General features: G+C 36.0%; 10 protein-coding genes and 1 non-coding gene across 26 annotated transcripts; 5 read left to right on the top strand and 6 right to left on the bottom strand.

The window, feature by feature from the left end:
* The first annotated feature begins 4253 nt into the window (after positions 1-4253).
* On the top strand, positions 4254-19029 carry LOC127811823 (uncharacterized). Of its 3 annotated transcripts, none has more exons than XM_052352007.1 (11): positions 4255-4440; positions 4898-4959; positions 6266-6402; positions 13064-13122; positions 13342-13365; positions 15783-15865; positions 15972-16036; positions 16272-16321; positions 17412-17513; positions 18118-18177; positions 18608-19029. In XM_052352007.1, the coding sequence occupies exons 1-11, from the start codon at positions 4438-4440 to the stop codon at positions 18740-18742; spliced, it is 780 nt and encodes a 259-aa protein (XP_052207967.1). In that variant the 5' UTR covers positions 4255-4437; the 3' UTR covers positions 18743-19029. The 3 variants fall into 3 exon arrangements, with proteins under 3 accessions (XP_052207969.1, XP_052207967.1, XP_052207968.1); XM_052352008.1 differs by having other exon boundaries at positions 4255-4493; XM_052352009.1 differs by lacking the exon at positions 18118-18177 and having other exon boundaries at positions 4254-4440.
* A 1487-nt stretch (positions 19030-20516) lies between these two features.
* Positions 20517-22785, top strand: LOC127811637 (pentatricopeptide repeat-containing protein At2g22410, mitochondrial-like). Its single transcript, XM_052351665.1, has one exon. It carries the CDS (start codon positions 20645-20647, stop codon positions 22289-22291), a length of 1647 nt encoding a protein of 548 aa, XP_052207625.1. The 5' UTR covers positions 20517-20644; the 3' UTR covers positions 22292-22785.
* Positions 22786-23685: 900 nt separating this feature from the next.
* LOC127811636 (glyceraldehyde-3-phosphate dehydrogenase GAPCP2, chloroplastic-like) lies at positions 23686-33555 on the bottom strand. The gene is made up of 14 exons (XM_052351664.1): positions 33239-33555; positions 32547-32623; positions 32386-32453; positions 32243-32281; positions 30961-31061; positions 26594-26706; positions 25948-26047; positions 25614-25760; positions 25325-25385; positions 25118-25215; positions 24896-25038; positions 24610-24693; positions 24039-24128; positions 23686-23920 (listed from the first exon to the last, which is right to left on the bottom strand). Exons 1-14 carry the CDS (start codon positions 33323-33325, stop codon positions 23866-23868), a joined length of 1263 nt encoding a protein of 420 aa, XP_052207624.1. The 5' UTR covers positions 33326-33555; the 3' UTR covers positions 23686-23865.
* Positions 33556-41797: 8242 nt separating this feature from the next.
* On the top strand, positions 41798-64755 carry LOC127811758 (uncharacterized). 9 transcript variants are annotated; one of them, XM_052351921.1, is made up of 14 exons: positions 41804-42330; positions 42958-43007; positions 43187-43386; positions 43883-43933; positions 44101-44231; positions 44333-44449; positions 44624-44743; positions 52133-52197; positions 53241-53443; positions 54137-54190; positions 63049-63158; positions 64000-64113; positions 64203-64331; positions 64407-64755. In XM_052351921.1, exons 3-14 carry the CDS (start codon positions 43210-43212, stop codon positions 64444-64446), a joined length of 1311 nt encoding a protein of 436 aa, XP_052207881.1. In that variant the 5' UTR covers positions 41804-42330; positions 42958-43007; positions 43187-43209; the 3' UTR covers positions 64447-64755. The 9 variants fall into 9 exon arrangements, with proteins under 9 accessions (XP_052207887.1, XP_052207884.1, XP_052207885.1 ...); XM_052351920.1 differs by having other exon boundaries at positions 43184-43386; XM_052351924.1 differs by lacking the exon at positions 42958-43007 and having other exon boundaries at positions 41800-42330; positions 43184-43386; positions 64203-64254.
* A 1363-nt stretch (positions 64756-66118) lies between these two features.
* On the bottom strand, positions 66119-68133 carry LOC127811932 (GRAS family protein RAD1-like). Its single transcript, XM_052352141.1, has one exon. The coding sequence runs from the start codon at positions 67977-67979 to the stop codon at positions 66357-66359; it is 1623 nt and encodes a 540-aa protein (XP_052208101.1). The 5' UTR covers positions 67980-68133; the 3' UTR covers positions 66119-66356.
* A 3983-nt stretch (positions 68134-72116) lies between these two features.
* LOC127811420 (nuclear transcription factor Y subunit C-2) lies at positions 72117-75605 on the top strand. Its single transcript, XM_052351278.1, has 2 exons — positions 72117-72258; positions 74532-75605. Exon 2 carries the CDS (start codon positions 74584-74586, stop codon positions 75394-75396), a length of 813 nt encoding a protein of 270 aa, XP_052207238.1. The 5' UTR covers positions 72117-72258; positions 74532-74583; the 3' UTR covers positions 75397-75605.
* An 886-nt stretch (positions 75606-76491) lies between these two features.
* On the bottom strand, positions 76492-99535 carry LOC127811419 (ATP-dependent zinc metalloprotease FTSH 12, chloroplastic). Its single transcript, XM_052351277.1, has 19 exons — positions 99007-99535; positions 97231-97415; positions 94976-95202; positions 92774-93051; positions 92097-92174; positions 91775-92017; positions 91556-91696; positions 91292-91459; positions 89969-90081; positions 88039-88255; positions 86785-86856; positions 85167-85286; positions 84965-85081; positions 84698-84874; positions 82628-82747; positions 82443-82517; positions 81754-81861; positions 78546-78626; positions 76492-76924 (listed from the first exon to the last, which is right to left on the bottom strand). The coding sequence occupies exons 1-19, from the start codon at positions 99445-99447 to the stop codon at positions 76847-76849; spliced, it is 3039 nt and encodes a 1012-aa protein (XP_052207237.1). The 5' UTR covers positions 99448-99535; the 3' UTR covers positions 76492-76846.
* An 853-nt stretch (positions 99536-100388) lies between these two features.
* On the bottom strand, positions 100389-100805 carry LOC127811210 (egg cell-secreted protein 1.4-like). The gene has a single exon (XM_052350918.1). It carries the CDS (start codon positions 100803-100805, stop codon positions 100389-100391), a length of 417 nt encoding a protein of 138 aa, XP_052206878.1.
* Positions 100806-103028: 2223 nt separating this feature from the next.
* Positions 103029-111347, top strand: LOC127811674 (phosphoglycerate kinase, cytosolic). The gene is made up of 7 exons (XM_052351757.1): positions 103029-103196; positions 103287-103490; positions 108938-109015; positions 109112-109372; positions 110051-110368; positions 110614-110772; positions 110872-111347. The coding sequence occupies exons 2-7, from the start codon at positions 103296-103298 to the stop codon at positions 111064-111066; spliced, it is 1206 nt and encodes a 401-aa protein (XP_052207717.1). The 5' UTR covers positions 103029-103196; positions 103287-103295; the 3' UTR covers positions 111067-111347.
* Positions 111348-112803: 1456 nt separating this feature from the next.
* On the bottom strand, positions 112804-112876 carry TRNAR-CCG (transfer RNA arginine (anticodon CCG)). Its single transcript has one exon. It is a non-coding gene; the product is annotated as a tRNA-Arg (tRNA).
* Positions 112877-114006: 1130 nt separating this feature from the next.
* LOC127812035 (thiosulfate/3-mercaptopyruvate sulfurtransferase 1, mitochondrial-like) lies at positions 114007-122169 on the bottom strand. Of its 6 annotated transcripts, none has more exons than XM_052352301.1 (12): positions 122050-122169; positions 121448-121622; positions 120322-120381; positions 119885-119947; positions 119607-119731; positions 119327-119489; positions 117872-117931; positions 117002-117060; positions 116609-116690; positions 115611-115689; positions 114856-114923; positions 114007-114243 (listed from the first exon to the last, which is right to left on the bottom strand). In XM_052352301.1, the coding sequence occupies exons 2-12, from the start codon at positions 121514-121516 to the stop codon at positions 114127-114129; spliced, it is 945 nt and encodes a 314-aa protein (XP_052208261.1). In that variant the 5' UTR covers positions 121517-121622; positions 122050-122169; the 3' UTR covers positions 114007-114126. The 6 variants fall into 6 exon arrangements, with proteins under 6 accessions (XP_052208261.1, XP_052208260.1, XP_052208262.1 ...); XM_052352300.1 differs by lacking the exon at positions 122050-122169 and adding an exon at positions 121785-122016; XM_052352302.1 differs by lacking the exon at positions 122050-122169 and adding an exon at positions 121785-122013 and having other exon boundaries at positions 115611-115674.
* Between the last annotated feature and the right edge of the window lie 6554 nt (positions 122170-128723).

Here is a 128723-nt window from a genome sequence, read left to right as displayed (position 1 = left end):
AATGTTTTTATTAGGGAGACAATGAGTAATGAATTGTAACGTACAAATCATGAGTTATTTTTAAAATAAAGTTACAGACAGGACAACGCGTATATTCATCTTCAAGTTTCCTGTAATATATATATGTATGTTGTATTTATTAATGTTCGTGGATGGAGGGAGCATTATGCGTGGGGATCACCGGCGAGTAGTTCCACTAGGAGAAAAAGTTAAATCAAAGTGGAATCCTAAAACTTTGTGTATATTTTAAGTAAGTAATTATTGTGACCAGGAGTTGGGTGATAGTCAATTTGAACACAAAACAAGTCGGCCCAAATTTTATTTATTTGTGGACATTTTCCTTTTATTGATGCTCTCAAGTCTCCAGATCGTTCCACCAACTTTGCAAGATATGAATGAGTTTGAATCAAGCCCAGTCAAAATGGTTTTCTTATTAATTTGAGACAAGTGTCAAACAAAAGCCTTTGCACTTTAATTACGAGTTAAATTAGTTATTATTTTTTAAAAACTATTAGCAAGTTCATTATTGTATTTTCAAACTACACAAATTATAAGTTTCATTTAAGGCTTCAATTTAAATTTGAGATATATATATATATATTTTTAATTGTTTGAGTTATTTTGAAATGTCCTTCTTTGCAGAGTTCTCGTCGCTCGATCATACAATTTCAACACAAGAAGTAAATTTGACTCTGATCCATAATGACCGTGCAAGGAGTGGATTCGAACCTAAAAATCAAGCCACCCACCACTGATCACTGAGACAATCCAAGAAACATTATTTGAGTTATTTTATTTAATAATAGAGTTGACACTATTAATAAAATTAAGATGTCACTAAATTATGTTAAAAATGTATCTTCCGACAACTTATTAAAATATAATACGGAAATAACAGTTCACTCTATTTAATTTTCTGATATATTATTTGAAATTTTTTAAAAACTACCCAATTCAAACACAAAGTACAATCATCGTGATTATGTTGGTCGAGTAAAATAATAGAAAATAAGAATATTAGGATCAATAGAAACTCAACAAAATATATATATTGTGTCACCAAATAATTACATTTCATACAAAATAATTATTTCATTTTATTATTATTATTATTATGATTATTATTATTATATTTGGTATCACAAGCAATGGTTATACCATTCAATTTCATTGTTACATTTGATATACAAAAATTTTGATAAAAAAAAATAAAAAATAATAAAATAACCAGCATTCCTTTACACTAGTTTTGCCTTCAATATATTAAATTACATAAAATTAAATTTAAATAAAAATAGAAAAATATAAAATCAAAAGAAGAAAAATAATAGTCGCCGATCTAGCAACTCTTACTCCTTATTCTCTTCCTCCTCAATCTTTTTTCCGCCTTATTGCTTAGAAAAATATATAAGGGATGAATTGAGTTTTTAAAATTTAATAATTTTAATTATTATTAAAAAAATTTAAATTTGTAATCTTAATATGTAATGATTACAATATGAATAAGTATAATAAAATCAAACAATCGTAATAATATTTATAAATGTTCAGCTCTAAAAAACCTACTCATCTCCCTCTAAACTTAATTTGATATTCTACTAAGAATAATCAATACTACTTTTTAATTAATGTTAGAACTACTATACAATACCTTACTTAAGCAAAATTCATTAGCACACTGCTAGTAAATACACTCACGTTACATAACAAGTGAATAAAAATAACTACAAACAAGTCATCAGCGGTTGAAAATTTTACTAGCCAACATACTTCTAACATTTTGAATTCTCCCACTTTTATTTGAAATTTTGAATGCTCTATAAAATTTGTTATTATTTGAGTCTCTATATTTACTCTATATATACATATTAAAAAAAATAGCTATTAAATAAATGATTAGTATAAAGTTTGAAATTAAAAAAATCTTAAGGTTTTTTCAAACAACAAGGAACAAAATAAGGAAACATGTATAAAAATAATTCACTTTTAATTCAAAATAAATTTACTTTGTGTATGATTAAGAAATACATTTATCAAGATATTAATATTCAAACATAAGTTTTCAAAACATAAATTATTAAAATAAGAAAATATGTCTAAAAGCAATTCATTTTTAATTCAAAATAAATTTACTTTGTGTATGATTAAAAAATACATTCATCAATATATGAATAGTCAAACATAAGTTTTTAAAATATAAATTATTAAAACAAGAAAATATGTCTAAAAATAACTCATATTCAATTAAAAATAAATTTACTTTTTGTACGAATAAGAAATATATTTATCAAAATATGAAAATTCAAACATAAACTTTTGAGACATACATGATAAGAATAAAGAAACGTGTATAAAAATAATTTATATTTAATTTAAAATAAATTTATTTCTTGTATATGAATAAAAAATACATCTACCAATATATGAAAATTTAAACATAAGTTTTTGGAACATAAATTATCAAAATAAGGAAAGATGTTTAAAGATAATCTATATTTAATTTAAAATAAAATGATTTTTTACTTGAATAAAAAATATATTTATATTATAAAAATATTTTGATTATTATCAAAATTTTATTTAGTTACCTTCAACTGAACACGCCTCTTTCACCATTTCGGACAAACCCACGCAATGGGTTTTGTAGAAATCTAGAACCCAACGAAGGGCAATGCATGGCAGATAAATTTAATTAAGAAGAAAAATAAGGAGAATAAGAATGGGAGGCTAGCGATGGGTTGGGCGGCGGCGGCAAATGTGGCATGCTGTGGAGGATGAAGAAGTCACTGGTGGGTTAGTAGTGCAGGCAATTTTGGACACGACCTAATTACACAACACGATACGGAGTTAAGTGGGTTAGGGTTGGGATTAATTGGGTTCGGGTCAATCCGTTTATAATACGATTATTTTTGTGTTTTGGACGGGTTAACCCGTCTAACCCGTTTAGACATGAAATGACACATTTAATTAAATGTGTTAACGGGTTGATCCGAACACGTTAACACGATTATATACAAAATGACACGTCTAATTAAGAGGGTTAGTGGGTTGATATGAACACGTTAACACGATTATACACGAAATAACACATTTAAAATTAAATAACACGTTTAACATGTGACACAACACGACCCGTTTAAATTAAACGGATTAAACATGTTAACAGGTGACACAACACGTTTAGTTAAACGGGTCGTGTCGTGTTACACGTTTAATAAATATGTCGTGTTCGGGTTTAAAGAATTTGACACGATTATTAAATTAGTCGTGTTCGGATTAACCTGATACGTGTTATACGTGTGTCTCGACACGACATGACTACGACTTACCAACACGAATCCCCACCCCTAGTGGTGGTGGGGGAGGACAACAGTGGCTGTGGTAAAACGAATACGAAGAAGAATAGTAGCTCTGGTAGCCAACACAAGGTTGGGCGGTGGAGTAGGATGAGCACTGGTCTGGTGGCGGCGGTAGAATTAAGAAAAAGAGAACAAGGCTTCAAACGTTTTGTGGTTGGTAAGTGATTTATTATGGATTTTAATTGTGCTATAATTTGTTGTTTTTGATTAATATGAAAATTTATCGTTGGTGGGTTTTATAAGTATTTTCTTAATAATATTATTATAACTTTTATTTATTGCAGGTTTTTTTTCTTAATAATGTTATATTTTATAATTTTATTAAAAATATTAGTAATAAAAATAATTTTAAACTATTTTGAGTAATAATATGTAAGGAAGAGTTTTAATTTTTTAAGTAAAGTTACTTAATTTATATTAAACAACTTTGATATGCCAATTTAAATATAATGATTATATAAAAAATATAATAATTTGATAGAATGAGTCTCGCATTATTATATTTGAATTGTTATATTAATATTACTTAATATAAATTAAGTAACATTATTTAAGAAATTAAAATTTATGTAAAAAATATGAATATATTATGTTGAGAGGAGAGAAGGGGGATGAGAAAGTTAGGGGGTATTTTTGTTGAACAAATAAATATTTGTTATTTTTTAAAAACACAAAAATATATTTTTTGGCTATACCGAGCCCAATCATCAAATTTATCAGAAATCTCGTGGCTAGGATGACTTACTAACGAGAGACGACAAACCCAGCCCAATCATCAAATTGGATGGTGGCCCATTGCGACCTGGCCCACGGCCCACCTGACAGGAAAGGGGCGTTTTGGGAAAACGATAAATTTTTACAAGCGCGATCAATTCAGTGGGTCTAAACAACGAGAGGGGGAGAGAGAGTGAGACAGAGAGACTCAGAAACATAAGCTGATAGCGCAGATTAAAATGCTTTAGAGGGAGAGGGAGCGCGACAAAGACGAAGCCCTAAATTCTCTCTCTCTCTCTCTGTGGAAAATCTCTCTCCCGGAAGAAGAATTAGCAGTGTTTCCATTTCCAGCATCGAAATCAAAATGGTTTGTTATCGTCTTCCCCGCCTCATTTCACCCTAGCCATCTTCCCGCTTCATGTAACGCTGTTATTGCTTTCGTTTTGTTGTTATTCCTTATCCGTGCTTTTCTTTTAATCTTCGAAGCTCGAATTCTTAGCTTAAGATGAGCTTTAGCCATGTATCTACAATCCTTTACTATTCAATTGTGTCCGTTTGGTGTTTACCCGTTCGATCATGGTTCGTAGATTGATAAGGTGTTGATTTGTTAACCGCAGTAATGATTGATATCGTCTCAGTTTTAAAGAACTCGCGTCCTATGTTTATGAGAAAGCACAATTTGTTGATTTGATTTTGGGTATTTTGGTTAATGATATTTACATGCAACCATACAGTCATCTGGATGGGTTTCTTTGCTGGTTGACAAATAGAAAGTACTGTTCTATTTTGCATTGAATTTCCATCTTACTGTCTTTACATGACAGAACAAGCTGGGGAGAGGGCATAGGGACAAAATTCAGCAGTTCATGACAATAACTGGATCGAGGTAACCTCACATTTCTATGGGGTCTGTTTTTGTTAGTAATGATTACTGTTTGTCATGCGACCATTTCTTTTCAAAAGAACCTGGAGTTCCGTACAAAATTTGTAGATTTGATTTATATAAAAGGTTCAGATTTTGGTAATTCTTAAGGTGGCATAATTTTTTGTCTGGAATTTACCACAGTCAATTCAACTCTTAAGGTGGTGAACAAACCCTAGATGCTATCATGCAGGAATTTATATTGTTCTCTGGAAGCATTTAAGATACCTAATTTGTCAAGTTGAGCTAAATTTTCTTGAAGAAGCAGAAATTACACGGCAGTTTCATTTTCAAAATGTGTTGTTTTAACTCTTGCTTAACCTTGTATCAGCATCCAAAGTTGCTTATTTCCATTATTAATTTTGTGTTTATGTAGGAAGTCACCGTTGTACCTTGGATTTCATTGATGAACTACTTAATTTTCAGTTATGCAAATGCTTATCCATGGGCAGTTGGCAGTTCGCAATGTGGCATTTGACCACTAATACTAAGTATTTCTTATGTTAGTCATTTTTTTATTTAAGAAATTAGTAAAAAAAAAAAAAAGTTACAGATTTTATTTTTTTGTGTCAATTATGGGGCTCTTCTTTAGATTTAGTAAGTTTTCCATGCATAAGATTATTCTTGGAAGGGTATCTTGGCATACAGCTTTATCGACCATTGAAAAATTAAAGTTCCCTATAATTATTGACGGCTTTATCTGTTGTTGCTATGTGTTCCAGTTATAAGATTTAATGCTTGTAGTTCTGTGTGCACATGAGAGGTGGGATGCATTTATTTATTTTTTGTATAAGACAAAAAAGTATTTATGGACACTTGAACAGTGGCAATAGTAGTTTCTAGAGTTTGAATTTGCATGACCTCAATTAATTCTAGTGAATGGCTGAATGCAGGCCTTTACATTTCTATGCAATAAAAAAATCCTTCATTTCCTAAACAGCTAGGTTTTTTTATTGATATGGTTATGTTGCATTTGTCTCATAGTGGTCATTTATCAAAGAAAATTTTGCTTCGCAAATGATTGAACAATGGGGAAACTATTTACTTAAAGACCCCCGTGAATGCTTTCTCATACATGGTATTTCTTTTACCTTTGGTTCTTTGTGGTCCAAAACCTTGAAAAAATTACCCTCACATGCATGTTTTATGTGGTTGGTTAGATTGTACATATATGTGGCTTATTTCTCCAAACCATCATTTCTGTCATTTGAGCATATAGTTTATAGTTGAATCACAATGTGTTCTTTTTTGCTATTATTTTTTAATGCAGCGAAAAGGTTGCCCTTCAGGCCTTGAAAGCTAGTGATTGGCATCTTGAAGGAGCGTTTGATGCATTCTACAGCCAGCCCCAGGTTAAATCATATGCTGATACTAGACGTTTGGAGGAACTTTACAACAGATATAAAGGTGAGTTCCAGAATCCATTGCATCCTTCCGCCCTGCATCCCCTATTTAAATTCAATTTACGTTCATGTCTTGAAGAATATCTTAGTTTTCCTCTGGTTTCCTTGCATCTTTTTTCTGCATTTGTTATTGCTACTTCTCTTAAAAAATAAATTATTGTCATTAAATGTATGGTAAAGTGTTGCATATATCCAGTGCTTACTTTTTTTTCTTGTTTCCCAAATTGGCCTTTTCAGCATGTGGGCTTTCTTTAGTTGCATTCTCCATCTATTAAATGGTTGTTTGGAAATTTGGCGCTGCATTTGGCTCCTTTTATTTGTTGATTCTAAGAGTGTCCTTATTCATTTGAGGGACACCAGAAGTGGTCATTTTTTTGCTTCTTAGTATTTCAACATTGGTGAGAATTGTTGTGGAAAGAATATATTTGTGCTGCAAACTTCTTTTAATGGCTTTTAATTGCATATGGACTGTAATATGTCTAATATGTATCACTGGACGAGTTCTCCAATTGCAATGTTTACCATTCTTTGAGATTTTAGATTAATGATAATTATCAGAAACCACTGTTTACTTTTTTTTTTTTCTTCATAGTCTTGAAGAGGTTGAATGCTCCTGTTACATGGTTGGTTTTGAGTTTTTAGGAGTTATCTATTCATTGCTGAGAGAATGATATGGATGAAGGATAATAAGCAAATTTTGGGAGGAGGGAAAACGAAGAGAAACAATCCAATCCAAAACAAATTAGAATTAGGTTTATTTTATATTTTATTTTCACATATTTTTGGTAGTATAACTGTATTAAAATTCTAGTGTTCACTTTCTAGTAAGATTGTACGTGTATTGTTTTTTTTATAAATGCTGAACAATTAAGAGAAGACTCACATTGATAATATTGAATACTCAAAATATCAGAGATTTGTTTTCCCTCTTTGCATCTCTTTTCTGCTTCTTGTTCATCTCTCCTTGCTTCTTTCCCTCTTGCAGTTTCCCCTTTTTTTCCACATTTTTTCTCTAGATTTCTTTTTGCTCGTGTGTTTCTTTTTCTTCTCTTATCAATGTTCTTCTCGTCCCTTGGCTCTGCGAACCTTAGCAAGAGATTTCTTATTATGAGAAGTTCATGCTGGTGGCCTCATAGGACATTTTCACCCAAACAGGACCATTGAAGAGATTGAATGCCAATTTTATCGATCAAATTCAAAGAGAGATGTGGCCAGAATAATTAGCTAGTCGCACATGTCAATTAGTTAAACATAGAAAGCAGAACACTAATTTTTATACTCCAGGAACTCCACTACTAGCCCTTTGTTGTCCTTGGCAAGATGTGAGTAAGGATTTTGATTTAAATCTTCTGCTTACCCATAAGCAGCATGGATCTGTTTTTGTGATTGTGCATCATGTTAGCACAAAGATTAGAATGATTTCTTTGGGTTGGAGGGGTGGAATTGGGAAATCTCAAAATCAAATGAGCTTATGAAAACAAAACTGTTTTAAGCTTTTTAAATGAGAGCAGTGAGATTGTGATTCTATCAAGATTTAGAGTGAACTTAGAAACACTCTGAATTTCTATTGCTTTTTGAAAGACTTTTGAAGTTATGTATATATTTGAAAGACTTAGTGAAGTTAAGGTGAAATTATGTTCCATTGAAAGGTTGAATATCAAAATGAAGAAAGATCTTTTGATTAAGATGCTTTTAGAAACTTCTCTTTTTGTTTTTGTAAGAACAAGTATGATTAAATGCAATAATAGGAAATAAGTAAAAGCGAGACCACTTAGGAATTTTATAGTGGTTTGTCACTCAAGCAAGCCTAGGTCCACTTCCTCTAAAGTCCTTAGGTTTTCCACTAAATCAATCAATATAGGTTTCCAAGGTACACCTCAAACCTTTACCAACTAGCTCATTTTCTAGGCTTACCATTTAAACCTTTTATGTTAGATTCATTGAATGGATCCGGAAATCCTGAGAACAAAACACGATATTTTCTAAGAATCAATCTCTGATTTTAAGGACAGACTGTCAGCTCTTAATAACCATATTTGTTTCCTGTTTTAGTCCTAGATTTTGTGTATATATTGTTTCCTATTATCATATATATCTAATATTTTTCCCTTTTTTAGTAAGAGCTTATCAATCGTGTTTATATATAATAAGAATTCTACTATTCTTCTCAAGTACTCTCTGCACATGGTATCAGAGCCTTAGGCCTTTTTTTTCCTGGGAATCAAAATCTGTTGCCTTTGTTGCCCTTTTGTTGAGTTGCCTTGGTTGTGTCTCATTTGTCCATGTCCATAAACACCGTAGGGTCAAGTTTGATCCTAGAGCTCTTAAGTATATCTTCCTTAGGTGTTCCAATACTCAAAAGGGGTACAAATGCTATTATACACCTTCTAGAAACTTCTATATCTCCATGGATGTCACCTTTTCAGAAACTGGACCATTCTTTGTGTCTCCTCACACTTGTCGCCAGGGGGAGATTTCTAGTGGCGATCGAGTCTTAAGTCCGAATCCATCCTTGTCAACCTTTGTCTTTGGCTCCTTTATATTCTCCTCTGTCTTTGGAACAAACAGCATCACCCGAAGCATCTCCTATACTAAATGGACACGAGCAAACAGTTTTAGTTTCAGGTGAACAAGATCAACAGGAAACAAGTGATTCTCCCACAGAGCAACCATTTGTGCTATCTATTGTTTGATTTAATGGATCTCCATATGTCTTCAAGAATAGATCACAACCCATTTTGGACCCACAACAAGTACTAACCTCCTATTCTAACCCAGGTATTGAAAACATCGACTCATCTCCTTATGATATATTGTATCCAGTGACTTGGATTTACCTATTGCTCTTAGGAAAGGAACTAAAAGCTGTACCCAATGCCCACTTGCCAATTTCATCTCATACCATAGACTGTCACCTAAGCATAAAAGTTTCCTAGCATCCCTTAGTTCTATTAAGATTCCTAAAACAGTTGAGGATGCATTAAGAGATAAAGAATTGGGCACAGGCTATGGAAGAGGAGATGAGAGCATTAGAGAAGAATGAACTTGGGATATAGTGCCAAGACCAAAGGGATTGAAACCCATAGGATGTAGATGGGTTTTTAACCTAAAATACAAGACTGGTGGTGCATTGGAGAGATATAAGCCCAGATGGGTAGCTAAGTGGTACACTCAAACCTATGGGATAGATTACTTGAAAACATTTGCACCACTAGCAAAAATGACCACTATGGTTAAACCTATGGGATTTGCAACGATTTGATGTAAAAAGTGCCTTCCTCCCTGATGGGTAGCTAAGTGGTACACTCAAACCTATGGGATAGATTACTTGAAAACATTTGCACCACTAGCAAAAATGACCACTATGGTTAAACCTATGGGATTTGCAACAATTTGATGTAAAAAGTGCCTTCCTCCATGGAGACTTAGAGGAGGAGGTCTTTGTGGAGCCACCACCACGGTTTAATGAGATTGCCATAGATAGAGTATGTAGGCTAAAAAAGGCATTATATGGGCTCAAACAGTCTCCTAGGGCATTGTTTGACAGGTTCACTAAAGCCGTGAGGAAGATGAGATGTTGGCAGAATGGAAGAGACCATACACTTTCATTAAACATTCTACTAAGAGAAAGGTTATAGCACTTTTAGTGTACGTTGATGACATTATAGTGACTAGAGATGATAATGTGGAAAAATGGCGGCTAAAGGAACGACTTGCAAGGGAATTTGAGATTAAAGACTTGGGAAGACTGAAGTATTTTTTGGGAATAGAGGTGGAATACTCCAAAGAAAGCATCTTTCTTTCTCAAAAAAGTATGTCTTAGATTTGTGGCTGAAGATTATTCTTGATGACCTGAAAATTACTAGGAGTGTATCAATGAAATTGTTTTGTGACAAGAAGTCTGCAAGCTGGGAATTAAAGAGATTCACTCAACAGCTTGAGGTGGAGTGTTAGATTCCATGAATGGATCCGAAAATCTTGAGAACAAATCTGGATATTTTCTAAGAATCAATCTCTGATTTTAAAGACTGATTGTTAGCTCTTAATAACCAGATTTATTTCTTATTTTACTCCTAGATTCTGTGTATATATTGTTTTCTATTATTGTATATATCAAATAGTTTTCCCTTTTTTAGAAAAGAGCTATTATGCCCTCCTAATACTACAAATAGGACTGTTCCAATCATGTTTATATATAATAAGAATTCTACTATTCTTCTCAAATGCTCTCTGCACATTTTACAACCTAGTGGTTTGTCTTAGCTTACCACAAAACCAATATCCTAGAGATGAAACAAGGATGATAAACTTGTGTTTATCTCAAATACACTGCTTGACCTTTCTTGAAGGTCAAAATATAGTAGAACTTACAGCATGATGATAATATAAAGCTCAAATAGAAAGATCTTACAATAGCTTCTACACAAGCATAAAGCAATGAAGTAGAACTTTGAAGCTTTAACACTTGGGTATTTTGAAACCTGGATTCTGGGTTTCGAAATCTTGTCCTGTTTTCAGCACACTGTGTTGAAAGACTTACAAAATTTGTTTCAAAGAACTTATACATTTGCAATGCAAACATGAAATCACATGTAATAAATTATAAAATTTAGAAGAGATATTTTCAAGACATTTAAAGAAGATTGAAAAGCGTTTCACTTAAAACTGAGCTTTTCATTTAAAACATTTCAACTTAATAAAGTTTTTGTCTTATCAAAATTACCTTATTGAAATCATATACAACAGATCATTTTTCAAAAATGGCTCATTCATGCCATATAATAAGACATCTAATACCTTTAAACCTGTGAAGATATATTTTTTGAGATTGTCAAGTTGTATGATCTTACTAAGACTATATTGTCTGGTAGGGATGCTCATTTCACTGTTATTTTTTGGAAAACTTCATGAGATATAGTTGGCGTGATGCACAAAATTAAAAATTTTCATCAATTGTAGTTTAAGAAACTTGTTGAGATTAGTCCAAGAAAATAGTAGGGATTGGGATTTCATCCTTTTCATGGGCTTGATTTGCCTAAGAGTTCTATCAATAGGTCTATTGATATCAGCCCTTAAAAGTGGTGCATTTTATTGGCATGGTTATAAAATGAAAAACTCTGTGGGCCTTGTTCCTATATCCCTCTATTAGAGCTTCTGAGTTGGTTAAGACTTTTGCACAACTTAGTGGTGACTTGAACAATGAGATTATTAAAGAATTTAAATCAAATAATACTTTGTATAAACTTTGTGTCGATGCACATAACATCATGCTGAATTTATTATAGAAAATCATGTCATGATTCAATGTATAGACCAGAGCCTTTTTTTATTTTATTTTATGGGATTTGTTTCCAAGTTACAGAACTTTGATTTTAGTTCTACACTTAATATCCAGGACATTGTTGCATACAAAGGTTGTGCTACTTCCCCAAATGATTCTTGTCATGACCCCAAGGATTCCCAAGGCTATAATTGTAATTATAATAGTAGTTAGTTTACATGCATTTACTATATTGTACTCTAGGTTGCAGTTCATGTTTGTACCGTTTTAGTTGACAGCTTATAAATAGGCTAAGGTAGTTAGAGAATGCATAGAGATGAATGATAATTGATTTCCAAATTTCTCTCTCAAGTCTGAACTCTCTCATTTCTGTCTGATTCTCTCTGTTTGTCTGCATTTCTCTTCAATTCTTTCTGTATTTCCCTCTCTTTCAGTCTAATTTTCCCTCCAATTCTCTCTGTTCTGATTATCTCTTCCCAATTCCTTCCTAAATTCCATTCTAAACCCTAGGTATATGATAATTTTTTAGTTGACCCATCTGCCAAACCTGATCAACACTGCCCTTTATCACTGCACGTGAGGATAAAATTGCTTTTACTTTACATAAATATATTGTATTCACAAATAATGGGGAGGTTGAACGTTTCCTTGTTTGTTAGGTAGATCATCTATATTTGGACTTCATGTAGATTACTAGAGAAGAATTTCAGTAAATTGATCCAAATTTATTGGAGTTTTATAGGAGTTATTCTTCAGTCAACAGATGCTAGATTTAGGCTACCACTTACCTGGGTATAGTCAACAATTGGGGAAGACAAGTTAACCACTTATTATGGGGTTGGGTGATTAAGCTGAACTGGGTTTTTTGACGGTAGATAGGCATATCCTGGGAGAAGGAAAAGAAGAGTGACATTCCAAAACAAATTAGTACTAGGTTTATTTTATATATAATTATAGTTGAATTCTAGTAAAGTAGAATATGTTTTTTCTGTATGAATGGATGAATAATTAAGAGAAATCTCACATTTGATAGTATTGAATATAAAGAATATTTGAGATTTCTTCACCCTCTCGATATCCCTTATCTACTTCTTCTCTGACTATCTTTGCTTCTCTTCCCCCTCCCTGCTTCTTGTTTTCACTCTTCTCTGCAGATTTCTTCTACTTCTTCTTCCTCCTCCCCCTTCCTTTTCATCCCTCAATCTGCACTAGAAAACCATCTGTGCATTAGTTATGGATCCACCAAATAAAGTGCAAATAATTCTGTATTTTTCACAATTCAATAGCTAATGCACCTTGAATGAATTCTGAGAAACATAACTTGTTGCATACAGTTAGTTTTCAATTAGTAAAGTCTGATTGGTGGAATTCTCATGTTTCACAGATCCATATGCTGACATCATTTTGGCTGATGGTATCACGCTCCTTTGCAATGACCTTCAGGTAAGTCTGCTTCCTTTGCTGTATTTACTTTTGAAGTGGTTGGTTGATCAGATTATTGAAGTTTTAGCGTAGACGAGTATGAGAAGGATAGCATTAGTACACAAGATCATATTTTATATGGCATCAGTTTTATATTTGATGGTCTTGGAATTTCCTGTTAAAGCTAGGGCCAAGCCTTTACATGGTTCAATAACATTTGAATCTTTGTTCTCTTGGCAGGTTGATCCGCAGGATATTGTTATGGTATGTATGTTTTTAGAGATACTTAACCACCTTCTATATAACAATTAGTGAAGAATGAGCCATATTATTATACTGTTCTGAATGAGCCATATTATTGTACTCTTCCAAATTGGCCATATTACATATTCTAAAATTTCAGTGATGCTCTAGAATTCAATGGGAGGAGAGTTAGAAGTGGAATTTTCTTGTTGATTTTGATGCATTCTTGTGTTTCATGTTTAATAAAAATATCATCCAGAGCCATGCTGAACTGGCTTTATATGTTTTGATCAGAACATATTGAACAAAATGAGAGAACTAAGTAGGAATACTTTAGGCACAACTGGAGATGAACAAATGAACTGTTTTTCTCTGCTTGTATTGAACATAGAGGTGGTATTTATACATGACTAGTCCTTAGTTTTGTCCTAGAATACAGCAATTCAAAATATGGATTTAAATAGGACACAACAGATAAGATAGGATTTAAACTTAAATAATCGTATTTTTATGGAGCTACTTTATCTCTAACTTCTTATCCCTTCTTTATCATCTCAGCTTGCTTTAATTTTCAAATCTTTCAAACCTCTTTGTACCACCCAATGTCCCTTTTGTGCAACAACTTTCGTATTTTATTTCCTTCAACACATATAATTCTGAATATGCAGGGGCTTTCTTCAATTTAGAGTTGCTGAAAATTTAATTACATAATCCTGAGAATGCCTGTGTAATAACAACAATTGTTTTACCTTTCACGTCTTCCAGATGGCACACTTGAACAAGGAAGTTGATCATTATTGCATCTTCTTGGTGTCCTTGGACATATCATTATTAGGACCCAAAATTTCTTATTTTACATAAAGACAAAGGATTCTGATGATTAAACACTAAGGTGATTTTAGAAAATAGAGAAAACATGAAATATACATTAATAAGTATAAAATTAAAAATTAGTATAAGTTTGTCACTTGGCAAAATTACATTAGAAAATCTACATCCTAGCTTTAATCCAACTCATCTGAATTCAAGAATTGTTGAACATGTCTTCCCGTATGATGACTAAATAGTATAAGCTTCTAATACAATTTCCCTTCTTCAAGTTTTGGAAAGAAGTGGTATAGCAGATCATAGATCATTAGTTCCTTCGCGCCATTATTTTTTGGGGCAAATGACCTCCATTCTAAAAAAAGAAAAAGTTTAATATTGATGAATGAGCAATTGATGTATGCCTCTATTTCCCATTTTTTTTATCGGGTTACTTAGTGCTTGATTAGCACCAGAAGTGTTGAATGAACTACACAATCCACAAGCGGAGTTTGTGTATGAAATCATGTATTTTATGAAATTTTTGTTGGAAATACTTGATGAGCCAGATTAAGGAGATTGAAATGGTTAGGAAAAAACCTATTGAGATGGAAATGGAGACTGAGCAATAACTCGAGGGAGAGGGAGAGGGAAAGGGGGGGTGACAATGAGATTGAGATCAAAGATGGAGGAGACTGAAGTATAGTGAGGATGAGAATTTTTGGCTGAGGGACTGAGTGATGAGATTTTCAGATCTGGGTGAGGGGCAAGCTATGTAGCTTTAAATTTTAATTGAGGACAGTTTTGTCTGAAAATAATCTTATTTTCTACTTATTCTGCTTCTCCAGAGTAGAAGTTTCAAATTTTTTGCTTATTCTCTAAAGCATAAAAAATAACATCTTTTTTTTTTGGGGGGGGTGGGGGTGGGGGTATAAAAGCGTTTTCTGCTATTAGCCAAACATGTGTGAAAGTGCTTTTCTACTAACCTGCAGCATCGCCATACAAACCATTAGTCTCTCTCATCTTTCCTCCAATTACATTGAGTTATCTGGGACAAGGGGTATTAGGAGTCCATATTTAGTAACTTTAGATGATTCACAAGGCTGTTTTTGTAATTATTTCGGGTTATCTTGTCCATTGTTTTTTGGAAAAAGCTTATGGATCTTTTCCTTCTCTTTCTTTCTAGTAGACCTTGAAATTCTATTTCAGTGCCTCATCTTATGGATGACTATCCTCAAGCAGGTTATGACTGCATACTTTCTATTTTCCATAAGATTTGCAAAGCATCTTTTCATTTGTTATAACACTTCTTGTCCATCATTTGTTATGACTGTAATGCTTTTGTTCCTTTATGATATACAGGTTAAGATATTTCTTCTCCTTCAACTGTACCATTGCATTTAGCATCTTTTCCTTATCTTTCATTTTATCAGACTGCACTTTTGTTTTATCACCTCAAATATGTGCCTGAACTTCTTGGAGAATGATGGTGCCTGTCTTTCATATTGTATGCCAGGAGGGTTTTCAGTTTGTCCTATTCATTGTTCAAGCAAAAGCAGTAACAAATTTCTGTCTAAACCTAAACCTTAAAACTATACATTTTTGTCTAACATTACTTTTTGCTTTTGCTGTAGTTAGTGCTTTCTTGGCACATGAAGGCTGCCACCATGTGTGAATTTTCCAAGCAGGAGTTCATTGGTGGTTTACAAGCTCTTGGGTAACTTTGATTAAGTTCAATGTTTGTTGTTTGTTTCTAGTTCCAACAATACTGGACTGCAAAATTGTGCCAGCTACTTCATGAAGTTTATGTTTTTAAATATCAGGATAGATTCACTGGAGAAGTTCCGGGACAGGATCCAATTTATGCATTCTGAACTGAAAGATGAGCGTATGTGTACATTATATTGAATTCCCTATTGGTTGCTAGTAATAATTATTACAAGCTGTGGTTGCTCCAATTTTTTGAAATGTCATATTGCTTGCTAGGATGTGAGTTCATAGATTGATTCATCTCTGAATGAGAAATTCAATTCTTTCTGAAAACAATTGCTTTGATTGTCAGCATATTATAAAGGCTTCCCATTGTATTGTTACTAAACCAATTTTCACTTGTGATTCTCCAGAAAAGTTCCGTGAGATCTATAACTTCGCTTTTGGCTGGGCAAAGGAGAAGGTATGCTTGTTGAGCACAATAATTTGTGATTCTTATTCATCCCCTCGAATATTTTCTTCCTTTTGGTGTGTTTCATACTAACTAGAGTTCTAAATAACCTGTGGAGCTTACTAGTGGTGGTTTTTCATGTTTTCTCAATGGGTTTTCTAGATGCAATATACTGTCCTCTTTGGTTTCACCCGTTCTAACAGTCATGCTTGGCTTGCTGCCCACCTTTCTAAATTAGTTTTCAGACATACAATATATGACACCTAGAGCAAGAGTGGTTGCAGCTGCTTCGTTAATATATGGTTGAAGAAACCAGTTGGCAGTGCTTTTATACAGTTAGTTTCATATAAGTCCATAGGTTTTAGTAATAGATATAAATATATAATAATAGATATAAAGATATATATATATATGTGTGTGTGTGTGTACACATCACTGTTGCCATTAAAGTAATTCTAGCTGTGGCTCCTTCCTATTCATGTAAGAGTTGATTGTCATTTGGTTTAAATCTAGATTTGTGATAAACATTTTGAATTTTGCAAAGAAAGCAGAAGTACTGAAACACACTCAAGTGTCGCAACCATTGTTTCACTTCCTGCTTCTATTAAGCGGCTTTGGAGATGCTCAAGGTTTTAAGTCCTTGTTGGCAAAAACTTTGTAAATCTGATAGAAGCTCTGAAACACAGTTAATCTCTACAGTTTAGATGTTAAAAACATGGAATGCATCTAGCAAAAGAAAAAACATGGAGCATGCCATAGGGTCATAATTATGTCAAATTTCAAAATTCACTAGTCAAATAGCATATTGTTGACTGGGTGTCTCAGATCAATGAGTTGATGAGCTATCTACTTCCCTACCTTGACAAGTAAGTCTTAGGGAATGATTGCAAATAGTCATTGTTTCTGCATATGATTGCACTTTAACATCTCATGTAGCTTGGGTGTATGTTTTTTTCAATATGGATAGTTTGGGGATACAGCACTTATATCAATAATGGATGTCTGTCAAACAATATATCATATCATCTGATATACTTTGTTGATTTGGTTGCTTAAGGTTTCTCTATGACATGCAGCTGCTTATAATTATTGCCAATTGCAGGGCCAGAAGTCTTTAGCATTGGATACTGCAATAGGGATGTGGCAGTTACTTTTTGCCGAAAAACAGTGGCCATTGGTTGATCACTGGTGCCAGTTCTTGCAGGTAGCTTATTGGAACATACTGTAATCACTTCCAAAATTTTGTTGGACATTTGCACATGACTAAGTAATTATTAAATGTTGCCTATACTTAAATATTTATCTGAATGAAAAAAGGGGGCACCACTGGCAAAGCAAAAGCTTGATTGGGCCTGGCCACAGTAGCCTTGAAGAGAACCAGGAGGAAGGAATCCATTTAGATTTAAGCCACCACTTGTTACTAGCACCATAGATGCCAAGTGCATCCAAACCCTTAATTATAATTTGCACAAAATAATCATTGTTGTATAGTCCCCACATCTTCATCTCATTCAACTTTGCCACCCATAAGTTATTGATTTGCTGGGGCAGTGGGTGTGTAAAGGTGTACAGATCTCCCCCCCCCCCCCCAAAAAAAAAAAAAAAAAAAAAAACAATGTGCGAGAAATATGAAAAAATGTTAATACAAAAGCTATTTCTGTTTCTTATGCATTCAGTGGAATTTTTTGTTGATTGCTATTTTCTTGGTTGCTAGGACTCTTTTACATGTTAATTTTGAAGGATTATGTTTATGGATTTGTTCCTATTGAGCCCTGAGTTGCCGAACTTTTGTTGGAAAATTGATTCAGGCCCGGCATAATAAGGCAATCTCTAGGGATACCTGGTCTCAGCTACTGGAATTTGCAAGGGTAAGGATTGAAGCAACAGTTACACACTTAAGGCTGATGGATATGCTTTTGATTCTTTTCCTAATTGCTATCATCTGTGTGCAACCAGTGAAATGTTATTATTCACCTGGCTAAGCCACTTCCCCATACTGGCAAATTCCGTAAGTTCCATTTGTGGCTAGGAAAGAGAGGTTTGGTGTCTCTGTCGATGAGTGTGGAATATTCAAGAGGGCTTCAATTATACTGGGAACAATGTTTGGTTCCTTATAATTTTGTTGTGAATTCTACATCTGTTGTCTAAATACTGAAAGGGTTCTATGTGAATGTTTAAAATTTGATCATTATCTTTAAACTGTTCTGAAATAATTATTTAGCATGAAATATGCTCAACTAGATGATGGTACATCTCTAGTGGCATAACTAATATCTTTTTTGTTGACTGCTGTGACAGACGGTGGATCCAACGCTTTCAAACTACGATGCAGAAGGTGCTTGGCCGTATCTGATCGATGAATTTGTTGAATACCTGAATGAGAACGGCATCATTCAAAAAGGTCAAATAAATGAATGGTCCCAGAAACGCTGATGGACTGCTGGGCTGTGGTTGTTTGCTGTGGGGGTGCCTATTTTATCTATGATTTGAGTTTCTGTTGCCCATTAATTGAACCCTCTCTTTACCTAAAGAAAAAGTGGAACACAAAAATACAAAAGATGGACAAATGTTGAATTTGGGAGTTGTAGTTCACCTCCAACTTGGGCTCTTGTTGTCGTACTCTTTGCAGTGATGGGATTGGATTGATTGTTGATATGGTTGGTTGGTATATGAAATGAATTTTCTGATGAAATAAATTGTCACCCTTTTTGTATGATTGGTGAGCTTACATTCCTACCTGACTTTTCTTTTTATTTTTGGGTTTTGAATATATATTATGCTTATTATATTCTATTCATAGGCAGTTTGTGGAATGCAGGAAAAAAGGCTTCCTGCTTAATGATCTTGTCACCAGAAGACCTAATTCTTTCTGGCTTTTTTTTTTTTTTTAGATTAGGCACTATCTTGTGTCTCCCTTTGAACTCGTTTTAGAGTTATCACGAGAGAGGTAAATTAGAGATGTGCCTGGGTAGTTAAGTATTTTTTTAAGCTATGTTCACTGGTATTTATCAAGGATCACTCCTAAAAAAAAGCTTTACCTCCCCGGAATCGATCCCCAGTCTCATATGACTTTTACAGCTCCATCCTTTACCTCCCAGCTATCCGCCCGGGGGCTCTTTCTTTCTTGCCCGTGGCTATGGCTATGGTGACTGGCTTTTGGGGTCAGTTCTTAATGTTTTCATTATTTAAATTAGCATGTGAAAATTGGGTTGCATCTGAACGTGGGAGACTGACATTGTCAGGTTTGGCCTTGAAGGTCCCAAGCACTTGTCTATTTGTAACTGAATGTGTGTACCATATAATCAATAATCAATATTGTATGATAATTTATTTAAAAAACTACATGGGCATATTATATTTTAGAAATCAATACTATTTGGAGGGAGGGGGTTGTCATTTTCCAAACCCATGGCCCATGTCTTTATTTTTGTAATAATTTTATCTTTTGCTATTATATATATATATAGATATATTTAGATGAACAATGTTTGGTTAATTAAAGAATAAATATGTAAAGACATATATATATTTTAATTATAACTTTAGAATTAAACCTAGTGCCCGCCTACGTCTAGCATTTTTAGTAAAAAGAGTTTGAGTTTTGTACGAACCACCCCCACAAGTCTCTTTAACTAATTATTCGCTTATAGATTGTGACAAAAGAATGATCGAGAAAAGAAGATTCAGTACATATTTAGTGTGTATCGAAATCTTTATACAAAACAATATCATCCGCCAGCATTCCCACACCAAGGCTTTGTTTGGGTAAATTTTGTAAAAGCAATCAAAGTTAATGTTGTCAAAAGAAAAGATGCAACAAGTAAGTTTGCATCTATCTCATCATACTCCACTTAAAAACTCTTCTAAGTACAGTACGAGTTATAAGCACAAATTAAGATGACTGGCAAGTGAACTGATTAGATTAATAGTTAGTGTGTGGGCTATTATAAAATGAAAAAGAAAAAAAAAAGAGAGAGAGATAAAAAGGATGGATATTCAAAGGGACATCAATGTGCAATTTTTTGATGAATAATATTATTGGTATACCTTTGTGTACATTGTGAGCTACACAAAGATGTATCAATGATAAAAATATCCCTCATAAAGAGTATAGAGACACGTAAGACGCGCGTGATCTCGTTCAATTTGCTGTCCTGTCCCATGTCGCAACTTATGTGGGATACACCAAGTTGGGCAACATTTAGGTACCAGTGCTAGTACTTGAGTTTTGGACTTCGCCGATATAATAATTACCATCATCTATTACTAGAAGAATTTCGACTTTTGGGTAGGGCATGTTGTATATACGATACGACTGATACGTGATGCTGCTGTATGTCCTCCGTTGCGGTATGTTTGTCACTGTTACTAGTACTGGTACAGTATGGCAAAGAAATGAATGGGAAAAGCTTGGAAATTCTGGTACAGAGATGCCGGAAAAGCCTTGCGAGCTTGAAGCAAATACATGGCCAGGCCATTGCGCTGGGTCTCTTAAACCAGCACCAGACCCTGGCCTGCAGATTACTCGACGCCTACTCCAAACTGGGCCATCCGCTCCTAGCTCACTCCGTCTTCTTCACCCACATTCGCAACCCTGACGTCGTCTCCTTCACCTGTCTCATCTCCCTCTACCTCCAACTCCAACTCCCCGCCAATGCCTTCTCCGTCTTCTCCCACTTGGTCCTTTCCGGGGTCAAGCCCGACGGCTTCTCCATGGTCGCCGCCCTCTCGGCTTGCGGCCGGATGGCGGACCTCGGCTGCGGCAAGATTGTTCACTCTATGGTCCTCAGGTTTGGGTTCTGGGGGTCTGAACCCATTCTCGGGAATGCTTTGATCGACATGTACAGCCGGAACGGCAGGATTTTGTCGGCTCGGATGGTGTTCGAGGGCATGGAAGTTAAAGATGTTGCTTCCTGGACCAGCCTGCTCAATGGGTACGTAATGTGCGACGACCTTGATTCTGCTTTCCAGGTGTTTGATAGAATGCCCCAAAGAAGTTCTATCTCCTGGACTGCTATGATAGCTGGCTACGTCCGGGGGAAGACCCCAATTCGGGCACTCCAACTGTTTCAGCAAATGATCAGAGCACAAGGCGGAGGAGAAGAAGAATGCCCTAATGCCATCACAATTGTGGCTGTGCTCTCTGGCTGTGCTGATATTGGAGCTCTGGATCTTGGCCGATCAATACACAGTTATGCGTACAAAACCAATCTGATTTGGAACGTTGCCTTGAACAATGCACTTGTTGATTTGTATTCAAAGAGCGGAACCCTTAAGTTGGCTGTTAAAATCTTTGATGAGATTACGGAAAAGGATGTCTTTTCATGGACAGCCATGATTTCTGGGCTTGCCCTTCACGGTGAAGGAAGACATGCTCTTGAACTTTTCACTAACATGTTGGAATCGGGGCACATCCCAAACGAGGTTACTTTTGTGTCGGTGTTATCTGCTTGCAGCCATGCCGGTTTGGTAGTTGAGGGGCAGAGCTTGTTCAACAAATTGATTCAATGCTATGATTTGGAAGCCAAGATGGAGCACTATGGATGTATGGTTGATCTTCTTGGACGGGCAGGCCTCTTAGATGAAGCGGCGAAGTTTATTAAAGGGATGCCCTTCAAGCCAGATGCTGTGATCTGGAGATCACTTCTAAGTGCTTGCTTAGGACAAGGGAATGTAAAGTTGGCTGAAATGGCAGGAAAGAAGATACTGGAATTGGAACCTGATGATGATGGAGTTTACATGCTTCTATGGAACGTGTATTGGTCTGAGAATAGGTTGGAAGATGCAATGAAGGCAAGGAAAATGATGAGAGATCAAAAGATTAAGAAAAGGCCTGGGTGTAGTTGGATAGAGGTGAATGGTGTTGTTCAAAAGTTCCTGGCTGACAGCACAGTGCTCCAGGTTGATGCAGAAATGTGCACTCTTCTGGAGATAATCAATAATCAGTCAAAAACGGAAGGTGATCACTTTAGCTTTGAATAACCTTTACTTAGTACATAGGGGAGATTTAAATATGTAACAAAAAGAGGTCCTCTGGATAGCCATTGTAGTCTATAGATGAGCAAATGCTTAACCCAAGAAAGCAACCAAAATTAGGGGAGGGTGGATTCCTGGTCGGACACCGATACTTGGGCCGCCCCAATTAGCCAACTGACAATTTCACCCCCCCTGCCAAGCCATTTTACCCCTATCAGCTGAGCAGGTTGACACGCTGGGTCGGCTAAAATATCGTTTTCCTTCCTGACCGGTGTTTGGACATCGGGTCCGGTTTCTCTCCCTCCGAATATGCTTCATGGTACATTGGCAACCTTGTGATCTTCAGCCTGAGGCCATTATAGTGCATGACACTTTTGTGCTTTGCGATGGTCAAGGGAAAGTTGCATTTGCATGCAACATTGGTGATGTGTGTGTGGTGTGTATTATATAATAAGATAGAAGGCCGTTTGAATAAGCGTCCGATAGTTTTTTGTGCTTTACTGTTAAGATTCATCCTTTGTCCTTTCTTTGGAGATAGCAACTGCTGTGAGATTCTGCTGTCTCAAACTTCTATGATTCCAGCATAAGAATTGAAGTGAAATATATATATATATATATATATATATACAGTAATGCAAAAAAAAAAAAAATACAATCAGAAATGAAATTATTCACAATAACAATTGAATAGAACTTACTCGAAACAATATGTGTGAGATGGCATTTAGATATATGTGAAAAAAGACCAATAAATGTAATGGTAAGGCAAGATAATGGAAATCTATAGTAAAAATGATTTAAGAGACGAGAGGAATTTGGTAAAAATATGATTATATGATCATTTTACAAAACATATGATCATAAATGAAAATAATCAAGAAATTAGATTTATGTAGTCAACTAAACTAGTGGAATTAAAAGTTGTGATGATAATGATTGGAATTATCTTTTAAAATGTGTTAGTTTACATGTAAAGCACCCGCTTCAAATCAAAACGTGACCCCAGATGATAGGGGCGACAGTGATTTAATCCCCTTTAGCAATAAAGCATAAGCCTCGAGGCCTTTCCTGTGTGACATGTTATCACTTGAGAAATTATTTTTGCATATGTGCTAATGGTTGTAAGTGCTGAAATTTATAGCTAAATTATTTATTTAAACTTCTTGGAGTCTGCATTAGCTGTTATGCATAGATGTATAACTCGAGTTATCAAGTTATATTAAGTTGAATCTTCTAACTGGTTGGGACTTGGAATTCAATTCAGGCCCGATGTCAACTACTAGTAGATCTTCTGCAAGGTTAAGCGAAAAACATCCGAGTCTGGTCAAGATTTTAAAATGCTTTGTCAAATGAACATTTTAAGGTTACGCAGGGCCAAGAAGCCAAGCAGGGACATGAAATAGTAAAATGAGCTCATACTCAAATACTCATCGCATTGTCATTATTTTTGAGGTCCCACTTTCAGGCTAACATGAAGCCCAACAACGACCACTGAAATGATCCTTTTATCAAATCTAACTACTCTCTAACCCAAACTCAGTTGCACGCTTTTGAAAATTGAAACTGCCAAGTCCATACACTTAGTTGTTGGCAGCCACCAGTGCCATGTGCTCTACCAGGTCCAGCACCCGGTTGCTGCAACAAATCAGCCATACAAATAATTTGTCAAATTGCATTGCACTACCAGCTGTGGGCATATCAATCAATATGTGTGTGTGAGAGAGAGAGAGAGAGAGAGAGAGAGAGGCGGTACCTGTAGCCCCATTCATTGTCGTACCACGCAACCAACTTCATAAATGAATCACTCAGACCCATCCCAGCCTTAGCATCAAATATACTTGACCTAATACACATCAGGCCCATAAAATGTAAGGTCAAAGTCCTTGGAAAGAGGGGGCAAAGAAATGCACAAACAAGGCCATCTCAGCGTCAATTGCAGATAAAGAATCAGAATGAAATTGATAAATAGACAACTTTTTTTCTTTTTTTTTGTTGTTGTGTGTGTGTGTGTGGGGGGGGGGGGGGGGGGGGGGGGGGGGAATGTTTGTCTACTACTTGTTTTTACCCCTTAACTGCAAAACCAACTAAAACACCATATTTCTTCGATCTGTAGTATCACAAGCATAGAATTCAACCAATATGATAAAAGGTCATGGTTTTACAATTCAAGATACTGAAAGCATGTGTATAGTTTGGAAGATAATATGATATAAATCATGGTTATAAAATTCAAGATACTAGAAGCATGAATATTTAGAAGATATTGCGACCACACATGCATTCTTTTAACAGTTTATTTCAGTATGAGAGAGAGTAGATTTGACCTTGAGTCACCAACAAAATCATTTGAGACGACATCCTCATCTGTGTATCCAAGAATGCCTATCAGTGGTCCCTCTGAAGCAAACCTGAAGTATAAAATGAAAGGTAAGTTTTTTGGCAAGTCAAAAAGTTATCTTATGAATTTTACTTGGCCAAAAAAGAAGAAAGAAGAAGAAGAGGAAAGCATCTTAGCAGCCACCACGCAGAGGAAAATGACATCATCACAAGACAGAAAGAGAAGAAGAGAGGTTTTATATGAGGTAAAAAAGAAAGCAGAAAATGACATACTTTATGGTTGCTTTTACATCTTCATAAGACGCACTCTTCCCAAGTCGACAGGTTAAGTCCACAACAGAAACATTAGGAGTTGGGACACGGAAGGCCATTCCAGTGAGTTTCCCATTAAGCTCTGGAAGAACTTTTCCAACAGCCTACAATGGCCAAGGAGCAAAATTAAGATACAGTTGTGCAAGCTGTCTTTCTCCAACATAAATATGACAGTCCTAGTACCTTTGCAGCACCAGTTGAACTAGGGATGATATTTTGCCCAGCTCCACGGCCACCACGCCAATCCTTCATTGAAGGGCCATCCACAGTTTTTTGTGTAGCTGAACATTTTAAGGGGATAAGAGATCAAACTACAAAAGAATGCCTGTGCCTTCATGAGTGCATGCATGCACGAATGCAGACATATGTATGTGACTGAGACGGACAGACCTGTTGTTGCGTGCACTGTTGTCATCAAACCCTCTACAATGCCAAATTCTTCATGAACCACCTAAAAAATATATGCATAGAATAAAATAAATTAACAGAAAGATAGTTGCTTAGAGACCGACTTCAAATAAGGAGACAAATAGCAGAACAAAGTTCAATGAACAATACGATGATCAAAATAAGCATGTAACAATATGCTCAAAGTTATCTGTCAACAATGGTCATTATTAGCATATATAGCTATGAAATAAAGTCTTCAATAATCTTTGAATTAAAAATGGATTCAAACCTTGGCAAGGGGAGCCAGACAATTGGTAGTGCAGCTTGCATTTGAAACAATATCCATGCTAGGTTTGTATGTAGTCTCATTCACTCCAACCACAAACATTGGTGCATCTGCTGATGGAGCAGATATTACGACTTTCTTGGCACCACCCTACACAATAAGAAACAATTAAAAAGAAGTGGTGTAGAATAGAAAGGCAAAGATATATATGTGCACATGCACGAATGTATACAATATATATATATATAGTGTGTGTGTGTGTGTGTGTGTGTGCGCATGCGTGTGAAAGAGAGAAAGAGAGAGAGAGCAGCAGAATTAAGAAGCTGAAAGGACTGACCTTCTTATGCAATGAAGCCTTTTCAACTGTTGTGAAAACCCCAGAAGATTCAACCACGTACTCAGCCCCATAATCACCCCAAGGAATCTCAGCAGGGTCTCTGGACAGAGATCATGCTGGATGTTAACGTTACTAATTGAACATAATATTGTAATATTAGATTATGTAGGAGACTCAAGTGAGGCTGTGAGTTTAAGCATCAAACCAAAGCCGAAATATTGGGGTTGACAATGTATTCCAAAGTTTAGATATCTTATGTGAATAGAAGTTTAAATACATGTATATTATGTAATATGGTTAAATTAGATATTATTAAGGTACTTGAATTAAATGAAGTTTACAGGAAAAGGAGGTCTAACTTTATCCATGTGAAATATTGAAAATCTTCATAACTGTCAAACATAAGCCTTTTATTTTGAACAGCAACTAAAATCAAATAATTCCAGTGTCTATTAGATTATCATGGTTAGACACATTACTGTATACACTCTTGCTCCACGTATATAGTGGACATGGGACAATGCATCATCAAAGAATTCATGTAAAAATTGATAGTAGGGTGGCATCTGGTATTTGACCTGGCTCACATAGCAATTAAAATATATTTCATACTATATATTACAATATTAGGGTATAAATGTCATGCCTTTTCTTTGTAATTTTAATCTGCTTCCCATTGATCTCAAGAGTGGACTCATCCGAGACATTGATGGTTCCCTTGAAGCCTCCATGTGTAGAATCATACTTAAACATGTAAGCCTAAGAGAGGAAATACCATGTGTCAGCCAGAAACATAGTGATCCAGTCAATTATTAAAAGAAAATAGAAGAAATAAAGTAATTCAGTAATCACAATATTTCATATAAATGAGATAGAATTATGCAGTAAAAAAGGCTCAAAAGAAAATACATATATGTGTGTGTGTGTATGTGGAAACTCCCACGAATAAGCACTAAGATATTGCCAATATGATATCTGCAACCCCTGTAAAATTGTAGAAGAACGTTTTACTTAAGTTTGTTTCTCAATTATGTTGCTGTAATGTTATATGTATGCTGCTGTTTGTTTGCTGTAATTAAGTTCGGCAGTGTATCATTCTGAACTTAGGCTCGCTGAGTATACAATCTCAGCAGTGCCTCTTCTATTGTATCTTTGGGTTTGTTAATCTTTCTTTCAGTAAAATTCATGAGAGCATTTTTTTATTCTCTCTCACGTTATCTTTGTGCCCTAGGTTTCTTTGTTTCCCTAGCTGTTACATGGTATCTGAGCCTTCGACTTGTGTCCATGGCGTCTCATCCTGATCATAGTTCCTCTTCCTCTCTTCCACCTCATTCTTCTTCCACGTTGTCATCTGCCTCACAGTCTGATTTTGCGGTGGTGGCAAAAGCTTTCAGTTTTATACCTATAAAATTGGATTTGAGCAACTACATTTTCTGGAAGGTTCAGATCTTAGCAACGATCAGAGCCTTCAATCTCTTATCGTTCCTCAATAAATCACTGCCTCCGCCAAAGTATGTGTTAGATCCTGTTGCTGGTGAAGCTGGATCTCCGGTGGTGAATCCGAACTACTTAAACTGGATGAGGTCAGATCAATTGCTGCTTGGTTGGCTATTTTCTACAATTGACAAGGAAGTGTTAGCGCAGGTGATTCATTGTGAATCATCCTGAGATATGGTCTTCACTTGAAAGTCTTTATTCTTGCCAAACCATAGCAAAATCATTTCAATTAAAGCAGCAATTAAGATCGGTTAAGAAGGATTCATTGTCTATCAATGACTATATTTTGAAAATCAAGACTATAGGTCATGCACTTGCTGCTATTGGTGAGCCTCTTAACGACAAGGATTTGCTTCTTGCAATTTTGAATGGCTTAGATCATGAGGACTGTTGTTAGTCTCATCACTTATCCAATGGATGAAATCGATCTAGAGAAAATACAATACTTGCTATTGATGCATGAACAGAGATTAGCCTCTAAGAATATGCCACAATCATATGTGAGTTTTGAATTTGTTATGACTGCTCCTATGCATGTAAACATGACCTCATATATGCCACTAAATGGTAAATGTAGAGGCAGTTTTGTACAAAGAGGAGGTGGATATATGAATAGAGGGGGAAGAGGTCAGGGTAGAACATCCAGTAGACGGATTTATTGTCACTTGTGTGGAAAACCATGGCACTTTGTAGACAAATGCTATCATCGATTTGACAAAAAATTTCAGAGAATATCTGGTCAAAATTTTGGAAAATCTCCTGTTGTTCATCAAACTGATTCAAGAACATATTTAGCCTCCCTTAGTGATTCTAACGAGGCCTTCATGAGTGACATAGGATCAGCTCAAGGAGTTCACTATGGTCATTTGTCTCAAGCATCTGAAACCTTATCTCAAGCTTCCTTACCAGAACCCTCTTGGTTAGTTGATTCTGGTGCAACAAATCATATCATCTCAAACCTCAGCAATTTGTCCTTGCATGCTAATTACAACGGTGGTGATAAAGTCTCCGTTGGTAATGGTAAGCAGCTTTCAATTTCTAACATTGGTCTTGCCGTCTTGGACAATTATAAGCTCAAACTAGACCTACATCTATTATTTCTTTACCTAATGTTCTTCATTTACCTCATATAAAGAAGAATTTAATCAGTGTATCACAGCTTACAAGAGATCACAATATGATTGCTGAATTTCATTTCAATTTGTGTTTAATTAAGGATAAGAGTTCAAGACTGGTGCTACTTCGAGGACGTCTTAAGGATGGGCTTTACCAGCTGATTCCAGCATTTGGCCATGCTCACAGCTTTCCAGCCCAACTTGTCAAGCCTAAACAGCCTCCAACCTTTGCTGGCAGTACATTTTCTTTGAACCATTGTAATGAATTTTCTTTGAAAAATTGTAATAGACAGCATCCATTCTGTCATGGACCGTCACCTAGTGCTAACGCAGCCCAACAAAATAACACATGGCATGCGCGGTTAGGGCATTCTACTTTCAATGTACTGCAATTGGTTCTTAATAAAATTCATATCCCTTGTTCCCATTCAGCTCCTCCCTTTTGTGATTCTTGTAAAATTGGAAAACTTCATCAGCGTCCATTTGCTGCTCATGAAATTACAACAAAGAGACCATTGGAATTGATCTATTTTGGTCTATGGGGTCCCTACCCTACTATTTCTATTTAGGGATGGCAATTGCAACTGAAACCGTGGGGAACTGAACTGAAACCGAACCGGTCAACGCAGTTAAAAACCATTTGACTGGGTAATGGTTTGGGGAAAAATCGAACATTGTTTCAATGGGTATGGTTTGATTATGGTTTTCACTAAATCCAAACCAAAACCCGAACCAAATATGTGGGTAACCGAACCGAACCGAATATACATATATGTAACAGATATTTATTTATTTAATATATTATATATACACATAATATATATATTAACTAATGCATTACAAATATATAAAATATTTAACATTTATAAAGTAATTAACAAATAAAAATAAAACCTAATCTTAAATTATTTTATTTTTATCAATCAAATAATTATATCCAAGAAGTTTGAAGTTAATTTGTAACTTTACACAAGAAGAAGGTAACTTTATTAGAGTTTGTCTTTGTTTGTTGTGGAGTTATCAAAAATTTTTATAAATGCTATTTGCAAGAGTTTGTCTTTGTTTGTTGGTATGGATCAAACTAAAAAAACCATGGTTAAAACCAAAACTGAATAGTTTGGTTATGGTTTTTAATTTTTAAAACCAATGGGTAATGGTTTGGTTTTGGTTTTAGTAGTTTAAGTTTGGTTTGGTTATGGTTTTGGCAAAACCGAAACCAAACCAAACCAAACCATTGCCAACCCTATTTCTATTAGAGAGTACAGATACTATATCATATTTGTTGATGCATACAAAAGATATGCATGGCTATATCCATTGAAATTAAAGTCTGATGCTTTGCCTACTTTTGTCACTTTTCATAAACTTGTTGAACTCCAATATCAGACCAAAATTAAGGCCATTCAAACTGATAATGGGGGGAGGGGGGGGGGGGGGGGGGGGGGGGGAGCCTTTTTGCCTTATCTTCAAAGCCATGGGATACAATCTCGTTTTACTTGTCCCTATACTCACCAACAAAATGGTGTAGTTGGGAGAAAACATAGACATATAGCTAAGATGGGACTTACATTGTTAGCCCATGCTCATATGCCTCTAAAATTTTGGGAAGAGGCTTTTCAAATTGCTGTTCATATCATAAACTTGCTCCCATCCTCTTCTCTCAAATTCAGTACCCCATTTGAATTGCTCTATCACAAGCAACCTAACTACCTATTGTTGCAGCCCTTTGGATGTGCTTGAATTTGAACTGATGGAATGCCATATTGCATCAGAAAACAATGAAGGCTCTAAATTTTACCCTTGACTTTATAATGTACTCCTAATTTCATAAATCCTAATTAACTAAACTTTATTCAGCTCAAACTTCAAATTTTAAAAAGCAACTTTGTCTGTACGTTGAATAATCCCCTCGAACACTTCTAGTGCAAAAAGAATTTATCCTTATCACAGCCAGTCCCGAGCCCACATAAAGGGGCATGCTAGATAGTTGACATAGTCAGCACAGCAATTGCTAGATCTTTCAATATGAATTCTAGACAAAAAATCAGAGAGTTAATTCATATAGCCTACCCTACTTAGTAGGATTAAGGATTGTGGTGATGATGGTAACAACAGCGTATCCTTAGATGGAGTCGGCTAGCTTGGGATGATAATTTTCAAATTTTAAGAACCATAAAAATTGCAATTGCAACACAAACTCAAACCTAGCTAGGGCATGTCCAAGTTTATCTGATGAGCTACAATCAGCTTTTAGCAATCTTAGTGTGCCTTGTTCAAGAAGTTCAGCTTACAACTAAAACTGGAAGGAAATTATGGTACTTTCTGGATAACATGCACAGCACATAAACCATTTCACAGTGACAATGGGATCGTCCATACTAAAGATAGAACACATTCTCACCATGTACTTGGCATCAATAAAAGGATCATTAACAGCTACAACATCAATGTCATCCCTGGATGTTGCTATCCGCAAAACCAATCTTCCGATCCGACCAAAGCCTGCAAGTTTTTAGCACAATTAGATACATGAATATTCTCTGAAAAATAAAATTTATCAAAAAGTCATTCAAAGATATCATTGGGAAACAATTAGTAGTTAATCAAATCTGCATGATTAGTGAGGTCTGCATTTGAACTCCTTTGCTTTTACAGTCAAGAAACTTCTTAATCCAGTAAAGTGGCTTACAAGGTCAGAAGCTTGTCAACAGAAAAATTCATATGCATGGACAAAATCAAAGTACTAGAGAATCTCCGATTCTAAGCCATATCATATGCACTCATCAATGAGAATGTAGTGCAGGTTTTTGTCTAGGAATTGAACATTCTTTAACCCTTAACCTAGGTCTTTATATTAGGGATAGAGACTGTTAGGTTAGTGCCATCATTGTGGGGTGCCGAAGTAACCTCACCAGTCACCACAACCTTAGCACAAGACATCTTGATTATGTGATTTAGTGGCTAGAGTTGATTTTTTTCAAGGCACTCATCCTCATACGTTAAGGAGCTTGTAAATCTTGAATATGACAAGGGAGACAGCTATATAATATGACAAAAACACAATGTTGTTTGAAGCTCTGCAAAATCCATACTTCAAGAGTGCATGCTACCATGACTTTGCCAAAGCCTCCTAGAATTATTAGAACCAAGTCAAGTAGTGGCCATTGCCACATATTGTCAGGTAATGAAGGCAAACCACTTCTTTATCTCCACCCAAGCATGTCATAATATGCCCTCAGGTAACTTGGCCTCTAGGCTTGACCCTGCCATGTGTAGAAGGTTTCTAGTTCCAAGCATGCATGAAAAAGGTTCTCCTTCACCAAAATAAAATTAAAGGCCCTCCAAACACCCTCCGCCCTTCCCTTCCCAAAAAGAAAAGAAAAAAAAAAAAATACCACCCAACCTCTCACACTCAAAGATCCACAATTACATTATTGAAATAAAGTTCTAATTATTAAGAATACGCAAATATTTATCTGTGAATGCACAAATGTGTCTTACTCCGACATTGGAACATAACATGCTATGGTCCAAACAGGCAGCAAAATTCATAAACTGTCAAGGATCCTTAAAGTTTATCAAAGTTCTGAAGGACAATTTTACAATGGAACACAGACACTGAAAAGACCAATTTAACTCGCAGAAGAAACCACTAACTGATAATGGTTCGAGAACAAGCATACCATTGATTCCAATCTTAGTCTTCCCACTGCTTCGTGACTCTAAACAAAGCAAACAAAAGAAGTATGTCAAGAAAAATAAAACTACATGGTTCCACAAACTTAGTATCATTATGTAAATCAACAATTGAAAATGCGCTTCTTACTTTGAACAGTAGGAGGCATTTGAGTAGCAGTGGCTTTGATAGGTTGTACGCTCGTGGCATTACATTTTCTGCATGGTTTAGAGGAAGTACTCCAGCATCAATTCAGATAAAAACAAATAAGTCACTTGCACAAGCCACAGAGAGAGAGAGAGAGACTCAACTGTAATGAATATGACTTGGCTGGAACAACAGTACCAAAGATGCTTGACTGAAACTTTACAGAATTCAGAGAAGACACCTAAAGAACATAAAAGGAAAATAATTATAATGAGATTTAATGATTTACATTGCAATCCGTCACTACGGAAAACCAAAGGCCGTTGCTGGCAAGAAAGAAAAAGTGTAGAGAAGAAAAACCAAACTCTTATAAACTAAAGCATACACACATTAATCACCAATATGGAGAGGCTAATCGAAAGGAGCAATTACTTCACTTCAAAATTTCCAAATGCTATCACCACAAACTTAAACGTGATTGCTCAGCAAAAGGTATAAACTAAAAACAGAATCCAAGTCCTCCTCTGGATTTGTTTCGGTTTCCAGCAGTTAAATATCTGAGATTAACCAGAATAACCAACCTGCACAATTTCATCTCGTTGACTTCTATTTTCTCAGCAGAAAATTTCGCAACAACAAACAGAACCAGAGGAAACAACATTTCTAATCAAGTTAAACATCTCAGAAGCCATAAACGGAGCTGTAGAAAGCCAAAGCCCCTCCGCCGCAAGAACAAAGAGTCGAAGCATAAAAAACCAATCGCAACACACCTAAAAAGTCCTAAAACAAACAAAAACAACCAAAGCTCGCCACAATCATTTCCATTTCCAGACAGATCAGTCGCAGACGAATTCACCTTGGAGGCCGACGGCGAGATCTCAGCGCGGGAGACGTCCAGAGCAGCTGGAGTCGCAGCGGATCTGAGAAGAGAAGAGAACGCCATTGCCGAGTTCCGTGCTCTTCCCTGCAGACACCAATCGATCTGCCGATGGTACGGAGGCCGTTCGAGTATGAATAGTAAAACCCTAAAGGAGGGGGAGAGAGAGAGAGAGGAGTCGAATAGTGTTTTTAAATGGCGAAAATGAGCGGAGATACTTAGGTATCAACCTCTTTCTTTTCTCGCCGAGCTTTGCTTTGCGTTGCTTGATTGCTTTCTTTCTTTCTTTCTTCCTTTCTTTCTCTCTCTCTCTCTAGAACTGCAACCGCCATCTGGCACCTGCGTTTACAACGTCACGGAGGGGTGAGTTTGTCGTGTTGCGCACCCGTATCAGATCTGTCCCGAGTCACGCTCAATCGGAAGCCACGTCACCCGGGCCAGGGCCTTCCTTTTTACGTGATTGTTCTTCCCATGTCCGCCGTGGCCGTCACTAACTCGTCACTAACTCAATAATTGAGAGGATTACAAATATTTTATTTAGAATTTGTCATTATATATTTTTTTTATTTCAGGGTAATAATAAGGTGCAGATGATGTTTTTAAGTAAGATGTAATTATTATATTTTTATTTAAGTTTTTAAATATTTTTACTAGTTAATGATAAATAAAAATATTTTTTTAATTAATAGAATTATTTTGAAAGGTAAATTTTGTAATAAAATTGTTTGTCATAATAAATATATCTTGTTTTTAGATAAGATGTATTATTTTCAGTTTCAAAATAATTTTATTATTGATAGAATATTATAAAACACAATATATTTGTGACCGATCAATAATAATGTTTTTGAGTTAAAATAAAATACAAGTATATCGTACTTAAAAGAAAGTGTATTTATTGAAACTTTTATTAGTATTATCGTTATTGATGAAATACAATAATTAAAATTTATGTCATAAAAGTTTAGTGGAAAGTCAATAGAGCTAGGGGAGGCAAAAGAGCGACAATTGTCTAGAGAAAACCATAATAGTGGTTCTGTGGAAGGCTCAATCCAATGTCCAGTCCAACAGAGATAACACTTAAGGGGTAAAGCTAGATTTGCTATCTAGAAGGACGTGAAGGTACCTTAATAGGACCACCTTGGGGAAGTCACCTAAAGGATAGAGTGAAAGGCTGCATAATAGGTCCACGAAATAACCTTTAGTGTTGGCAGGGGGTCTCCAACGAAATAAGCCTTGAAAGGTAAGAGGCTTTGGGTGAGTCTTTATTGTCTGAAAGTTGATGTGAATGGGAAGATCTTTGGATCTGTAAGGTAGTGAACAGTCAAAAGGCACGTAGGAATTTCTCTTGCACCGACTCTCCGATGCTTAAGTCAAGTGTTGTCATGATATTGAAGGATGTAGGTGCAATGCAGATGAATACACGTTGTGTTCTTTGAGAAGTGAAGAGTCTTTGGAAGGGTTATGTGGTGTTGCCAAAGAGTCGAATGAGGAGTCTAAAGAGTTGGGAATAGGATCCAAGAAGATAGGGGGTCATGGGATATTTTTATACCACTTGATGACTGGGACATGTGGCACACATGCATGAGGGCACGTGGCATGACCCTTTGAGCGAAAGTGTCCAACTATCCCTAGGTTAAGCTGGCATACTAGACACGTGGTACATATGCACGAGGGCACGTGGTATGATCATTTGAGCGAAAGTGTCTAGCTATCCCTAGGTTAGGCTTCAAGAAAACCTTGGTGAGAAATTCCCCAGAAGGTTCTTCAAAGAAAGGATGCTCAAAAAATGGTAGGTCATGTTATTCAAAACAATACGAGGTAAAATAGTGTGGGAGACGTGTCTCCCGATCATGTTTTGGAGGCAAGTAGGCCAAGTTTTCGGGGGTAACTTGTCCTTGAAGAGTCTTTGGGTGGATTGCCATGGTTTTTGGGTGATAAGCCCTTGAAGATCCTTTGAGAAAAATATACTTTCTCAAGTTTAAATTAACTTCTCAAGGGAACTCCCTTAGAGACTCTTCGAAGGAAACCATTCAGAGGTTATGTTACAACAATTATCTTATTTTAAATTTCAAAATAATATACATTAAATCTACTTTATCTAAAAATATAGTACAATTATTACATTTTAACTATTATCTTACTATTATCATTAATTACCTAAGATTTAGATGACCCCACCATGAAATAAAATTTTCTAGAAGTACTCATTACATATCCAAATGATAAATGATATGTAAATAGACCAAGGCTTAGTTAAATAGACCCAATGGGAGACATAGGAAAATTTTGAGGAAAATCTAGAGGAAAACCCTTAAGGAAAAAAGAATTAGGACAAATGCAAATCTACCTTATGAATACAAGTCAGAGAGTAACTAATTTAAAGAGAGTAAATTTACAATTGATTGTCTAAAAACTATCGATTGCTTTAAAACTACTAACTAATTCTTTTAAACTCTCAACTAACCTAATTACATATCTTTTGTATCTAGTTGTCGATTAATTCTTTCAAGTTGTTGGTTGTTTTAACAAATTTTGAAAAAACTATCGACTACCTATGAAAATTGTCGATAGGTTCTATTTGAAAAATTCTAACAGCTATATTTTTTTTTTGTAGATTGATGTTCACCATTAGTTAATCCACGAAGACTAAAAATCTTCAAAGGGATGTCAAAGGTTTTAAATAGAAGGCATTTTGAAGATTAAAAATAGAGTTGAAAGTTTGGGCTTACACATTTAAAGATTAGATTTCCAAATTTCTCTATTTTATCGAGTTTCACTATTTCATCCTCTAAATTTTGTAAAGGCTGATTTTTTTCTTGTAAATCTTATTGTGGTATTGTATTAATGAGATCTTAGATAAAGGTTCTTATATTTTAAGAGATGCATCTCTCATTTTTTTATTTGTATTTTGGTTTTCTTAACCGATTATGTTAAAGAGCTAGCTTAGTTGCTAGTTGTTGTATTGGGTTAAGGTTTATAAGCATTGCATTTTCATTCAAAAATTTATATTATATCATTCAGACCTTATTTATTTTCAAAAATCCTTTAAAACACACAAAAGTTTCTTAATCACTCAATTCATTCTCCTTATTGGGTGAGTTATGCCATAAGCAAATCGTATCACACAAATGACTAAGCCCTCAAAGAGCCGAGCATTCTCTAGCTTAGGCCCATGAAATAATTAATGAAAAACACTTGTATAATACAGATGCTTCAGGGGCATAAAATAGGTAACAAATTGAATACAAACCATTTGAAGTTACATTATGGTATACAATGTATTTTAAATTGCCTAAATTAAAAACTTTTACCTTGCTGTATTTTTTTTTTTTTTGTGCATTTTATTTTTCAAGACAATGAATACATGAAAATGATTGAAATCTCGGTGAATAAGCAAACTTGAGCGAAACGAGTAAGAATAACCTAGAGTTTGCCTAGAAGAATAAAGAATGGATGAACAAATTTAAAACTAGAAGCACAAAATACGCGAGTACTGCATAGAATCGAAGAGCAAAATGCGCGATAATGATCTAGGGACTATCATCCACGAAGACCTAGAATTAAAAACACAAAAAAAAAATGCGATAATGATAGAGGGAAAACCTATAACTAGAAGTGCAAAATGTGTGAGAATGATCCAAAAATCAAAACACAAAATGTGTGAGAATGGTCCAAAAATCAAAACACAAAACCAGGAAAATGATATAAGGATAATCCAAAATTAAAAACAATAAATGCGTGAGAATTATCTAGGATAAACATAGCATTAGAAATGCAAAATGCATGAGAATGATGTAGAATTAAAAATGTAAAAAGTGTAAAAATAATCTAAGGTTTGATATTTTACTTTTGGTTATAAAATGGTTTTGATAATGACTATATGAAAATCAATCTCTAAATCTTTATGAGTATATATTTATGGATAAGTTTGTTTTTAATCAAGTTATATGAATGTGAAAAACAATCTTTAAATCTCCTTGAAATAAAGTTATGAAAATTTATATAGGAGATATGTTGAGTATGGTTGAGTGTGGTTTGTTTCAAAATATAATTTTGATAATCTCAACTTGCTTTCAAAAGAATCAAAATGAGGATTTATTAAGTTTTCAATATTTTCAAATGGATAGTCGACTATGTGGTTTATTCTGTTGATTATGCCTGAAAATAGTCGACTATGTTATAAGGATAGTCGACTATGCATAAAGATAGTCGACTATGCTGATTTGATCTGTCGACTATTTTTGGATCTATCAACTATCATGTAAGGATTGTTGACTATGGCTTTTCATCTGTCGACTATTTTTGTTCATAAAATTTAAAATTCTCTTCACATTTTTGTAATAGTCGACTGTGCATATGTATCTGTCGACTATGTGATTTTTGTGTTATAAGATAGTAGACTATGCTTTTTTGTCTGTCGACTATGTCTTATTTTACTTGTAAAAATAATCAACTATGCATTTTCTTTTGTCGACTATATCTTTTATAGAAAGTTTCCAACGGCTAGTTTTTCAACTCCAACGGTCACAAATGACTGCATTTATTTTCAATCTCTTGGGAAGCTTATAAATACAAGTCGTGGATGATCAAGAGAAGACTAATGGATGGGAACAAGTTGATCTAAAGAGTTCAAATCATTTTTACTCGAACTTATAATATTTGCGCTTTCACTGTTGTATTTTTTTCTCCAAGGCTTCATTGTTCTATCATTGTAAATTTATTATTAAGCCTTGTTTTCATTGTGAGAGAACTTATAACTAAGAGTATTAACTCTTAGTTTCTCTCTTTACATTTGTATCATTCTTATTTTCCTAACTTTGTGCTAGAAGACTTGCTCGTTAAAGCAAGGGGCTGTTTTCCTAGCTTGTGTAGGTAGAGGGCCTACTTGGTTTAAGTAGGAGGTTGTATTTCCTAGTTTGTGTAGCTAAATGGCCTACTTGTGTAAGTAGGAGGTTTTAGTGAATTGGTTTAAAATCCTTAGTGAGAGCTAAGGTAGTGGATTAGGTTTGGTTTCAGCCGAACCACTATAAATCATTTGTGTTATTTATTTTTCTTGCTTTACATTTGTCACTTCATATGTTCTATGTTTTAAATCACTAAAACCTCAATTGGGTCAAAAAATTTTCAAGTTCTATCAAGATTTTTAAAATATCCAATTCACCCCCCCTCTTGGTGTGTGCCATAGCACTTCCTGTTCTAACAAGGTTCACCATCTAAGAAGACACAGGCTGTTATGACATTCAACGAGTTAAAAGACTCATTGTGATGCACATTATCTAAACACAAAGGCTCTTAAAACATGTAATGGATTAAGATGCTCACGGGAATACATGCAATAACAATTATTGTAGTGTCAAGCGTGAAAAACCTTAAGGTTAGTGATCTAGGATTGCTTCGATCTCAATCTCAAGAACAAGCGTGAATGCTAAAACATATAGGGATTGAGACAACTATTGAACCAACAAGTTATAGAAAACAAAGATTCATTATTGATACAAGCACTTATCCCACAAAACAGATGACAACAAAAGTTACTATTTCCTTCAAGAAACCTAGACCCAATTAAATAGACTGAAATTTGGAAGTAAACCCATAAAAGAGATCATAAGAAAAAAGTTGAGGATAAAACATAAGGGACAAAACAAAGAAAAGAGCCATAAAAGGCCTAAAAGACCTTCCTAGTAAACTCTGTCAACAAAAGAAGGGTTCGGGTGACCCAGCACGGTCTCCCGAAGACTCTCTCGTGGGATATTCCTAGAACGAAAAAGCGTAAACAGATAAATTTGAAATCCTATCCGAAAATTGTGTAATGAACACGAATAAGCCAAATCATAGTTGATTCTATAATATTAAGAGTTGTTATCACAAATCTCTCAACCTCTTATATAAATAAGTGAACCTTTATTTTTCAAATGCGAGTCACTTTTACTTATTCAAGAGTTTTGCAATTCTTCGACAATTTTCAATACATAATTTATATATCAGAGTGTTTGCAAAGAGAATACCCTCCGTCCTCTAATAATTTTTTTTTACAGTATCTTGACAATTTGAAGATAAATTTTTTAACAAATAAACATATTACAACGTTCTAACGAGAATAATAAATATCAATGCTTCAAGGATTTTGGATATAAAAATATTAAATAAAATAGAAATCTATAGAATGATTTTATAAAAAAAAATCAAGTTATAAAACAAAATGTGATATTTGAGGGTTGGAAAAATATATAAAAAGAAGATAGAAATCTCCAATATCATTTAGAGCCGTCGTACTAGATTTTTTATAATGTGTGCAATGAGGATTTAGATTTTATGTAAGTATCTGTTAGGTTAAAAATAATTTAAGTAATTTGTTAAAAAGTGATAGTAAAATGACTATAAAGTGAACATTAGGTCGAATCTTATGTTTATGTCTCTTGCTATCCCTTAATAGTTTTCTTTTTCAAATTAACAATGAAAATTTTATTGCCAGGGCATGATGTAATGTATCCTGGTTCCTATATTTATTTGAACAAAAAGCCAATTTATTCCTGTAGCATGCGTGTATGATCAATTGACTACTTTAATTTTGGTAAATGGTTAATATAACAGTAATGTCACACTATTAAATGTTAACATGGTAGTATTATTCAATCATATATATGATGTCATTTATTTAGATGATGAATACACACATTTATATATGATATGAATATATGACTGATTCGTGATATTAGTCGTAACTAAACTAAACTAAATATATATTTTTTTAATTATAACAAATATACTATTATCTATAATATAATGAGAGTCAATCAATAATCATCTACTACATATATATATAAAAAAAAGAAGCAAGTCAGGCCAGGTTCTTAAAATTGTCGAGCTAATCTTATGACAGTGCAATCCCTCCAACTAAGGAAAAGAAACAAAGCTTAAATTTGTGACTCCGCCTTTGAAACGAGGTGAAGGGAACGTGGAATGGAGTGGGGTGGGGTTGGTCGTTTAGTTCGAAGTAGAAAGGAGACAGCGACGTCTCGTCCCTATGAAAACGTGCGGGCGGAGACACAGCGTACAGCCAACGCCTTCGCTTCGGAGGAGAGGCCCACTGACTCGGGCGTGTTAGGTAAGATTGCATGTATAACCAACAAGCACCCACCCACCCACGCCAGTGACGCCACCGCCTCCGCCACGTGATCTCCGAAATGAATTGCATTTCTACTGGTTTTGGTTGCCACCGTTTGGGCCTTACAAGTGGGTCGGCCCATAGTCTCTCCTCTTTAAAAATAAAAGGGTACAGGACTGTAAAAAAGAGTTTTTTTTTTTTTTGCGTTCATCTTTGAACTTTTGAATTTTTTAATCTTCTTCTATCAAGATTCTGTTGAGATTCTAGCCTGGTCTGGTGCTTTTATAAGTCTCTTATTGTTACCGATTTAAGGAAGGGAAATTTGCAAAAATAGGACTGCCGACGAATAATTTTTTAAAAATAGGACTCTTAATTTTTTTTTTGTAAAACTAAGACTTTTGAGAGTTGAATGGACTAAAATGCCCTGATTTAAATCAGCTTATGATCCCCTTCATTTTCTTCCTCTTGCACACACATCCCCAATCGCCCCGCCGACCAGAACATCTCTCTCACTCGTCCTCTGTTCTAAGCATTTAAGGTTGCTGCTTTTTCGTCGGTCTTCGTCTTCAAAGTCATTGCAAGTAATTTAAGAATATCTGATATTTATTAAAAATATATGTTAAGAATATTGGTAACAGATATCTGTTAAGAATATCGGTTAACAGATTAACAGATATCGGTACCGATATCTGTTAACTGATATCTGTTAAGGACGTTAACCGATATCCTTAACAGAACCTATATATGTTAATCGATATCTTTAACAAAACCGATATCTGTTAACCGATATCCTTAACATAATCGATATCCTTAATAGATATTTTTAACAAATATCAAATATCCTTAATAGATATATTTAACACTTATCTGATAAAGATATCTGTCATGATCACGACAAGAAACTAAAACAGTTGCAGTGAATATATCAGTCACGACTGCAATCAACGATGCCATGGCCCTATTGCAATCGTTTTTCTCCTTTTCTTGTACATGGCCGCCATTTGTCTCTTTTCCTCTCCCATCAATACAAATACACACAATACATGTATAATATATGATACATAATGGAGAGAGAATGAGAGATACTCATATCTCTTGAATCATAAACAATATATACACATATTTTTAGGTTACAGATAATAGTAAAAAAATAAAAAAATGATAGATGGATATATATATATGTACTTTATATATATAGAGTAATAGAGAGAGAAAGAAAAAGATCTAATAAAAAAGAATAAGATGAAGAGGATTGTAGACTAATTTAAATTGGGGGCATTTTAGTTCATTCAACTCTCAAAAATTCTAATTTTACAAAAAAAAATTAAGAGTCTTATTTTTGCAAAGTTCTTCGCCGAACGTCCAACTTTTGCAAATTTCCCTTTAAGAAAAGCTGCATTGAAAAGGAGAGTGGCGAGTAGAACCACATGCACAGGAGCCACAAATTTCTTTGATGGGTTGTTAAAATTGGAATTTCAAAATATAATGATAGAGAAAGACAAAAAGTATTTGATGATCTGAAGTAGCTTGGCGTTGGCGGCAATTGGCTGCTTCTGTCCCTTGGCGATGCTTTTGGTTGAGTGGAGGAGGAGGAGTGATTGGTAAATGGTGGCGTGATTCCTTATTTGGACAGGAAGATGAGAGGCGACAGCATGAACCCAGCAATCCCCAAATCCGGCGACACCAACCAATTTCCCAAGCTTTCCGGGAAACCTATTCCGTGCTTTCCAGCTATTTATTCCTCTCGTCGCGTTGCCTCCTTGGATTGCATTCCAATCTGCCGCCTCTCCAGGTGCGGGAGGAGAACGGCGACAAGAAATTGACAGAAGGAAGAATTAAAGTTTCCTTCTTCATTTTCTTGCGCTCCTCTCCTCCCCGCCTGTTCCATTTATCGTTTCTCCCAGGCCAAGCGGGAGAAATATCAAATATCAACGTTTCCCCCTCATCCATTCCGTATCTTATGGTGATTCTCTGTGTGCGTGTGTTTCAACCTACAGGCTAGAATATGATTATGTGGTTGCACCTATTCTACGTGATTGGCTCGTCTTCTTGTTATTTTGTTAGTTTATGCATTTTATGATTGTGGTTTCGACAAGTAATGGAGCCTTTTCCAATCTATTTTTACCTTTAACTGCGTTTGTTTTGGATACCTGAACTCGGGTGCTTATAACTATTGTTTACATGAACGTTAGTGAAAAGCTATGGAATTATGGAACAAATTCTGATACTTGAAGTTAATTGAAAAATGAGGTGAAGACTTAGCCCAAAAGGAGGCGAAGAAAACTGAATGCTACAGAAACAACTGGCATTCTATTTGCTTAAAGTACAATATGCTAATTACCGCCTATCAGATAGTGTTAGTTAAATTTGTTTTCATTCTCTTACCTGTGTTGCCTCTAAATTACCTGAGGTTACTGTCCCCTCCCTAGATTTTGGGGGGATGTGTTTAATTGTTTGATTATCTGGTATTTTTTTGGGTGAAAATATTAGCCAATCACGTTGGAAGATATACTTTTATAAATTTTTTAGCCTTTTCTTTTATCCATGCCATATCATATAACCTATCTGAATGACTGCATTTGGAATGCAGAGACTTAGAGGCTGATATTAGTCAAATTCCCCGTGTATTTTATTCTTCAAGTGAGAACCACTGAGCACACCCTACTTTTCTGACAGTTTGGCCTTTAATGTTGAGTAATTTTTTGCATGCTTTCCTAAAGATTTGACATGCTTAACCAGAAATGTCAGATGCAATTTTGGTGACAATTACTTATTTGTCTATTAAAAACAATCCTTCTTTCTTTTGCTTGATGCAGTAGAAACTTACAACAAGTTTACTGGGATGGCTGTTAGCTTCACATACTGGGATGGTTGCATTGATCCTGAGGACCTGGACACACTGTGGATGGATCCTGATGTGAGAACTGAATGGATTAATGCTGGAGAGACTAGATGGCATCAAGTTCACCTCTCCCGGGATCCTGATGGTCAGCCTTATCTCACAGAAACTGAGATGAAGGTGAACCAAACTATACTTTTATTTGTATGAAGCCTGTGTCAGCAGTATGTGACATTTAGGACATAAAATGTCTTAATTTCTTCACAACCATTCCCTCAAGGTTACTCAAACATTAAGAGGTTTTGGATTTTGGAACATGAAATTTGCAATCCCTCAAGGAATTTATTTATGATGTTGACTTAGGATAATTAAGGAAAGCGCATATACCATAATCTTAACTTAGGTTGATTTAAGTTCCGAAACAAAACTTTTATCCTAAAGGAATTATTTTTCTTCTGATGTCATTATCTGTTGATTATTTAATGTGACATTATTAAGGCTAAATTGCATTATTTATGGTACATCAGTTGATTATTTAATGTGACATTATTAAGGCTAAATTACATTATTTATGGTAAGGCTTGTGGTGTTGTTGCCTTATTTTTGGGTCTTTTGCCAGCTATATTCTTTTGTTCATTCTCTTTGATTCACCATTCTTGCAACCTTTTCTTTTCAGGGTGTAGCTCGGATAATTGTTGGCAGGCATTTTGTTTCAGAAATAGATCCGGTATGTTCTATTTCATTTTATTTGTTTGGTGCATATAGTAGTGAAACGATCCTATAGAACTATTTTATCTATGGTTATTCATAACTTGGAAATGTACATTTGAAGAACCAGTCACAGTGTTCTTGTGAATTTTGAAAATATATGGGAACCCTTTTTGCATTATGCAGGACATGATTTGTGCAATTGCAGAACTTGAAAGTCACAGACAGCCTACCTGTACATGGTATAACAAAAAAACTGATGAAACTACTATGGGCCTTATGCAAATTTTGCCGAAGACAGCAGATTGGCTGGTCAGGTATCATCGGTTCTAATCCAATCAATACAACTCTCAGTTAAGAGTAGCAATTTTGTTTTGATTTTCTGGTGAAATAGAGTTAAATCAGAGTCTGTTTGCAGAGATTTTGGTTATCGAAAATATGAAGTGGAAGGGAACTCAAAACTTTTATACAAGCCTTTTGTGAATGTATATTTCGGTGCTGCCTACCTTAAGTGGTTATCAAGTTATGACCAAAAGTAAGTCAATGGATATTATTTTTATGGTCTGTCAAGTCTTCTCTATAAAGTTGTTATTGGTTTTGTACACATCCTTCTCCTTGCCACCAATAGTGCATTAGAAGATTGTTCATCAAGCTACAATTTTGAGTTCTTTACACAGCTGAAGGTTTAATATTAGAATTTTATCTGCAGAGAAAGAAGTGAAGAGTTCATGGTGAGGGCATATAAAGGTGGCATAAAAAAGGCTACTGATAAATCAACTTTGAACTATTGGAATCAATATCTTGCGGTTAAGGAATGCCTTCCCCCAAGGTGGTTGGTTCACCTATTATGTTAGCATCAATTTTTTATCAAGCTTCTCATATTTTATAACCCATATCCTAGACCTTTTCTTTACATTGGAGTATCCATTGTGACAGTCAAAGATAGTCTTCTGCTTTTTCTTTGTTTTAGTAATTTTCTCTTGAAATTAGATGTGCCCAGTCATTGGATGCTTGCCCCTTCATGTAACATTCTCTAGAACTACCAAGTGGGACTCTTAATTCATGAAAGAGTTGCAGAAAAAAATGGTGTTCTGTCTAACCATGCAAGAACTTAACTCTTTGATTATCAAATTTGAAGTTGCTTGATGGATTTGTTTGTGCATGTTATCGTCCTTTATTTTTCTTGTTTGTGGGTACTTCTTCATGTGAAATAGAAAATTCTATTGGAAGAGTTGAAAATAACTAGACCATGTTTATATAGTAATAATTGAAAGTATTAACAGCCAAACTTCGTAAAAATGATACAAGAAGTATCATATAAAGAGTTTCTTGAGTAGCTTTCTAGGATTCAACATGGTTGGTTGCCTCTTGCCATTAGTATATTATGTTTGAGTTTCATGAGCTTCCATTGGAATGCACAAAAAAAGACACAACAACAACATATCAAGCCTTCATTCCACTATTTGGGGTTGGCTACTTGAAGTCTAGCTTGTCAATCATTTCTACTTATAGTTTTTATCCTCTATAAGGCCCTTTATAGCTCATACAACACCTAAGAGTGTCTCACAAATTCTTTCTCGGTCTTCCTTGACCTCTTTTGGTAAAGACTTGTTCATTTCATCCACTCTCCTCACAAGACTTCTATTGATTTTCTTCTCGTTAGACCAAACTCTTGATTGTATCTTGCATGTCATATCTTCAATAGGAGCTAAGTTGATCTTATGACAAATAATCTCATTTCTAATCTTATCTTTTCTTGTATGGCCGTACATTCATACTAAGATCCGCATCTCCGTTACACTCATTTTGCATATGTAGTGTTTTATTGCTCAGTATTCTGTGTCATATAACAAAACTAGTCTTATAGTCGTCTTATAGAATTTTTTTTTTAGCTTTAATGGAATCTTAATATTACTTATAATGCTGGATACACTTTTTTAATTTTAACCATCCTGCCCTAATTCTATGGGTAACACCCTCATTAATCTCCCTATATTTTGGGATGAATAATCCAATATATCTAAACTGATATTTTCTTGGAATGACTTGATCTTTAAGTTTTGCCATAACATTACACACTTGTATTTTAATACTTATAATCCATATTTTTGGTTTTCAATATTGCTTTAACTTAAAACCTCTAGATTCTAAAGTGTTCATCCATATCTTGAACTTAGTATTCATGCCTAGAAAATAAGAATTGAAGAAATAGCTAGGGTAAAATCAATCTTTCACCCGTGAATAATACATCAGCTTTAGGAAGAAATTTATACAGCAAAAGTCCTAAAAAATCTCCTACAATCTCTCCTAAGATATCTCCTAAAATCTCTCATACTTTACAACAATAGATAATATACATTTAAACTACAAATATACATGAGAAATATCTAAAACATTCCTAGATTTTAGCTAGCATTATCTTCCAGAACTCCTTCTTAATCTAGGAGTTTAATCCGTGCCATGTATGCCTCGTTTCATGCATCGGATTCTTCTAACACTCCCCCTCAAGCTGGTGAATAGATGTCAATAATTCCCAACTTGCTTCTAATCACTTCAAAACCCTGCTTTTGCATTGCTTTGGTCAAGATGTCTGCTTCTTGATCTTTGGTGGGAACATAAGTCAAGTTTATGTCTCTATTTTCCAGCTCCCCCTTGACAAAATGCCAGTCAATTCGAACATATTTCATCCGGTCATGCTAGACTAGATTATTTACCATACTTATAGCTGATTTACTATCGCTATAAAGTACTTTAGGTCCAGTTATAGGAATAGATACCTCACAAATGCATTGTGCAATGACTCTATACTCGGCCTCAGCACTGCTATGAGAGACAACTTGTTGTTTCTTGCTTCTCCATGTGACCAAATTCCCCCAAAGTTTAGTGCAATACCCTGATGTAGACTTGCAATCCTCAATGGATCCAACCCAATCTACATATGCAAAGCTTCTTATTCCTCTATCCTTGCTTTTCTTGAATAGCATTCCCTTCCTGGGAGTCCCCTTTAAATACCTCAGGATATGGTAGGCAGCTTCTAGGTGTCTTTCGGTTGGGGAATGCATGAATTGGCTAATTATACTCATTGCATATGCAATATCTGGACGTGTATGTGAAAGATAAATCAATTTCCCCACCAAACATTGATACCTTCCAATCTCCACTAATTGTTCCTCATTGTCCTCTTTTATGTTTTTCCATTTGGGTTCTAATGGAGTGCTTGCAGGCTTACACCCAAGCTTTCCTATCTCTTTTAGCAGATCAAGAGTGTATTTTCTTTGAGATACGAAAATACCCTCATTGCTTCTTGCTACTTCAATCCCCAAGAAATATCTCATCTCTCCCAAGTCTTTTACCTCAAATGCTACTTTCAGTTGCTGCTTCAATCTTTCTATCTCTTGATCATTGTCTCTGGTGATGATTATATAATCTACATAGACTATTAGGATTGTTCTCTTACCCTTGCTATCAACTTTTGTGAAGAGAGTGTGATCCCCTTGCCCTTGTTTGTATCCTAGGTGGTTTAATGTCATTTAACCTCTTGAACCATGCCCTAGGAGATTGCTTGAGGCCATACAAGGATTTTTTCAATCTACATACCTTTCCTCTTGTATCTTTTCTTTCAAAACCAAGGGGAATTTTCATGTGCTTCTTCCAACTCACCATTTAAGAAGGCATTTTTTATGTCTAGTTGATGGAGTCTCCGGTCCAAATTGACTGCCAATGACAATAATACATGGATAGAGTTAAGTTTGGCCACCGGTACAAATGTTTCCTCATAGTCAAGGCCTTGCGTTTGGGTAAAACCTTGAGCTACAAGCCTTGTTTTGTATCTATCCACTCTCCTATCTGAGTTGTACTTTATGGTGAACACCCACTTGCTGCCAACTATGTGTTTTCTATATGGAAAATCCATTATTTCCCAAGTACCATTATTTTCCAGGGCTAGCATTTCTTCCATAACTGCTTTTCTCCATTTTTCCTCTTGCAGTGCTCTATAGATATCTTTAGGAATTGCCTCATCATCAACATTTTATGTGAATGCCTTGAATTTAGGAGACAGCTTTGTATATCCCAAAAGTTCTGAAATAGGATACTTAGGACACTTGGTGCATGATCTGACTCCTTTCCTCCAAGTAATGGGAACATCTAGATCATATTCTAGCTCATGCTCCTGCTGTACGTCATCTCTATTCTCCCTGTTAGTAATATCAACCTCCATTTTAGCCTCATTTTCCTTTGCCTTTTCTGGACTTACCCTCGGTTCAGATGACATGGGTTGTTGCTGATGCTGAGGGTCACAAGGCCTTCTTGAATACACCAATAAGGGTGGTTTAGCTTGAATTTGATCACTCTTCTGGGCTCGGTCTCTCTTATGATCTCCCCCTTGATCAAATTCAGGCACACGATTAGGATTAGCAGTAGGAAGAGAAAGAGGAGTTGTATCCAAAAACAGAGAATTCCAACTGGTGGCTGTTTCTGGAACATGGGCTGGTTGAGAGTGAGGCTGAAAGAAAGAATGGTTTTCAAGAAAAGAAACATCATAGGAAACAACAAATTTGTGGGTACTAGGATTGTAGCATTTATATCCTTGTTGTGTTGGAGAGTAGCCCACAAAAATGCATTTGATGGCCTTGGGATCAAGTTTGGATGGAGTGGATGGATTTTGGTGAACAAAAATAGTACATCCAAACACACGAGGAGTGAGAGAGTTTAGAACTCTAGCACAATGAGGAAAAACATCAAGAACAACCAAAGGGGTCCTAAACTTTAGGATTTTGGAAGGTAGGCGATTAATAAGATAGGAAGAGGTCAAAACGACTTCCCCCCAATATGAATTTGGAACGGAAGTAGTAAACATCATTGCTCTAGCTTCAAGCAGATGGTGATTCTTCCTTTCGACAATTCCATTTTGTTGAGAGTTATAAGGACATGAGTTTTGGTGAATGATACCATACTCAATTAAGTATGTGTTGAATTCATTAGAAAAGTATTCCTTGCCATTATCAGTTCTCAAAACATGAATTGAGGATTGAAACACATTCTACACCATATGATGAAACCTTTTGAATATAGAAAAAGCTTCAGATTTTTCTTTCATAAAAAAAACCCAGCAAACTCTTGTATGGTCATCAATAAAGGTGATAAACCATCGTGTATTGGTGAGGGTTGTGGTTCGAGAAAGCCCCCAAATATCACTATGAACTAAGTGAAAAGGTGTGGAAGAAGTATAAACATGATTAGGATGAGGTATTTTGGTCTGTTTTGCAAGAATACACTGTTCACAAGAATAATTGTGAATTTTATTGCTCGATAAAGAAGGATACAAGAGTTTAAGATATTCAAAACTTGGGTGTCCTAACCGCTTATGCCATAACATAATGTCTGAATCTGAAACAAGAGCTAAAGAGTATAAAAACCGAGTCCTAGAATCAGTAGAATGATCATGCCTTGGTGTTTGATAGAGCCCTCCTTTCATCTCAGCATTGCCAACCATCTTCCCCGATGATAGATCTTGAAAAACACAAAATTTTTTGGAGAATATCACACTGTAGTCCCTGTCAGTTGTAAATCTGCTTATTGATATTAAATTACACTGCAAGTTCGGGACATAAAGGACTGATTTAAGTATTAATCCTCCTACCACAATTGTTCCTTTTCCCTTTGCAAGGGATATTGTACCATCATCCATAGAGACACTTATAGGTTTATCACATGATTCAAAATTGGACAATAAATTTAAAGAACCTGTCATGTGATCTGAGGCACCAGTGTCTATGATCCAATTGCTGTTAGGTATTCTTTGAGATATAAGAGAATAGACAATATTACCTTTTGTGGCCAAAGAAACCGTAGGAGTAGGATTTTCTGCATTCTCTGGTTTAGTCACCTTTGTTTGGCTGAGAAGTTGTTGTAATACTTACAATTGAGTTGTTGTGATGGTAAGAGGTGTTGGATTCCTTTTCTCGGCTTCCACCATATAGATTGATTAGCCTCCAGCTTGTCCTCCTCTTCTTTGATTCTTAGGCTTCCAGTTAGTTGGTTTTCTATGGATTTTCCAGCATGTCTCTCGTGTGTGATAGGGCCGGTTACAATGGTCACACCATTGTTTTTCTCTTGTAGTCTCCCCTCTAGAAGATAGAGGAGTCTTTCCCTTAAAAGTATTTAAGGCTGATGCAGGGGAATAGACTTCATTCGAAGAGTGTCCTGACTCCGAGAACATGACTTTCTTCCTACTTTCTTCCCTCCTAACTTCAGCAAATACTTCCCTGATGGTTGGAAGAGGTTTCATCCCTAGCAGCCAACCCCTAACTTCATTTAACTCTGAGTTTAATCCATGAAGGAAGTCAAACACTCTCTCCTTCTCCATCATCTTACCATATTTTTTACCATCTCCTGTGCACTCCCATTTAATCTCATAGAAGAGATCCATCTCTTGCCACAAAGCTGTTAGAATATTAAAATATTCGGTGACTGAGTTTGTACCTTGTTTTGTGTTTTGAATGAGAGATCGAATTTGAAAACATTGAGCAGTGTTTTCTAAGTCAAGAGTATATTTCTTGGACATCCTGCCATATCTCACAAGCCATTTTGTAGAAGAGATATGTCTTACCAATTTTAGGCTCCATTGAATTAACTAATCAAGCCATAACAATGGCATTCTCAGCCTCCCATACGCTTGAAGCAGCAGATTCTGAACTTGGCCTTGCTGTATCTCCAGTTAGGTAGTCTTCCTTGCCTTTGCCTCTAACAACCAACAAGACTGATGTTAGTCCCCCAGTTCACTTGACTTATCAAAGAAGGTCCAAGGGGCAGTGGCCAGGGGCAGGGTTGTAAATGAGCTGGCTGGCATAATAGCCGGCCATGTGCATAAGGGGTAGAGTGGGGAATCGTTGGTGTGACAACCTAGCTAATGCATAACAGAATTTGGTTAAGGTGTAGAGTGGGGGATATGTAGAAAGGGGGGGGGGGGGGTAGATGGAGATCAATTTTTGGTATTGAGTCTTAGGAGAGTTAAGGGCCTCTCGAATGCCCAGATTTTACTTGTAATCGGATTGAAGTTGAGGGGTTGACTCCAATCTCTGTGAATTTTTCCTTGGGTTCTCATCAACTGATTGGAACCATTCTTGGAAATTAATTCCATTCAGTTTGTGTTGTGTAATTTGAAGAGAAGGACTATCTAAGGCTGTTGAGAGAGGTGGAACCAAAGGAAAAGTCCTCACTGGAGGAGGATTAGAGGTGGTCACCTCACTGTTGGAGTCGTCTGCCATCTCGGAGTATTAACTCAACTTCTTGAGATGGATTATTGGAAAAAATTAGGTGTCACTGGAGATGGCTCTAATACCATGAAGAAATAGCTAAGATAAAATCAATCTTTCACCCGTGAATAATACATCAACTTTAGGAAGAAATTTACACAGCAAATCCTAAAAAATCTCCTACAATCTCTCCTAAGATATCTTCTAAAATTTCTCCTACTTTACAGCAATAGATAATATCCATTTAAACTACAAATATACATGAGAAATATCTAAAACATTCCTAGATTTTAGCTAACATTATCTTCCAGAACTCCTTCTTAATCTAGGAGTTTAATCCGTGCCATGTATGCCACGTTTCACGCCTCAGATTCTTCCAACAAGAACCAATTAAAAAGACAAAAGTTAAGCCTCTAGTTTCTAGAGAGCCTTGGGCTAGGATGGTTGAGCAGTTTTCTAACAGACTTCTCATGTGTAATTTTTGTTTTTACAATGACACAAGGTTTTGTTAGCTTATATATTTAAGTGCTATTTGATCCTCTGATTTGTCAAGGTAACCTGTTCTTAGAATGTGCCAGTTAGCTTAGACACAAGGACACATGCTATTGCTCTACAACATGCTTGTGTTTTTTCACTCCCTATATTGTGTATAAAAAAATGAAAAAATAGAAAATGAATAATAAAGAGATTTATATGCCTAGAATACCATGCCTGCATTTTCTCTCATTTGCAGTATAAGTGCATATACTATGCTCACTTTTGTCTTAGGATGTGCTATTTAGTTGTGGCTTGAAGAGAAACAAATTCTTATGAGCCACTGCTAGGGCATAATAATCTACTGTGCAGGATCTGTTAGGAATCTGTTCCATCATTAGTTGGATGTGTTGCTTATAATAGAGGGTTAACAAAGGATGTAAGCACCATTTCACATGCTGATTTCTGCATACATAACTTTTGTGCAGAAAGGTTTTTCAACTTGGCCCCATGCTGAATAAGGTATCTGCTGGTCCACTTAAAGAGAAAACAGGTACACTCTTCTGAAGCAACTTCAGGTAGCTTGCAATAGTCTAGTCATATTCCATTCTAAGAAAAGCAACAAGGTTTTGCCAACTCTGTTGCTGATAAAGTTTTTGCTTGTGATGTTAAAGTTTCACAAAATGGCATCACAAGGTCAGGCTTTATGCCAATGCAAACTGCTCATAAACGCACTATTGGGAACTTATGATCTCATATATCATTCTTCTTTTATTACTTGCTATATTAACATAATTTTTGAAACTATAATAGCAGAAGGTGAAAGTCACTTGTCATGTCTTAACATGCAAAGTGTTTTCTTTCTTGAGGATTAGCTGCCCTGAATGTAGTCACAACAAACTGTTTGCAATAAAATGCTAATTTTGTACAGTAACATAGAAGAAAAGAATAAGATGCGTTCTGGATGTTTCTTTCTTCAACTGTCCATCATATTGCCTGCCCATGTTTTTACATATTTATATTTCTTGGTCTTATATTTTCTTGTCTCTCTAGTATATTTAAAGTTTCATGCACTACAATTGTTGAAGTTCTTTAATTCAGAAAAGTTTTGGAAGGGGTTCCTAAGTTTTAACTAAACCAAGGTTCTTGATGGCAAGTTTACTTACTATGGGAGTGCATTGTCTTCTTCCAAGGCTTTAAATTCTAATGAAATTGGCAGAACTAGGTGAGATAGGCTGAGCCCATCACCCCCCACCCCCTTATCTCCCCCTTCAAAAAAGAGTTCAAAGAAAAGCTTTCCTTGCATCCATTAAGAAAGTTTTCTCTGGCCCCCTCCTCCTAGGTTTGCTAGTGATAGGTGGGGCTTGTTATTGTTATTATGTTTGGCCTCCAAAGGGCCATTGAAGAATGCTCCATCTTCATCTAATCTAGATTGGACCAGCATTATACCCTCTTTTATGCTAAGGGATGTATAGTGCTTCTTCAATCATTTGTTTGTTCTATCAGCATCTAATTGTGTAGAAATTCTCAACAAATTTTTCCATCCTAGGTGAAGCCCATCCGCCATGATTTTCTAAGTTTTATTCTTACTGTCAGATGGCTTCACTATTCTTTACATGTGGAGAACAGGTGTTGCTGTTGCCTTTTGGGACTCTAGAGCTTCTCCAGAAGACTTGGAGCAGATGTGGAATCATCCTGATGTTAGAAAAGACTGGCGCAAGTCTGGGAAGAAAAAAGGAAAAGTGAAATTTTCTGTAGATGCCTATAAGAGACCCTGTGTTTCTCAAGTAGAATTGAGGGTAAGATCAAAATCAGTGAGTGTACAGGAACTTTTTTCTCCTAAACTGTTATCAAATTCTCATAGGCATTAACCATAGAATTTAAACTATATTAGTCAAAATTGTTGTACTAACTACTAATAATGGGAACTGCTGTGTAGTGTGTGCTTAGGCTCATTTTAAATATTCTGAAATTTTCTGTTAGTTTTCCAACAAACACACACACACATGTTTTGCAACATATGTTGAAACAAGGAACAAACTATTACTTCTATCTGTTAGCATGCAGGAGTGGGGAAAAAAACTGTTGCCTATTTTCTGAGTAAATTCTAATTGATAGAGAATGAGTATTGGTAGCATGAGCGTCTTTTTGCTTTAGCAATTTTCCATCAAAGAGCATAAGTACAACTAAAAGTTGTAGATGTGTGTAGTTTTCGCAGACTGTAACTTGATAATGTAAGCAATTTTGAATCCTTCTCTATCCTGAATATATTACTCAATTTAATTCAATTATTCTCTGTCCCACCTTAAGTTTGTCTACATGGATCCAGTTTTTTGAGGCAACTGCTTGTGAGGCTGCCTTAATTACATTCTTAAGAAATTACTATTATTACCACATTCTTTCTGGCCTTCCTCTTGTCTTGTGGAAAACCTGAACTTCATTTATTAGCATTTTGCATTTGTGAAATCAATAACATTAACTTTTCCTTGCAGGCTGTTGCTGAAATTATACTTTCAAAATACTTCAGCAATGTGGGATTAGAACCAGTAAGTGTGCCTTTTTTTAGCAAATAGCTATACAATTTGTAAATAGGATGCCATTATGTGGCTTGCGCTTTTTTGTGCTCCTAAAGAAAGGCTTTGTTCTTGGTCAAAGTTTCACCGGTTAATAGCAACACAGTTTGAGGTGTTTGGACAACCTATGATCTCTTAGGAATTACTATTGTGGAAAATTATAGTAGAATTTTTCTATCTTCTACTCATTGAATCAGTAGGAATATATACATTGTAGATGCTTACATAGATATGGAAACAAATCTCCTAATTAGGTAAATCATCTATTTATAGTAATATAGACATAATCATAGCCTAATTAAAGTCTTAATTCCCTATAGAATATTGGCTAATCACATTCTATGGAGCCTTGATTCTCGACACTCCCTCTCAAGTTAATGGATAGACATTGTCCATTCCCAACTTGGCTACAATCTTGTGAAAGACTGGACTATCGAGTCCCATGGTTAGGAGATCTACCAATTGTGATTCACTTGATACATAAATGATGTAAATAAGACCACTGTCCAACATCTCCTTCATAAAATGTCGGTCAACCTCAATGAGTTTTGTTCGGTCATGCTGCACAAGATTATGTGCAATGCTGATTGCTAACTTATTGTCACAATAAAGCTTCATAGGACCATCCCACTTGGGTTTTAGATCTTCCAAAATAATCTTCAACCATAGCGACTCACATATACCTTGTGCCATTGCCCAAAATTCTTATTTTGCACTTGATCTTGCCACGACATTCTTCTTTTTGCTTCTCTAGGTAACTAAGTGATACAAATAGGGACAACAAAAATAGCACAAACACAACAAGGACATAGTGTTGAAACAATGGACAACAAATAACACAAATAATTGAGATCACACCTCTTCAGTCCTAGAACAGTCGAGTAGCAACAACTTCTTGCTAGCCTCTCGCACCTATGGCAGTGGTGGAGGGATCAGTAGGTGTTGCAGGGTCGACTCCTCAAAACCCAAGCCTCCAAATCTTCAAAACCCTAGCTGGTTTGGAGTTGAAACTCCTTGCAGAGGCTTTTGTCTTCAAAATTCTAAAAAAAGTCCCCAAAGTGGCTGGGTGACCCTTTATTTATACCAGACCTCAAACTTTCAAGGAAGCCAACTTCTATCTCTTCAAAGCTTCCAAGAGAAGCCAACTCCCATTTTGCAAATAACTCTCCCTAAAAGTTACTAATCATTAGGAACCCTAACAAAATACTTGATCTTATAAAAAGACATCCCGAAATTAACTTGCACCAAAATATGCCACCCCCAAAAGTTGAAAACTACCAAAATACCCCTACCCAATTAGAGAAAACATATGAAAATAAAAACTATGTACAAGTTTGCATTACTAAGTTTCCTCTCAAGAAAGTGCAGTATCCCATGGTGGACCTCCCATCAGCTATTGAGCTTGCATAATCAACATTGGTGTAGGCCTCTAGGGTGAGTTTGTCCCTTTTCTTGAATAAAATTCCCTTTCCTAAGGTTCCCTTGAGATAGTGTAGAATTCTGTAGACTACTTGCAGGTGAAGTTCTTTAGGTTTGTGCATGAATTGGCTCACTATGCTAACTGCATAGGCTATGTCCAATTGTTTGTGAGATAGGTAAATTAGCATGCCAACCAATCTCTGATATGCTTCTTTATTTGTGGCCCTTTCTCCCTTTGGTTCACCAAGTTTGTGATTAGGACCAATTGGGATGTTAGATGGTTTGCAAGCTAATTTTCTTGTGTCTCTCAAAAGATCAAGGATATACTTATGTTGGGATATAAATATCGCATGTCTAGACTGTGCCATTTCAATACCTAGGAAATATTTCAAATTCCGTGGTTCCTTGATCTCAAACTCCTTAGACAAACATCTTCCCAAGTTCTGCCTCTCCTTTTCATCATTTCCTATCACTATAATGTCATCAACATAAATAACAAGAGCAGAAATTGAACCTGAACCTGAATGTTTTATGAATAGGGTGTGATCCCCTTGACTTGGCTTGTACCTCATGGCCTACATTACCTTGGAAAATCTCTCGAACTAGGCTCTTGGTGACTGTTTTAGGCCATATGGTGCTTTCTTGAGCTTGCAAACCTTATTTCTAGCTATGTTCTTGTTGAACCCTGGGGGTATTTCCATGTAAATTTCCTCCCCAAGCTCTTTGTGCAAGAATGCATTCTTCACATCAAATTGTTGTAAAGGACAATCAAATTTAGCTACTAGGGACAAAAGAATTCTCACCGTGTTCATCTTGGCTACTAGGACAAAGGTTTCCTGGTAGTCCATCCCATATGTTTGGGTGTATCTTTTAGCTACCAGCTTAGTTTTGTACCTTTCAAGTATCCCATCTGCTCTATACTTGATTGTGAGGACCCACTTTCATCCCACTGATTTCTTTTCTTTTGGTGGATCCACAATCTCCCAAGTATTGTTCTTCTCCAGGGCCTGCATTTCAACATTCATAGTATTATTCCAATTCTGATAGTTTAAAGCCTCTAATAATATTATGGGTATGGATGCTATGTTTATGTTTGCAAGGAAACTTCTATGAGATGGAGAGCATCTTTTAAAGGATACAAAGTGAGATATTGGGTATAAGGGATTTTTTGTGCACTCGCTAGTTCCTTTCTTAAGTGCTATGAGCAAATCAATGTCAGTCAAGGGATCAATGTTAGAAGGAGAGCTAAGAGATATTACCTCATTTGCATAAGTTGGGTCTAATGATTGGTCCAACCTTGGTTTGGGTTTTGGATTTATCCTTCTTGAGTAAATATGTGAAAACTGATTGTCAGTAGTGGCCTTTCCCCCTTCTATTTGTGAACCACTATGTAGGAAGGGTTCATGTTCATGGGTTTGTTAGAAGGCTCAAGTTCAGGTTTGGGCGTAGGTTTATGGGATGGTGATGGTAAGTCAAGAAGGAAAAAATCATCCTTATCTTCCATCTAACATCCCAACTAATTGTCGGTAGGTATATTTCTGCAACTCCATTCTGTTGGGGAGTGGAAACACATGATGACCCATGAATAATCCCCCATTGATGGAAATGTGTGGAAAGGGTTTGGTTGAGATAATCCTTTACATTATCCGACCTAAACCTTTTGATTTGTGTCCTAAATTGGTATTGTATCATGGAAAAGGGAGGAGGTCACTCACATTAGATTTGGATTTAAGAAGAAATATGCAAGTAACCCTTTTACAATCATCAATAAATGAAACAAACCAATGTGTCCCAGAAACATTTGGAATGGTTGATGGACCCATATATCACTATGTATCAACTCAAAAGGGAAGTGACTTCTTTTATTACTGACAGGAAAAATAGCACGTTTGTGTTTTGCAAGTTCACAGACCTCACAATAAAACTGTCTAGTATCTAGGTCTTTAAACAAAGAAAGGAACATAATCTTAAGAGTAGAAAAAGAAGGGTGTCCTAGCTTGTAATGATGCAACAAAACTGTGTCTCTATTGAGTAGATGTTGTTTAGAAAGATAAGGGTTGGTTCCACTTGCCGACTGTTGGTTTCTTAGATTTCTCAAGATAGTATAAACCATCTCGTTGCTTAGCACGTCCAATCATCATTCCTGAATCTTGGTCTTGAAATAAGCAGCAAGATGGCAGAAAAATCACTTTGCAATTCACATCATAGGACAGTTTGGATACTAATAAAAGATTGATGGACAGTTTAGGCACATGAAGGACATTCTTTAGAGTAAGTTTAGGACTGATTTTTATCTCTCCTATCCCAGTTACTGCGATTAAGGAACCATCAGCAGTGGCAATTTTCCTACTACTGGAACAGGGTGAGTGTGAGTGGAAAAATCGAGAGGAATGAATCATATGGTCAATGGTTTTGGAATCAATAATCCATGAGTCTTTAAAGGATGTATTCGAGGCATTTAAAGCATGAGAGATTGGAAGTTTACCTGAGTGCATCAATGAGCAGTTACCTGAAGATGACAGTTTTTCAAGAGTACTTAGGAGATGTCTCAACCTCTCAACCTCTTCCTTGTTAAACTCTTTTGGTTCTTGGGTCTGTTCTTCCACTTGCGGTGTTGCCATATTGGCTTGCCCTTGGCTCCGTTGCTATTGTTTGCGTTTGTTTCCCCACTCCATGCTTGGTGGTTTACCATTCAGCCTCCAGCACATCTCCCAAGTATGTCTCGGTTTCTTGCAAAAGGTGCACCATAGGTTATCATGGTTGTCACTACTTGTAGATTTGGAGACTGTTTTCCCATTTTCCCCATTTGGTTGGTCCTTCTTAAATACATGGCCTACTCCATTAGCCACCATTGCTAAGGCTTTAACTGGTTTAGGTTTAAGCATTACACCCTGGCTACTTTCCTCAGCTAGGATAATCGAAACAACTTCATTTAGTGAAAATAAATCATCTTTACCTAGGATTTGAACCCTCACCTGATCGTACTCCAAGTTGAGGCCTGCTAGGAAGTCGTAGGTTCGATCCTTCTTTATGAAAGCCTTCAACGTTTCTGCATTATCATTGTTTTTCATCTCAATGACCCCCCATCTCCTGCCGCAGTTCTTTCAAGAGATTTGCGTGCTCTGTAATAGTCTTATTCCTCTGTTTGTTGAAGTTATTTTGATCTTTAACTCGTAGATTTGGGCTGAATGCTTAATCTTTGAGTAGGTCTGTTGGATAGACTCCCAAGCATCTTTTGCCGTTAGTAGAATCATGCAGGTGTCACTGATTTCGGGTGCCATGGAACTCCAAAGCCATGCAATTATCATGGAATCTTCTTGATGCAAATAGGGACAGCAAAAATAGCACAAACACAAGAAGGATGTAGTGTTGAAACAATGGACAGCAAATAACACACTTAAATAACTAAGATCACCCCTCTTCAGTCCTAGAACAGCCGAGTAGCAGCAGCTTCTTGCTAGCCTCTCACGCCTATGGCAGTGGAGGGGGGATTGGTAGGCTCTGTAGGGTCGACACCTCAAAACCCAAGCCTTCAAATCTTCAAGACCCTGGCTGGTTTGGAGCTGAAACTCCCTACAGAGGATTCTGCCTTCAAAATGCTAAAAAAAGTCCCCAAAGTGGCGGGGAGACCTTTTATTTATACCAGACCTCAAGCTTCCAAGGGAAGCCAACTTCTATCTCTTCAAGCTTCTAAGAGAAGCCAACTCCCATTTTGCAAATAACTCCCCCCTAAAAGTCACTAATCTTTAGGAACCCCAACAAAATACTTGATTTTACAAAAAGACACCCTGAATTTAACTTACACCAAAATATGCCGCCCCCCAAAAGCTGAAAATTACCAAAATACCCCTACCCAATTAGAGAAAACACATGAAAATAAAAACTATGTACATGTTTGCATCACTCCCCCCTTCTTAGAAAGAACTCGCCTCCGAGCGAGCTGTCAACATGGCTGCTTGGCACATTTCAGGGTCAATTTTCATAAAATCCTTTTTGCTAATCCATGAATTTTCATAATCAGGTTTGCCTGCCCATCTTACCAGAAATCTAAAATAATTTCCAGCTCTAGTCTTCACCTCCCACACATGTATAACGGCCTGGATCCTTACTCCTTTGCTAGAAGTTACCTGAGGTGGACTCTTACACTCGACATCCTGCAATTCCACTTGCAGATTGCCATGGAAAGGATACAAATCTGCCACATTAAAGATTGACGATTTATCAAGGTCTTGAGGAAGCTCAACCACATAGGCATTTTCACTGAACTTGCTTAGAATTTTGCATGGCCCAATCTTTTTACTCTTTAACTTGTGATAGGTACATGCTGGAAATCTTTCTTTTTGAAGGAAAACCGTGACCCAATCACCCACTTGATACTCCTTATACCTTCTATGTTGATCAGTTGCTGCCTTGTAATGTTGGTTCACATTTTCAAGCCTTTGCCTAACTTCTTCTCGTACCTCTTTCAAATGGGCCATCTTTGAAAATCGATCCACCATGACCAAGATGGAATAAACGCCCCTAGCAGACTGCGGTAAACCTAATACAAAGTCCACGCTTATGTTAATCCATAGGGCCGTAGGGACTGGTAAAGGAGTGTAAAGACCTGTATTTTGTTGTTGCCCCTTCAAAACTTGACAGGTGTAGCAATGAGTGACATACTTGTATACATCCCGATGCATGGAAGGCCAAAAGTACCTTTCAGCCACTAAATTCATAAATCTCATGAAGGTACTAGGTGCACTAGACAATCCAAAAGGCATTACCAACCACTCGTAGAGTCCTTCCTTGGTCTTAAAAGCTGTTTTCCATTCATCTCTAGGTTTTATTCTGATTTGTTGATAGCTGCTCTTCAAGTCAATCTTAGAATAAACATGAGATCCAGCTAGTATGTCAAGCATATCATCCAATCTTGGAATGAGAAACCTGTATTTAATGGTTATTTTATTGATAGCCCTACCATCAACACACATTCTCCAACTCCCATCTTTCTTAGGGGTGAGTAAAGCTGGTACGGCACAAGGACTTAGACTCTCTTGTATGAACCCTTTCCTAAGAAGTTCTGTAACCTGCCTTTAAAGTTCTTTATGCTCCTTTAGACTCATCTAATAATGAGGTAGATTAGGCAAGGTGGCACCCGGCATAAGATCAATGTGGTGTTGTATGTCCCTAATTGGAGGGAGTCCATTGGGTAGCTCATCCGGCATCACATCTCTATATTCATCAAGAATTTCTCTTATGTCACTTGGAATATCTAATTGCGGCTTTTCTTCCTTTTGAAGAAGAACACATAGCAACCTGGTTTCCTTGATTTTTCCAATAAATCCCCTCTATTTACAAGTGCAATAGAGCAATCCTTATCTTCATCATTCTTCATTGGTTTCAGCACAAGCTTCTTCTTCTTCTCACCATCTTTGACGAAAAATGAATAAGTGTTCTTCACACCATCATGAATCGTTCCCCGGTCATATTGCCAAGGTTGGCCAAGTAAGATATGGCAAGCATCCATCGGGACCGCATCACAATAAACTGACTCTTTGAAGGAACCGGTTGAAAAATTGACAAGGCATCTTGATGAGACAATTGCCTCATTTCCTCTATTGAACCAAAGAATCCGATTTGGTTGTGGATGTCGTTCAGCCTTCAATTTCAATTTATCTACCATTTCTTGAGAGACTAAATTCTCACTGCTCCCACTATCAATTATCAAATTGCATAGCTTTCCACCAGCTGTACATTTAGTTCGGAAAATGTTCTTCCTTAGCCAATTACCGCTGCTAGTCAGAGGGGAAAGTAATGATCTTCAGATGACTAAGGCCTCGCCAAATGTGTTCCCCTCAATTCCTTCCTCTGCTAATTCATTTTCAGCTTCTGGTTGCTGCTCCTGATCCTCTAAACTAGCAAAATTTTCTTGTGGATCAGCTTCTTCAGCTTCAACAAGATTAACTCTATTATCTCTTTCGGGCACTCATTAGATTTATGTCCAATTTCAAAGCATCTATAGCATTTAATCACGACCTTCCCTTGATTATTAGGCTGTACTGGCGCTGTCTTTCCGCTGTTATAATTGTTGGGTTGATTGGAATGGATGGTTGCAGCTATTCCCTTTCCCTTAGCACCCACTCCCAACTTGCTAGTTGAGGCACCACTGGTACGACCAGTTACCAGTTTTCTAGGAGTGTTTCGTGCAAGTTGATAGGCATCACTCACTTTATAAGGCCGCTGCACGCTTACTTGATCTTGAATGGCCATCTTGAGCCTGTTCACATAACGACTCACACTTTGTACTTCAGTTTCAGCAAGGTTACACCCTAGTGACAGCCTATGAAACTCTTGGGTATACTCCTTCAGTGACTTTTCATGCTGTCTTAAGTTCTGAATCCTCTGATACAATGTTTGCTCATAATCTCGAGGTAAAAACTGAGCCTTCAGCTTCTCTTTCATCTTATTCCATCTTCGAACTCTTCCTTTTCCTCTATTCACATGATCATTTTGATAATGTTTCTACCAAGTAGAAGCTGGTCCTCGAAGCTTTGCTCCCACAAGCTTCACTTTCCTCTCTTCCAGAACATCTTTCCACTCAAAATAACTTTCAATGCTGTCCACCCAATCCAAAAATTCTTCAGCTTCCATATCACCATCAAATTCTGAAATATGCACTTGGATACCACTCTCTTTGAAACTTTTTAAAGCATGAACAATGCGATCATATCATCTTTGAGGCCTTTTATTTCGCTGCACACGCCTTGTTAAAGTTATTAGTGTTTAGTTTATTAAGTAGTTTGTTATTTTCTGTTTTGTGGTCCCTATTGTTAAGGGATGTGCTGTCATTTGACCTGTTCCTTAGTTGTTTACCACGTCTTTAGGATTGTTAAATGTGGGTTGCAGTTTCTTTGTTTCAGTTCTTTTGTATGGCTACTTATAAGCCAATATGTTTATTCAATGTGTGGGGATTATTCTCCCAGATTTCTTGCTTTTGCACAAAGTATACTTAACATTTGGTATCAGAGCCATCACTGGGTCTGATTGAAACTTAAGAAGTAGCAGTCTTCTAAGCTTGTAGTAGTAAGGAGTGTCAACTGAAAGTAGTTTTGTCCAACCAGCAATTCCAAAGCTTGATGGACATTTTGATCACTGGTGTATGCTCATGGAATCTTTTTTTTGGGTTGGAGTCTCCTTTTGCTATTACTTGATTAAATTTGGACATCAAATTCAGATATGGAGAAGCCAAGATCATCATAAACTTTTCTGGATTTTTGTCTCTTTGCTAGATTTTTTTTGGATTTTCATTTTGTGCTACCTTCAATTGCTTAATGTTTATAGTTTCCCTCTATCTTTTTCAAATTCTTTCTTGATTATTATTGTCTTCAGATTTTGTTTTTGATTCGTGCTTAAAACTCTTTGGTGCACAGGCATTTTTATGTGCTCTTGCTGAGATTATTAGCATGCGTGTCTTGAATGGGATTGGCCCGCGCCCAGGAATAATGGGGATTGACTACCCCACAGCTCACTGGCTATACAAGTATGTTGATTTCATTGCCAAATATGAACTTTCCATTTTGAGAACATTGTGACTGGCGAGATAGTTATAATTGTGAATTTTGGTAGTCCTAGTAATGTGGCGTTGACTTGAGCACAAGGCTCTGCAACATCCCTTAGTATAATCACTGATGCTTGGTGGGATTGATCATTAAATGTTAATACTATTGTGAACAAATAAATTCACAAAATTTTATGGATTATGTTCTTTTGGCCTAAGCAAAAAGAAAAATTTTATTGGATGACTATAGGACCAGTCTTCTTGTATGGTAAGAATTTTGGACGGCTAAGTATTAATATATGCAAAACATGCGTAATAGGATGAGGATGTTATGGTGGATGTGTGGTCATATAAAAAAGACATAATTAGAAATAAGATTATCTATAATAATGTTAAAGTGGTGCTTATTGAAAATAAGATGTGCATGCGCAATGGTTTGGGCATGTGGGAAGAAAACCAATAGACACCTATGAGGGGAGTGAATGGAATGAAAAAAGTTTGTAGAAAAGAGGTAGAAGAAGACTAAAGAAAACCTGGAATGGGCAGTATAAAGATTGAACACTAGAATTTACATGACCCTTGCCACCTCGTGAGATTAAGGCTTGCAAATTGTGGTGATGTTTTTCTGACTTTGGTTCGATAAAAAACTTGATTATTTTACATCACTACAAGGATAATAGTACTAAATTAATTAGAATGAACTCAGTTGATCACACTTTTCATGCTTATATTCTAAAATGGTTACAAAAATCCTTACCTCTTTGAATTGTTATTGAAGGCAAAAGATTCTTATGTACTCGTGTCTTTTGCATATGATATCTAGGCATTTGGGTTACAAGGCCTACAATGTGAACTCTGCTGTTGATGTAACTAAGCCGTTTGTTTCCATGTATTTTGGCACTGCCTATCTGGGCTGGTTATCATACTATAAAGGAAAGTAAGTTTATGCAACATGAAATACTTTTATGCATAAGGTGTTCTTGATTGTATGCCATTGACTGATTGATCATCTGGTGCCATGACCAGGCAAAGGTCATCCCAGTTTGTTGTTCAGGCTTATTTCGTTGGGCCAGAGAAGGTAAATCTTCAAGATATGAGTACTGTTTGGACTAAATTTGAGGAAGCATGGCATCGATACGATCTCTTAGCGACGAAGTAGGTATCGTCATACTAATATGTTCACAAGATGCTATATTCGTTATTTAATAATGAGCAATTCTTTTTTTCTAGGAAACAAGGGAGCAGCTGCACAACTTGCACCATTTTATAAGCTAAGAGTAGCCACCATCGTCTATGCAAGCTCAAATTTTCCCGTTGAAGTGAAAAGATTGGAAGCTTTAGCACAAATGACAAGCAAAAGGAAGAATGTTTGGACTCAGAGATGTAAATCATGTAATTACTATTTCATCTTGCACATTCAGTACTCTATTTTAACAGTCATCTGGATGAGGAGACTCTATTGGATTGTTTCTAAACAATTAGATATTTTTCTTCATTTTGAACGGGAGAATTCTGTAATCCTATTATATAATCTATTAACATTTTGCCTAAACAACGTGTATTCTAAGCGTTTTGTCAATGTTTGTTTGATAAGAATATGATTTTTATTTGAAATGACTGATTCATAAAGAGAATATATTTTAATATAACTGTAATATCATATTAATCTAATTATATATTACTGTATATTTAGATAGTAAATTATGATAATTAGTAAAAATAAATTTTACTTTAATTTTTAAATTTATATAACATTATCAACCATCATATAATTGGGTGGGAATATGATGAGGTGGTAATAAAGTTCATTCAAAAAAGTAGTAGATGATTTGGGAGGGATAGGTATGTTCATATGATAGAATCACAGGCCACAAGGAGAAAGTGTTGCAAAGGGTTGTTTTTGTATACTTACTTTGCAATAGTTTGTACCGTGGCCTGATCTCTAAATGTCACAAAGAAGTAACTTTACTGTTGTTATTTTTGGCTTCACTCACAATGTTTCATGAACTAAATTTTAGGTTAGATAGAAAACACAATCAAAATGGCACATCGCTTTCATGTACTACAATCTAACTTGAGAAAGGTTATGAAGTCTTGAAAAGGCAAGGAAGGAAATGAATGAGCCAAACCTGCTCAAATTAATCAGCCCACAGAAGGCAGCGATTACATCAATGCTACAGAGTTGTCCTTTCTTTCTCCTCTTCTACTCATTGTTTTGTCTTTTCAAGTATAGGTGGCCTTGCGCTTTTCCACATTGGTTGTTTCCTATGTCATGAAAAACTAGCTTATAGAATCCAACATTAATTTTGGTGTCCAGTAGGCTCCATGTAAACTTCATTTGGTCGGTTTGATTAGAGTAATTTTTGCACTGATTTTCTTTTTTATTTTTTTGATAATTAAGAAAATATACATGAGATTTATTATAATATGTATTTTATTTTTTATCTCACAAAACATACCTAAAGTCCAAATTTTTATAGAGATTTTTTTTTGAAAAAATAGTCCATGCATTTTTTAGAAATAGGTAAAATTATTTGTGAAATTGTAAGTTTAAAAAATTTCATTTGAGGGGTTTTAGGTATTTAAAATTATATTTATAATTGATTTTTTATACTTAAAACTCTTCAAATGGTTTTTTTTAACTTGCAACTTTGTCAACACTTTTATTAACACTTGAAAAGTATATTGACTATTTTTGTAAAAATTTTCATCTTAGAAATTTAGATCTTATGTAGGTTTTTATTTACTTTTAGAAACGTCAGGTATATATCTATAAAATTAAAAAAATAATAATAATAAAATACATATTATAGTATATTTCAGGTATGCTTGTGTAACTATCACCTTTTTTTTTTTTTTTTATAGAGAACTCATTTAAAATGCAATAAAAAAGAAAAGAAAAGGGCTGGGGTTCATTTTATAGCTTGAATTGTTCTGTTTTTCTGAGAAAAAAAAATAAAAAACCAAAGTTCCAAATCAAAGCTATCCCAATAGTTGGCTATCATGAAATATTACAGCTTCTCCAAGAAGCAAGCATTTCCTGGGAAAGTTCCCTTAGAAAATGACTGGAATTTTTGCCAACTGGTATAATGAACCAAGCTTGTGCTTGTTCTTCCTTTCCTATTGATTAATTGAGGTCAAATGAATGATCTATGAGAGCAGAGGAATGAAAGCATTGAATTAATTGGAAATGGAAACCTTAGAATGATCTGATGGCACTTGCCAGGCAGATGCCAGCATTATAGGCCTCCCTTTCCAGCCTAGAAGGAGGCAGCCCTTGTCACTAGTAAGTGTGTAGCCATCACAGCCATACACAGCCAGCATCATCCTGGCTTGGCTCATGCCCTTCAACCCCACCGCCTGAAACCCGGCCCGGCCTAGCTGCCGCCTCCACTGGTCCGCCCTCTCGTGCCTCTCAATCCTATCCGAGCCCTCGAAAGCCACAATGTTTCTAATTTCCTCTGCAAAGTGAAGTTTCTCAATCTTCATCCTCTGGGGGCTGTTTCTTGGCAGGCTGGCCTCCAGCGCGTCGAAAATGGCCGAGTAGTAGTGAAGCGATTCGAGGAATCGGCCGAGGAAGAAGGGGCCGTTGTGGTTGGCATCTTGTTCCACCACTGTGAGCACAATTGGCCCCAGTTTCCTGATTGCTTGGAGGACTGTTTTGAGTGAGCCTCTGCTTTCTTTCACATACTCGTGCAAATGCATGATGCTGTTCACAAACAGTGCTTCTCCTTCTCTCAAATTGAGCTTCTCTTTCGTTAGCAGGGCCGGTGATGCCGGCTCTTCTATCAGATGGAGCTCTAGAGGAATTCCGAGTGAACTCGACTCATCGATGAGGCTTTCGATGCTGGCTTTGAGCGCCAAACAGTTCTGATGAGCTCCAACTATGCCGGTGATTCGCAGCGATTTAGGGGCTCCCTCTGCTCTGGAAGCCAAGGCTCTTATCAATGAAGGCCATTGAAGAGTGTGTTCCATTCCTAGATCAACAATGTGCAAGAAATCCTTCCCTTGTGCGGCCTGTGATATGGCATCATTGGCAGCCATGAAGCCAAAAGCAATGTAAGGAGTTGCTTGGTGAAGCAATTGAAAAGCCTCCATCTTCTCCTCCTTAGTGATCAAGGAGGCTTCCATGGCAGCAGCATTTGAGAATGTACCATTGGCATTGAGCTTGTGAAGAAGGGATAGCCTAGACTTCAGCCCCGTGGCGAAGCAATACGATACTCGTTGCAACGAGTCCCCCCAAGGGCTCACCGAGGGCCAGATTTGACCAAGCATCGAGTCTGCTAGCTGAGTGTCGCGGCACCCCACTGCCTCGGCGCAAGCCAGCAGCAGATGCACCAGGTGAAGCCCCTGGTCCACCCCATAGCTGCAGGCCATCGCCTCTTCCCGGGTTTTAGCCGGCATAGTCTGAGGATCATCGTCAAAAGAACAACTCATCATCTCCAATTCATCTCCTTCAAACATCATTGAAATGTCTCCAAACTCATCATTCACCATTGACAAGTCTCCAAGATCTTGAAAGTTTTGACCAAACACCTCATTCTTCTCCGGGAATTTGCGGGTATCCTGGTCGTAGCAATCCATGTTGAAGAAGCTATCAACGAACTCTTCCTCCTCAGAGGTTGTATCTGCGGGAGACCGTAGAAGCTCAATCTCAGTCATCAGAGTCTCCTCCCAAGGCTCCCCTGCAGCTTGTTCTTGCTCAAGGACTCGGGCTGGACAAAACCGGCGAATGGCAAGGTCTTCTTGGCTGAGGCTGCGCTCGTGGATGGGGAAGTAGAGCCAGCCATTCATGGCTTCCATTGCTTGTTTGGATGGGGAGAAAATCTGGGGGAAGGAGGAGAGAAAAATGGCTGCCAAAGCCACAAACTGTTGCTACTATGCGTGCTTCCCTTTTTAACTATGTTGAGTATAGGAATATCCTCTTTCCCAAGACATTGCTACCATGAGCATTTGATCACAAACCATTTTATTTTAGCTTTCCCTCAATTTTTGCAATATGTACCTATAACTGGGTCCCCAAAAATTGGAGCTTGGATAGATACTATAGAAAATGACTCCAATACTCTCGAGAAAGGGAACCATAATTACAAAAAAAAATGCCATTTAGATGGAAATTTTACTAGAAAAGCCGGCCCTTTAAAGAGGCAAAGAAATGGGTTACCCATCAACCAACTTTGGAACCCACTTTTCTCTTTGATTTCTGGTGTATTATGCCTTTGTCAAGCCAGTCACAATCACATAAGGGGTCGGCCAACAAGAAATGCGACAACGCAAGGAGGCATTCTTAGGATGCTTTCACAAAGATGGATCCTTTGCCGTTTAATTATTACAATACAATCTTTTCCTTAGCCATTTAATTAATACTATTTCTTTGGAGAGGTGAGGATCAGTGTCCTAACAAATGCAACTAGTTGCTCATGTGTTTTTTTTTTTTTCGATTTTTGGTGGGTTTATTGGTAAATATTTTTATGTTAAATTATTAAAATGGTCTCTTTTTTTTTTTGTTTCTATTTATATTTCTCTTTTAAATCTACCGCACAAATAGGTGTACAATTAATTAATACGGTACACACATATATATATATATATATTGATGTTTGAGAAGACTAGCACGAGTTGAATCCCAATTCCATTCTCCTTTAAATTCGTCCATGTTCTAGACCCTTGTAAAATAAGGAGATTTATGCACTAATATATGTTATTTTAGTAAAAAATCAGTTGGTGTGATTTTATTTAGAACCACTAAATTCATACTTGACAAAAAAAAAAAAAACAAAACAAAACAAAGAGAGAATTTTGATAAATCTAAACTATGGCCTAACCTTAGGTTGACACAAAATGAATTCAAAACTTTCAAAGTGTAATTAACTCACAAATTAAGAGTTGAGACATGCTCTTTAAATATATAAGAAATGTATCGTATAATTAAATATAAAAGAATCATATTTTTATGTTTATAACTCATTGCAATAGGTTCATTATTCATTTTCAATAACTGAATGTAATCACTACATCAATAAATACTTTCATAAACATTAATTGGTTTTAATTTTCTACGGGGAAAAACAGAAATGGTTGCGTCCCATAATTGCTTTGGCTTGAGTTCTTTATTATTGTATAATATGATAGGTAAATTGAGCTATCAAATTCATATAGCCTGTCGGCCAAAATGAGTGGCACACAGCCATTGTATAGCTTCGAGTACAAAGAAAAATATTATATGCAACTATACAATATTATGTGATAGCTTCTAAGCCATAGAGGCCCATGCGAGTGTGGTGGTAAATAACTCATAATTCATTTTTTTTTTATTAATGTGATATTGTTATGTTAGTATAAACATTTAATTAAATGTGACATGTGTGAACAATATATGATTCTTGTAAATAAAAGAGTAATCCTATATCGATTTAATCATTTGAGGTAGGTTAAGTGGTCAATTGTATGGGATTTAGATGCTGGATAAACTAAGATTGTCTATTTAAATTCTGGGCAATACAGTAGGTATCATTTTATTACACGAGGGACCACGGGTACAAGTCTTTGACCTGATCTTACTTGACCCACCTTGATTGTTCGGTTTGAGTCAGTGTCCGTAAATTATATAGAAGAGAAGATAACGGTCTTTGTCGAAAACTTATGTGTTTGGATTACTTTGGATTTTAATGTAATAAAAAAAATTATCAATTTAAATCAATGATGAGTTCTGATTTATAAAATGTTGTTGATGTCTTTAAATAAAAATAATAATATCATTTCATGAAAAAAAAATATGACGGCTTCAATAAATGTTTTTTCTTTTAGCTAAATCTATTTTTAGCAACTTTAAATGTTTGAACATAAAGAGACGGCGGCAATGCTACAAAATGTGGCCCGGACTTGTTGGGATGGACAAAGCGGTGGCCCCATATTTGGTGGGGAATTTAGAGTGCGGCCTGGAATTGGTATGAGCTACATGAAGTTAGGCTAGCCAGCCAGCCCCCCTCAATTAGGTAGGGGTTAGGCATTAACGCCAGCAAAGCATCATCATTAATTCATCATGATTTGGTAAACAACTTCGGTTAGGTAATAATATTCCCCTGGGTCTATTTTTATGGAAAAAAAAAATGAGATCAGAATAATGTGAGAAAATAATTTTAGAGTTACCCGTCATTAAATTGTGTTTTCGGATATATTTTTGGAGTAACGATAATTAAAGATAAGATATTTAAAATGTAATTAAGATATTGATGATGATTTGTGAAACCAATCACCACGCGCCACCTCAACAAGCGGATCTCGGGAGTTGAAGCTTTGGACTTGGGTATTCCTAATTTCGGATCTGTGAGAATGTAACCTGCAAGACAATTGAGCAACGGGATTGGTCAAGCTGGGATTTTCCCTAGTCAGACTAAGATATCCCTTGGTCAAGCTGTGATTTCCCCTGGTCTAGCTGGGCTTTTCTTTGGTCAAGCTAGGATTTTCCCTAACCAGGTTGAGTCTGACCACTACATGCCGCCTCAATGGATAGACCTCGGGCCTCAGGAATACAGCCTGCAAGATAACAAAGTGATGGGACTGGGATCCCCCAGGATAGACTCCAAGGCTCAAGTTAATAGAGTAAATACGAGTCTCAAAAAATATAAGAGTTGGAGTGTTTCTCCATACCTAGCGAGAACCCTTGCTTTTTATAGGCGAGATCGTTATATGGTAACTCAAGATAAAGCTTGAGGTGGTCGAGCACGATTTCTGGAAATCTCGATTAAGTTGGCATAAGTCACCTTGTGGAGTTCAGATTTTCTAGACTTCACTCTGAATTTTCTGCCAATGTGGCCATGTATCAATTACTTGGGAGATTCATGTAACGAGTGAGACGGTTAATGCGGAATGGATATTTTTAGTAATTTATACAATATCACATCAGATGTGATATTAGATTTTATCTTTTTTTTTTACATATTTAAATTATTTTAATTATAAGTGACGAATCTTATTTTTAATAAATGTCATTATAATCTTATTAGATACTCATAAAATTTCCATCTTTACTATGCTTATATTTTTGCATGTTGTTACTTAATTCATGGACCTTCTTAACCATTTAACAAAAAAAAAAAAAAAGTTTAATATCACATAAAATATTAGATACGATTTTCACTTTAACAAAAATATTTAAAATATTGGTATTGGACCTAAAATTGTACAAGAGTATCACTGGGCCTAAACTGTTAGAATAAAAGTAACTTGAGCTTAAACTAGGCCCAAAAGAATTCAAGGAAGAGAAAGGATTATCAAAAAAAAAGAAAATGAGAAAATAAAATTAATAACAAAAGAATGTGAGAAAATTCAAAAAAAAAAAATTATGATAAAAAATATTTAAAGGTAATTAAATGAAAGTTGATTAGGTGAAATTAACAGTAATTATTTAAATTTTAATTTGTTAAGTAAAATTTTAAATAAAATAAATGCTTATGTAGTGGTGAAATTGATTAAAAAATTAAGTATTGTTTAAAGATCTTGATTTCAAATTTAATTAATTTTTTTATATTTTAAGATAAAAGATATAAAAATGCAATAGTGGTATTATAAAAGATACAAGGCTTCAAAATAGTTTATTTGTTTAATTAATAAAATAGATAATATAATCTAAAGATGTGACCTCTTTCTTTATTTTAATTAAAAAATGAGTAACTAAGGTTGAATAAGTGTGTTGTATTTTTAAATCATATTTTAAAATATTTAATCAATAAAAAAATTATTTAAAAAATAAATATGTTTATTTTAAAAATAAAAAAATACTCATGGCATCTTAACTAATGACTTTAGTGCAATAGTAGTAGTTGCTTGAGTAGCAATATCTTTGAAAAGATTAACAAAAATAAATATTTGCTATTAATTTACAATTCTACCCTTCCACCTATAATAATAAACCGCCACGTGCAATTTGTAAACACACGCACTCTCTCTCTCTCCCTCTCTTCAAACATCGGCAGTAGTGTCGGGCTGCTCACTTCTCTCTTCTCTCTGTGAGAGTTAGGGTTTGGTTTGCATGTGAAGGGGGATCGGTGAACAACTCTTCGGCTAAGATGGCGATGGGGGGGTAAATGAATTCATCCTCAAATCCTCCAAAGCTATTGCTTGTTATTGCTTTCTTATTATTCTCATATTTGCTTTCTCCCTTTTTGTTCCGCTCTTGTTCGACGGAGTGAATTCTGCGGAGTGATCTTTCAAGTTATACCTCTTCTTGTTTTACCCGCTGTAATGTTCTTCGATTGCTCGTGATTTTGAGGTCCACAATAGAAAATAGATAAATATATAAATAAAATAGGTCTTTTTATTACTTCTGAAGGGAATATACGACATTAGCCTAATTTGTTTTGCTTTTGTTGATATTTGTTTTTCCACCAGAGAACCAAAGGATGGAGGTTTTTTTTTTTTCTTATATCGGTTTGATTAGAGGTATATTTTTGTTATTGATTATACCTTTGCATGTGCTGTAATCGGGTCTGTTTGGATGACGGCCCTTTGAATCTCTCGATTACTGTACAGTTCCATTTATCCCCAGTAATTGCCCAGATATATGAATTTATTCTTTTATAGGAATATATGCCTACTTATAAAATTGGAATCAGGGGTCTTTCGTTTATTCTTCTGGCTCTTGATGTGCCCACGGTACATCACAAAAAGACTAACAGTTGAAGGAGTGCAAGCATTGTTGGTTTTACTTATTAAAAAAAATTGTTAACAATGGATTGTTTTGAGGTTATCCCTTGGAGTCAATAATGGGCAGCCAAAGGACTGCCTACCCATTTCTTCTGCTTCTTTGCGTATCAGTTTATGAACTTGTGTATTTATAAGTGGGGGATAAATTTATACTATCCATTTTGTTTTGTTACCATCGGGGGGTTATATGAATTGTGCATGTTCATACTGTTGTAGTCACTTACGTGTGCCTTTGTATTCTATGCCTATATGAAATGCTGTGTTTTGTTTTACATTTATGCTTATATAAAAGGCATTCGCTTCTCATGAATTTTTTGGCACTCCTTAGAGCCTCAACCCCCATGCTGGAAAAGAAAGGCATATTTTTTCCTTTTTCTAAATGATTTTTTATTGGAATTTTCAAAATGAATTTTGATGCAAACTATATCTATACATTAATGCTGCATAGTGCTTAACTTCTGGCACAGAGTCTGAAAAGTTCACAGGTTTAGGATGATAGTTCTGAAACTAGGACCAATAGGTTTGAGTAAAAATAAATTATTGGTGGGTGGGTATCAAGGGGAACTTAATCCTATTCTGGGTTAAGCTGTCTTGAGAATGGATCTGTGTTTTACAATCAGTGCAGATCTGGCATCAGTTTTAGTTGGATCTTCAGGTACGTGTAACTATTGAAATGTTGAATGAAAAGGATTATGTCATGCAAAATACCTTGAATAAGGTTGTACATGTTTCTAATAATATACATTTAATTAAGGGTTTGGGCCACGAAGTGGGTTGTGGGAATAAATGTTGGCACATTTAGTTGAGTCTATTGAAGCATACCTATCTTGGGTAGACTACTATTTTCTTAGCTTTCAATTTTGATGGCTAGGGCTTGTCAGTTTTGGTACTGTGTTTTCTTAGAAGATCCAATCTTTTTGAACAAGTAACTTTATCATTGTAAATGAGTAGATATTTGTCACTGGAAAAGAAATCACGAGGTGAAATAATTCAATGAAGTACAAAGATACAGTGGCTTGGCTTCCTTGAAATATTTCCTGCCACTTCTGTCAAAATGAATCTATGTGTTCATGGAACTACATTTATCTTGACTCACCTCAGTTGTTCACAGATTTAAAGGACTTATGTTGTATAACTCAATATTGTTGAAGCACCTAATATAGATGAACTAGATTCTGGTGTCTTAAGCATTATAGATACTGCTAAACTGCCTCAGGCGGTCAAATTTTTGCAATAAAATTTTCTAGATTGATTACATTACTTCTCTACTTCCTAAGTCATGGTTTAACCCCCTAGCAACTTTGGTGGAGAAGAATTTTGCAAGAAATTGGACAGTTAAATTTAACTTCTAGTCCTTGTGATTAAAAAGTTGTTCATAGAATCACTTTCTCCTTGTATGCATATCTACCTGTGGTTGAAAACTTGCCAAGGCACTGGCATCACATTGAAATGTGAGTTCAACTTGATTTGTGTTTTGCAGGCTGGAAATGGATCACTTATTTCCAAAATAATCATGTCTCTTTTTTTTTTTTTTGTGGCTAACTGATAATCATGCCGCTTACTGCTTTATATGTTAGCGTTACTTGGCCAATATTAATTTAAACGTAGGTTAATCGACTCTGAGGACCTTACTCTGTTTTCTCTTTTCAGCATTTCAATGAGGTCATTTTAATATAGAAAAAAGACAGTGCTATTATTAGATATGGATCAAGCAGAACAGCAGCAGCACCAGCAACAGCAGCCAGTGGTGGGAATTGTAGCTGGTGGGGGTCAGATGGCCTACTCTTCTCCTTCCTACCATAATCCACCTGTTATGGCTTCAGGCACTTCTACTGTACCTTTGCCTTCTCCAACTCAGCCTCCTACCACATTTCCTACTTCTCAGCATCAACTTGCCTACCAACATGCCCAGCAGTTCCATCACCAACAGCAGCAGCAGCAGCAGCAACAGCTTCAAGTATTCTGGACCAACCAAATGCAAGAAATTGAGCAAACAACTGACTTCAAAAACCACAGCCTCCCACTTGCCCGAATCAAGAAAATAATGAAGGCTGACGAGGATGTTAGGATGATTTCGGCAGAGGCTCCAGTCATATTCGCAAAGGCATGTGAGATGTTCATCTTGGAGTTGACATTGCGATCTTGGATCCACACAGAAGAGAATAAAAGGAGGACCCTCCAGAAGAATGATATCGCTGCTGCCATTTCAAGGACTGATGTCTTTGATTTCCTGGTAGATATCATTCCAAGAGACGAGTTGAAGGAGGAGGGACTTGGCGTCACTAAGGCTACCATCCCAATGATGGGTTCTCCGGCTGATTCCATTCCGTACTACTATGTCCCAACCCAACTTCCGGTTGGACCAGCAGGGATGATGATGGGAAAGCCAGTCGATCAAGCAGCAATGTACGCCAGTCAGCAACCTCGGCCACCCATGGCATTCATGCCATGGCCCCAACCTCAGCCCCAACAGCCTGAGCAACATCAAACCCAGCAGCAACAGAGTGACACTTGATCGTACGACGCAGCTGGCCATGCCTTCTGATGGGTGTTGGCGAAATGTATCTCTGCTGTCTTATTTGTAGGACGTGGTAGTTGTATCGTTAGTGTGCAGTTCTTTTTAGAACTTAGCGGATGCTTTATGACCAAAAGTCAAATGTATGTCAACTGTATTATGTAGCTCTGCATTGTGCCGAAGTTCTTAATGTGCCGCCTTCTTGTTAAGTTAGTGCAAGCAGCTATCAGTCTATCTGAGCTAGGCATCAGTTTGAGTCACCATATGTTTCTCCACTTCAACCCTAGTTCAGACTGACTAACATTTTAAACCCTAAACCCTCTTACATTTCTGATGGTTGTCTTTCTGTTACTGTACTTTGTTGCTATTCATATGTAAACAAGAAGTTTGCCTTTCCCATGTTTGCAGGGCTCGTCTAACCATAAGTTCGAGCCCTAGACATACTTACAGGAGTAGTTTGCACTGACCCAGATAAGCCAAACAAAAGAAAATGTGCATATATTCTTGAGAGAAATAGGCAAGGAGATGGTCTAAATGACAGTTTTGACTTGATGTGAAATCAAAACCAGACAATTTTTCTCTTTGTACGGCGGGTGGGTGGCACATGAGTGCAATTTTGTTCACCTCCTTTAACAAGATGAACGTAACTCCCATCAATGGGGGTTAATAAAATAATCATGTTTTAAAAAAATTATTTTTAATCATTTTTTTTGAAAAAAATCGTTTTGAACTACTCAAACAAATTAATAGTCGAAAACAATCACTTTTTAATTTTGACTCAGTTTTAACCCTGTCAATTATTTTTATAAATCTGTCACTTTTTTATAAGTTCTAATCTATCCAATTTTGATCCTATCACATTTTCAGTTAAATTCTGAAAATAAATTTTTTTTTAAACATAATTAATTTTTTTTGAAACAGTTTTGCAAATTTTTTTTCAGTTAAAGGGTTATTTTTTTAACCCCACTGACAGGATTACGTTCACCCCGTTAAAGGGGATGAACAAAATAGCACTCGGTGGCACATGAACTGATTTCAAATAACTAAAAATTCACTAACATTCAGGCCGTTATTCCATCCATCTTCATGGCAAAATGGAATAACATTATTTCATTTCATCAACAATAATACAACAGAGATGAGAAAACAATAGCAGAGGTGAAAACATTACCTGCATAATTGCTCTACATATTACATTCGCAGATCCTTTTACAGGGAAATGACAACAAAATTTCGCCTCAAAATGTCTTGTTGGAATATCGCCTCATTAGCCGCCCTTGAGCTCATTTGCTAATTATCATCAACTATGTAGCTCGTATGTGATTGAATTGCCTTGCTTGGCGTATGTGATTGAATTGCCTTGCTTGGCTGCCAGCAGAAGCAGCACTCATCCTTCCTGAACTAGCAAGCTACAACTATCTCACTCATAAGTATGAATGCATTGGGCGCTTCAGCATCTGTGCAATGGCGCAGGATAAACATCAAGTGGTTGGTAACGCAAACGGTCATTGTGAGGCAAGGGTCCCTCCTGAAAGAATTCAAGAAAAAAGGTTACACCTTGACTGTGATCCAAAATCAAAGGTGAGGAGAAGAAAGTTATGGTTGGTAACTTGGTACTCCTATTATTTTTTGTAAGTTTCCTAGCAGAAGCAGCTTCTTTGAAGAGCATGAATCAAGAGTGGTTCCCTCAACCTTCAAGAAGAAGACTACCATGAATTGAATGCTCTACACCTTCAGCCTAATATTTCTGCCACAAACACATCACAACAAAGGAACGACAACTCCAGCTTGTGTCTCTCTCCTGGTCAGGGTAACCCAACTGAGCAGTTGGCATGACTTGTTCTATACCAAAAGTCAACCATAAAAGATTTCACACCTCCCAAGTCATTGGACAATGAAGAAGCAAGTGATGGACAGTTTCACCAACCCCTCTTACACAAATCGTTATTAGTTAGAATGGCACTAAAGGATGCTATAAAGGCTTTAAAAAAAAAAGGCTATCCAAGATGCATCCTAATCTCCAAATGGCCTTCTAGGGAGAACCATACTTGACCAAATAGAGCACCAACGAAAGAAAGCAGATAATTCAAAGTATAAAAGTTACATGCTTTGTGTGTGCCTCTGCCTGCCATGAGCTGATTGTATTTTTCAAAATTCATAAGGATTCAAAAGAAATGGTTTGATCCTCTTATTTTTATTTCTTGAACCAAGAGATCCATGAATAGGGATCCTGACGTATATAGATACAAATGGTGCAACGGGAGCAAGAATTTGCAGGAACATTTGAAACATTTTGTTTCTGAGCAGAAGAGGATTTTTGTAGGTTCATGATCAGGGCTTGACAAAACAGTGCCCATGGTCTTCTATGGGATCACATGGGCAAGTGGATCATTGGATTCTCAAGAAAATGAACTTGCACAAGACATATACAAGCTGACTTACATTTCATGTCCATGTCACATGTTTGTGCTCCTAGGTGCTACCTATCTTGACAATGATCCCAAAGTAAATTGGTACATGACAGTTCAGCAACTGAACGTTTCATAGCATCCTTAAAACAATTTTTGCATTATTGTATATATTATATTTGAGGAAAAATTAGTTATGGAATATTAAAGTGTGCTAAGTTATCAAGTGTCATGTGTTATTCCAAACTGCATTAAGATGTCTCATGCAGAGAGAAACTAAGATTAATTTTAGCTGAGACAATTTTTTTTTAAAAAAATAGGGGAAGAAATAAAAATTTCAAAGCAGAAATGTAAGGAGGCCGACCCCACATAGTGGGATAAAGCCTTGATTTGTTGTAGAAATGTAAGAAGAAAAAAGAAAAACATAACAAACATGAGGACACAGTTAAGGATGGGAGAAATTGGATCCTTTTTGCTTCACTATCTACCAGTTGACTAAAATGACCTATACATGAAGGCAGATTATGCTGTTTAAAGAAAAACCAGTTAAGATTGACGCTTATTTCAAATGGGTCATACTTTTGCAGAATATTAATATTAAGGAAATTGCTGTTATTTGGCAATTACTTTCTATATATTCTGCCAAGATTTTTTTACCACATAAAAGCTCAGCCTTTCCATTGTCATTAGTTTAATCAACATATATAATAAAAAGAAAATTTAGGAGGAACAGAAAAGTACCTCTTCCAAGTTTATCTGGAATGGTTTAACAAAATCTTCAAAAATAATTGGAGAAAGTCCTCTCATTCTCTCTTCAACTTCCTACAAAAAGAAATAGAATACATGATTATAAAGATGACAATTAACAAAAGATAATGACACCATGTTTCAGCAAAACACAACATACCAAGTAATAGATTAACATAAGCAAAAAGCTTGCATCATAATAAACGGCAATAATACCAGCTTTTGACAAATAATCACAAACTATATATGTGATTATTTGATACGGACAAATTTCTACACCAATTCAAATGCTAAATGGTCAAATGCTTACATAAAGAGTTATATGGCTCAAGCTGAAGCATTAGTGGCAGAATAGCAAAGTATGTATTCCATTTCGAATAGCAAAACTGGCATACCTCTCTCTCTAATATAATAATATCAGGTCTTAATATTTATGTTCTTTCCCATACCTTCAACTCATACTGGTAAGATTCCTTCAAGGAAAAGGTTCCTCAAAATTTAAGGCCATTGGGAATATAAGTTTTGTTGTTCCAAAATACCCAAATGCTTTCTAATTAATTTTGCCCAATCATGGAAACACAAATGCTGCAAATATCACACATACAGCTCCATACCTACCTGAAATGAAAAACTCTACAAGTCCAGTAAAGTCAAAAACTTTAGTCCTTACAACAGGGTTTCTAGCCGTGTCTGAGAACTTAGCATGCTTGAGCATTTAAGGATAAATATGCCAATGATGGGACAACCTCTTGGTAACTCTTTTTTCAGTTTGTAAATGATACTCCCTTCGGTGCAGGCTTTTCAATCCTCTTGTTTGATCATTTTGCATAGCATTTGGCCACTGCGCTTTGCAGTGTTTCATGTGTAGATGTGTTGTTATAAAAAAGTAATTATAATCATAAATGGAGGGACCTCTTGGAGAAAACTTCAGGCTGATACGATGCAAGACTACCAGATGTGATAGGGAGAGAGTTAAGGCCAGAGAGAGCCTCCTTTTTTTGCGGGGTGGGGGGTGGGGGGGTTGCAAAGTCCTCAGAGCTTGCCTTGAAGAGTTATTACAATTAGGGGGGGGCATAATTTGGTTCAAACAGTTAAATCAAACCGGACCAGTGAGTTTTGTTCGGTTTGAGGTTTACCAGGTTTGGATGTTGGTTTAGGTTTGTGAAACAAAAAACCATAAACCAAAAAACCTAAACCATATTATATTACATATTACATATTATATAAAAGCTAAAATTCTAAACTAAATAAAGAGAGAAAAATAAGGTAAACGAGTAAAGCAGCACAGTGCGGCACATAAAGTAAAAAATAAAAAACAATAAATCTTAAAAGTTTTCTTTTTGTTAACTGTTTTATCTTATTTTATTTCTTGTTTTGTTCCCAACTGGATAGTTTCAGCTTTGAAGAATAAGTGTTAGGTGTTTCAGTTTATATTTTGCTCAGGAGAGTTTTAAATCTTAAGTGAAGTGGCTGTCTTCTAAGAATGATTCCTGCTTGCTGTGTTTAATGTTATATATGCAGAGTTCAAAAAGTGTAACAGTTGCTGCTAACTGTAAAATAAGTTTATAAAAATATATATATAACTCCTATATTATTTAAACCATGGTTTGAACCAAACCAAACTGCAATTTTATGAATTGGTTTCACCACTAAAATGGTTTGGTTTGGTTTGGAATTTCTTCAAACCATAGTATATGGTTTGGTTTCAAAATTCTTCCAAACTAGACCGTGCACACCAATAAAGCATCTTCTCTCTTATAGGAAGGTCAACAATTGGAGACGGGGAATAATAGCTGGTTGATTGTCATTGGCCTGACAAGAGGATAAGGCATGGTTGATGCTGAAATTGTCATGGCTGCTGAAGCCTGCCTTCAAACCCTGCAGAGACAACTGGATGCAGCGGGGTTTTCACCCTAGATGAGGCATAAAAGGGGCAACATTCCTGCCAATTTTCAGGTGAATCTCCTTTCTCAGAGATTGTCAAGACTAAAAGGTTCCAGTTCTTCAAAAAGAAAGTTATAATTGTGTTCATGGAGTTGCTAAGGCCCCATAGATTGATACCCCAGTGATTCCCCTTATCTTGCCCCCAAACCTATGCAGCCAAGGGCCTAGAGATCATCAGAGATATCTCTGACTGTCCTTTCATAAGAATGTCATGCTTGGAAGGAGGATTTTGATGGTAAAGCCTGGGTAATTAAGTATCTGAATTGAGCTGATGCCTGGAGCCAAAATAAAGAGAGTCTGAGGTTACAGGAGGATGAGTGGCAACCAATGTAGGCAATTAATGCACTCATGCCACGGGTCAGACCAATGAATACAGGCTTCATTTGGCACCAGTACTGTATAGCAGAATGGACTCCACATGCTACATAGCACATGGTGTGATGCAGAAAATATCCATTCAGGTGCAGACATCTTGCTTCATTTAGAATAGTAGTGTTTTTGAATTTTAATTAGTTGCTCTTATCACCTCACTAAGTTCATTTCTCCATTTCTATTTCAAGCAAGAAAGCACCTCACTAAGTTCATTTCTCCATTTCTATTTCAAGCAAGAAAGCAACCTTACCTGCTTTTCCTTTACCATTCAGCATAAGAGAATCATTAGCCATTCCCTCGCTGCACTCACTCCACAACCCCCCCCCCCCCCCCCCAAAAAAAAAAAATAATAATAAAAATAAATAAATAAATAAATAATAATAATAATAAATTAAACATTATCTATAAAGTTTCTACACTTTTCTCCGGGTTTGCTAGGGTTACTGCATCATGAGTTCCCAAGATATTGGCACACAAACCAATTGCACTTAATTCTTAGAAATGATGCCACATGTCATGGTACGTTTTCAAGTTGCATTTTAATAAACAAATAATAACATCCATCATTTCTCTACATAGACATGAGTAAAGCTAAATGAATAATAAGCATCAAGAGGCTTCCATTAGTCATGCAAATTCCAGTTGGTGGGGTGGGGAGTGGGGGGGAATATAGGATCACTGAAGCCAGCAAGGACAAAGTAGAGTAATGAAATGGAGGGGGGAATTATTCAAGTTGATGGGAAATTGATCAATAGTGGAAAACTATACTGAGACTAGAATCAGGAATCTTTAACTGGTCAAGATCTATGATTTTATGATCCAAAATGGAAAATTGACCCAAATCTGCATCACAATAAGAGGGAATGAGAATAGATGTATCAAATACCAATCCGGTTATCCTTGACTTTTCCACCAGTTCTTTTGCAATCATATCTAGTATGTGCCTGTTATCCATCAGACCTTTTATTGCAAGTTCTTCCGCCTCGTCAATGTACTGCCACCAAAATCAGATATGATTACATATTCTTTGAACAAAGAAGCATAAAAAATGTATATGAGTACAGGTCCTGCCTTGTGAAAACAGTCAGCCAGGCATATAACAAGCATCCACTTGAGAAAGGGGTGTGCATCAATGACACGACAACTTCATATAGATGTATCTCAGCAGAAGATAAATATGCACAAGGTGATGAATTTTTCACTACAAAATTGTATGCTATCGTGTCATTGAATGAAAAATATAATCATAGCAACATTTTTTTCCTTCCCCCCTCCCCCCTCAACTTGCTGTGCAATTAATGTTGTCAAAATATTTACATACAGCTATTAATACACATCATACTAAAGCATGGAAGTATTTGTACACGTGAAAACTGAGCAACAACCACATTCTCTGTTCATTTCAATAGAATACATACAATACCAGTACACATTAATAGTATTGTAAACTTATAAAACATGAAACACATATCATTGGTTAGATTGTCAGAGAGATCATATATATCTAGTAAACCTACCTATTGAAGTCTTGATATTTTTTAGAATTATGCATAATAACTAAACTTTTTTAGTTACCCTTGTCAATTCTCGAGTAAATAGCTCAGAAACTTCAAGTGTCATCTCTGCTGGAATCACTTGAGGGTCGTCCCACTAAAATCATCAACAACAACATGAAAGAATGTTAGTTGATAATCACATCAACTGAAATATACAAGATAAGTAATGGAAAAACAATAAACTGTTGTTAAACAGAAGAATACCTTGTACTTAATCAGCTCACCATCAGGACTATCTGGTCGATCCACCAGTCCAACTCTTTTTGTCAATGCAGTAAGCCCTAACCTTGCATTTCTAGGGCTTATCACCATTTCTCTAGCAATCTGGATAGACAAATTGAGCGACAAGTTGCAGTTTGCAACACCAAAACTTCCAATGTTATGATAGAAAGGATAATATTTGAAAATGAATAAAAGTCTTTCAAAATACTAGATGGTCTGTGCAGTGTATCTGAGATTCCATTATAACACTTAATAGAGAGTAGTTTGTTGGGTCTAATTTTTTCCAGAGACCTCGTCTGCTAAGATATCCCCTTCTTACCAGTAACATCCATTTAACCAATTCTTTTGTAAAACAAGAAAAACAAGTAACTGTTTTAAAAACAGATGTGCATGATTTAATAACGGGAAAAAGTCAATTAAATAAGATTGGTTTATTGAGTAGCAAGATGCAGCCTTGCTACTTTGTGGTGAAGGATAAAAGGTGCACACATGGTATCTGCAGATAAATGACATGCAAATTATGAACTTATATGACCATAGTCAGGCATTCATCTAAAAACAAGTAATTGACTTAGTTAAAAATTACTTCTCTGAACAAACACATGCCTTATTAATGAGTAGTAAACAAGATTGGTTTATTCAATAGTAGAATGCTGCCTTTGGAACTTTATGGTGAAGGATGAAGGCACATACAAAGTATCTGCACATAGATGCACTCCAAGCATGAACTTACACAACACCAGTCAGGTATAATTGTCAAATAGTAAGTTAGCCAACAAATTAATTGAACATGTGATGACAACCAAGGGGCACTAGAATGACTTAACATTCTTAGTGAGACTAGAGAAAACAGGCTTGCAAATATGAACTCAAGTTAGAGTTGAACAACACAGACATCCTTTGATGTACTGCTCAACTTGGAGGCCCCCATATGGGCAAAGATTGACTGTAAATTATTTAAGAAGTTGGAAAAAAAAGTTAGTATTTCCAAAATTCAAATGCTGATTTTTGCTTAGTCCAATACATTTGGAGGGAGAGAAAGAGGGAGGGAGGGGGGGGGGGGGGGGGGGGGGGGGGGGGGGGGGGGGGGGGGGGAGAGGGAGTGCACTGGGAGGTTAGTATGGGCGCCCAGTGATGACTATAGGCAAGAGGTGTTGATGAAGGAAAGAAAATAGAAGAACAGAGAAAAAGGGAGAACAGCAGGAGAAGAAAATCAGGAGGAAAGAATGGGAAGAGGAGAAGGAACAAAGGGCATCCCCAGTGCACAAGGCTCCCCAGTTTGTGAGGTTGGGGGAGGGTCCTTTTTGTACACAGCCTTACCTTTGCTTTTATGCAAAAGGACCATTACCACAACTTGAACTAGTAACCTCCCAGTGACAAATGAGCAACCTCATTGTTGCTAATGCTACCAAGGGAAGAGTTCAATAGAGAGAAAATATCAATCACCAATGTTGTGTACCCAGATATCAATAATCGAAATCTAAATAATTCATGCACTTATTAGATATTTATAAACTCATAGAACCCTACCAAACTTGGAATTCACATTAAAGTTAAAATAATAAAAAAAAAACTTATCATCCTAATCCTAGCTAAACTTGAAATAAAAGTGGGAACAAGATCTCAGAATTCACAACATTCTAAAGTTCCTAATTCAGGTGTGCTAAGCCAGCGGGTGATGGTGGTAGGAAGCAGCTATAATTGCAGGTAGCTTTTGTTTATTAATTAAACGGCAATAATACCTTACAAGATGTGTTTGAGCACTTGAAGATATCAATTAAAAAATAGTATTATATAGCTATTGACTAGAAATGGCTACTGACAGCCGTATTTGACATGTTATATAGCCTTGAGAAAATGAGAATCCAGTAGGAGAGCAAGAAGACATATTTGACATGTTACTTCATAAATAAACAAACCAAAATGCCAGAGGACAGAAAAGATGTTGACAAGATCAGTTACGGATAGGAGATGTTGACAAGATTCAGATATGCATTGATTCTCGAGTGCAAGAGATACAATAATCTCAATAGTACAACCTTAAACACTTACCTTTGTTATTTTTTCTAGATCATCCTTTCCACCATCAGTTATGTCTTCACCAAAGACAAGAAGTTCAGCACAACGCCCACCATGAGCTACAACCATTTGCATTTTCAGGTAGCCAAAGGTTGTGTAACCTTGGTCTACCATATCTTCTCTTGGGTAAAATACAGACACTGCAGTTTCCTGCCCAAATTTGAAAGGAGCCAAGCCAAGTCCTAAGACAAATTTCAACCGCATTCGTCTAATAACCAGAACTATCACCAAAAGTTGTACCTTGCCACCAGGAAGTAGCTGAGAAAATGCATGCCAATCGAATCTTGGGAACAAGTGTGCCAGCAGTATATGGCCAGCCTCATGTACTGCTAGAAGTCTCTTCTTTTCGAAAGATATCTATTATATCAGAACATAAATCCAATGGTTACACTCATGTAAAAAAAACTGCAATTTAAATAATAATTCTTATGAAGATGCTTACACTTTGTTCACATTTCTGTTGCTCTTCCTCAGTGAGGAGTACGCCCATGCCCTCAAGCAGTTGTTTGTCTAACACATCAATGATATCTTGCTGGTAGATTTTAGAATGTCCCTTCCGCACCTAAAAACAAACAAATAAATCAAACCTCTTAAATACTTGGGCATGAATTATGCATTGCTAATATTATTGATCTTTAAGTGCACGGGTTATACAGGAAAATAAATCGAGAATGATAAATGCTAATATAAAAATATAAGCACATGTTTATTTCCTTTTGCATCTAGGAAACCACACTCCACCTTGAATGAAAGATCAACGTCTTAAGAAAAGGGGAAATGTAAAACATGTACATCACAGAGTACAAGAGAGATCTAAGATGTCTAAGCAACAAAGTTAAAAAACATCCAAATTACAGAAGCACTTCCAGAAGGGGTCCATAAGAATCAAAAGAAGAGTAGGATATGACAGAGGTGCACCTGCACCATGTATGCAGGTTCATTTATGAGGCAATAACTAGTAAATTTGGACTACTATGGACACGCAGTGAGAGACAAGCAAACTGACAAGAAAAAGGGGGGGGGGGGGGGGGGCACTCATGAATAGATTGGGAGCTTAGATGAAGTAATATTTGTTACAGGAGTTACTCATAAGGCAAAAAATTGGGTAGCACTCAACAGTTGGCAATGTAGAGATTAACTGAAGAAAAATTCTTCTCCTTGGTTTCAATTTAATGGACAACTCTTTCCCTCCCTTCCCTTCATCACCCTTCGTAGACCCAAAAATGTTGTAACACAAGATACCTTTTTGCAACACAATGCTGTTAATACTGCCAAGAAAAGAACTTACCGGACCCTAATAAAGGCAGGTTAACTATAGTCTACACATCCAGACGTGGGCGCAATCTGAATCAGCATCTTAACAAAGAAATGTTGCATTTGCTTGGCCTCATTTGTGATATGTTGAAGGTGGAACCTTATAGTATATTATGGCTAAAGTTAGACAACCTAGCCTGATCTCTAACACAATCGCATCTTGTCAGAAAACTGTTTTTAAGTTCAAGCATATCTTCAGTTCTAAATTTCCTAAAGATAAGCCATAGCCTCACATTGATGCCTGTTCTATAAAAGTCACATTGCCTGAAAAAAAAAATATCCTACCTATCAAACCCATCCATAAGTTACAGATCAGAAGCTCAACAATAAAGCATGGGCACAAGCAATGGAAGGAAATAAAGGTATTAAAAAGTGTAGATCATAGACTTTCCCAATTAATGCACCATAATAGATCACAGTACAATAGGACATGCATAAATCTACACAAAAGAGGTAAACTGATAGGCAAGATAAAATGTATTTTTATTGCTGTTTTGCTAGATTGGATTCATCACTTGTCAAAACTTAAATGTTAAGACAGAAATACTTCCAAATACCAGTTTTTCTCATCCATCCATCTTCCATTCACAGGATTATAATAAATCTTTGAATAGGTAGAAAATAATAAATCTTCAGTTTTATGAGTTCTCTGTAGTCAGATATAGGCATAGCTCAGAGTCCTACTCAACAGAAAATAAAGAAAAATAAAATATTTTGTTAGGACAAAAGTGCAAAGAACTACTTACAGACATTATTCCTGCTTCATTCACGAGATTCCTAATATCTGCTCCAGAATAACCAACAGTCCGGAAAACAAGCTGCAAGATTATTTTTCTTTTTTGGGTAAGAAATGGAAAAGAACAAAAAATAAAATTGAACAATTAAAATTTAGCCAGCAATAGATGAAAAAATATATATAGATTAAACATCACAAATGTTAGTACATCATGTAAAAACTGAGCACTAAACAAAATTCCAGCCAGTTGACTTTAATGACCCAAATTTTTTGTCAAGCCTGGAGGGCACGTCATTTTCAGTTGCCTTTTAACAAGAGTTACTATCAAAAAAGATTTATCTTCTAAGCTACAATAAGTTTTCATATTAGATTTCCTATCTCCATGAGCACATTGTAGGGTTAGGTGAGTTGCTACCCAATCTAAAACCACAGTATTTTTCATAAAATGATAATTAGAAGACATGATTCTTGTATTCAGTTATCTGATTTTTGTATTCAGGCTTTCACAAATATAATGGACAAGTATGAATACAAATTTTCACCACAGTTGAATTGGATTTTTGTTATCTTACCTTCAAAAGATTAAAATAAAACCAATTTGGCTCACAGACCTCTGCCAATCACAAATTCATTATAGTTATATTATATCCTGTGTTGTTTCCATTCTCAAACTGCACATTAGCTTGCCAATGCGTTCATCTAAGAATCCTAATGAGCAATCAACTAATCTCACGTCATTATACACTCCATTGACAGTCTTTTCATTCCAATATAGGTATTAGAAAGTCTACAGAATTGCATGAAATCCAACTTTGAGAACTAAGCTGAACCACTAGCTTTATGGAAGTGGCCGACAAATAAAGAACAAATTAAACTTGCACAAGACCACAGAGAAAATAAGAAAAATAAGTGGAGTAAATATTCTCACTGTCATGAACAAACAAATCAATCAAAAGAAAAATGGACAAGTTTCACTGATGGATATACCCTACATTTGGGTAAACATGACATACAAAATTTCATATTTTATGATTCAAGATAATTAAGAGAGAGAGAGAGATAGAGGAAAAAGCCACTTGCCTTACCAAAGATCAAGTTGACCAAATAGTACAATTTGCATTGACAAAAATTTTATTTATTCATTAGAATTTAGGCTAATAAAGTTAGAAGTTGTGATACATATAAATAGACAAGCATAATGAAGATGGAAAAGTAAACTAATTTACAGATACACATAAAATAATGCGACACGCTGAGCATTTACCTGTTCAAAGTCAACATCTTCAGCAAGCTGCTTTCCTGCACTATGTACGCCAAAAATTTGCACCCGCTGCTTTGCATCTGGTAAACCAATGTATAAACGACGATCAATACGGCCAGGACGAACAAATTCTAGGTCAAGTTCATCTGGCCTGTTAGTAGCACAGATGAATATCACAGCTTGTCTCAGTGAAAACCGATCAACCCCAGTTTTTTCTCTCCTACATATGCAAACAAATAGAATTTCAATAACCTTCTTTGGGGGGAAGGAAGGTGAGCCAAAATAAAAACAAACAGAACTAAAACAATAAGTTCAAAAAGTTAAATGAAGAAGAAAAAGGCACAACAAACAAGATGCATCGGTACAAAATGTGAACATGGAATCTTTGTTCAATACAAAACTATTTACACAGTTCCAAATGTAGAAATTGAACCTGGAAGCTATTCATCAAAAACAGCTAAAACATAACAAGGGACACGCAGTTCATGGTTCCCTTACACAACCCTGTGTTTGTAACATACACTATTAACACTTGCAAAAAGAGAGCACTAGAAAACATCATTGTGTTCTTTCCTTATCACCAAGGTATCATTTTGCAATGTAACTAAATGGCACCTATAAAACTATTGATCCGTAATATCATGACTGGAAATATGAAATATGCCCATATTTACGATGTGGTAGCTTAGTAGTTAGGGCTTAATACATCACCTTAGAAGTCCAAGTTATGGGTTCAAGTCATGCTGAGCCCTATTATTACTTCAAAGGTTCCACAGCCTACAGTCCATACGTTCAGTAGGGGGACTCAAAATACTACCAAGGATAGTCCCTAACAGGGAATTAAGGATGACCAGGATGGGCCAGGGTTAAGTCACAGTAAAATGAGACAAGAAGTTGGCCTTCAGTTCCTTCATACCCTTTTACCTAACAAAAATATGCCTATGTTTTTTTATCTACCACTAGCCAACTAGAAGATATATGGATCCTTTTGATGAGTGAAATAGCACTAAGACAGCCAATAAAAGGCCAAACCCTGTACAACAGAATTTAGCAACAACCTAACATACATTAGCGCGCGCGCGCGCACGTATATATATGTTCTGAAAAAACTTATGAAGGGGGGGGCATGGGAAAGGAATTAGCCGGTCAGCACCGAAAAGAGGAAAGCAAGAATGCATCACTTCAAACAGAGAACAGAGCTCTACGTGCCCTCAAAAGAATCTGATTTATCTAATTATAAATTATGATTGCACTACATGACTTTAAATTTTCTGATTCATATGCTGTCAGGCACTTCCAAAAAATTATGGTTTGATTTACTAAAAGAATAACATGGACTGCACCAAGATATCCAAATTTATAGTAATTGTCCAATTATTTAACGACAAACTAGATAAGCAACACAAAAAAGTTGCAACTCAAGGTTCATTAGCAGAACTTCAAATCCTCTTCTTAAATGAAGTGACAAAATTATAGGAATAAATGACTTCCAAAAATAGTATAGGATAGACTTTGCAGAGAGAGTATAACTGGGTTTATTTATTAAAAGCTATATTTGCATTTCAGAATCAAGATCTGTTTAAAGTATTGAGAGAACAAATTGAGAATGAGTGGTGGAGCCAATGGAGACCATACCCTTAAAGAATGTTTGGAGTGCACCTGATGCACCACAGAAGGCAGCCTTTTTGTAACAGGATTGTTGCAACAAATGCTATCTTAACAATTTGATAACATAAGGGAACTTAATGGGTAGTGTTGCATGTGCAAAGTCAGAAACATGTTAATCATTCTCACCCACTGGTTATTTTTATATGGAACCTCAGTTTTCCAGAAAGCATCCTTAAATATCAGTTGACTTTACAGAGTGACAAACCCAAACCCAAGTTTTGCAAAAGGGCAGGCAGTGCAAGCATAGGATAAGACAGATACTAACTCTCCATCAAGCTGTGCAATTAGTGCCTCAAATGTTGCTCTTCTCCGTGGATCCTTTCTCGCATGTCTCCCAGCAATAGCATCAATTTCATCCACAAAAACAAAACAAGGAGCCTGTGTGAAAATATGAGCATTATTGAGTTTAGTCCTTAATTTATTTGAATATGAGTACTTTTGTGACAAGGAATCAAAAAAAGGCGAAAAACGAGCGATCCCATCATGGAGATGCCGCAATAGTTGTCAACACACCAAGACAGTGAGATGAGTAAGATAAGCAGAAGCATTCCAACTTCTCTGACAAGAGTGAAACAATCATAGGACACGAATGAAAGTGTGCATGAGGCTCTTTTTGGATTGAATCAGAGCAACTGCATCTTAATGCTTATATGCCATTTGACTGGAAACCCTATTAGACATAATAGGCTGCAAAGCCTAAAAGGAAGGCCAAAATGTGGAAGTAATGGTAGTTTTAGGAGTTCATGCAGCATACATGGTTTTGTGCTTGGAAATTTAAATCACCAAAAGTGGAAGGCAACACAAGTGAAAACAGCGAAGCCACGTCTCAAAATATATTGGCTGAAAATTTTATCAAACTCCAGCATCAGTTTCACAAATTTTCTGTTTCAAAGAACTCTCTTCACAAAAACTTTCTACATGCAAGTCAGAGTACAATTTAGTTTATTTTCCTTCATGAATCATCAAATCAAATAACCTATATCCCTAACCCCCCCCCCCCCCCCCCCCCCCCCAAACACACGCAATTCCCAACATCAGTAGTCTTATTTTATTACTTCAAAGTTATTCAGGCCTTGTTTGTGTTTGAGTTTGAAGCCAAACTCAGTAACTTAGGTGTTTGGTGCAACCCCAATTTCTTCAACTCAAACTCAGTTGAGGTGAGTTTAAGGTCTCAACCTCAACCTCCTGGTTTTGATAAGTTCGAGGTGAGTTGAAGCCTTTTAATTTCATGATATTATTATTATTACAATATTAACAATAATATGTTATTAATAATATTATTATGATATTATATTATTTACTATGATATTGTAATATATTATAATTAATTCCTTCTTGGATGAGTAGTGAATGTAGCAAAATATATGGAAGTATTGTACCAGACATATTTTAAATTTAATTAGAAAATGATCCTACCAATGGAACATGTAAAAGTAACTCAAGTAGGGAAAACAATAGAGTGGCCCCTTTGCACCAGAAATGTTTAAAGTATCTAAGAAGCAATAATGACTAGAAATTTGAAATAAGAACCAATATCTTGTTTAGTATAACACAGTGATAACGTATTGAATGACGGGAAGACCCTTACATTCCTCCTTGCTATTGAAAACATTTCATTAATTCGTGCAGCGCCACTTTTTTCGCTATCTGTAAACTCTGCACCAGAAGCAAAAACAAAAGGCATCCCACTTTCCTTTGCAAGAGTACGCGCAAAAAGTGTTTTGCCGGTTCCTGGAGGACCAGACAGCAGAACACCCTGTAATCCACATAAACAGGACAATTAGATGGAAAACTGAACTACAAATATGCATGGCTAAACTTCTCAAATCCTTCAACATTTTGAATGGCTTACCCTAACAAACTTTACGTCTTTTTCATAGTACTGCATAGGGTTTCTCATGTAAATCATTAACTCATCCAGAAGATCCCAGACATCACCACCTAATACAACTTCTTTGTACATGGATTTTGTTTCATCCACTTCCCCCACTGGCTGAATGGTTAATGTAACACAGTGAGATGAATAAGCAAGAAAAAAGAACGAAAACAATTTTTAGAATAAAAATATTACCAGGATAAAGTTCTCCGCATAAGCCATATCAAATAGTTGATTATATTTTTTATACAGAAAACGCTTGGAGGTAATATGCAAAAGCATCAAAGACTCCCTTATAAGCCACAGAATCAGTATCCCAGGCAGTAATGCAATTACAACTTTTAGAAAGTAATGAATTTGCCGCCTCTGAAGGAGATCTACTTCAACTCCAGAATTTGAGATGGTCTCAAACAGGTAAGGATCAAGTGGAATATCAACCTACATATTCAAACATAAATCAAGCAGTTTAAAAGTAAAAATGACAACAAAGGCCAGACTAAAAGAATGACAGACTTACAACATATTCCAAAGGAAAGCCTTCTTTCATTGTTACAAACAGTCGTTTTAGGTCCTCTGTAAATACTACAGCAGCAACCTGCCCACAAATTCATGTAACTAAGAACTGCCTCCACAAATGTTATCGAATATAATATTTCAGTAATATCAGGTCTTTCAATTGGAGCACTTGAATCAAGTATCCTTTTCTCTACCAGTGATCAGCAAGCAGAGCATTATAATAGTTTTGACAGTGCTTTCAATTTAGGCATCAGAACAATCATGGTTACTGTAATTATGCTATCATCTACTTTATATAAGGGTCTTGCTAAGGGTCTTGCTAACGGGTTCCCTTAAGAAGCATTTAATGCACTTTGTTTTTAGCATCAAACACTCCTATTGGTTGGTAATAAATACATCGTATTTCGAAACATTCTACCAATCAATGGTAGTGTTTGGATGCTGAAAATAAAGCACATTAAATGCACATTAATGAGTTCCCCAAGGGGATAAAGAGGCCCTAAAGGAAAATAATTTGGCTGTAAACCAATGCACCTTCTTTTAAGATTGCATAAGCATACATAAGGTGAATTCAAGAAATACCCTTGAACACCAAAGGACTATAACTCAAGGCTGTCACAAATAAGTGTTATTATGAAGAAATAAAAAATGATAATACAATAAAAAAAAAATCTTAACCTCAGATGAATCGAGTTTTTGAAGAAAGTAGGTGTACGGAAGCTTTGGACGGTAACGCCACCATCTCTTAGAAATCCACAGTGCACTGGTTCCTTGAGTGTTTGTGGCCTTTTCCACCACTTCTTTACGAAGACTGTTCTCAACCTCCTTCATGTCAAATTCGACAACATATTTGGCATTTAATGAATCTAATTGTTCTGACAATTTCTCCTTCCTAAGAATTTCTTTCCATGTTTGGAGCCTCTCTCGCCATGTTCCGCCACTTTCTTGATTTTCAACTGCCAAAGGAACATGGTAAGGTTGTAAGCAGGCATAATAACTTAATAACCACTGTGTTAAAAATGAGAATAATGGGCATGGTCCCATCAGATGACTCAATACATAACAATAGAACATTTCGGAAGTACATATAATGATATAAACATCAAATTACCCTGTTTCTCATCCCCCCCCCCCCCCCCCCCCCCCCCACCTTTCTTTTTGGAAAACAAGTCAGGTTTACATTGCACATATCTATTTTCAGATATTTGTTATGGTTTTTCATATAGAGATGTGCTGCGAAAAGATTAGATTTGCAAGACCTGCAAAAGATTGAATGTAACCTATTTGGAAGTCCAAATAGTAGAAAATATTTGGAGACCAAAATGAAACAAGTCATTATTTGTCAGTGCCTCAGATTTAGTATTCAGTCTCATCCACCAAAACTTTTTCTCCCATCTGCCAAGGATAAAATTACTTATTTACACCCCCCCCCCCCCCAGCCCCTGATGCACATTTTTGTCTCATCTGCCCAAAGCTTGTCACCAATGACATAATTTTCAGAGCAATACAACTTTTGTTGCATAGTGTTTGTCCAGGTTCAGTAGCACAACTGATTCAGTTTAATCTGTTGAATTAGCTGACCTGTGGTTTTGAAATAGCAATGAATCAGAATTTTGGCTGACACAGAACTTGATGATGAGATTTCTTACTTTCTTATGTTTAAAAGGCTACAATAATTATTTTCTCATACTTTTTTTATATAAGAAACACGCATATAAAAGCATCAAATAACGGGCAATCCTATTATAAAATAAATGATATAGAACTAAAATTCACACTATCCACAACTAGGTGTCAAAATATCATCCATGAACTGCACAAACAAGGATAATAAAAAGGAAGAGTTTGTATTCAACAACAAAAAAAAGGAAAGATAGAATCTGGACCATCAAACCAGAAGGGACTCTGAGAGCACCTTTAAAACTCTCATATTCCTTTCATGCCATATACACCTCAATAGGGAAGGAAAAGAAACCCAAACTGTATGTTGGTTAGACTGCAGGCAGCTTCAGCTCCAAGAATGCACAAAATTCAAGAAGCAAACCAGCATTACCCATTTAATACCCAACAAAGAATAAACAAAAGTCTCCACCTCCCAGAACGTAAGACAATGGAGTAAACGGTGGTCCACAATCTCACCAAAGAATAAACACCCAACAAATAAGCAAACTGGCATTCAAGAAAGCAAAAAGTTCAAGGAGTTGAACCAGAATTACACATTGAACACCCACAAAGAATAAACAAAACTCCACACCTCCCAGGCCTTAAGTCAATGGAGTAAAAGGCATTACTTTTGCATATAAAGCACCAATCCAGGATTACATGCCTATGATTGTTAGAAGAAAGAATAGCATTGAGGGAAGTTGTCACACAAAAAGGGGTCCCATTAGGAGGAACAATTAATTGCTAAAAGGCCCAAACCGCTGTCCAAGTGAAGTCAAGTCTCCCTTTGTCACAAAGAGTCTCATAAAAAGAGCAGATAGTAAAGCTTCCTCTTTGCACTAGCCCATCTCTCTTCCCGAAGAAAGCTATCATGTAGTCAATTCCCTGGTCCTGAAGATTGCATCTAAAGCCAGGGGCAAACACTCTCTAGACAACAACAATGTAAAGTTATCATTACAGAGAAGGAAGACAAGTAAAATTCCAACACTAACCATTGTCAAACTTTTCCCACTAATCACCAAAAAGGAATTACTATCATCTTCTTTATATTTTTGTGAAAGAAAAGTGGGTGCACCCATGCAAAACCACTGATACAAACATTCTAGCAGACATGTGAAGAAGAATGATAATAAAGTAATACAGAAAAAATAAAAAAAAAAAGGAGATCACTTTACACTACAACTTTAAAAAAGCAACCACACATACATACCAACTAACCTGAAATTCCCAAATCCTCCTTTAGGGCCTTCTTTTCCTTTGTGTTCAATTTCATGTCATTTTCTATAATTCCTCTGACATTGTCCTGAGAAGAGTCAGGGTCATCATCCCATGCATCTTCCCCAACAAAAGAACTATCACGAATAAGTGCTCCACCAGGGCCCTCAATGAACTTCTTCAGTTTTAGGCCTTTGGGTGTTGTCTTCCTCCACATGCTCTTTTTAAACCTATATATAAGGAAGAAAGAAATCATGAACTGTTAAATGCTAAAAATCTATGTCATGACCCCAAGGGAATTAGTAGCAATTGTTCTTTTGTTTGTATTTTCCCTTAGTTGTACCTTAGGCTGGGTAGCGTGTACTTCAGTGTTAGTTTGTCAAAAACTGTAGTTGTTAAGTTGTTAATAACTGTATGGATATAACAGCCTATAAATAGGCTGCAGAATAGAGAGCAAGCAGCTAATGATTGAATGAAACCAAATCTGTTTTCCCTCTCAATTCTTCTCTCCCTCTCTGTTGTCTGAACCTTCCCCTGTTTCTTCTCATTTTCTCCCTCTTTCTGCTCTGTTTTCCCCCTCGCTTCTGTTCTTTCTTCCTCAATTTCCTCTAAATCCCATTCTAAACCCTAGGAAAACCTAGGGCCGTGACAATATATTCCAACATCCAATCATCAATTCTCATACTATACTTAATTCATGTTGGATGGCTCACCTTGGAACTAGATATCTAATTTGAATCCAGTATGACTATGGTAAGGGATAAACCTAAATTCCTATACACGGTATCAATTATATTCCAGGAAGATATCAGAGTCTTCTTACTTATGTTCACAACTATATTCCAACCACTTTGTCATGACCCTGTGAAAGTTGCCTTTTTGGGATGCTATGGCAATGAAATATGAATTTAGTAGCACTTTTCATACCTTACCCTTTTTTATCCTTCTTCTTCTACTATTCATTTTATTGCACGACTCCTCAAAAACCGTAAAACCAGCCTGATCATCATAGAGATAGCCTTTGCAATCATCTAGCTGGATCTAAAGCCCACTAGGCACTAACCCCAGCTAACTTAGTCAGACACAAGTCTTAATCGACTTTGTACACAGAAAAAGAGTAACCATTATCTTGTGATGATAACCAACTGTATTTTACAGCTGGCAATGACTAATGATTATGGTTGTAAGACCCATAAGCGCTATGAACAAAGACAAAGACACAATTTTTTATAAGGCCTATTAATAACATCTATGATTGTCACAAGTCACAACCCACTCCCACATCAGTCTACAGGGAGGTCTTGGGTATATTACTTGTTCCTATGAACCCAGAAGTCACCTTCAGCTAGCACTTTTGAGTAAAAGCCTATGGTGTTACAATAGTGGTAACAAAGCCAAGCTAGCCAACCCAAGCCCACTACTGCATGGATGCAGCCAGGAAAATGTTTTACGATTGACTTTGGCCAGATTGGAATATTGGATTTTAACTTGGTGAGGACACTTAAGTATTGAAAGGAGGGAAGTTTGCCAAGACCCAATCCCACATCAATAGCCTACAAAGGAGGTCTGAGTATATTACTTGATTTCATGACCCATAAGTCACCTTCAGCTAGAACTTTTTGTGAGGACATGTTGTGTTACAATGATAATTTCTTATGAGATTAAGTGTGGTAGAAGAGAGAAATGATCGTTGATGTTTGAAGAGATTATACAACCACCTTCAGAATTTGATTTGTGCAACCAAATTAAATATCAAGACATGCCAAGTTAGTGGCAAAAAATTCAATAAGCCAAAGGCTCATCAAGGGATTATCAACTGCTTTAGGTGAGGGGTGCATTCCTTCCTAAAAAAGACAAAAATCACAAGGCAAAAACCACACTTATGATATACAACTTTTGTCTAGAAACCACAGTTATCATTTCTAGCCAAATATGTGGTTTCACAGCTAGAAACAAAAGGCTGGAAACTGCAAACCACATCTGCCATTTGTAGCCATCAATTTTGGCTAGAAAATGCATCTGTGGTTTCTAGTCAAAATGTGGAAACCCCAAATGCAGTTTCTTCCTTCTGGAAGAAAAGTGTGTAGCAGTTTCTATTTTGCATGACACTGGTTTTTCTTTGAGTTAGGCAATCTGATGTGACAGATAGAGTTTCATTTGTGGAATTGTTTGGTTTGAGTTTTAGTTTAGAAACTTTAATAAATTAAAAGCAAAGATTACATACTGTGCTCACATGAATCATATAGAAATGCACTTACTTCCTTACATTAGTGGGACTTGGTTCAGGAATCAATGCTTCCATGTATGCTTCAGTCAATTCTTTTCTTTGGCGATCTATAATTGGAGCTCGAAAAGCCATATATGCTCTTTGACAAGAAAGTACCATAACAAAAGTATAGAGCACCAAGGCACCAATTCTTTTGGCATCCCAGTTCTTGACATCCTGAGAAAAACAAAACTATATTGTCATGAAAATGAAGTCATCCTATCATTTTTGTATGGTATCTTGAATGGCTTCAGCCAGTCCTGCACACTGTTGAACTGTTTTGTGGAAAGAGAAAAGGACAGTATTGAACTACAAGTTGTTTGACCTGGTTAATTGATCCTTTGAAAATCATAACATAGAAAGGCGAAGACAGAGTATGATCATTTTCAAATTAACTAAAAAGACATAATAGAAATAAACATAGAGAGAGATTGTAAACCTTGCCTTTCTAACATTTGAATGAATTACTATCCATTCTCTGCTTCGTGGAAATCAAATACCAAATTGAGGGTTCATTTGGCGCCACTTTCTTTTTGTGAAAGGGAGCGGAGAAAGCAATGACCAAGTTTAGGTAATTTAAAAAGAAAAAACTAGTTTTTTTGTCAGTCATTTCTGTAGTATAATGATTTTTTTAAAAAATAATAATAATAACCCTAAAATAAGATGAGTATTGTATTTTGTAAATCATTTTTTTTCATTACAACTAAAGAAGTATTAATTCTTGTCTTTTGTTCTTTCTAAGCTTTTTATAATTTTTCATACCAAGGGACTTGCTTATTTTTTAAGGCAAAAAATGCTAGCTAAAAATCCTTTTAACTTTTTTTATGTAAAAAGGGAAAAGAATAGCTTAAGCCTGGTGTCAAAAGGACCATGAGTTATGAGATGTTTTTCTTTTTTTCTTTCCTGTTTGTTAAGCGAAAGGGGTAAGTCTGAAAGTGCAGGCCTAGCCGCTCACCCCAAGTATGAGGTTAGGCTCGGCAATGTGGTTTGACAATAGATAACCTGCTCCTGCTGCAGAGGGGCCATCCAAAAGAACCAAAAATACCACCTGCTAAGCTTCAATGATAGTGTCCTTAACCCATTTAACCCTTAAACCTAACTGGAAATTGCAAGAGACCACATAGAATCTAAATGGAGGCGTGTTGCGGATCATGGGACTTGAAAACCATACTCCCGAACTCACCAGCACTGGCAACTCAACTGGGCTTCCACCCTGGTGGTTATAAGATGTTCTTCAAGATTTCCCCTTTCTTCAATATCTTTTCCATAGGCTTCTCAGTTTTCAAGTATGATTTAATTCTTTTCAGACAAGTGAAATAGACAGAAAATATAAGGAGAGGAATTAATTTCCCCCGTTTGGTTCGATGAAGTAAAATGATAAAGACTGGAATTTTCCTTGTTTATTTTAAACGAAAGAGAAACAGAAATTATTAGTGTAAATGATGTTATGCAACTAATAGAGGGAAGGGGTCAAGGGGGGAATGAAAATGTTAAGAAACATAACTTTTCATTAATTTTACTTCTAAATTTTTCCATAAGCAAAACTCTCTCTCTCGCGCGCGCGCGCAGTTTTTTACCTTTCTTTGCCATCCTACGCTACAGGCAAATGATGGAATTTGGAAATTCTTGTTTTCTTTCTCCTTTCTTCCAAGCAAAATCCGAAATGTAATTTGAGCTATGTACTATTGTCAGTACATAAAGAAAACCATAATCAAATTCTACATAACGGAAGGATGAAATGCGATTTCCATAAACAAGAATAAAGTACCTTCCACCGATCCCATTTATTCCAGTCGATGAACCCGGGAACTAACTCAAACCTAAACCGGTTAAACTCAGCCTCGCCTTTCTTTGCCGCGTCCCGAATCGGACCCAAAGATCCAGATACCCTGACATAAGCCTCTTCCAAATCAAACCCCGTTTCCTTCCTCAAGAAATCACCGAATCTCGACAAAAACCGCTCCGAACCGCGGCGAATCGACTGGGAGAGTCGCAGCCAGGAGAACGCATCCGAGCCATTTGGATTGGCGGAGGCAAACGCTCGGGAAAGGGGCCGTTTGCGGCGATAAACCCTCGGTCTGTAATTCGAAGGCAGCGGTGAGAACGGCCTGAGGAGTACGAGATTGGGATGAGTTTGGTTGAGAAATGGTGTTCTTGAAGACAATTGAAATGGAGTTGTTGGCCTGTGCTGAATTACAGTAGCGTACATCTCCTTCGAGCTTCTTGGAATTTACAAATGGATGGAGATTTTAGAAGCAAACTTCAAGAAATGACCAGTTGGTGCTGCGAGGGGTTTAGCTGGGTTTTATCTTTTATTGTTTGGTTAATTAGGTCTGCACCCCCTGGGCATTCTTCATTTTCACTTAAACCCCCTTGCCAATAGGTTCGGTTCGGTCCATATTTTCTTAGACCCATGCGAGTCTCTTACATTCTTTTTGAGTTTTAAATTTATTTTTTTTATTTTTTGAGTGACAATTTTAAAATTATTTAAAACGTATTTTTTTTATTTGTAGTATTTTTTATATTTTATAAGTTTTAAATGTGTTTGTGATAAAAATAACTAAAACAACTCTTTATTATTTTGAATTTTTTATAATATTTTTTTATTTTAAAAATATGAAAATAAATACATTTTTACTATTTTAAAAAACTAAAAATTAAAAACAACAAAAAAATAAGAATTTAAAATTTTAAAAACGCTAATTCACTATGGATTATACGGTTTGAAAATTTTTTCAATTGACCATATATGAATGGGAAAACTTTAAAGATTTTGTCTAATTACTAGCTAATCCACATGTAATTTTAAATATTTTTTATTTCAAATTCTACAACGAGCATTTTAAAAGGGCCCTGATTCGTCCGTATCATTTTTTTTTTATAACATTTTTCAGATTAATTAATTACCCTCAGTAAGATTAGTTAGTGCCCTGATGGCTATATGTATAAGGATGATTTCGAACATATATATATGTATGTTCTATGCAATCTCTGTAATTGTAAAAGTATATCATCGTTACTAAACCATCTTCATATATATGTATATATATATTTCACCCAAAATGTTTCAGACTAATAGCATGCCTGAAAATGAAAATTACCAGGCCAAATACATATGGCTATCCCAACACTAATGGGAAAAAGAGCAGACTAAACCGCCACCACCGTGGAGGTGGAGGCGGCCGAGGGGCTAGGGGCGGGGCCGGAGGAAGCGTCGCAGTAGCCACGCAGCACGTCGCCTTCCTCAAGAGTGAAGCCAAGAGCAGTTAGCATGGCCGGCCAGCAATGGTGGGTGATCATGCTGATGGCCTGGCAGCAAGCAGGTCCTATATCGGTTTCGCCATTTATGAAGAAGAGAACAATCTCGTTCGAGCACGATTTTATCTCAGCCATCGCGTTCCAACAACCCATCAAACCTCCATCGGTTTCCAGCCTCGCCGTGAGGTTGAACCCTAGTACTGCTGCTGGCTGAACCGGCAGGTCTCTGGCTGCTGCTGCTGCAGTGCTATTCGCCGCAAAACACATGATGATCGCAACTAAGAAAAGGGTTCCCTTATTGAGAGCCATCAATTGCAATGTAGATACGTGATGATTGATTTAATTGTAGCGAAAGAGAGGAGCAGACCTAGGAATGATGACGAAGAAGACGAGTTTATGCCTATATATATGCAGTGGAGAGAAGCTGGTGGGACTGCAGTTATGAGAGTATGGTTTTATTGCAGAATCAATGAGTAAGAGTGGAAGATGAGACATGCATTTGCATGCATGGCTGTAATTATAAGTTTTTCGATCTTAATTTCTTTACTGTTTTCCATGCAGTAGTTATATGAATTGGCAATGAATGAAGAAGCAGACGAAAAGAAAGATAAGAGTTAATTAGTTTCAGGACGATGGCCTTCCAGTTTCCATGAAGTAGTAATTTAACTATCATTGCTTTTGTTTGTTATTACTTCACCTTCCAAATTACAGGGAATGGACAATTGTACGTATTTGCATAATTTTTTAATTCTTATATGAAAATGACACAATATATTTTCATCAGTTAAATAAACCCTACGGCGGAGGAATCCTAACAGACTGCTCAAATTTGAACCGATTCTTATGATAGTGTTTAGGGAGTTGATAAATTAATCCTTATGGATATTTATATGCTAATTAAGTTGTCTACCTAACCTAGAAGTAATTATAGATGCTATAATAAAATTTTGTAAAAAAAAAATACCTCATAAAATTTATGAAGATCGATAGAATCAAGTCTCAAAAAACCTATATTTTATTATCGATCACAAGTTTCTTAGAATATTGAAAATTATGACTAATTAAGGATTACTTTATCAATCTCATTCACATTAGAAATTTCCATCAAATAATTTTCAAATACAAAAGTTGACATTAGAAAATACCACCTTCTAGATTTTCAGAATAAGTTTTTTGGTTGTGCAAATTAAAGGGAATGCTGATCTTGGGTTGTACCAAGTCTGAAATTAAATAGAATTATTATATATATATTTTGATCTATTATATTGGTATACTTATTTTTTTCATCAATTAATTTTTTTTTATCATGGGAGAAAGTTTATCTCTATATATTCTTGAAGAATATATCTTTCACTATAATATTTATATAACAAGTAAATATTTTATCTAGTAACTAGGACTGTTTAAATTTGAGATTTGAATTATGGAATTGGGTTTTATTAATTTTTTTTTTTTTTTTCAAATCCAGAATGTAAGTTCCTTTACAAGACTCTCTATCAATTCCAGCATTAAATCCTTGTGTTGGATATGTAATATTGTAAAGGGTTGGGAATATTGCTTGGGATTGTCTCTTAAAATGTCTCTCAATGCTTAACTTGGTAAAATAGGTTCAAATTTAGAAACAATAAGTTAATATTATGAGTTTTTTATTTGTTACAAAAATTATTTATTGATGTTAATCATAAAGTCAAAAAAATGAGTGACATTATCTAAGAATTGAACGCCAATTATTTGTCAATGGGAGTTTATTAATCAAGATATGAAGTGAAAAAATTAAGATATAGGAAGTATTTCAGACTTCTATCATTTTTAATATGTTCACTAAGTTTGTCTGAAAACTTTTGAAAAAATCATTAATGACCATTTATCTTGATCTTTTAAGATATGATTATATTTCTCGCCTCAAGATAAGCATATATTAGTTTTTATAAATAAGAAAAAAAAATTGTATTTTTTAGTGTATTTTAAAAAATTTAACAAACAGTTTGATAAAAATTTTAAAATATTTTATAATCTTATCTTAATCATTTCATATCTTAATTCGGAATATATTCCAACCTTATTTGAATGTTTCTTATTTTAATCAATTTAACAAACACCTCAAAATAAATAATGAAGTAAATGTATTATAATATGAATAATGGTATATATTTTATATTAATATATATGTTAATATGAATAATAATATAGGTCTTATGTCAAATCTAAGATATGACATCATGCATATATTATTATATTTTATGCATCCGTCAATCTGAATTATTTTAGCCTGTTCTATTTTTTAATTTTATTGTAAAAAATGATAAATTATTATTCTACAGATTAGATTAGGTGACATTGTTTCTATATAATTAAAAATTATTTATAATTATTTTATATTATGCTTGGTATTTATTAATTATAATTATTTTTAAAGAAAATAAATTCAAAGCTTATTTTTCGTACCAGTGTGCTGCCAACAGACTATAATAATACTGCTAGTGGTAACATAAAACGCACGGCTCGGGCCTTGACCGAAAAACGAATCTTCGCAAGTAGATGCGCATAATGCGCCCCCGCTCTCTATAGCAAAACCCTCCTCATCCTGCGCCGTCTCACTCTTACAAATACACTCTTCCCGATTCAACTTTCCGTTGCTTTCACCGCACTCACGAGATCTCTGTCTGCAGCTGCGTTGATTACACTTTGATCCGAGGATCGGTGAGTTCGAATCCGTAAAATCCACCGATTCCTTGTATTTGAGAAGGAATAACGTGATCGGTGATTTGATCTGTTGATTTTTGTTCGCAGGAAGGCGAAATGGCGACGAAGAAGAGCGTAGGCGCCTTGAAGGAGGCCGATTTGAAGGGAAAGAAGGTGTTCGTTAGGGTGGATCTGAACGTTCCTCTGGATGACAATTTCAGTATCACCGATGACACTAGAATCCGAGCTGCTGTCCCTACCATCAAGTACTTGATGGGCCACGGCGCCAGAGTCATCCTCTCTTCTCACCTGGTATCTACCGACGTCCTTCTGTGTTGTTGTCTCCTTCATGAAATGTATTTTTTCGTTGTAGGGTGTGGTTGGAACATGGATCCGTTGAGGGAATGATGAAAGAAAATGGAGCTGTTCTTATTTAGGAAATAAGAACAAAAGGAGTAGAGATCTCTATCAAATGATTGAATCGTGCATAAAACTGGTACAGTTTCAGTGATAAATCAGAGTTCTAAGTAGGGAGATTTGTTTGCATATTGATTTGTGGAGGGAATAGAAACTAAAAGTAATTATAATCTGATTTATTTGCTTCCTGATTTCGGTGCAACTTAGTGTCCGCTATTTTGGTTTGTTGGAACTTTTCTTGTTTATGGAATTTGTGCTCAAGATTTATTTATTACTTTCACGTGGTTTGATGAGAAGATAAAAGTTACATATTTTTTTAGATAGTTTAGTTATTGTACTGGTGCGTCTAAGACTAATTAGATACCAATTGTTTTGCAGGGTATTTTTTTTGAAAGCTTTGTTTATTTACCAAGCTTATTTTTTGGATGATTAGATGTTTTGTTGGAAATCATGGCTCCATCTTTCATTATAACGCTAGAAAGTATAAAATTAGATAGAAAAATTGCAATGCTAAATGTTACTTGAATTTTTGCTTTGTTCAATTTGTTTTTTTTGTTGTAATTCTTTTGTTGAATGGGTTAGTGCTTTCATATTGGACATATACTATTACCTTACTTCGGTATTTGTATAATGCCTACAAATTTCCTTTCTTTTAGCTTGATTGATTCTTAGTGTTACATCTGTGTGTTCCTCGAGTTGTGATATACCATTTTTTGGACTCTCATACTGTTTTCGTATGCCATTGGCTAATCTTGTTGGCCGACCTCAATTACAGGATTGGTTTTTGTTGCTCATTTAGGTGTATCAACAACAACAACATATCCAGCCCTTATCTCACTATGTGGGGTCGGCTACATGAATTATAGACTTACATGTATTTATGTCTTTTGTCATATATTCATTTAGGCCCATACACTTTATATCAAACTTTAATGTCTCTTCCAAAATTTTCTTGGGTCTGCTTACTGCTTTTTTTGACTAATTATTCCATATCATCAACTCTCCTCACAGGAGCATCTCTTGGTCTCCTTTTCACATGTCCAAACCATCTTAGTCTAGTCTCTTTCATTTTCTCCTCGATTGGCAGTACTCCTACCTTGTTACGATCAATCTCATTTATAATTTTATCTTTTCTTGTATGGCCGCACATCCATCTTAGCATTCTCATCTCCGCTACACTCGTTTTTTGCTCATGCTATTATTTGACTGCCCAACATTCTGAGCCATACAACAAGACTGATTATAGCTGTCTTATAGAATTTTTCTTTCAATTTTAATGGGATTTTACCATCACATAACACTCCCGACACATTTCTCCATTTTAGCCAACCTGCCTTAATTCTATGCGTGACATTCTCATGAATTTCTCCATCTTGTTGAATCACTAATCCCAAATATCGAAAATAGTATTTTCTTTGTAAGATTTGGTCTTTCAATTTTATTATAACATCCTCCACTCTTCATAGTTGTTAAAGGTGCGCCTAGGTGCAAGGTGCTAGTTCAGCGCTTCGCCTGGGCCGAGGCGAGGCGAGGCGATTTCAATGAGGCGCACGCCTTGCACGGTGAGGCGCCGAGGCGAGAGGCGCGTCTCATGAAACCTAGGTTTTAATTAAAATCTAGGCAGCCCAATTCCTTCCCTCTTCTTAGTTCCAACATGTATACATTACAACATATTTACATTTCTTTAGTTTAAGTAAATGTCCATATTTTTTTTTTATTTATATTTTACCTTCCATTTACTTTAATACATAAATGTAAATAAGAAAGTATCTCCCATTTGGATTCAATAAAAATATCTAAAAAATCAAAATCCATAAGAATAAGAAAATAGAATTTTGATTTTAGTACAAACTCAGGATTTAACAATTTTATCACCCCCAAAATGCATACCTACTATTTCTTGAAAAATTCATTATAAATCATTTTAATTTTTTAAAATAAAAACATTTTCTTATATGTCTCCTTATAATGCGCTAATCTTCCAGACTTGAAAATAACATTTTTCAAAATGAAAACATTTTCTTGATTGAAGGGGATGATGAAGATATTGACCTTGATGTTGATGATCTCCTTGATGATTGATTAAAACTTCTTTATTGATTGTGGACTTGTAGTGTTTATATGTTTGTTTAGAATTTTGCATGATGATTGGTACTTGTTTGAGTTTGAGACTTTAAGTTTGAACTATGATGATGTTTCTAGTTTAGAATTTGCATGATGAATGAATCAACTTTGATGATGTTAGTTTAGAATTTGAATATTATGAATCATTAATGATATGCATGTGTTATTGATAATTTGATAGTTTTTTATGATTTTACAAGATTTTGAGTCTTTTTTCTAAAAGGTGCGCCTTGCTTCGCAAAGGCGCGCCTCGCCTCGTGCGCCTCGCGCCTCATGCTTCAGGACCCTTTCAGAACTATGCCACTCTTGCATTCTTACTAAATTTACATTCCATATATTATGTTTTCCTTCTACTTAATTTAAATCCCTTAGATTCTAAATTGTTTCTCCACAACTCAAACTTAGTGTTCACTCTCTCTTTTGTTTCATTCACCAACACTATGTCATCTGCAATTTGCATACACCATGGCATCTCTGTCTGAATGTGTTTAGTGAGTTCATCAATTACTAAAGCAAATAAGTATGGACTTAGTGCAAAACCTTGATGCAGTCCCATTATAATTTTAAACGGCTCAGTATCCCCTCTGCATGTTCTGATTCTTGTTTCTGCACCGTGATACATGTCTTTAAGGGCTTGTATATAGGCTATTCAGACTCCTTTCTTCTCTAAAACCCTCTATAATACTTCTCTAGGGACCCTGTCATAGGCTTTTTCTAAATCTATAAACACTATATGTGGGTCCTTCTGATGATCTCGATACCTTTCCATTAGGCGCCTTAGTAGGTATATAACTTCCATTGTTGACATACCAAGCATGAAATCAAACTTATTTTCCGAGACATTTGTTTCTTTTCTGAGTCTTTGCTCTATTACTTTTTCCTAGAGTTTCATGGTATGGCTCATTAACTTAATTCTTCTATAATTTTAACAATTTTGAACATCTCATTTGTTGTTGTATATGGGAACCAAAGTACTTTTCCTTCACTCATTTGACATCTTTTTTGATTTAAGGATCGCGTTAAATAATTTCGTTAGCTAATAGATGCCCTCTTCTCCCATGCATTTCCATGCTTCTATTGGTATATTATCCGGTCCCACCGTCTTATGATTTTTCATCTTTTTTAATGCTTGCCTTATTTCATTTGAACTATGCATTGATAAAATGTGTAACTCACGTTCTATTCGGAGTTACTAAGATGTTTCAACCTAACTTTTGTGTCTCCATCATCATTGAATAATTTTGTGAAATACTCTTTTCATCTCTCCTTAATCGCTCCCTCATTCACTAATATATTTTGGTTTTCATCTTTTATGCATTTCACTTGATTTAGATCCCTTGTTTTTCTTTCTCTTGCTTTAGCTAATTTATATATATCCCTTCTCCATCTTTTGTATCTAGTCGTTTATATAAATTCTCATATGCTTTTGACCTTGCTTCACTAATAGCTAATTTTGCTGTCTTTTTCGCTTCTTTATAATTTTTTAGGTTTTCTTCATTGTTGCACTAATATATAGCCTTATAGCAAGTTTTCTTATTTCTAATTTTCAATTGTACTTCTTCATTCTACTATTAGGACTCCTTAAGGTTTAGGGCTCTACCATTTGTCTCTCCAAGGACTACCTTTCCTGTGCTTCTTATGGTAGTAGCCATTTCTCTCCACATTTGGTTTGCTTGTCATTCTCCATTCCATTCTTTTCTACTCCTTAATTTTTCTTTGAAGATTAGTTGTTTCTCCCATTTTAAATCCCACCACCTAATTCTTGGAATTTGTTTTATGTGATTTTTTCTCTTCCAATTTCTTACTTGGACGTCAAGTACCAAAAGTCTATGTTGAGTAGTCAAACATTCCCCAAGTATCATCTTACAATCCCTACAACATAATCGATCATTTTTGTCTCATGAGGAAGTAATATATTTGGGCACTTGATATGATATTTTTATATGTGATTAAGTGTTCATCCCGTTTTTTGAACTTAATATTGGTTATGATGAGCTCATATGCCATAACAAAATTTAGAATAGACTTAGTTTCATTATTAATTTCCCTGAATCCATACCCTCCACGTACCTCTCTATAGCCGTTTCCGTCTTTACCCACGTGACCATTTAAGTCACCTCCTATAATCATTTTCTCTCCTCTTAGGATCATTTGCCCTCTAGGTCCTCATAGAATTTTGCTTTTATCTCCTCACTTAACTCCGCTTGTGGTGCATATGTATTAAAGATATTCATAGTCATTCTTTCTAGACCAACATTCACCATAATAATCCTATCTCATATTCTCTTTACATCCACTATCTCATCTACTAAGCTTTTATCCATAATAATCTCCACTCCATTTTTCGCTCGATCATTTCCTGTGTATCATATTTTATATCTAGTTTGTGATAAAGTTTTTATTTTTTTCCCTTCCTATCTCGTCTCTTGAAGGCACATAATAGTAATCTTTCTCTTAATCATCACATTTACCACTTCTATAGCTTTGCCTGTTAATGTTCCTATGTTCCATGACCCAATCCTTAATCTATGATTTTGGTTTTGGCTTTGGTTTTGAATTTGATTTTGTTTTTTATTTTGGACTAGCTTCTTTATTCACATCCGTCCAAGTAAATGCGGAGACCCTTGCTCATTTATCACTACATCCAGGCACCGATGCAGCTGCCTTAACTCACTTAATACTACACGTCGGCAGTGTAGCGCGTCGTTATGAAGGGTTACGCTCCAACGGTTTTTCATAGTTTGTCTAGAGTTAATATTTTGAATCTGATTAGGTTTTACGTTGGCTGTCGGCTACCTAACACAACCCTCCTCTTTTATCCGGGGTTGGAACCGACAATGGATAACATCCCTAGGCGGAGTTGCTCATTTAGGTGTATCATTCATATTAAATTATATATTTCTCTATTTTTGCCATGTTTTTACTCTGGAAGCTACTGCATCTTTGATGAGTGATTCATATGATGAATTCATCATTTCATAAGATTGCATAAAGCACTTGTTGTGCTTTGATATTTTTTTTATTTGATTCTTCAAAAAGATTATATTGAAACCCTATTAATATTTCCTTCACTGGTATTAATTGAAGATTGAAAAGGTTCATTTCTCGTAATGCTTTTGGGAAAAAGAGTTGGAAGGGGAAAGGCTATTGTCATATCCTCAATAATTCAAGTGTACTTTTGAGATTATTATAATTTTATTCAACTCTGTTTGTTGCAGGGACGCCCTAAGGGTGTTACACCAAAATACAGCTTGAAGCCTCTGGTGCCAAGGCTGTCTGAGCTTCTTGGTGTTGAGGTAGGTTTCTGTATTTTATCATATGTTTTAGTTGGCTTTATTGGTAGTCACTGATCTGGCTGGTCTCTCTGATTGTTATTCATGTGCTTATAACAGGTTAAAATGGCAAATGATTGTATCGGTGTAGAAGTTGAAAAATTGGTGGCTGAAATACCGGAGGGAGGTGCTCTACTGCTGGAGAACGTGAGGTTCTACAAAGAGGAAGAGAAGAATGATCCTGAATTTGCAAAGAAACTAGCATCTCTTGCAGATCTGTATGTGAATGATGCTTTCGGTACTGCTCATAGAGCACATGCTTCCACTGAGGGGGTGGCCAAGTACTTGAAACCCTCTGTTGCTGGATTCCTCATGCAGAAGGTTGTATTTTCTTCTACAATTGCTTGTATCCCTTTTGGCTACTTACTTTGAGGAGCTAAATTTTACCATGTTAAATGTGCGTATCATTTGGTAAATGGTTACTTGGCACTGGCAGAACTAGACTTGATCCTTCTTAAGGGGAACAAGGGTTTGACTTTGAACTTACCCTAGCATGCATTGTTCATATTCAGTCCAAAATTTTGATCTTTGCTGTCATAGCTCTCATGCTATTTTATGCTGATGTTGAGCTATAAATGCAATAAGATCTAAATTAATCCTTTTAAGATTTTCATGTTGTATGTCATAAATAACCACCCCTATTTCATTCAGAGCTAGCTTGATCTGCCTGGTAGCTTGGTTTATTTGATGAGCCACGCACACAATATAATGAGCCAAGAGAAGGATTAATGGCATGTAAACAGAGAAGTTTTTGTATATTAAATTTTTAGAGACTTGATATTTAATTATCTTGGTCAGCCCGTGTATGGAGAACATATTCATTCTTGTTATCTACTTCCATTACAATTTACAGTTGCCATGCCTAAGCTATTCCTTATTTGCCAGTTTTTAACTAATTACCGTTTCTTTTCCTTTTGCTTCTCCCCCTTTCTTGAATCTTGATAAATGCTAATTTCTATTTCTTACATTCAGTAGACACGTTGACTTCTTTGGTTTTAGGAACTTGACTATCTTGTTGGAGCTGTGGCTAATCCCAAGAGACCATTTGCTGCAATTATTGGTGGCTCCAAAGTATCAACTAAGATTGGCGTGATTGAGTCATTGTTGGGGAAGGTTGATATGCTCTTGCTTGGTGGAGGCATGATCTTTACATTTTACAAGGCCCAAGGGCACCCAGTTGGATCATCACTTGTGGAGGAAGACAAGCTTGATCTTGCAACATCTCTCCTTGAGAAGGCCAAGGCTAAAGGAGTGTCTTTACTTCTCCCGTCTGATGTGGTTGTGGCTGACAAGTTTGCTGCTGATGCGAATAGCAAGGTTAGCCTGTCCCCCACAATACACGCGTGCACACAAAATAATCAATTGTCTCTCCCAATGATGAACCTGGAGTGGTTTGGGCGTACATGCAACCTAGCTTGTTCTACTTGCCAAAAGTTTTATAGTTTGATCTGTTTCTCTTCATCTAAAATAAGTGAAGTCGTTGGATTTGGTCCTCTGTGTTTAGTTTAATTGAATACTTCATGTCTGAAAGTGGTTTAAGCAATGGTTAATATGTTATGCAGATTGTCCCAGCGTCTGGTATCCCTGATGGCTGGATGGGATTGGATATTGGACCTGATTCAATCAAGTCATTTGGTGAGGCCTTGGATACCACAAAAACCATTATCTGGAATGGACCTATGGGCGTGTTTGAGTTTGAAAAGTTTGCCGAAGGAACAGAGGTACATAAACAGCCCACATTCCTCTTCAAAATCTAGTTCTAGCATCACCCATGTGTTGGATTCCATCATTGAAATTGCGTATCTGTTTGTCATGAACAGGTCATTGCAAAGAAATTGGCAGACCTTAGTGGCCAGGGGGTGACAACAATAATTGGGGGAGGTGACTCTGTAGCAGCCGTAGAGAAGGTTGGTCTTGCTGACAAGATGAGTCACATCTCGACTGGCGGTGGTGCCAGCTTGGAACTGCTTGAGGGAAAATCGCTCCCCGGAGTCCTTGCACTTGACGATGCTTGAATCGCACTTTTGTCTTGTTCGCGTTTATAAGGTTTTCCGGATGCTTTTGTTATGTTTGGGAGGTTTTTTGACCAGAGCTGATAAGAACCATAATAGAATGGAACTCGTGTAGAGTTTAATTATAAGAGTGGATCGAACTTGAATAAGTGGATTCCAGCGGGTAATGAACACACAGCATTCCTTGGCGTTGAGTTTTTGAGTTCTCTTCCAAGGAACTATACTTGGTTCTTGTGGTAGATCATGATGGCATGGCAAATAATTTTTTATCTTGGTTCTCTTTATCTGTGGCAGCCTCATCAATTATTTGCATTGTATGTCTTGCATTCTTGCTCTGGGGCTTTTGTTTTTTATGGGAGATCCATCTATGTTTGCATGATTCATTTTGGCTAAACCCTCGATGCTCGACTCGACGGTCGATATAGTTGATGAAACGCAAGACTCGGGGAGGAAATCTCACACACCGGGTAGTTTTACTTTATTTTGTTGTAGTTATTTTTGTTTCAGAGATGACTACCTCTTTATGTTGGTTCCTCCAACCAAACATTTATTGGTCTTGATTTCTTTCAACCAGGCTGGATGGTGATATTTACAGTTAAAAGAGTTAGTGGATAAATATATGTACGCATATATATAAATGTATATGTATTAATATAGGTTCAATCAAAATAACCCCATATGTGAATATAACATGTTGCCATCAACTGGGAACATGTTGCGTAACATCAATATATGAAAAATTGTAGAATTTTTGTTCCTTCGAGCATTTTTATTTATTTATTTTTAACATCATTGGCATGCAAATTTTTCTATAAAGGAAAAAGGAAACTTTTGATAATCAAGCATGTTCAGTAATTCTCAAGTCTCAAGCAAACTACGAATAAAAAAAAGAAAAGAACAGAATTACGAAAATACAGTATAATAACCCCCCCTCCCCCCACCAAAAATAAATAAATAAATAAATAAACTTAATAAAAATTACGAAAGCTGATGATTATTTAAAATAGTTGAAGCCTGAACCCGAACGAAGAACGAGAGAAAAGATAAAAATATGTAGAAGAGCAACTTGTGCTTGTGCAATGCGCCTGCAGCAGCAGGGTTTACTGTGACATGCGGTAAGAGATTGAAGGCTTTGAAGTTACAAATTGGCAATGCCCGCTTTTACCTTTTGGAAGATGGGAAAATTGGAGAAATTAAAACGCTAGAGACTCAAAACCAACCCCCAAATGTCTAGCCAGCCATACCCGAAAATTTTCTATTAGTTAGTTGATTGTAAGTGACTTTTTTTTTTTTTTTCTTTTTTAATAAGCGTTATTCCCACCAACTACAAGTTATTTTATTCAAATTAGAATTGATAACACAATATTCATAATTTTCAATACAACTCCATGCTAAGAAATATTGTGACAAAATTTTAACTTATATTTTCTAGTTGCCGTAATCCTTTAGTGTAGAAATAATGAGATAAAAAATTTCAATTCCATTTCATATGAAGAAGTTTTAGAAAATGTTAATGAAGGAAGATAATTTATATCATATTTTATCTTACAATTGATATTGTGATTTTTTTTAAAAGAGTAATTATAGAAGAAAAAAATTCTTTTGTCTTACTTTGTTGGATAAAGTAGAAAATCAAAATAAATTCTTGAGCCTGCGTAATTGGATTCCCTCCAATTTGGATATGTGTGGTGTGGCTTTTATTCAAGTAAATGAAGGAAACTGAAAAAGAATCAAAAGGGACGATCGCGATGGGACTCGAACCCACAATCTCCCGCTCCGGAGGCGAGCGCCTTATCCATTAGGCCACGCGATCATCTGATGCTATCTTTCCAAATTTAAATAATTAATTATATGATGCTCGTAACTCTAAAGCCACCCCCCCCCCCCCCCCCGGGCCGCCTTTTATTATTTTTTTCTTTTTTAACTAATCACATTTGAAATTACTCTACAAAACTGCTCAGCCATTTATGACCCATGGGAGCACCAATGCGACAATGCCAATATATTGACACAATCCGAACCAGAAACAATAATAAAGCTGGCTCATTTATGACATATTTCTCACTTTGCTTAACTTCTTCCGTTTCTATTGGAGTAAACAGCAATATTAATATAAAATTCAGTACAAAAAGCTATAATTAATGGCCGAAATAGACAACACTGCAATGAACAAATAAATTTAATTCAAATCGAGTCGCGCAAGCATGCTGTCCTAAAGACAGAATCGTCCTGCACTGACGACTAACAAACTACGACGATAGTCTTAGTAGGATAAAACGATTTTACCGGCAGAATAGCAGTCGAGAACTACCTGACAAAACTCGAAGTGGTGTATAAGAAGAAAGATTGGAGAAATGAAATAAGCTCACTGATGAACAGTGAGGAAATTCTGAAAATTTAACAGAAGAGAGAGATGATGGAGCTCCAAAAGATTTCTTCCCGAGCAACTTAAAGCTTGTATATATATACAAAGCCTGGGACAGCCCGACACAAACACGCATGAAATATGAAAAATGAGGCGCCGGGACCATGACATGGAGGAGACACGCTACATGAAATCGGGAAGGATTTCTGGAAGTGGAACTGCCGTGATAGCCACTCCGCAAATGCGCTGGATACGCAGAACAATTTCCGGAATGGTGTCCTGTTCGAATAAATTTTTAATTAAAATAATATATTAAATAAATTTTTACTAAAAAATATATTATTTTATTCATATTGATCTGATCCAAATCGAATGATTGTTCGGCGGCGCACATGTGTATGGGTTCACCCGCTCACAAAATTTAAGTGCTCCTCGGGCCCAAATCTAATATCAAGATTTGGGCTATTTATACCTATTTTGAATATCCTCACCAAGCAATGTGGGACAAACACTCCCACACACGTAACACAATACACTCACACACAACAGTTTCATGAGTCGCCTCCCAAACAAATAACTGCAAAGAATTCAATCCCAGCAACTGTCTTCTATCACATAAAACAAATAATCACAGATCAAGTCTCAACTCATCAGTTTTTACATATAGCTTCTTCTATCATCAAAATCCCCAGTGTTAATCAAACAGGGCAGGAAGTGGAAGTGGAAGTGGAGACAGCGTTGGCCGGATGTGTAGCCCATTCTGTCCATGACCCATCATACACCGGAACATCAGTTTTCCCCAGTCGATACAGACCCTGAAAACATTCAGAGTATTAGAACTAAATGATTTTTCCTCCTCTTTTATGCAAAGGATAATCCGTTTTTTTCTTCTGTCATCAGGAAACCAGATTTAAGGTTGTTCTGGATGAAGAACAAGCTCATTTCTTTAACATGATGTCGTCTACGTAGGTACATTATAACAAGAATATGATAAACCCCCACCCCTCTTTTCTTGAATTTCTTCTATTTTTGGTTTCATTTGAGTGGTGTCCTTTTTGCCTCCCGGACTGGCGGGTAGAGTCCATTAAGATGGTTGAGGAGAAGACCAATAAGGGTTTCAATGAGAAGAGTGAATGAATAGGATAAGTATTTTTGCAAAAGAGACAGGGAAACCAAGAAAAGTTTGACTGAGAAACTCTAAGGTATGGCATGAGTCATACAGGCCTGACAAAAAATAAGACTATAGATATATATGACTTAAAAAAACATACATGTAGCCGACCGCATATGGAAGAAGAAAGCTTAACATGTTGTTTTGGTAGGCAGAGTTCAGGAAATGAAATAACATTAAAATAACAAAATACACCCAAAAAATTGGAAGATGTAATGCGGCAAAAGTCCTAAAGGGAAGCAAGAAAATTTTTAACCAGGGCAAGAATGCAAGCTGTTACACCAGTTCCACATGAAGCCACAACAGGGCTATCCAAAGAGATGCCTGCACAACAGTTTATAGTCAGATTTTCTCAAACTCTGTAGAGCTGATAGCAAATGACCACAATATTGATTACTAAAAGAAGAAATATTGAGATGATACAGTTAACTAAATGACATGTGCATATGCGTGTATGTATATAGAATTGACTGCCAAATGCAAATGATAAAAATTGTATTCTCAGGATCACATACCAAGCTCAAGTGTGTAGACATTTTAGGGCTGTTTTAATATAAAACTAGGAGCTTATTTCCCTACAATTTTGTTCTCTTTATTTATTTTCTTCCAGCTAGTTTCTTGATAAAGTAGATTCTCTTTACCAAAGCCTGTAACTTTAGTGATCTCACTGAACACCTATGAATATAAAGAACAGCCACACAAATAATTCTGTTGGTGGCTGTATATTTTACAAGCACGCATGCGCGTACAACACACACAAATAGGTATAAGAATATGCATGCATTACTTCACAGTTTGTATACATTGCACAAGTAAAATAATTGTGTTCAAGTCCAACTTATTACCCACATGGTCACATAATACTTATGCAAACACAAGCACAGCAAAGTGAAATGGTTAATTTGAAAATACATACATGATTGACTAGACTAACATATATTCAGTGATAACAAAAATGCATTGTAGCTAGAGACATCAGACACCTGCAATTAGTAAGACATAACGTATTACCTTCTTGTTCAAGCCTTTTCCTAAGCTCACTAGTGGGTAAAAGTGTTTGTAAGTCATCTAACATCTGCAACAATTCCAACTATATTTTAATCAAGGAAACGCCCAAGATAAAATCAATGCAGCTTCATCAAAATTTAAAGTCCAATAATCAAGAAGATTACAATCCAAGGAAAAACAGAACGTCAAACTGCCTCATCCTAGTAAAATACAGTAATAAAACACCCAAACCATGTTCACCTAACTGAATTACAACAGGTTGAGTCCTGGATGAATTTCCCAAATAATACAAATACTGTTCAGATGCTTCCAGATTGAGCTGTTGAGAAATGATGGTATTTTTTTTTTCCCAATGTGGGGGTGAGGGTGGGGCTTCTTTCTTTTCTTTCACTTTCTACCATTTCAAGACCGATCTGCAAAAGTAACTACAATCTTTGCCATAACTAGGTTATTCAAATAGAGGCGAGCACGTGGCAGCACCTTGCATCATTTGCAATTGGCTTCTGACTTTCACCTTTGGCCCTGAAGGCAAGGATGGGACAAAGGTTTCATCCTTGGGACCTGTCCTTGCGTAGGGATTTTTTTGTATAATTTAACCCACTGACTCCATATGGTTACATCACTCTCTGCAGGTGAAGAGAATAAAAGTTTTTTTTTTTGGGGGGGGGGGGGGATGGGTGGTCGTGGGGTGTAGGGAGATACCACAGTGAAAGAGGAGGAGAATAGGATTGAAGTGTTTGCATGGATGCTGGACATACTAACTGGATGAGCTCATAGACACCAATTCCAAGACTGCCTTCACTGTTCCAACTTTGCCTCAATTAATCAAGGATAGAGCTCAACAAAGAACCAATAGTTAGACAGGTCCATGATACTAAACTTAATTGGGATTAAGATTTTTATCAAGTTTGAAGGAAATAAGTTGACCTCTGTCATGCAAAAATTCTTGCTCCAACATTCAGAAATGCATGGAGAGCAAGAAATAAGAGAAAATTCTTTACCTGGGGGAAAGGAATGCACTTGCTGCCTGGTATATGACCACTTCTTACTCCTTTTCGAGGTTCTGGTGCAACCCCATCAAACCTGCAAAGGATTGAAATCAAGCAAGTGATTCCTACCATGCATCAGAATGCTTTTTAAAAAGAACCCAATTTCCATCCTCCAACTAGATTAGAAAGTAAAATACAGCCTTCACATAAACCAGACAAGATGGTAGGACAAACTTCTGCAATTCAAACAATCAGGAATATTTGTGAAGATCATTGTGTAGCTAATTTCACTAGCTAGTTGGCTGTTAATTAAGTTGTTAACATTCAAACAGACAATAACCATTCCCTCCATTTATTTGTGAACACCTCAATTGCTGATAAAACAATAGGAAATATTAGATATACCTGGCCTTTGAACGGGCATCAATGTGTTGATGTGTTTTGTCCTCAATGTTTTGTAAGATCTGAATACATCATGAGAAATAAGTTGTGATATATCAAAACAGTAAGCATCTAGAGTACAATCAACCCAATAAAGAAAATTCTCTACTAGGAGATTAAATTTCAGTCATTGTGAGACAAAACCTGCATCCTCCTCTGCCAGCACCATTACAGAGTCTTAATGAATCTCTACTTTTTGACAAAACCTGTTACTTATAGCTTCATGACTTCACTTTTTTATGGTGCTCAGCTATTATGTCAAAGATAGCATATTTTGTTTTAAGGATCACTAAATTTTTTTGTTTTTAATTACCAAATGCATCTTCAGAAGCGGAGCATGAATAACACCATTTCCTATACCTAAGTTCGGAGAGTGACAACAATGACATTCTTATCTGGGTTAAATATACATATTACATACCAACTATGCCATTGTTTTCAGCAGAAGTGGAGAGAAACCACGTCACTTACTGCTTGAAAGAATAAAGCCTAACAAGTTGATGCCACTCTCCTCAGTTTCCTTAGATTGGATGACCACTGCTTCCAGTAAAAGCAATTATTACCGAAACATTTTGTCAGCCAAATTTTGGTTTAAAATCCTAAACAAGCAAAAAAGTGCATTGGTTTCCAAAGAAATATAAAAAGTTACTGACTTCATGGTAAGGTTTAAAGACTATAGTTAACAGTAGCACTAGCAGGAATATACACAGCTCTTACACAGCTGATATATTTTATCCCTTTCCAGTCACAAATCATAGTCATGAAAAATAGATGAAATAGGAAACATATATTTTTGTGAAAAATGAAAGGCCTGTTAATTTTGAAGAAACATACCTGTTGGAATGTCCAGATGAAATGGGGCCGAAATTTGGTCTGAAATTTTGTTGGGCCAACCTGCAATAGCCAGATCCATTGAACATCTATTCAGGCAATAGAAATTCAAATACAAAAATAAAAAATAAAAGCAGAGGATGATATAAAAGGAAATATGCATGAAAGAGAGACTGCAGCCAAAGAATACATTTAAAAGCTTAAAAATAAAATAAAATACCTAAATTATATTAACACAAGTTCCAGTCTTAATTTGTGTATAGTTGGTGTCAATTACATAAAGTTGGTATCAATGTAACTTCAAACGATTCGCATATGATGTGAACCCACAATGGGATAAGGCCAAAGGAACCCACAAAAGATTGAAACGAATCCCAGAAAAGCCAAAATCGGATAGAAGGCAAAGAATTCCAACCCGTTGATTCACGAACCAAGAACCTAGACTATATTAAAATCTAGACTCGTTGATTATACGGAAGCAAGAACCAAGAATTGTTGAACGCCACAAAGACTGCCCAGATCTTTGATAAGTTCGGGTTTTGAACGCCACAAAGGAATCACTCCATTGATAAGTTCGAAATTTTGTTCATTGAAGAACAAGATAAAAGAGATAAATCTCTCAAATTCAAAAATTCATAATAATTTCTGTCTAATGTTTACAATGGAAAAGCCTTTAAATAGGCAAATAATTAAATCCTAATTCTACATGGAAATTAATAAAAATCCTAAATTACATAGAAAATAAATAAATAACTAGATCTGGTCAATCAATCAATCATTCCTTTTATATTCCCAGATCTTTTCAATCAATCAACCATCCATTCTTTTTTATGCTCTCAAATTTTATCAATCAATTAACCAATCAATCAATCAATCATGCGCTCAAATCTTGCAATCAACCAGTCAATCAACAACCATTCCTTTTTATGCGCAAATCTTGTCAATCATCCAATTCCGACATGGTTGACAAGGTTGACTTGTCCGATTGCATCATTGTTAGTCGGCCCTCCATGATTCTCATCAGCATATCTACAAAATAATCAATACCCAGAAAGTCTAAGCGACAAGCAGAACAGTCCACAGCATAAGAGGCATGCTTTAGACAAGAAGAACTTGTATTTTCCTTTTCCTGAAAGAGGTTTAGGGGAGTTAGGGCAAAGGGGTGGGAGATATCCTGATTATCACCATAATAAAAAATATCCTAATTCAGAGTTCCATAAGCTTTCTGTTTCTGACATGCTCACTAAGATCTTGTGGTAACAATGCTAAACTAAAGTAACCGAGGAAAAAGCATATCCAGAAATATTTGTCCAATATAAGGTACGTATAAAAACATTATGTATAGAGCCTGAAATAAGACAAATAATACTCATGCAATAAAAAAAAAAAAGGCTTGCATCCTGGATAAATGGCGGACTAAAAATAAAAACAGTAATTATCTTGAATAAAAAGGCTTACTGCTAGTCCATGATATACTTCCTGTACGGCTTTGTTGGCAGCATTCACTTTCATAACGGCATCACTAGAAGCACTAGATTCAACATCAAAGCCTGAAGCACGCCATCTTGGCAAGCCTCCATCTAACACCCAGACTCTGTCATGCCCAAAAACTCTGAACATCCTGTTAATTCAATTACATGCACTCATTATCATTATTAGCTCATAGAGTTTGGGAAAATGATATGATAAAAAGTTAAAATGACAACTTAGGATCTTGAATACCAGAGATGCTACTCACCACCAAACTCGAGCTGCACTGAAAATTCCCTTGCCATCATAAACAACAACGCCATCTTTATTCTCAATACCAAGTGCTGAAACAGCAGCAGCAAAGGCTCCTGATGATGGCAGCATGTGTGGCAACTGAGACAGACTAATTTATATGTAAGGGAAAGTGGCATGTCGCAAATATAATTTGGAGTAAATACCTCAAAGTAATTTCACTTCTTTTATGATAATTGTCATTTCCAAAGCACTAATATAATAAACACAAAAGCATTGAAAGAACCATCTTACGTCAGTAGTTTGATCTGATATCCTGTCTATGTCAAAGAAAAGGGCACCAGGAATACGGGCAACCTATTCAAGCAACACCAGCCCAAATTAAAATACTAATAATATTAACAGAGGGAACCAACCCCACCTAGTGGGATTAAGACTTGGTGTTTGTTTCATTCTTGTAACAAAAAATGAAAAGAAAGGAACCAGGATAAAACTCACATAAAGACTTTTAATATGGTATCCTAGAATAATAGATGCTCAAGATGAATGGTTTTTGAATATCATGTAAGTCCTTAACTCCAATAATTGGATTTTTAATGGCATGATTTGCATAAAGAATATTTATTCAATAACAAAGAAAAAAAGAAATGCTCAAATGAATATACAGTGTTTTAACATCATTTAAAGAAGAAATCATAGCTAACTAGTTCAAGAAAAAACCAAAGGAATACCTGATACTCTTCAAATGGATTCCTTTGTTCATCTGGCAGATATGAGGATGCATCCAACACCTGAAAATGTAAATATTAAAATATTATGATAATAATATAGAAAACGCATTCAAGGTTTTTTTTGGTTGGGGGTTGGGGGGGGGGGGGGGGGGGGGGGTGTGAACAACTGCACTTAAAGCAAGCAAGGAAAATTTTCATAATCTTATTCATTATAAATAAAGTGATGTCTCGACCAGATGTGTTACATGGACTCTTCTATTCACCTTAATATCCATGTTCTCCAGATATAACAAAGTATAAGGATACGAGCAATATGTCAGAGCCCCGTTACAATATTTGATGAAAAAGAAGCTTGCCTTTGATAATTAAGAAAAATTTCAAAACTAAAACATGGATAAGAGATATAAATATCATTTTCCCTATAAATTTCTTTTGATTCGAAGTACATTCCAGACGGTAATATCATTTATTTCAGAATATTATGCAATGGTTGGACCATTTAACTGTTCACACCATGTCTGCATACCCACACCCAACTTCCAGATACTGAGATACATATCATGGTATCCTACTATAAGGATCTAAGAAGGCCATGACATGTGGCACACACCCACAAGTGATTGTCATACTTGAATCCATGTAACATAGGGCGTGAGGATGGATAGAATTGCATAAGATAAAAGAACGAATTTACTAAAACTATTCAAATGCAACCTGACTGAGAATGACATCTTATAGTAAGTATGAATTAAAGTTGATTCATCCTTTTGCATTTTATCTCGTGGAAATCTCAGATCAATGAAGCATCAACAGACAAGCAGAGTATGGTTCGGGCTCTGACCCCATACAACCATGTCTGAGGTAAACTATAAGAAACAAGGCTGCTATTTTGAGGATGAAGGAAAAGAAAACATGAAAGTTTCCTTTGACAGTTTTTTCACAACTTCAACTGTTCCATAGCGTTTTTATTAACTTTGTCTACAATACTCATTTTCTTCTTCAAATACCGAGCGAGTGATCTACTACCAAAGTTGTTAAAAAGCGTTAAAACAACACAAACATTTAATCAAAGTTAAAATCAACCTAACCCACAAAATATAGAATGGAAAAAAGCCCAATCACATACCTTCAAATCAGCCTCTCTGAAGTTAGCATGGAGCCACTCAACTGAAACAACAGGTTCATTAGTCGACATGACTGCACTGATAAAAACGCTTTTCGACCCAAAAATGGTAAGGAACGAGAAACAAAGCCACACGTCTTATTCACCAAGTAGTCATGATCAGCCTGAATGATCTCTTCTGCAAGTGGCAATGGAAAGTCAGTAAAAATTAAATAACAACTAAGGTAAGGATAAAAAAATTGGGATTAAGTAAACGGGAGGCCAAGACCTCCAAACATAACGAATCGAGTTCCAGGTACAAAGCTAAACTCATCGCCTAAATCATCATCAAAGAACAAACCTTGACGAAAGCATAAAAGAAGAAAAAAAAGAAATGGCAGCATACGGCCTCCATACGGAAATGTTTGATGGTTTCTTAAATAGCAACTAGAAACTCCAGAAGAGGAATTCAGTCAAACGCCAAAAGCAAAACCAGTAGCAATACAAGGGCGGTGAGTGTCATCGAAACAAAAGACAAAGAGAAGAAGAAGAATCACACTGATACAGTAAAAGGAAAACAAAAGGCAGTGTTCTGAGAGAGAGAGACAGAGAGACAGAGAGATTACGGGGAAGAACTGGGGGGTTGTGGCCGTTGGGCGACGGCGAGGTCGTCGAGCCTCAGTGAAGCGGCGAAAAGGTGGAGGAAGGTGTTGACAAGGCGGATCAGCCACTTTATTACCGAAGAATGAAATTAAGTCAAAAACAAAAGCATCACAATAATAATAATAAAACTACTAACTAAAATTCTTACATTTTACAGATAATTATAGAGAAAACAAGTTATGTTTCTTTTATAATATAACAAGATATGTTAGGTAAAATTACAAAACTTGAGGTGAAGTCATAAAAACTTTACCACTTAATTAAGATCATGTGACTTTTGTCACCTTGTTATGTATGGAGGTAAAGTGATAAAAATTTTACTAATTAATTAAAATCATGTGAGTTTTGTTATCTTATTATGTATTTACTTGACAAATTCTTGTTAGTGCATTAACAAATTCATCTAACATAATTTATCGTGTCATTAATTAATGATAAATAATGATACTAAAAAATAATAATTTATAATTAAAAATAAATACTAAGTTAAAATTGGACACCTATATTGGAAAAAAATAGAAAAAAAAATGAGTCTAAAATTAAAAATAAAGTGAAAATTGAATTTATTGGATAAATTAAAAAAAAAAACTAAACTTTCAAATTAATTTTAATTTTAGACCAAATTTCTTATTTTTTAATAATTATATCAAATTTATCTCTTAATTTAAAATTGTTAATTACCTTTACAATCAATGGGTTTTAACTATTAAATGTTAATGTGGTGTAGATAAATTGATGACATAATCACTTTCATATCTCTGCCTTTCTCTCTCCTCTCTTAATATTTGTGCTTGTGCTTGCCATCCTGTTCCTGGAGATTAAAAATCAAACAAGTCTGCTATACAAGAATATGCTTCCAAACTTAGACCTAATAGTTGAGGATTGAAGGAGGTGAGTGTTAATAAGCAGAAGGGTACGAAAGATGTGCATTCAATTCAAGTTTGGTTTGGATGCTCTAATTTTGATGAAAAGGGAGCTCAGCTTTGATAATTAACAAAATTTTCAACACTCTGTACAAGAATATTATTCATTCACAACACACAAGAAAGAAGAGCCTTCATCATCAATACACTGCTCATTTTCCTTCTTCATCTTGCCAGGTCCCATTGGCCATTCCAATCACATGCTACCTTCACTTCACTGTCTGCCAGCCCACCAATAACTACTATATTAGTTTAGTTGTGCTTCATTATTCCCAAGAAACCTACACACAATTCCACAATTAACATAAAACCTATTGGAGTAAACAACAATAATTATATAAAATCGGTATAAGAAAGCTATAAATAATGGCCTATGCAGACAGTATGATTACAACGAACGAAAAATATGATAGATCGAGTCGTGCAAACACGCTGTCCTGAAGATAGAATCGTCCTGTACCAACAGTTAGCAGACTATGGTGATAGTTTTAGCAGAATGAAACGATTTTACCGGCAGAACACTAGCCAAGAACAACTGGAGTTGGCAGAACTGAAAGAGGATTTTGCTATCTATTTTGGATTGAAGAAAGATTGGAAATAAATTTAAACTCACTAGTGAACAGTTGGTGGGATGGAGATAAATTTTTTTCAAAATTTTCGTATTAGGAGAAGAGAGAGTGGAGCTTCAAAACTATTTTGCAGAACTAGAAGCTCATATATATAAACATAGAGATAAAACATCCATGCATGAAATCTGGAAAAGAAACTCGAACCACAACATGGAAAAGACAAAATTAGAAAACGCTACATGAAATCTATAAAAGGTGCTGGGCTGGGACTGCGACAGCACTGCAGGAAATTATTTGGGAGGCATGCAATTTCTGGAAAGGTGTCCAGATAATTAAGATTAAAATTTTATTTAATAATATTTTATAAATTTTATTTTTATTTAGTAAAAATTTATTTAATATATTATTTTATTGATTTGAACCAACTGATTGGACGGATAGCGGTGGCGCACACGCGTAGATATGAGTTCGCCCACTCATAAAATTTGGGTGCTCCTTAGGGCCCAAATTCAATATCAAGATGTGAGCTATTTATACCCACTTAGAATCTCCTTGCCAAGCAATATAGGACAATAAACACTCCGACACACTTGGCACATGCACTCACACACAACAAAACCAACTATTGTTCTCCTCCTATTAAGAATGTATCATGTAAGTTGATGCTAGACAACAAGGGTGGGTTCACAAAACACCATCAGGGACATCTCTGGGAGGCTCGCTCTTTTCCTCCACATTTCATCCCACTTTTCAACTTCCCCCTCTCTAGTCCTAGAGTTATTTTCGATCACTATAGCTTGGTACCTTCATTGCCTTCGTAATCATAAGCACATGAGCAATCGCATTTTGTTCTGTCACAGGTTGAACAACTTCAGCCTCGCCATTGGTACTGGTTCAGGTACTTCCTGCATAAGCGTAAATCTACTTGAGAAAACATAATCACAATGCCACAATAATGAAAAACAGGTAAAATAAAATCTTAATTGTACGACGCAGTAGATATTAATTAACTAAAAGAGCACAAGAAGCATCACAACTGAACCACGAGGTATGAAACTCCATGAAACTTTCACCCTGCATTGGCAATACTCGCTAAGAAAAACATTCACTACAAGGTGCAAATATTTATTGAGTTTCACAACCTAAAACCAAACAAGAAGCCAATTATCCAAGTTCCACCTAAATATGCCATTCTTTTTTGCTTCATCCACAGCTCACATAATATTTCAATCACCTTCTGTTTGTTTCATCATCTTCAGAGGCTGTCATTTACTGGATATGGAGAAGAAAGATGAAGAGGCAAACAAACGAAAAACACAAAAATATTTTGCCAAGTGTAGGAAATCCACAGCTGCACTGCAAAGTTGAAAAAAACAATAGAACTTAACTTTATTCTTAGAGGAGCAACCTCACTTCTGGTTATCTCTGAGAGAGAGAGAGAGAGAGAGAGAGAGAGCAACTTTTAATGGTAGAAATGTAGCAATTATTTCATAACTTGGTGACTAAATGGTAACACCAATATCTAAAGAGTAAAAGTCACTTGCTACATCATCCAAAGCTAAACTTTCAGATGATCCACGCTTCATAACTTCAGTGAAACCAATACAGAGTGGATTGGTCCACATGAACATTAAGCAAGAAAAGAAAGAGCAGCAAGGAGAATGCCATAGCTCCTAAGATAATAATCTGATCTAGTACAAGGCCATGAATCCAGCAGGGCTAAGAGCCTTTTTCCTGTACATTGGCAATCAAATTATCAGAAACAGAGAGAGAAAGAAAAGATATAAAATGCCTTATTGATCGTTTTATTCATAGATCTCGGCTTTAAATACCCTAGAACTAATACATCGTCTAATTACAAGAATGCCATTGGTTTAACAACAGCAAAGCAATATAACAAACTAAACAATACAACAAACAAACTAACAACAGTAACATACAAAACATCAATATAACAAAAACAAAATACAGAAATACAGCAATACAACAAACTCTGTTACAAATATTACCTACATCTTGGGAGCCAAAAACAGCATAGAGAAATAAACGGCATCCATTTGTTACTGCTTAAAAAAAGGACGCAAGTCTGTCGGAACATGGAGTTTCAGCTTCAGCATCTTAATTCAGGAGGACCACTCTATTTGGTTCTCTTCTCTTCACTGATTATGCAAAGTGTTGGAAATACTACAGAAAATAAGTAACAGAGGTAATGGACCGCAAAAACTGATAGTTCATTCATTAACTTATGAATATATTTATACAGAAAAAAATGTAACAAACTCAATAAGAAATCCCTAAAATAAACAAGTAACTGAAATTCATAATCAAATTCAAAAACTCAGCAATTTTTTAGCTTCTGTTATTCCACCAAATCTTCAACAATTTCAACTATTTGACTTCTTCAACTTCTGATCTTTAGCAGCAAATATAGCACTTTTCAACACTCCTCCTTGCTAATTTTGCTGCATACCCCTATTTTTTTTTCTCAAAAATTCAAACCTTGCCTTGGACAAACCCTTTGTTAGAATGTCTGCAAGTTGAATACTTGTGTTGCAATATACCAACTTCACCTCACCATTTTTCTGCACTTCCCTGATAAAGTAGTACTTCACCTTGAAGTGTTTGGTTCTTCCATGGAACACTGGGTTGTTCGAAATTGCTATCGCAGCCTGATTATCCACAAATACTTCAGTTGCTTCTTCTTGTGCCAGCCTTAGATCAATCATGATCTTTCTTAACCATAGAGCTTGGTTAACTGCAGCAGCTGCTGCCACATACTCAGCTTCTACAGTTGAATGAGCAACAACTTCCTATTTTCTTGAACTCCAACAGAAACACCTTGAACCCAAGTTAAATAGGTAACCCGAGGTGCTCTTCATGTCTTCGCAAGCTCCAGCCCAATCACTATCTGCATATCCATGTAGGACTAACTCATCTTTTTTTCTAAATTTAACTCCCAAGTCCAATGTCCCTTTTATATATTTTAGCACTCTTTTAGCAGCTATAAGATGCACTTTCTTGGCACAGTGCATGAACCTTGAAAGTAAGCTGACAGAGTGCATTACATCGGGCCTTGTGGCTGTCAAGTACATTAAGCAACCAATCAAGCTTCTATAAAAACGTTCATCAACCATTTCAGCTGCTTCTTCTGGACAAAATTTCTCATTTTGCGCTAGTGGAGTATCCACAGGCTTACATTCCTCCATTTTGAATTTTCTTAACACTTCCTTAGCATACTTCTTTTGACCAATAAAAATCTCACCTTTTGATTGTTAGATTTCCATTCCAAGGAAGAAAGCCATCTCACCAAGGTCTGTCATCTCAAATGCATCCATCATTTGCTCCTTAAACACCTTGACAAGCTCTTCATTACTCCCTGTCACTAGCAAATCATCCACATATAGTGAGATAATAATAATTTCATATTTTTCTATTTTAACATATAAAGTATTCTCACTCAGGCTTCTGTTGAAGCCAATGCTTATCAAGTGCTCATCAATTCTGCCATACCAAGCTCTTGGGGCTTGTTTTAGCCCATATAGAGCCTTCTTAAGTAAATAAACCTTACTAGGATCAGTTGTAAATCCCTCAGGTTGTTCAACAAAAATTTCTTCATGCAGATAACCATTTAGGAAGGCGGATTTGACGTCAAGCTGATAAATTTTCCATTGTTGTTGTGCTGCAATTGCCAGGAGTAGCCTTATTGTGTCCAACCTTGCCACTGGTGCAAAGGTTTCTGAAAAATCCACTCCAAACTGTTGTGCGTAGCCCTTTATCACTAGTCTAGCTTTGTGTTTGTTCACGGTCCCATCTGCCTTCAGCTTGGTCCTGTAAACCCACTTGACTCCTATTGTTTTTTTGTGTAAAGGCCTGTCCACAAGCTCCCAAGTCTGATTCTTATGAATCATTCTCATTTCCTCCTGCATTGCATTGATCCATTTAGGATCCTTTGCTGCTTCTTCATAACTAGCAGGTTCCAGAACTGCTACACTACATTTTTGATAAATTTCAGCAAGGGACCTTGTCCCTCTTATGGGTAGTTCATCATCATTGTCTTCATCAAGCTCAACTACTTCCTTTTTTTCTGTTGTCTGTCTTTTTGGTTCAGCCTTTTCCCAATTCCATTCTGCATCTTCATCAAATGTCACATCCCTACTAATGATGAATTTTCCAGTTAGTGGTTGGAAAATTCTGTATCCTTTTGTGACTGTGCTGTACCCCACTAGAACTCCATATTCTGCCTTTTCATCTAGCTTTCCTCTCTTTGCATCTGGAATGTGAGTGAAGCACAAACAGCCAAAAATTTTTAAATTTGACACATGGGGTTTAGTATCATACCATGCTTCAAAAGGTGTTTTTCCCTTTAAGGCTTTTGTTGTAAGCCTGTTCAGCAAAAATACAGCAGTATTAACTGCTTCTGCCCAAAAATTTTTCGGCATATGCTTCTCAAATAGCAAGCATCTAGCCATCTCCATTATGATTCTGTTTTTTCTTTCACTCACACCATTCTGCTGAGGTGTATTTGTAGCAGAAAATTGATGCACAATCCCTGCATCTTCACAAAATTTTGCAAACATATGGGCTGTGTATTCGATCCCATTGTCAAACCTTATTACTTTGATTTTACAGCTACTCTGATTTTCAATCCAAGCTTTGAATTTCCAAAAAATTGCTGTAACTTATGATTTGTGCTTCATGAAATACACCCAACATATCCTACTAAAATCATCAATGAAAAGGATGAAATACCTGCTCCCATTAAGAGACTCTGTCCTCATTGGTCCACACACATCAGTGTGGATTAGCTGTAGTCTTTCAGTTGCTCTCCAGGCTTTGTTAATTGGGAATGGCTGTCTGGCTTATTTTCCCAGCTGGCATGCTTCACACACTTTGATTTCTTCTCCAGTGAATGTCATTCCCTTCACAACTTCCTTTTTTTGCATAAATTCCAATGCAGAATTATGAAAATGTCTCATTCTTCGGTGCCATGCATCAACCTTTGAGCAAGAGTATGCACACGATTCATTTTTTGCTAACTCCAGACTGAAACTCTTGCTTTTCATGTCAACTGAGAACAAAACTTTATCACTTGAGTCAGTAATTTCACATGTTTTATTTTTAAAAAATACAGAATAACCCCTTTCA

The sequence above is a fragment of the Diospyros lotus genome, chromosome 10 (genome assembly GCF_014633365.1).
Source record: "Diospyros lotus cultivar Yz01 chromosome 10, ASM1463336v1, whole genome shotgun sequence".
NCBI lineage: Eukaryota > Viridiplantae > Streptophyta > Magnoliopsida > Ericales > Ebenaceae > Diospyros > Diospyros lotus.
Note: the sequence above shows the minus strand (reverse complement) of the source record. Positions and strands in the feature narration are given on the sequence as shown.

Bases quoted from the DNA above. Each gene is read 5' to 3' on its own strand.
- LOC127811823 (XM_052352007.1), top strand. The intron at 4,960-6,265 runs GTAACCTCACAT...TTTTTAATGCAG, and splicing joins ATGACAATAACTGGATCGAG to CGAAAAGGTTGCCCTTCAGG. The intron at 16,322-17,411 runs GTATGCTTGTTG...TGCCAATTGCAG, and splicing joins TTGGCTGGGCAAAGGAGAAG to GGCCAGAAGTCTTTAGCATT.
- LOC127811637 (XM_052351665.1), top strand. From the start codon at position 20,645: ATGTCCTCCGTTGCGGTATGTTTGTCACTGTTACTAGTACTGGTACAG.
- LOC127811636 (XM_052351664.1), bottom strand. From the start codon at position 33,325: ATGGCGTTCTCTTCTCTTCTCAGATCCGCTGCGACTCCAGCTGCTCTG. The intron at 32,282-32,385 runs GTAAGAAGCGCA...TGCTTTGTTTAG, and splicing joins AATGCCTCCTACTGTTCAAA to AGTCACGAAGCAGTGGGAAG. The intron at 23,921-24,038 runs GTACCGCCTCTC...GATTTGTTGCAG, and splicing joins GACAATGAATGGGGCTACAG to CAACCGGGTGCTGGACCTGG.
- LOC127811758 (XM_052351919.1), top strand. From the start codon at position 43,210: ATGGCTGTTAGCTTCACATACTGGGATGGTTGCATTGATCCTGAGGAC. The intron at 44,450-44,623 runs GTAAGTCAATGG...TTTTATCTGCAG, and splicing joins TTATCAAGTTATGACCAAAA to AGAAAGAAGTGAAGAGTTCA. The intron at 44,744-52,132 runs GTGGTTGGTTCA...ACTTTTGTGCAG, and splicing joins AAGGAATGCCTTCCCCCAAG to AAAGGTTTTTCAACTTGGCC.
- LOC127811932 (XM_052352141.1), bottom strand. From the start codon at position 67,979: ATGGAAGCCATGAATGGCTGGCTCTACTTCCCCATCCACGAGCGCAGC.
- LOC127811420 (XM_052351278.1), top strand. From the start codon at position 74,584: ATGGATCAAGCAGAACAGCAGCAGCACCAGCAACAGCAGCCAGTGGTG.
- LOC127811419 (XM_052351277.1), bottom strand. From the start codon at position 99,447: ATGTACGCTACTGTAATTCAGCACAGGCCAACAACTCCATTTCAATTG. The intron at 90,082-91,291 runs GTAAGGGTCTTC...ATTTTCACACAG, and splicing joins TTTCAATAGCAAGGAGGAAT to GCTCCTTGTTTTGTTTTTGT. The intron at 76,925-78,545 runs GTACTTTTCTGT...GAATTCTTTCAG, and splicing joins TCCAGATAAACTTGGAAGAG to GAGGGACCCTTGCCTCACAA.
- LOC127811210 (XM_052350918.1), bottom strand. From the start codon at position 100,805: ATGGCTCTCAATAAGGGAACCCTTTTCTTAGTTGCGATCATCATGTGT.
- LOC127811674 (XM_052351757.1), top strand. From the start codon at position 103,296: ATGGCGACGAAGAAGAGCGTAGGCGCCTTGAAGGAGGCCGATTTGAAG. The intron at 103,491-108,937 runs GTATCTACCGAC...TGTTTGTTGCAG, and splicing joins TCATCCTCTCTTCTCACCTG to GGACGCCCTAAGGGTGTTAC. The intron at 109,016-109,111 runs GTAGGTTTCTGT...TGCTTATAACAG, and splicing joins CTGAGCTTCTTGGTGTTGAG to GTTAAAATGGCAAATGATTG.
- LOC127812035 (XM_052352301.1), bottom strand. From the start codon at position 121,516: ATGTCGACTAATGAACCTGTTGTTTCAGTTGAGTGGCTCCATGCTAAC. The intron at 119,732-119,884 runs GTAAGATGGTTC...AGTCTGTCTCAG, and splicing joins TATCAGATCAAACTACTGAC to TTGCCACACATGCTGCCATC. The intron at 116,691-117,001 runs GTATATCTAATA...AATCCTTTGCAG, and splicing joins GATGCCCGTTCAAAGGCCAG to GTTTGATGGGGTTGCACCAG.